The sequence below is a fragment of the Pollachius pollachius genome, assembly GCF_949987615.1.
Source record: "Pollachius pollachius genome assembly, chromosome: 9".
In the NCBI taxonomy this organism is placed as follows: domain Eukaryota; kingdom Metazoa; phylum Chordata; class Actinopteri; order Gadiformes; family Gadidae; genus Pollachius; species Pollachius pollachius.
The window spans coordinates 19,153,849-19,298,027 of NC_136942.1; the positions used below are offsets into that span (position 1 = coordinate 19,153,849).

Genomic DNA, 144,179 nt, shown 5'->3' on the forward strand with positions numbered 1-144,179 from the left:
CTGGCCATTGATGGGAAAGTAAAATACATATCTCAAACACATTGGATGCTTGGGTGATTTTGATGAGAGTGGCAGGTCCCTTCATACGGTTCACAGCGACTGCAATCATATCTCAAAACATTTGTATTCAGTCAGTCCTTTGGGGGGAGAAATTAATATTGTATGTGTTATCTGTCTTTTCTTTCATTCTGTTATTTGTCTTCTATTTTCCAGGATGAAAGATATGCTCAACAATGGTGTCTGGTTCATTAACTTAATGAAAACTGAGTCACTATCTAAATGTTAGGCCATTCATTCTGTAATACCAATATGGTAACATCAACACTGAAAGAGCAATTTCAGATAAGATTTTGCCATTAGTCATCAATATTGATGTAAAAACGAATATACAAACAAAGTTTTAAGCTTATTGTATTTCTTTCTTCAAACAACAATACTTAACATCCAAATTATTTCAGTAAAAAAATCCGGAATCAACCGGCACTCAAATGCTCTTGTTCACCTGAAGTCGCTTACAACGGCACCTTTGCTTGAAACCGTTATCACTTTAAATAATGATTATAATATTGCTAGGCAACCCGTGTTAAGATAAGCAGGCGTAACTCATTAGCATGGCTAAGCACTGCTACCTCCCCCTCAGCAGCACTGCTCCTGAGAATTCATTAGCTCCTGAGCTTAGCTGAAGTGACAAGCTCCCCTCGAAATGCAATGCAGTGTTTTTTTTGATCTGAAGACGCGATGGCCACAGATGTGACAGCCTCGACATTTACTCCAAATACAATCCCGCCGCCCTTGTGATTGGATATCTTTCTTTACACACTCGGTGTCCATAGCGTAAGGGCAATGCATGCGTAATATATCCAGTCGATGGCTAGTGGCGACGCACACTAAAACCGCTTTCTGTCACCTCCTCCTTAGACCCGGCTGAGTTTCTAAGGTCAACAGATCAATTGGTCAAAGGTTAGCGGTTACCATGGGAATCGGCATGCGTTTGAATATGTCACTTGCAGCGCCCTCGGGACTCTAGATTTGAATATGTGCGATGAGTCACACAATGGAGGAGTTGGTGTTCCAAAACCAAACTCAACAAAGTCTTTTATATAAGGTGCTACCTGTTTTAGATTTTCAAACAGGTAGCACTGGTAGGTGAAATGGGGCATTTCCATGAAGCCAAGCAAGCTGAAAGCCTCACACACATCACCCACATCTTTCTCTGTTGGACGCTTTACTTGTCTGACAGCGTATCATTCATTTTGCCATTTCTGGTCACCATCGATACAGTGAAACTTATACCAGTCCCAGTGTCATCAGGGCAATCCATTGTGTTTCAATGGCAACAGATAACATGATCTCATGGGGCTGTGTCAGGGTGCTAATCTGAGAGTCAGTGTAGGACTAATCAGTGTTGCAGGAGTACCGTAAAGTTAAAATGTGTGAAAGGTCTGGCATGCCCCTGACCGCGATCTGAGTGCTGAAACTACAAGCAAAGAGAAACAGCCTCATGTGTGATTACCTGAGTTTGACAAGTCACATGGCGACAAATGCTAGCCAGTCGAATCATATCCCAGTAATTACCTTTCAAGAGGATGTCGGCCATGAATTATGGATGTGTTTTCTTTCTGCCATTATATTTCTGAGGCTATGCTACTAGCAATCAGGCTCTCAGAGACTGAACACCAAATACCTGTGTGTGTGTGTGTGTGTGTGTGTGTGTGTGTGTGTGTGTGTGTGCGTGTGTGTGTGTGTGCGTGCGCGTGCGTGTGTGTGTGTGTGTGAGCATATGTATGTCTGTCTGCGACTGCGCGTGTGTGCATATGCGACACACACCTTCAGACAAAATTCCGATCTGCATCCCAGAATACGCTGGCAATCCAAACATAATAACACTGCGCTAATCAAATGAACACACTCAGCCGCAATCAACCGCCGCACACTCTACAGACCGCCACTAGACGAGGGGCTGACATCTGACCAAGGGGATGGGTCTTAAAGCAGCCCCTACAGTATGGTGGTGTTAATCACGGCCTATCTGCATCGGCAGAAGACGCCGCCGCCAAGGACTCTGCCCCGCGGTCAAGTGGCTCTGTCTGGTGACTTAATGAGGGTCAGCGCCGAGGCCAGTGTCTGCCTAGGGTCTGGTCCACATCACCGTGCCTCTCCTCATTTGTACGGGAGGAAAGTGGTTTACTGTCACCTCACTGCATCAAAGAATTGTGTTCCGTTTGTTTGAGAAAGGAAATTAGTCGTTTAACTCTGAATAATCCAGTGTCTCACAACAATCTGCTTGTTTCTGTATCAACCGGTGTTTTGTCCTTTAGTGCTGTTCAATACTGCAGTAATTACTGCATTACAAAAACACATACTGACAAATCCTCCGCGAGTTCAATTAAACCAGTCTAGACAGTTGAGTGTGAGCAGCAACAAGCACAGATTGTGTTCTCTCTCACTCTCTCTCGCGGGTTCTCTTTCTCTCCCTCTCTCCCCCCCCCTGTCTCTCTCTCCCTCTCTACCCCCTCTCTCTCTCTCCCCCCTCTCTCTCTCTCCTCTCTCTCTCCCTCTCTCTTCCCCGCTCTCTCTCCCCTCTCTCTCTCCCCCCGCTCTCTCTCTCTCTCTCTCTCTCTCTCTCTCTCTCTCTCTCTCTCTCTCTCTCTCTCTCTCTCTCTCTATCTCTCTCCCTCTCTCTTTCCCTCTCCCCCTCTCTCTATCTCTCTCTCTCTCTCTCTCTCTCTCTCTCTCTCTCAATCTCTCTCTCTCTCTCTCTCTCTCTCTCTCAATCTCTCTCTCTCTCTCTCTCTCTAGCCTGAGACCTACTGGAGCTCACGTATCCAGTTCTGAGGGAAAGGCGATAGCTGACAGCATGCAGTAATCTGTGCTATTGATCAGGCTGTCAGAGAGAGACTTCAAGAACTGTGGAAGACAAACACAATGCTCTGCCAGCCCTGAGAGGAAGGCAGTAGAACAAAGACGGCCAACACACCATTATTTTTGTTATTTTAACCTGAAATATGAATGCAACCACAACACAATGATCATTTCAAGTATAACCATTTTGTGAGATCACACATTTTCCCATTTTCCTCGTGTGAAATGAAATTGCTCCGCACTACATCAACACTCTTTCTTTGTACCTGTAAGAAGACCAGTGCGCGATGGGGGATCGCTTACCAGCGCTGGCGTCTCTGGTTTGGAGATCAGAGGGTGAATCCCGAGGGGGTATTGATGCAGACTTGCTCGCCCATTTTTGGTTTGGGGGATGTGTATTACGTTGCGCCTCCGCCGAGCCCCCCTCTGCCATCAGGTTGAGGGAAACAGAGCCTGTTATTACCCATAAGCCCACGTGTCATTGAATATTTATCATGTATCTGATTTGAGGGAGAGATTCCTGCGCTGTGGCTGGCCCCCTCAGGCATGGAATCCAACACCTTGTAATAGAATCCTTAAAATGTGGCTGTCATCTGCTGCCTTCTGGACATGGTTAATTAATTACCTGTTAGTCTCTGCCGTGTATGTTCTTTTTACTAACTCCTGCATTGCCATATATCTTCAAAGTCGCCAATCGATATTTGTTATGTATTTTTCATTAAAGTCTGTTGAATTGTTTGTGTCTATATCACACAGAGACACTAAAGCATTTCTTAGCATATGCAATTATAAATGACCCTCCGGCTAATCAATATGTGGCTCAAGCCTCCAGTGTGATGAATTTACACAATTGATTGAGAAACCGGAGAAGGGAGAGTAAATGGTTTAACATGTGATAAATGTTTTGGGGTGTCCGTGCCTCCCCGTGTGTTGCTCTAAGCTATGAGGAGAATGCGGGTTGCAGATACAGTCTGCGCACACGCCGTGTAGGTTTGCATTAAATCGAAAAATTCATACCAGCAATGTCATGCCTTCTGGGCAGATGTCATGAAAAACGCTTCCTTTCTCTGTGAAGGCAGAGATGCGGGGGCTCATAAAACAGGGACGTTTCTCCCCCTGCGAGGAGCTTGTCCTGAAACATAAGGGTGAAAGTCACTGACTCGTACATCTCAAGGTATAGATTTGTATCCAAGGTCCAACTATCTCTACCATGATGTGTGACCTGTCGCTGTAAGCACAATTTTAGAGAGAGAGAGCAAAAGAGAGACGCTGACATTACAGCAATGCTGTAATGTCCTCAGGGACTCTCTCTCTCTCTCTCTCTCTCCCTCTGCCCCCCCCCATCTCTCTCTCTCTCTCTCTCTCTCTCTCTCTCTCTCTGCCCCCCCATCTCTCTCTCTCTCTCTCTCTCCCTCTGCCCCCCCCCTCCCCATCTCTCTCTCTCTCTCGCTCTCTCTCCCTCTGCCCCCCCCCCATCTCTCTCTCTCTCTCTCTCTCTCTCTCCCCCTCTGCCCCCCCCTCCCCCATCTCTCTCTCTCTCTCTCTCTCTCTCCCTCTGCCCCCCCAATCTCTCTCTCTCTCTCTCTCTCTCTCTCTCTCTCTCTCTCGCCCTCTGCCCCCCCCCTCCCCCATCTCTCTCTCTCTCTCTCTCTCTCTCCCTCTGCCCCCCCCCCCCATCTCTCTCTCTCTCTCTCTCTCTCTCTCTCTCTCTCTCTCTCTCTCTCTCTCTCTCTCTCGCTCTACTGGGGGTGTTTGGGAACAATGAGGAATTCTAAATAACACATCAATAATTGAACAACCTTTTCTCTTTTTTTTGTTGCTGTCTGTCACCTCTAAGCCACTATGCTAAATGAAGACACTTCCCTGAATAAGCTGTCAGTCCCACTCTACTGCTCTGTAATGACCAGTGGACAGACCATAAAAATGTATGCTTAACAAGACATGTAGACAAAATGTTCAAATTGGACAGACCATGGCTACTCTATTCACACCGTAATGTGCTGTATTCTAATGCCCTTTACACTCTGCCATAGCTTCACATGTGCCCTAATAGCATGTGTGGCTACTATGTTCTTACCCTTCTTCAATAGCTTCTGCTTTAGCATCACAGCCCTGTTGGGTTTGCATGAAACTCTTTGGTTGTATTTCTGGAGCTTTCAACCCACTATTCATTGCCACAGCACAGATTAAAAGCTTTGTTATCGAGACACATATTTTGTATCAGGTGCACACAAGTTATTTGTTTTCAAATGGATTCGATTCTGTGTGTGCCTAGCTGTTGGGGCTCCAATATTTCACTCGGACCAGTGAAACCCAGGAGATAATCAATAAGACATGCCAAACAATAGAAAACAATGATTTGAGTTTAATACCCTCGGCACAAGAATCGGTAATGTTCCTGTTGAAGAAAATCAATCCCTTCCCGTGGCAGCAGCTCTAGCTAAATTACGAAGAGTAAGGAACTGAGGAACTCGATCAACATCCATGAGTCCAACATTTTTCACAAGAACTGCAAGAATTCCTGATAAAAAACAATTGTTGTCAGATGAGGTTTTATAAATACGTTTATTTTAAATAAAATATGAGAAGTATCTCAAACAATTTACTTTGAATGTGAGTGGGAAAGGTGAAGAATGAGTTTTTGATTTGAAGTATCATCAATCTTTGTGATTGCGCTGAAATTCACATTTTGTGTGGCAGCAAAACATAAAGTGTTGTGTGATGACATTGAAAGTTAATGTTTAAAAACAAAAGCCCTTTCAAACCTCGAAAATGGCAGGTCTCTGTTACAAACCTTTTGTTTGGAACACAGTCAATAAAGGGCTTCAATAAAGCTTCACACATATTCTGTTTGAAGCTGATAAAAACCAAGGTCATCCCTATCGTTCCACAATGAAGGACCCTAAATCCATCATCTCACACAAAGTCTGTAATGCCTTCACTCAGCATCGTGCGATAAAGGAAGCCAGTAAGCTTACGGAAAACAGCTATATTTTACAGTCAAATAAACCCCCACAACATTGTTGGACTATGTGCCAGTTTATATGTGACATTGTTAAGCACATTCTAATTTCCTAACCGCTGCTGTATGGGAGATTTAAGAGCTATAATTTGAGAGTACCCTAATTTGACAAATGTCATAGCCATCCGTGAACTATTAGTGAGTGAAATACCATGAGAAGATCTGTTCTGGGTGATTGCGTGCCTGCCTCTGTGTGGGAAATATCGATTTAGCACTAATTCTGACCAATCAGAGGATTTCCTCTCTGATCTGTTGAGGAAACATTTCCAGTTTCCTTTTCAAACACACAGTACCAATAACCCTAGCCTTGATTCAGTCCTTGAACTTTGCATTCAATTATTGTTGTATTGTAGACAACAGTGTATTTTGTGTGTGTGTGTGTGTGTGTGTGTGTGTGTGTGTGTGTGTGTGTGTGTTTGTGTGTGTGTACCTGTGTGTGTGTGTACCTGTGTCTGTGTGCGTGCGACGTGTGTGTGTGTGTGTGTGTGTGGGTATGTGTGTGTGTGTGTGTGTGTGTGTGTGTGTGTGTGTGTGTGTGTGTGTGTGTGTGTGTGTGTGTGTGTGTGTGTGTGTGCGTGTGCGCGTGTGCGTGTGTGTGTGCGTGCGTGCGTGGTGTGTGGGTGCATGTGGGTGTTATTTATTCGTACCGCCCCCATGCCACTCACAGAGCCGGGTAGATGAAGGGCCCCGCAGAGCATTTCACCACCCCCCTTCCCGGAGCCCTGTTGGGCCCTTCTCAGAGCTAATGGTCACACCGGGGCCCGGCTCTCCACAGCTCTGGCTTTGTGCTGTCCCCGCTGCGGTCAGGCCCCTGCCACCCCACACCTCTCTACAAATGTCAAAGAGTATTGATTAGTCTCAGAGTGCCAAAGCCCTGACTGAGAAAGCTGTCTTTGTACTATTGTGATAAAATGGCATGACCTTCACACACGCAGCAGCTGTCAATATTTCATATCGAAAGTGTCATCGTGCTTGTTTGAAAGGGAGCTTTGAACGGATTGTGAACTGCATATGTCAGTATGTCAATTTGGCAATGACATGTCAATTATTGGCCAAACATATAAAGGTTAGGGGGTTTACTTTTTTATGTGCTAGAGAAGTGTGCCTAGCTACTGAATGCAACATAAATGATGGCGATGATGATACGTGATTATTATCTTACTTGTCATTATGTCAGACAATATTTGTCTAAATAGCTAAGTCACGTGCGTGTGTTGGCTGATATGGTAATGCTTTGTGCAGAAAATTAATGAAGACTCAGCTGACTGGAAACACTTTTGCTGTCCTTTAACCTGAAGGCTAGGGTACGGCCATTTGGAGAAATCAGCCAGACTGAACTAGATTATGGAGGTTCCAACCGAAAACATATCACCCCTCCCTTTGGATCTCCCTCCAAAGCCACGCCCCCAAAAACCGTGACGAGCTAGCTAGCTTTAGCCATAGGTCTGCTAGCCTTGTGGAAGACTCCGGCAATGCCCAATGAATTCACGATAGGGGTGCATGCAGGTAGCCAGGGAGCTAGGTAGACAGACAGTAAGGCCGTCTATTCATATCATTAGGGCTGAAGGAAATTATTCAATAGACTTATTTCAGGCGATACTGTCTCGTTTGTTTAATTTTGTCAGATCATTTGATTTATTTGTTGCTGTTTTTTCCTACCCTGGCTGATATTTGTAACCAAATACTTTCTTCTTGAATTGGAATTTAACTTACTTTTCAGGGTGATACTAAGGTCTTGGTTGCATGAAAAGAAGAGTAGATCAGGCCATTTCCCCATTTTATTGCACAATATATACATTTGTGAGGGAGCCCTTGTACATCCCTGCTCTTTATCCAACTTTGATGGAAACAAGATATGGACTCACTTTACCTTGACCACCTCGGTTTAGCTTGCTATATTTTTTCTAAAAATAATGATAATTCAAGTACAGCCCCTTCAACTAACAAACTCAGCCGTTCTAAAAACACAATTGACGCTGGTTATTAGCCTCTGGAGGGTCATAGAAGTCTTGGAAGAATCCCATGTGTAAAGGCTTTAGAAATTGTAAAGAAAGTGACTGGATATTAATCTCCCAGCGCTGCTTGAATCAAGATACGTTGGAGCAAGTTTGAGCAGGAGGCAGGCTGTGGGGAAGCAATATGAACCGGCTAGCAGACATTTAATGAAGATTTACTTTCACTGTTGAAAAGGAAATCTGTGAGTGGAAAGTCACCAAAGAAGATCTGCCTTATTATATCTCCTTTAATGCATATATCCACCTGTTGTATCTGTTATTAGTATATCCACCTTTTCATTACCATAAGGGAACAATGTCTGTTCAAACAGCGCAGGAGTTATGTTTTAGGGACTAATTACGGAATTTTAAATGTTTATAGATCAAACGTGATGTCACAGGTTATATACCACTACATCAAGTTGAGGATGGATTAACTTTGGATGTTTAGTTATACTGCGTAGACAAATAGGGTGTATAAACAAAGCTTTGACCTGTCTGAAAGCAATGGCCTTGAGATCTGCAGCGTACCTGGGCCGTAAGTGTCTACGCAAAAGTTTTTGTTATTATTCACAGTATGCTTTAGTATGGATGTAAACATATGCATATATATGTATCTATACATGCATATATGTGCACATGTATGCATGTGCATATGCAAATGTGAGACAAACCATTGTCTCCTGCTGTAGTCGTCTGTTTGTGTGCATGCGTGTCTGTGTGTGTTTGTACGTATGTGTGTATGTGTATGTGTGTTTGTGTCTGTGTGTGTGGGTGTGTGTGTGTGTGCGTGTGTGTGTGCGTGTGTGTGTGTGTGTATGTGTGTTTGTGTGTGTGCATTTCTATGTGTGTGTGTGCGCGCTTGTGTGTGTGTGTGTGTGTGTGTGTGTGTGTGTGTGTGTGTGTGCATGTGTGTGTGTGTGTGTGTGTATGTGTGTGTGTGTGTGTGTGCGTGTGTGTGTGTATGTGTGTTTGTGTGTGTGCATTTCTATGTGTGTGTGTGCGCGCTTGTGTGTGTGTGTGTGTGTGTGTGTGTGTGTGCATGTGTGCGTGTGTGCGTGTGTGTGTGTGTGTGTATGTGTGTGTGTGCGTGCAGAAGCAATGTGAGCCTTCGATTGTTGTTAGCTCCTCAGCGGTCGCAGTGACTCACAGGCAGTTCATCCATAGGGACGTCTCAGAAGACAGAACCTACCGTCTCCCCTCTCTGTGTGATTGCCGGACCAGGCCTGGCGCTCTGGGAAGCTCCAAGGTAATGAAGTTGCCCGTTCTATTCAGCGTCGCTTTCTCAGCAACAACAAAAAATGCTGCGTTATACAAGTCAGTGCGATTTATAGCTGATCGCTATCCTGTCAGGACTGAAAACCACATCACTTCCTATAGATGCTGCTCTGCTGCAGTCACCGAGGGCTCTTCTGTGTGCCTGTTTGCGATAGACTGGGAAAATTCTTCTGCAGTAATAGATGATGTGTTTTCTTGTGGGGCTCTTATTGATGTCGTGCTGCTTGATGCACCGCAGCAATCACGCAGTTAGAAGGCTCCCTCACAGGGGTCTTTATGTCGTAGGAGCACATCCCAAAGGCTGGTGTGCTAATGAGCTGGATGTCCGGGGAGCAGAGAAGGCCATAGCTGAGGGAAACAGGTGGTGCTCCAACACTGACTGAGTGGGAGCGCTCTGGTTGTCCGAGCTGGACACAGAGCTAAAGTTGGCAGCGGCCGTTCGCTCCTGGGCTTAGTTCCGCCAGGGCCAGGGTCAAGGTGTCACAGTGCGGTAATTACATCTGGCTCCCAGTCCCACAACAGGATTAGGTGAATTGTGGCTAGGAGGCCTCGGTAATTGGGCCTGATTAGCAGTTGCCGGTGCAGTGGATGGAAAGGTCACTTTGTCTGTTATTCAGACACCATTTTGGTTCTTAATCCTCCAACACACCATGTCTGCATGGCCCCCCTTTCACTTGACTATTGACCAAACACATTGACCCGAAATATTATTCTAAGGCTCTCTTGCTTGCCCTCTCTCTCCCTCCCTCTCTCTCTCTCTCTCTCTCTCTCTCGCTCTCTCTCTCTCTCTCTCGCTCTCTCTCTCTCTCTCTCACTAATTGGAGAGAGTAGTATGGTTGAGAAAATTGACCAACAAAAGACTTTTCCATCTACGGTGGTCCATAGGTCCCCCCTAATGGTTAAAGGGAATGGTTCCTCCATTATGTGACGATGGATATACGAAAAAACGGGTGACCTTGTTTGGGTACCGTTTCGAAAATATACATAGCAATTGGGCATTGTCCGACAGTAATTGCTTCTTTCCTCTTTCTCATGCATCTCGTTAGGCTTTGAAAAAAAATTCCCCCAAGCCTCTTCAGTATTTTTCAACTAACATAGGGATGCCTTGCTTTTCCTAGGTCTTTGTTTGCGTGCTGAAAAGAAGCGTTGTGTGCAGGAATAATTAGCTGTATTATGTCTGCAGATGTAGACTTTGCCCTTCGGAGCTGAGCATCACTCCCCCCTCCCCGAAAAGCATAGAATGTGGGGGAATCTCCGAGCCCCAGTGTATTCCTCGTCATGTAAGCCGCTGCGTCTCAGTCGGGGTGCACTCAGTGGGCAGGCTCAGAATGAATGTGAGGCCTGCTGTGATAAGCTGCTATGATGTGAGCTGGTGGAAAAGCCGGTTTTTGTGTTAAAATGAGTTGCCTGCTGTGACAATTGGTTATTGTTTGCCTGAGGTTGCCTGAATACTGAATCATTTTTCCCATTTTCCTTGTAAAATATTCTTGCTTAAAAAATAAACATACTCTTCCCTTGTCTTTGTCTGGTAGTGTCTCAGCAGAGGTTCTCCTCCTGCGGCTCTGCGGCAGGGGCTCCTGGTTGGGCCGTTACATACATGATGAGATGATTATACGGATCAATGCGTGCAGTTGATTTAATCTTTAATAAATTATTCAGTTTAAGTATGTCAATTTTCCCTGGTATTTTGTACACAACGAAAACTTTAATTAGTCAGTCGCCTCTTTTCCTATCCAATAGACAAAAAAAAAACACAAGCACGTTGGCTTCTTCCGCCCACAGCGAGAGCAGTTAAAACCAGCTCATAAAGGATTAATGAATGAACTGTGTGTCAGCGCAGTACCATAACGTGTGTTATGGTACCCCCCCCCCCCCCCCCCCCCCCAACTTGTCTTTGTAGATGAAGGATAAGGCGAAGGACCCAGGGTGTTTGTTCTCCAATTTGTTCTGCACTTCCCAATTCCTTCTGGGTGCTCCAAGGTGCCCTTGGCCTGAGGCGAGTGAGCTCCCCACTCCGGCCGCGAGCTGCCTAACTGACTGAGAAATGAAGATTTATCTCGACACCCACAAAGTGGTGCTCCTCCACTCTGCACAAAGTATCTTAACTTTCTCCACGTGTCATCGAGGGCCACGGTGCCAGTGGGTAAACGAAAGGGAAAAGGCGAACGTTTGTGACAGTTTCTTTTTTTCTGTATCTGCAGTAGAAGATGAACATATTTCAAAAGTGAACCTCGTTTTTTGATTTGTCCTTTATACAATTCTACAACAACTCCGGCTGACCTAAAAATGTCATGTGTGCGTAGTCCCCCCCGTCCCCCGCCCCAGTCTATGCGATTCTATTTGTTCAGCTCTTTGCACCCCACCAAAAAAACCCAAAGGGCTGCGCCACCTTCACTTCCTGCCAGGCCTCAGCACGATTTCTCCCCCATCTGACCTCTCACACACTGAACCCTCTGAATGGACAATAGTGCCCTTCTCCAGGGCCCCATGAGCAGAGCCTGCAGCTGGAGCGCTCAGCCAGCCTGCCTTGGCCCAGGGGCACTCCAACAGCTGAGACTGATCTGGGAGCTGCCAAGGGGATTTTTCGGTTGGAAAATGCAGGGCGGAGAATCACAGATGTGAGGGCTAAAAATGGGGCTGTGCCGTGTCCAAGCCCTCCAACTGGAGCCTGTTGATCAGATGGCGAGGAGGGGCTGTTGCCAACAGGTGCTCTGGTGCTGTCGGGGCCCGCCATGGGCCCAGACTGGCAGCTACGCTCACTGAAAAGCACCCTGGCCATTTCTCATTTAACAAAGGAAGTGAGGGATTAGGGACCGCAGCATAAAATCCTTTGCGTTTTTTTTCACTGCGTTTCAAATTTAGTTTCGCAGAGACTTGCGTTTGTGTTTTTGTTTCTGTTTATACCTGCCGTAAAGCGTGTTGGATGTGATTGTTCTGGTGAGAATAATGTTATAATGTGGTAATGCTGTCGCTCCATGTCTCGATTCATCGAGGGGTGATCTCTGGATTGCCACTTGTCCAGCAGACTTGTGAGCACGGTGTCCAAGCAGCCGCCTCCCTCTGGCCAAGCAGCCAGGGCCGTAGCGGGGCCGTCCAAATCCTCCCCTTCTCCCTGCGCTCCAAATGAGCTACCATTAGCATAATGGTGTGTGCCCGCTGCTTGCTGATTTCTTTTAATCAACCCCAGAGTCGCCGGTAATTGGTAACAGACTACTAATGGATCCTGATGGACACTGTTGGCATTTCCTGTTCCTTCGCCTCGTTCTCATCGGTGAGAGAGGAGAGGGAGAATGGTTCAGCTAATAATCAGCTTTTAACGAGTGTATCCATTCCTTTTTTTTTTAGAAAGTCTGTCTTTTAAAACAGGCATGTAAGACATTTTGGCATTATACTTAAGTCTCCTGTATTGGTCTATTGTTTTTGATGCATTGTCAAAGGACTTTTAAAAGGTCCCTGAAAATGAACCAAAATGATTAAATAAACAGTATTCTTATTTACTATTCTAGCTGGTGTATTAATGGTTTCGTCAGGACCTTTTACACGGTGCCTCGTTAGAATCACTCTCCTCACACTATGCATACCACTGGAGGTGCGCTGGGAATAGCTTGTCCTCGTTAGCGAGAGGGCGTCTAAACGCGGTGTCGGAGCGGGAGTGTAATCTGGTTCAAGCAGGAGAAACCTGTGGAGCGCTGATGAGATAACCAGGGGCAGAGCACATTTGGAACGCTCCCCGCTTTGTCTCCACCACAGGTCGCCACACTGACGGGCCTGCTTTGCACGACGGTAATAAGAAGAGTTCTTATCCGGGGTGGGGGGGGGGGGGTACGACGACGACGACAGATTGGGAGAAACCGAAAGTGAGCGAGTGGGGACGAGAACGTGAGCGAGAGAGGATGACACCTTGAGAGAGAACAAAATAGAGAGAGGCAGAGTGAGGGAAAACGAAAGTGAGTGAGAGAATGAGAGTGAGAAAGAGAGAGAGTGAGCGAGAGAGCGAGAGGGAGCGAGAGGGCAGAGGGAGCGAGAGGGCAGAGGGACAGCGTGTTTGCAGGACCGGAGAAAGAAAAAAGTTGTTAAAATTCATAGGATGAAAAATGGAATCAACGGAGGAATATATTACAAAGCCTCCACTGTTCCGAGGACAGATAAGGTCAGGCCGCTTGTCAGCCACGCTGTCTAACTGTCCAGGGGAACGGGAAGAGGGGGTGCTCTGCCTCAGCACCAAGACAGAATCAAGAGATTAGGGACCGCAGAACCGCACCCACCGGCTCCCTACACACACAGCCGCCCACGATCAGGGGGGAGGGGCTTCTGTCCCCCTCTTACCGCACCACTGTCTACCCCAACCGCCCCTCCCCCCGCACGCCCGCCCGCCCGTGCAGAATGTGCGGCTCTTCTATTTGCAGTAACAATCTGTCCGCACCACCTGAATTCTTCCACACACACAAGTGGGTCAGCCACCACCACCACCACCACCACCACCGCCGCCGCCGCCGTGGTGGCGGTGGTGGTGGTGGTGGCTGATCCATTTGTGTGTGTGGAGGATTCTTTCCAGCAGCATGTCTCTCTGATCCCCTCCCCGGGTCGGCCTGACCTTACAGGAGACGTGGTGATCATGCTTCCCTGGCCGGGGACGTGGGGGTGGCTGCTCCTGAAGCTAAGCTCCCATGCCCAGCGGGACGTTATTGATGCTGCCTGTGGCTTAGAGGGAGCTCCATCAGCAGGGGTTGGCCGGCAAAGGCCAGGCCGGGCCGGGCTGGGCCGGGCCATGTGTTGCGGCACGATTGCAGAATTACCCAGCGAAAAAAAAAAGTTGTTTAATCAGGGATTGCTAACAATAGTTACCCAGGGAACCGGGATGAAGGAGAAGAAGAAGAACGAGAAGAAGAAAGGGGAAGGAAAGACAGAGTGTGTGTGTGTGTGGGTGGGTGAGTGGGTGGGTGAGTGGGTGAGGGGGGTTTCAGACATAAATCAGGCAGTAGTCATCGTCGTCTGTTCTTCTTGTTTGCTTACGGGGCCTGTTGTATCTGCCACACACATCGCACGGACGGACAACAGACACACACACACATTATTCTTCAACGGCTGAATGTCAAAGTGACTGATTTTTTTTGTGATCTTCTCCGGTTGGTCCAAGCCGCTGAACCGTGCGTTAAACAAAGTCTAGGCCGACAACATCTCCGTCTGCTGTGCCTGTGTGAATGAGTGTTTCATGTCTTTGTGGGTGACAGAGGGCCAGCTCCGACCAAGGTGACGAGGCCCTGTCCCAGGCTCCCGCAGTGGGGTATTGGGCTGCTATGGGCGGGAGGCTAGAGGCTGGGGGTCCAGGCTGGGCGTCCAGGCTGGGGGTCCAGGCTGCTGGGGCTCCAGGCTGCTGGCTCCAGAGGCTGCCGGGTCCAAGGGCCGCTGCTGAGAGCCGGCTGTTTGTCTCCGCTGCCGGGGGCCCGAGCCGTCCTAGGGGCAGCCCATCGGTGTCCCCTGCTCACCAGGGCAGCGGTCACTTCTGCCCCACAGCCCCTAGTTGGCTTTACCTCGCTCCTTGACACCGGGACACCGGTCATGGTGCTGTAGGCTGGTTTATCGTTAAGTAACAAGCAGCATCGGTGGTCCCTCTCTCCCTCTCTCGCTCTAGTGTGTGGGGTTATAGCTGGTTCATCCTGTGGTCTCTGACTGTTGAATGCACCGCAGGTGTGGAGCCTCACCCAGCCCCAGAGTCCAATCAACCTGGCTCAGGCCGGGTGAGGTGCCACATGCCTTATGTATGCGTCTATGCCTAGACATGTTTGTGTGTACATATGGTGTTTATAATAATATGAGTGTATGTGTGTATGTGTGCGTGCATGTGTATGTCTATGTGTGAGTGTATGTGTCTGTGTGTGCATGTGTGTGTGTGTCTGTGTGTGTGTTTTCGAGCGTGTGTGTGTGTTTGTGTGCGCGCACGTGTGTGAGTGTGTGTGTGTGTGTGTGTGTGTGCATCTGTGTGTGCGTGCGCATCTGTGCTTAGTCCTCCATGAGTTGTCTTGTGTGCGGCTGTGAGAACAGACCCCCCCCCCCCCCCCCCCCCCCCCCTCCAGGCCTCAGTATTTCAACACAGCCGCCTGGAGGCTGGGTGTGTTCATGTGGAGCTGCAGGGAGCCCCTCCCCGGGGCCGTGCACCTGGCCCCACTCCCATTCCGGGGCTCCAGTCAACCTGCGCACGTGTGTTCGCACCTGACAAGCGCCACACCTCCGCCCGTCAGCACCACCCCGCCCGCTCTTTTGTCTCCCCCGTCAGCTCCGGAGAAGGAGGGAAAAACAAAGCAGCATTCAAGGAAGGATGGCTGTGTGTGTGTGTGTGTGTGTGTGTGTGTGTGTGTGTGTGTGTGTGTGTGGTAATCTGAGGTCTACAACGTGGAGCAGACCATGATCTTGCTAAACCGAGTCATGAACAAGTCAACCCCTGGCCAACTCTCACACAATCAGTGAAATGAACTGTTGAATTACTTCAATTGATGTGTGTGTGTGCGTGTGTGTGTGTGTGTGTGTGTGTGTGTGTGTGTTTGTGTGTGTGTGTTGGTGTGTGGGTGTGTGAGGGGGGGTTTGTGTGTGTGTGTGTGTGTGTGCATGCGTGTGCTTGCGTGCGTGCATACGTGTGTGTGAGTGTTTTCAATAGGTGTACTCGTCACACCTTCCCTCACCAACTGTTATCTTACCAAGCCAGTTGAGCCAGCACCTAGCAAAACATACTATCCAAATAATACCTGGCATTATGATTAATGCCTTTTTTATTGTTGTTAGCCAAGGAACACGTCTGCATGTTTGAACTGTCAAATATGTTGTGACATTTCAATAGGCAATAATTGTGTCTCATTTATTTTCTGAAGTGGTGGATTTATTCATAGAAGCATGTATGGATGGGATAGCAATGTTTCTATACGAGTCAAAAGTCAAATACCTTTTAGACACAGCAATAGGTGTGTATCAGTTTACAACAAGAACATTATATATTATGATATTTGCATGAACTGCTTGGTGTGACACCCTTAACCTTATCGTTTCCAAGAATCTTATTCTCATACTTGGATACTTGGCTGTTAAAACAAATACCTTTCGAAAATACGACATAAGCCCAAAAATAAACTTCAATTACCAGCCATTTTAAATATCACCAAAACTTTCTTCCCAACATGTAGCGGCTGAAAATTATAAAATAAATTAATAATAACTAACATTTTGGTTCTTCAAAGTCAACAAGTTTTTTGCACAGCTGTCCTCGGGTCTCATGGGAGATTTTGGCACTTTGTAGAAGAGCAACACAAACGACCCGGGCTGCCTGGGCGGTCCGCCCCAATGGCTCCTCGCCTCCCCATAGCCGCCGCGGGTCTCCCCACATTCCCCCGCTCGCTGACAGCTTCAGCCCATGCCATCTGTTGCTCCCGTAGGCCTACCTCTGACTACCAGCACCCCCAGTGCTTCTAACAAGGCGCGTTTGTTGGTCTGTGAGGGTGACCACCACCACACCACGAGGCAACAACAACAACAACAACAACAGGCAGCTCGTTTATTCGGGCCGTTCTTTAAAACAGTTGTTCTGGTGCTTAGCTAGCTTACGCTAAGCCTGGTAGGCCACTGAGTTTGTTATCGGGTGGTAATGTATTTTTTCCTCTCCTGGCTATAAAAAGATGTATGCCAGCTGTGTCTCAACAATGAGGAATGTTGTCGGTTTGAATGTCAGCAATGCGTCTTCGCCAGAACAAGTGCATCCATCCAGCTTGAAATAAGCCCCATTGAGAAGGTCCAAAAGGGGGCCACTCCAAGTTCTACCCAGTTCCTCTGAATAATGACCTTCTCAATTCTCTTTCTGTGTGACTTTGTGTCCAGGGCTGAGCTTTGGCAACCCTTTCTCGCACGGAGAACCCAATTAAAGGGGAAATTCTGGCTGGGCTGGCGCTCAAAAGTCGGTTTCCTTCCCTTGGTTTCAGAGGAGCGATGCTGTACACATTTAAATATATCAGGACTGTTTCCTCTCGTCAACACTGAATTCTTAATGTTTCGTTGGCCCACCACTAAACACTTGAAACAGTGTTGTTCATTTGAACAATAATTAGATGCTCCATATGGTGGGACGATAACAGCAAGCAAAGGGTTGGTTTTTGGTTTAAGGCTTATGGGTTCCTCTTGGTTTGTCTTTTGGTTTTGGAGGTTAGTTTTCAGGGTTAGGTTTCGGAGTAGAGTTTGGTTTCTGGGTTTAGTTTTCAGGTAAGGTATTATAGTTAGGTTTTGGGGTTTAGTTTAGGTTTAGGTTTTGAGTTTGGTTTTGGGTTTGCTTCTAGGGTTAGGATTTGGTTTCTATCAGTCCTTTATTTATCCCTCTCAATTTTCTCTCCATAAATGTTTGCTTCCTTCTCAATTTTCTTTTTCTATAAATTTTTTCCTCTCCTTTCGGATTCCCTTGTTCTAAAATAAGTTTCTGGTCTTCTTGAATGCCTTGGTCTGCATGTTTTTTCTCCATCTCCGAAACAAAAGAGAAAAGAGCAAATCTATATTTGAGAAATAAGAACAAAGACAAGAGAACGAAAAAATCAAGAAAAGACATGGAGAAACAGGAAACACCTGTTACATTTTCTCATTCTCTTCCTTTTTTCTGGATTTTTCCATGTTCTTGTCCTATCCAACTTGCTTTCTCCCTATTTTCTCTTGATTTTCTCGTCGTCTACGTCTTTCTCCTGAAGATGGAGAGAAAATAAGAAGGTTTCCTGGGTGCCCAGCCCAACTAAGACAAGTGAACGAGAGGGCAGAGGTTAGAATTATTATTACAATTCACATGACATCAGTACGTATCAGTAACAACATGATCTCATTGGGTTTCCATGGAGAGCTGGGCCAAGGGAGGACTTTAACGCAGGACTCAAGCCAGAATACAACTCTCTCTGCTGCGCCACCAAAAGCTTTGAATTGTTCAGAGTTAGAGTTGACCTAATAATTAAAAGGCCGTTGTTCGATTTCCAAAAATCATCACTGCAACTTTGCTTGCTTTTGAAGAGTGGTAGAAATCTGCACAGCTGGCAAATGCCCTTCACACCTCAACATGTCACTCGCCGTTATGGTTTAGAAAGCAATGTCTGGGCACGACACAAATGTTATACATCATACTCAATGGTGACGCTGTTTTGTTAATTTGTCACGCCTCTGACTTCATAATGCCGGCGTACTCTTAAAGCACGCATGGGGAACAGCATCACGCCGGCTTGGTTTTCTTATATAAAAAGGCAATTCAACATAATGATGAATTGTCTTTATGGCAACATTGCAGAATTTCTCTATAGAAGTTTATTATTATAATTGAAATACAAATAAAAACATTATGGACATTGTTTTTGTGTTTTTGTTGTTTAATGTTTCCAACATGTCCTCATTACATTAGATCGGTTTTGTTTTTGTTTCCTTTGTAAGGCTTTAGAGTGAATAAGTAAATACGTTGCATAAAATGTAGGCAAAAGCAAAGGTCAGATTTCAGGCCCACTGCTTCCTTTTAAAGTACTTTGGGAGCAAAGAAAATAAATCATGCAAGATGTTGCTTTAAAATCTCCTACATTTAGTGAGTAGGATCTACGCTCTCTAGAGTGGTTAGGGGTCACCTACAGTTGAATTGGGGAGCTCTTGAGCTGCAGTTAAATGCTCTGCCACTGAGCTTGTATCCCTGCAGCGTTCCTGCGTAGTAAGGTTTTATCTCAAATCCTCATGCTGCGGTCATGAGGCAGAGAAAACCAAATGATCCAAATCATTGGTTTGTCCCTTAACCTCTCTATATTGTTTTAAAATGAAAACAAGTTAGTTACATTTCAACAGCTCTTAGGGGGCATTCCCAGTTCAACTGGGGAACTGCCGATCTGGAATGAATGCTCTGCCTCTGAACCATACGTCCATTTATAGTTGCCATGTGAGCTCATGCATTATTTTATAGTGAGTAACCTATTTTCATCCAACCCACTGAGTAAAAGAAATTGCATCTGCAAATCTGCCTTAATTTCATTTTGAAATGGCAGAGCAACCCTCAGATGACTCAACGTTCACCTGGTTCAAACACAGATAATAATTTGTGTGATCATAACAACTGAGCCGTAGACTACCCCAAACTCATTATGTTTAATACACAGAAGATATCAGGCCTCCGTGAAGATTTAGCAGTTGAGTTCAATCTGTGTTTATGACACATCAGTGTCATAAACAGTGATGTGTGCAAAGTGTGAAAGCGCCATATGGCTTTTGTAAAACAAGAAGCACCCTTTGACAGACAGACAGACAAACACACACACGCACACAGACACACACACACGCACACACACACACACACACACACACAAACACACACACACACACACACACACACACACACACACACACACACACACACACGCACATGAGTGTGAAACAGGGAGGGTCAGAAAACAGCTCTGACCTGATGGCGTAAACAAAGAGCTTATTGGGGCCTTTCTCTGCGCTGTGCACCCATTGAACCGGGTTCCTTCACAGCGTCTAAAAGGCCTTTCAATAAACAGCATCTCTGAAGAGACTACTGTGCAACCACTCCTGCCAACAGCGCAGCGCAGCCCACCAAACATGGAGGAGAAGCGCTGCTGCTAAGCCGCTTTGTTTTGGGTGTCAGGGCGAGTGCAAGACAGCGACTTCGTAACTGGGAACAACAACTCCAAAATGCAACCACACTGGTGTCTCTCGGAGCAACACTGAATATATTTGACCACAAAACTATTCAAATACAGAGAGAAACGGGTTGTTCTGTGTTAGAAGCACCCTACTTCCAGACGGCTCACACTGTATCTGCCTCCGTGGATACGTTTTCTTTTCTTCGCTTTGTGATGCTTATCAGGTGTGACAATCCTTTGTCGTTATCATCTTCATGCTTCATAATGCCTTCATCATAATCTACCACAGAGCAAAAAGTAAACAAACGTGAAAGCTAAACAAAAACGCTATATGGTGCTACAGCCTCACATGTCCCCTCTTAGGGATTAGGATCTGCCCATAGTGCAGTGACTGCAGCCCCAGCCAGAACGTTCTGTGTTGTTATTCCTCTGCTTCACTGCCAAGGCAGAGGGTGGCTGGTTGTAAACAGCCCTCCAAGAGGAGTCACTCTCACTCTCCCTCTCTCTCCCTTGCTCTCTGTATCTCGCTCTCTCTCTAGCTCTCACCCTCCCTCATGCAGGTGAGGGGGAGCAGGTTATGCTTCTCACCCTATAGGCACTCAGTCGGCGTGTGGGTTAGGGGGGTCACTATTTTCCCACCAGGGGAGAGGTTTCAGCTCGCACAGCCCGGCTGCAACCTCTCCAAGCTCTGTGCCCCCCCCCCCCCCACCTTCTCTCTCTCTCTCTCTCTCCCTCTCTCTCTCTCCCTCTCTCTCTCTCCCTCTCTCTCTCTCCCTCACTCTCTCTCCCCCTCTCTCCCTCACTCTCTCTCCCCCTCTCTTTCTCGCTCTCTCTCTCCCTCTCTCTCTCCCTCTCTCTTTCTCACTCTCTCTCTCCCTCTCTCTCTCTCCCTCTCTCTCTCTCTCTCCCTCTCTCTCTCTCCCTCTCTCTCTCTCTCGCTCTCTCTCTCTCCCTCTCTCTTTCTCGCTCTCTCTCTCTCCCTCTCTCCCTCTCTCTCTCTCGTTCTCAACGCTCCTGCGGGCTTTCCGTTGAGTTCATTCACTGAGACGCATTCACCGAGATGCAGCGAATAAAAATGGCATCTCTATCAAATGGTTTTCTTTCTTTTGGTCCAGAGCTACCCCCATCCCCCCCCTCCCCCTCCTCTAGTGCCCCTCCCCCCGCCCCATTGGAATTCTGAGCACTGAGGAATCCATAGGAGGTTTGTTTGAGATGCTGGAACAAGTGTGAGAACACTGGGCTTGGGAAAATCCTCTCCTGAATGGGGGGACATGTGAAAAAAAAGTTCTCAGGAACTCCTTCAAGACTCGGTTCTCTTGGTGAGAAGAACAAAACCCTGCTGAACAAGCCCTGTTATTGGCTGGTGGCCCCGAGTTCTGTTGTGGCCTTATAGCAGCGATCCGGGCCATCGCACACCCCAACAAACCCCTCCACCCCATCGTCCCTGGTTCATATCCTCGGTTGTTTCTCCACAAGAACATGATAACTGTTGGGTAGAGAACCCTGGAAGGTTGAGCGTGAAAGTGTGTTTTTGCGGGCCGCGATGGAACACTTGGGCCATGGCAGGGGCTGTGCCTAGTGACTGGCTCGCAGACATGAATAGCAGGCCCACAGAGCTCCCCAGCCGCTGCATTCAGCCCTCAGCTCCATCCCATAATACATTCAGCTGACTTCAAAGACGGCTTCCGGAAGGGAACGAACGGAAAAAAAATTCACAAAATTGGCTCCTTTTGTGTGCGTCGCGGTTCAGCTGTTGACGGTTGTGTCACAAAGCAGAGAGTGGTGTTGTCATGCTCGGCCCGTTTTGTACTGGTTATTATGGGCCAACCGATCATACGGATGAATGGAGGCATGTTTAAATTGCGGTGTTGAAAAACATTTTTGCACAGGTTCTGATAACCACTGTTGCCGTACCCTGGTTGTTCAACATATATTCTCTAAGAAATTTGAAGCAAACATTTTCATGTATTTATATTTGGAAGGTATTTCGTTTTTCTTGAAAAAAAGAATAAAGTACAGCTATTTATTATTTTGACAAATCACTGATTTTATCAGCCCAGATAACCAGGCTTCAATCGGTTAAATTGTTATTTGATTGAGTTCTAAGCATTTCTAGAGGTAATGCTGGAGGACTCAATCATCACACATCGCTGTTGGATGGATAAGAACAAACACTGCCTGAGTTCAGACACATTCATCGCTCCAGATTGTGTGCTGTTTTTTACCGCCAACTATAGCACACATCCTTAATATTTAACTATTATTAAATCAATTACAAATCCTTGAAACAGTTAGCCTTTGGTAGAGGAGGTATTGACTTTTTAATATATATAGTAAAGATAATAATTTACATAATTAGAAAATACGATTTCCCTACAAATATATTTATATATTTATTTATTTTATATTATGCACCTGTATGATTTAATAAGCTAACATAATGAGTTTGAATTGCTGTTTATTTAATTATCCTCATTTTATCCAGGAATGAAATGTGAGATTATCTGAGCTATATCAATAGCTTGCATTGAAGACGTCCTTAACTGCATTATCAGCCTCTGGTGGCTGGCTAAATTAGGTAATGTTCGCTAACTGTTGTTGTGTTGCTATGCTGAATAATGTAAACCTAAAGTTTCCATAGCTGTTGGCAGGTTGGCAACAGCATAAGTGCGGCTTTATGTTCTCTATTTAAAATGAATGTCTCAGAATCGACCTGATGCTGGCAGGCATGATTTAAACCTTGAATAATGCTGTTCAGGAAGTGTACACTGTGTACAGTAAACCGGGTCGCTTGTATTTGGCTACATAATAAGAATTACTCTGGGTACTGTAAACGCTATAGCGTGTATTTGGCTACATGGCATTAAGTGAAACACATTGGATCGTATACAATAATGCCCGGTGATTTGTCTAAGCTATGTCGATGAAGAGCAAAGAAAATCACCACAGGAAATTCACTGTGTGTTTTTGGCCCATCCACTTAATTAACTTCACGGTAAGTATGACAGCTGTGATGGCAGTAGCCAATCACAGGTGTCTGGGGGAGGGTCCAGGGAATGATTGGGATGTTGGATGGATCGAGAACCAGCAGCAATAGAGTGACAGGTGGCTGGCCTGTACCAACGTGAGGCTGCCAAGATGACGCTGCCTTGGGGAGTGCTGGGCAACATGACAGGATTCATTAAAACCCCACTTCTGCCTGCATTTGGGATGCCTGGGTGAATTATGGATAAAAGACCCTCAATTATTCACTCATGTATAAAAGTATGATTAGTACAATAATAAAAATACAAATGATAACGCCTCTCTTGCCTTACAATTTCATCATGTTTCGTGTCAGACACTTAAAAATCATAGCTATACTTACCTAAACTCTGTTCCCTCGACACAAGCCAACTTCTATAATTAACCATCAGACTCTCCCTAGTCTCTATTACAGGCACTGTGTATTTGTTGAAGACCTACATGATAGTAAAAATGCTGGAATGTGTAGTGTGTGTGAGTGTATGTGTGTGTCAGAGTGTGTGCATGTGTGTGTGTCTTTGTTTGTCTGGGTGTGTGTATGTGCACACGTGAGCGTGTGATTGTGTATGTTTGTATGTGTGTGTGTGAGGGTGCATGTTCATGTCTGTTTTTCTGTGCGTGCATGCGTGCATGTTTTTTCTTGAATGCTTGCGTGCGTGTGTCTTTATGTGTACGTGCGTGGGTGCGTGCCTGTGTATGCGCATGCGTGAGCCTGTGTGGCTGCACGTGTACAATCTGAATGTGTACCCTTGCAGTGTGACTCCATGTTGTGGCTCATATTCTCATGGTTACCCGGGTTTCGATAGCTGTCACACTGTTGCTGTTGCACACACGCAGAGAGAAGAGCGAGCGTGCTGGAGCCTGCGCCTCACACAAAGGTGCTGCTCATCCAGGCTTTGTGTCAGGGATTAAGGCAGCAGATATGCTGCATCCCCAGTAAGAGCCACTTTCCTCTGGATCGTTGCAGCCCTAGCTGTGCAGTCACCTCTCAGGGCTGTGACACGCTCCCCTCCCGGAGGTATGGAAATCTGATCGCTGAATGATCGGTTCTGAGTGTGGCGGTTGTCGCGGCCCCGGGCCCTTCGATCAATGCCGGATGTGCTGTGACACCGTCAGAACGAACCCCGTAGCCAATGCTGTGGGGTTGGAATTAAGACGTTGGTTCGGTTACATTTAGACGTATTTTCTTGTAGTGACATTTTATGGGGAATCGTCTGAGAAAGTCAGCCAGTTAGAAGGTTAGTGAGACAGCTAATCAATTAACACAAAGCCTATTTATTTTGTGTATTGACTTAACTAGCTTGCGTAATTGCGTGGGTGCGTGAGTGCATTTGTGCATGCGTGCTCGGTAGCTAGCTAGCTAGCTAAAATGTGATTCTTTATAAAAGCAAGAGGGGTATGTAGTAGACCTGTTCCCTTTTTTATTTCAGCCCTCATTCAGCCGCCGATGTGTACAGTAGCAGCCTAATGGCGTGGTTGACAGGAGTGAAAGAAAAGCGCTGAAAAGAGCCTAACAGAATGAACATTCTTCAGAGAAGAGTCTTGGCCTTTTGTTACCACCGCAGTGCCTGCATGGTTGTCAATTTAATGGATGGTTACTTGCGTATAAGACAAATAAACCCTTTCTCGCAGCACATTTGCTTTTTCTTTCAGTGCTGTCGATAAAAGAAGCGAGTGGATGTCAGAAGACGTTTCAGGTTGGACGGGGCTTGTCATTATTCCCCGAGCTAACCTTATTGTACACCTTCACTGCTGCCTATCTCACTGCTTGCTGTCTGCTTTTATTTGAGCTGTTTGCCTTTGCGGTTTCGATTGGATGCCTTTAAAGGGTTTTCCCCCTCTCTCTTTCCTCCGTTGTGTAAAAAGTACACTGGCAGACAGTTCCTCTCTGTGAATCCAGAGCTCCTTTTTTTATTCTCTCTCTCTCTCTCTCTCTCTCTCTCTCTCTCTCTCTCTCTCTCTCTCTCTTCTTTGTCTCCCTGCTACATTGTGAGGATAGATATGCAGGTAAAAAGTGGAGCTGGTAAATAAATAAATATGAGTAATGTTGGAAAGCTTTGGTGTTGTGTCTACGGCTCAGTTACTTGGAATGAACAAGATCTGTTGAGAGAGATAGACAGAGAAAGAGAGGGCGCAAGAAAACTAGGACTGGAAGTAATACATTATGTCTAAGGACTTATTATCTCTCCATCTTTGTATCAGAAAGCCATATATATTTGCCGTTGGGAAATAGTCTGCATAGAATTGCATCATGGTAGGAAGGATGGAGAATACTACACAGTTTCCTCACCATGTATTAAGTTAATCTCTATGGATAAAAGAGGAAGGGAAGAGAGATATAGGAGGATCTCTGGGAGGCAGTGCAATTCTTTTTAATCTATAGTAAGATTTAAAGACTAAAGGCAGTGTGCATGGCCTTACGCGCAGGACCATACACTCGCTCACTACGAACATGTTCTCAGCCAATTCACACTCACATTCACAAACACGCATGCTCGAACACACACACACACACACACACACACATAGGTAAACATGCTTGCACACACACAAATACACACCATCATGCATACACTACAAACCTGTTGGTAAAAATTGTACAAGAAGAGTACATACACATAGACATACACACATGCAAGCCTGCTTGATTAAACAACTCCATCCTCACAAGCATGCGAACAACCCTTACACATACTATAAACCAAGACGCAAGCTCACACACACACAAACACAAACACCACACACACATCTGCAAGCATGTGTGCTAACACAAACACACATACAGACAGACGTCCCGGTGGTATGTGCTCTCTGTGCCGTGTAAAATCGGACAGGTAGAATCTTTTGCCGAATGGGGTCAATTTGTTTCTTGGACAGGAGACATGGAAGGCTGGACTGCTGATACCATGGAATTTGCTGCAGAGCTACAGCTGGGATTGCTGGAGGAGATCACCTTACCGTGAAACAGCCAGTGATAGCGAAGGGAGAGCAAAGCAACATGTGTCAGCCATCTGGAGAACGCACCCCAAACATGATGCATCCTCCAAGCTCAGACAAAGTACTCATTTTACTGTAGGCCAGAGAGAAAACACAAGTGAACTCTCACCGACTCCACCTTTAAGTACAAAATGATATTAATTCTGTTGTTGCCCTATTGTCCCTTCATTTTGCACATTCTCTTTGTAGAGGCTTGGGAGCTCAGAAATTCTCCAAGAACTCTTTTTCGACACTTTGCGTACCTAATAATGTTGACAAAAGCTTTTACCACATTGAATTTCAATTAGTAACTGCTCCCGCTTTTCTATCCTACTACAAAATCTGTCAATTGTGGTTTGTCGTGCAAGTCCTAATGATAACTAAACCACATCATAATGTTTGTTCAGTGTATTAGGACTGAATGCTGCAATTATTGGGCCTATTGACAGTTTACCGCCCACAGAACCAACCACGCAATAAAGACTCAAATTAACCTTGTTGTGTGACTTGGCAAAGTTCTCACAAGGAATGTCTCGCATGGACAGACCTACTTCGTCTATCTTAGGTTGAATCTGCATACACGCATGGAGAGCTAATCACTGACACAACAAGTATGTTAAATTCACAATAAAAGCACTCACATTGGATTGTGTACAATTTATATGGAAGTGTGGACATGTAAATGTACATTAATTCAATGTTTTCCTTGTCCCAATCATGATGCAAGACACCGTAACATATTGTCTATACGTTCTCATCAAGTCATCCATATTCACAGAGCAGCAACCAGTTTAAACCAGTTCATTAACACTGACGTACATTTAAAGTGCATTCATCATTCACGGTGGGATCAATTAAAGGTGAATACAGGCATTAGTTTTAAAGAAGGGTTGCTGTCTGCGTGTCGAGACGAAGAGAATTATGCTAACGTGGCCTTGAGGTAGCATTGACTCACCGTGTGGTTTTGGCTCAGGGATCGGACCTGAGTCTCCTCCTGTTTCACAACCTTTTTGAAAGAGTCACTGTGTGCTTGTGAGTGTGTGTGTGTGTGTGTGCGTGTGTTGCCACCGTGTGTGTGCGTTTGTTGCCATTGTGTCTCAGAGCTGTCAGGGCAACGTCAATGGTATGACACCTGACCAAACATTAAAGTGCGTTGGGCTACTTTGGGTCTTGAGGACCGAGCTTAAACTCGTGGGGGTCTAGAAGGCCAGCACAACGCTTCCATTTAATTACATTTAACCTGATTTAGAAATAATAGAATACATTAAATAAATGACACATTGCAAAGGGTCATATGCTGCTTGTCAAGAGCTCTTTCTCTTTGGAATTTAATTTATTTAATCAGGTTACAGCAGCGCAACCAAGCAATGGAGAAATGGTCGTATCAGCTTACAGAGAATAATCAATAACGCTGTCATTTAGAATGGTGAAATGATCTATGGTCTCAGAGGATTGGAGATCTGTAAATCATTTGCGGGGCTTTTAATTAATCTGAAACCCGAACATTACATTTCCAGGGCTAATAAACCATGAAGGCAGACCATCTAGAGATGCACACCCAGCAGTATCCAGTAGACCGTACACACAGAATCCTGCACGTTACGTTTTCAGACACTTATGAAAGAACAGGTGGTTTCTGACCGTACAGCAATAGCAAGAATGCATCTTAATGTGGATTTATGTGATTGTGGCTGCACCAATTTTTCACTCTTCCAATGGTTTTACTGAAGATATCCAGACTGCTGAAATATTTCAGTGTGTATATAATACCCTAGGTATACAAGTCATTCCAAAAACGCTTGGCTATGATACTCATCAAAGGCAATGATCTCTAAGACGGTAGTCGACATGCAAAACAGAGTCTCAGATATTCAAATCAGGACTACAGTTGATTTAGGACTCTTTTTATGTTGCTTGAACGACAATTATTGTGCATCAACATGTCTATATCTAGCTATCCGTAAAAAAAATACAAACCTAGCCCAACCGTCTACCGTGTTTGAACTAAAGTCAGACATGAACACCTAAGTAACAGTCAAGAAAAGGCCTCACAGAGTTCCCAAAGTCCCAAAAGTCAGGCGAGGGCTACATTCCACAAACAGCCTCCCATGGTTGTTTTTGTCTTCCAGTGATATCAGCCTGCGGATCATTTGCTTGCAGCTGCAAAAACCTGGGCCGCTTTTTTTCTCTCCTCCTCGTCGGACCATTGTGACAGAGCGAAGGAGAAAGACGGCCTCTGCAGCTGTGCATACATCACAACCCTGCAGGACTCGAGTTAGGTTCAACAGCCAGGCAGGAAGCTAATGCATCAGCGGACACACAAGAATTCAGACTGGTTGCTTATTTTGCACAGGCAAGATCCCAGACTTTGGTAACAATTGCCTTTGTGTGAATTCTCTGCCGCTCATCATACACGCGAGGCTTGTAAAATGGTGATCTTGTCATGGACTGCATTGATGCTTGATTTCAAGAAAATACAATTTAAGACACTTAAATTAGTCGACAGGTTGTGCTACAATTATATTTTGTTTTTGTCACTGTCTATCTATCTATCTATCTATCTATCTATCTATCTATCTATCTATCTATCTATCTATCTATCTATCTATCTAACTATCTATCTATCTATCTATCTATCTATCTCTCTCTCTCTCTCTCTCTCTCTCTCTCTCTCTCTCTCTCTATCTATCTATCTATCGCTCTCCCTCCCTCTCTCTCTCTCCTCTCTCTCTCTCTCTCTCTCTCTCTCTCTCTCTCTCTCTCTCTCTCTCTCTCTCTCTCTCTCTCTCTCTCTCTCTCTCTCTCTATCACTTTATCCATAAATCTAGTTTTCCATGAAGTGTCATTCAGGTCAGGTCTGTTTGGCAGTGTGGATAATTATTCGTGCAGTCAAGATGTTCTCAGTCTTCGTCGTTCATGTCTAGAATTAAACAGCATACATTAGACTTGCCACATCACAGACTGGGCTTTTGAGAAGAAGAAAAAAGCAGACACTTTATTCTGACTTGAATAATAAAATGCGTTCTGTAATGAACGTTTCCAAATTCAAGTCCATTCCTGTGTGTGTGTGTGTGTGTGTGTGTGTGGTGTGTGTGTGTGTGTGTGTGTGTGTGTGTGTGTGTGTGTGTGTGTGTGTGTGTGTGTGTGTGTGTGTGTGTGTCAGGCTCAGACAAATTGCAAGCCTTACGCATTCCCATTGTTATTGGCTATGGAAATAATTCAGCCCGCTGAACGCCAAGGCTTACGATATCACCGGTTTCTTTGTGTGTCACGCTCACACCTCATTAACAACATGCTATTGGACAAGGTAGCAGCAGGCTCTCCTTTCTGCAATGTCAAGCCTGTATAGGGGGAGGACACATCGCCCTGGCACTTGCATTTCTTTGTGTGCAGAAATAAAAGATTTGTATTGGTCATGAACATTTCTCTGTCTGACCTCGAATGTCTGTGGCCAGATTCTGTTTAAATAACAAATTATGTATTTCATCTGAATGTCTATCAGGCTCTAAAGTCCTTGTCTCTGGTTTGTTTTAAATGACTTCAGTTAACATGTGTGTTCTACTGCAATACCCCTACGTTGACGATGCATTTGACAGCTGTAATACTGACATTATAACAATGGTACTTCATGTATGTCTTAGAGAATACTGTGCCATTTCATGTTACATGTGACAAACTTAAAGCAAAAGGCTGATTCAATATTAAAATAGACCATTAACATTATCAATCAGAACCTGTTCTGACCTGATGTGTGATCACCATTTTACATTTTGCTCTTACGATTTTAGAACGTAACGGGTGAAAGATGACATAAGGTCATCCACAGAATTAACATAGATTAACTTCTGCTTGAATATGAACATAAACGATGTTGAAGTCATGGTTGGGTGTTCTCGTCCTGCAGTCCAAATTGTTTATTGTACCGTTTAGTTATTAATTCAAAAATCATGGCTTCTTATTTGGAATATATAAATTAATCATGCATTCAGCCATTCCAAAACAATGAGCGAGTCATTTCACCATGTTGCGTTTGGGATTGCTCAGCTCACCTGTTTCCTTTATCCCGGTCCATTTCCCTTGCAAATTCTGCCCTAATGAGATTCATCAATTCAGAATTTAAGGATAAGGGGACTTTAAAAATCACCTTGTAAAATGAATTAACATTTGGAGTAAGAGCAATAATAATGACACAGCTGATTGGTTTGCAAGCAGATACACAACCTACAACAGCCCCCCCAAACTAGCCACACACGCATCTTAACTTAATGGAATGCTTGCTCGTTAACTTAACCATAGGCGACTATATGGTTGAAGCTAAGCCACACACACACACACACACACACATACACACACACAAACCACACACAAACACCACAAAAGCACCCCCCCCCCGCTCCCCCTGGCACCCACACACACACACACACACACACACACGAACACACACACACACACACACACACACACACACACACACACACCCATCCGGCACCTCTGAGGATTTTCCCACCAGGGTGCCAGGCCCCCAGGGGAATCTGTGACACCAACGCAAAGATATTCTGTAACTAATGACCGTTTGTGAATGGTGTAGCCAGCTGGGATTGTGTTGTTTTAGTTTTTTTATGTATAAAATATCGTTATTTTTCTCCTTCTTGTTGCGACTGACCATTAATCGAACAGTGCTGGAGATAAGCTATCAACATGTCAGCGTCTCTGAAGGTAGTTGATGAGCCCATGAGGCAGAATGTTCACTTGGTTTTTTGCCTGAAATTGTGGATAAACAGTTTGAATGGTCAATAAATTGGCTGTAGGTTTTCTGTTGTTCCCAGGGCTAGGCTACATGGGTAGATCTCGTGGTTGAGGGGGTATTTTCCTGCAGCTGATCCTAATACAGGTGCAGCACCTCGGAGGGCTGGTGGGTCGTGTGCACCTCCCTCTCATGAAATTGGTTATCCGATCATCCTTCTAATCAGAAATGTGTTGGATCGCTCTCTCTATAACAGCCCAATTCAGGGGACTAGGTGAATGGAACATAAACAACGCCTTTCAGCCAGGATGGAAATACCATCACATTAACCAACGCAAAAAAAACTTTAAACGTCTCCTAATTTGCCTATTATTTATTTTATTTTTTTCCAGGAGTGGTAGACCAAACATGAAAATTACTTGCAGTCTAATTCGACGCGGGTTTTTTTTCTGACATATTGTCTTCGTCCTGCAGGAAGATGTGTGATTTCGACGGCGTCATGCGGAGCCAATCATTGTCTCTTTCACACTCTCGCTAACCATTTCACAACAGCCATACGAGGAACAGGGCCAGTGCGATCCTCGGCTGTTTCGCTCCGTGCCCTGAGGGATATATTCCTCGTCCTCGATCATCCCCAGGATTCACAAAGGAATAGAAATGCGTGGATAACTCAGATGTAAGGAAATACCACTGTTTGGTTCTGTTTGCGTCTCGGATTGTCTGTAGAGTCCAACTTATTTTGGGTAGTTTAATGGCTGCAAGGACTCCCCCCGTGCAGAAGTGTAGCCTACATGTGAACGCACATCAGTGGAGTGCATTTTAGACGCCTGCAGTGGGGTACACCGTATACTCATTTTTTTTTTTTTGCGTTGCGGGAAAAGAATGACAGTGGTTTACTGTGGCTTGCTGTGATCCGCGAGTGTTTGGGAAGACAGTTCTGGTCCGAGGAGCCCATGCAGCCGCAAAGGTTCGTCTCTTCATTCCTTTTTATCCAATAGACAATGCTTTGGTGGTTTTTATAAACACACATATGGTTTCTTTGCGAAAATTTGATTTTCCAATTGCACCTTTTGAATTGGCCTACATCTCATGTCTGTCATCGGAATTTAATGATTGATATCAATAATAACCCAAATCTTCTTGGATCGATCCATGCCCCTGATGTGATCTGGTATATGTGGTTCTCCTTGAGAGGAGCCATGGCTGTGCTTCAAAGTGAAACATTAAAAGGCTGTTTGGTAACGTGTCATTTACGTAGGCCTGTAAGTTATTTAAGTTGGTATTTGGAATGCATATGGGTAAAAAGACGCGTGTGCGTAAACGTATGGCCTATTTTAGTTTGAAATGAGAGTTTGTGCAGTGAGAGACTGAACCTCCAGCGGCTCTGTCAGGCTGATCCACCACGGAGACTGCTCGCATACCAGCCTCCATTGGGTATACACACACTTGTCCCCATATAGTGCACACATGACAGCTTTAGTAGACTCATATCAAATCTAAATCCCGGGTGTTCGGGCTGCTTAATGCCATGTGCTGTGCGCTCACGGCTGAGATTGTAGGAGGTTTATATCAGGCGCCATCTGTTGGAAATGAGGATAATATGCGAGGGTCCCATAATAAATCCGAGTTTGTCATGTTTGGATAGGCTACATGATAGAAGCTATAGACCTGGAAAGTCATATGCCCTCTTGCATGTGTTTCAAGACGTGTAGGCTATAAAAGGCCGAGTTAAAATACATCTGCATGCAAAATATTTAGAAGATGTGTTGCATCTTTATTATCCTCGTTGCCAGCATCGATAACTATAGCTCTTGATGAATTATCGATTAGGAAATCAGACCGCACCACTTTCCCATATTGGGCCATCATTTAAAGCTGGGTGTTGTTTTCTAATTTTTTTAAACATATTTTCATTCGACTTTATAAAATAGGCTGCAATTATTTTGGAGGGCTGTTTTAACAGTGTGTGTGTGTGTGTGTGTGTGTGTGTGTGTGTGTGTGTGTGTGTGTGTGTGTGTGTGTGTGTGTGTGTGTGTGTGTGTGTGTGTGTGTGTGTGTGTGTGAGAGAGTTTATTACAATATAATGTCCCTTAACGCAGAATTGAAGCATGTCAATGTTCATTTGAATACATGTGGCCGAGCTGACACATGACGGGCGCAACAGGTGACACCAGGCTGGCCACTTGGCCTGTTTCCATAATCAGTCACTCCTATAGACCAGGCCTTAAGCTCTGCCACCCCTCATTCTACCACATGCTCGCTAAGGGCATCGATGATCCCATGCATTCGATGGGATCATCTTATGAGGAAATGTTTGATTTGTTTTCATTTATACATTATTTAGGCTATAGCTCTTAAATAACGCTGGCTTCCCCGCATCGTTCTGGACTCTCTTGAGAATAATCCCTTACTTCCAAGATGAATGGGCCTTAACTCTGCTACCTCATACCTTCAATGTTTTAATATTTGAATACAAATGAGTGCATTGCAAGCTTACTGTGGACCTAACCAACCAACCTACAAATAGCAAGTGTGGACTGACATGGTGTCGGGAATGTCTGCGTAGGTATTTATGTGGAAAACATATGAGTTAAATCTGAAACAACAATCAATAATTCTACATTATTATTACATTATTTAGGTCTTTATCTACAGTAAGTGATGAGCTGATTTAACTATGTGGATGGATGATTAGTATCTCGGACTACTTTGGCTATATCCAGATATCTGAACATAAGGGCGCTCAGTTGTGATTTATTATTATTATTATTATTATTATTATTATTATTATTATTATTATTATTATTATTATTTTATTTTTTATTATTATTATGATGATGAAGATGATTATGATGAAAGTTATACACAGCCCTATTTTGTAAAGCGTGTATGCTGCTGCGGTTTAATGACGCGTGAGGAGAAACTCTCTATATTATCAGGGATTTGCACCGCAAATTGCACGGTTATTACAGCGTGACATGGGATGTTGCTTACATCTGAGACTGAGGGTAAACACCTTGTTGTGTGGCTCCCGACTAGTTCTCGCTGGGTCGAAGAAAGCCTGCACTTCGAGATGTAATTTGAAACTGAGAAGGGGGTTTTAAGTCTAGAACGGCGCTCTGTGATTGGTTCCCGGCCGCGGAGGGGCACAGGGCTACACACACATCACCTTCTGAAGGACCATCGATTCCCGGTTGGTCGTCGTCGTTCAAAGGACTCGAATTCGATTGCAAGAAAACATAACGACTTTTAAAGTGGACAAACATCGCGATATTTAATTAAAGGTAGTGAGGACATGCAGTGCGTAAATCGGCGCCTACCAAACCAACCACTGGACTGGTGCGATTTTTCGCCAGAAGAAGCTAAGTTAACAACCTCGCTTTAACTTTGTGTGTTCTTCATTCGTCTCTGTCTGACCAGGGAGAGGAGTGAAGTCCGACCCCGAGCTGGATGGATGGTTATGGGGAAGAGAGCAAGGCTGTCGGCGCTTGAAGTGTGCAACATCCTCATCACGATCCTCTCCCTGTTCCCCGTGGGTGAGTCTCAGAGTGGAGGTCGAGATTCGAGTCCTCTCACTTGAAACGGAGTGTGTGTTGTGGTTGTGAGTTTGTGCCCATGTCTCACTATGAGGATATTTATCTGGATTTTAATGAGCAAATACCACTGTAATAAGTCTAGATTGCATAGAAGTCAGCATTTAGCCAGTTGTAAATCAGAAACAACTCTCTTGTTTAACCAGATAATTTAGACATTAATGGCTGTACCTATTCTACTAATAAGCCTCAGAAGGCCTGGCATATTTAGTTTAACGTTATTTTAAAATAATGATGTGCTATGGATTACAAAATCAACTGATGTTCTTGGACAGTACCCTAAATGTAAATGTGCCTATAACGTTAGTTTTGTGGCTGACGGATTAAATACAAGATGACCTCTCACACAATCGTTCTGTTAACAAGGGAATTATAGTGACCTTTTCCTAAATTCCACCTTCATAACATTATTATTCACGTGGAAGAAAAGCTTGCAGTTTGGCATACATTGGAAAACCGCAACGTCTGCAGGCTATGGAGTTTCAGGAAGGTATTCCAGGAGATAAGAACTACCTGTTAAAATGCCATTAGGTAGACCTAATCTTTTGATAATTGTTACGGTACACAATCCTGTCCAACTGAATTCCTTTCACCTATCAGTAGTGTGGGAACACCCTAGGGTTGTGTTGTGTTTGATAGTGTATTTATGACCATATCTGGGCCCTGGGCCCTAGGGCCTAAGGTGTTGGACCAATTGCTTTGCTTCTTGTTGAGTTGCTGTTTAAATGACCGGCTATCTGCTTTTAAGTGTTAAGTTATGCTCTGCACCTCATAAATGTACGTGCTCATTAGTCCTAATCACTGGGCAAATGGGTGTCTTCTGAACCATTCTCTCTGTGCTCTAAAAACTGTTTGCCTCTGTGTGTCAGTCTTCCTACCACTGGGATCCGGTTCATTCCGGTCCTATTGAATCCCACGTAGTCCAAAGGTATAGGGATTATTATATGTATTGACTTATTCAATTTACTCATACATCTCTGTCATACTTATTTCATATACATTTATACAATCCAGGAGAGACCTTATGTATTGATTTTATATACTTCAATATCCATCTAGCTTATCATGATGTGCCACTATGGCAAGTTGCTAAGCCATTATAAGCTTATCCGTTTATGGTCAACATGCTCATAAAGTTTTTTTTAGTATAACTGTGGTGTGGCAATGGTGGTGTAGACCAAAACTCAGATGATCACGCTATTAGACAACGTCATCCAGCTACCTCCTTTGTTATTGTTTTGGTTGAGGAACCCCTAGCATTACAGTGTGTAGCTTTAATCACTACAGCGGTAACACCATTGAACATAGCTTTCCATTTAGGTCTTTTTTTTATCTTGTGTTCACTACTATCACAAGTCACACACACACACAAATCTCTCTTGTTCTATACCTGTTCATACACATTTGGTGTATTGTGCATTTATTTTATGAAACCAAATAACACTCTGGGTTGAAGTTGGTTTGAAATGGATGGAAATGTGGAATTCAACGGCAATATCAATGTTTTCAGACAACTCTAATGAACGGTTCTGTAACTGAACGGTAAAAATGTTTCCGTTTCCGTTCTTGTTCCTTCATATAACAATGGGGCTCTGGTTCTAGTCTCTAACGGTTCCTGTCGTTCCCCCCCCCCCACAGCCAGCCTGCAGTGCAAGATCCTCAAGTGCAACTCAGACTTCTGGGCCTCCACCTCCAACTCGGCCCGGGAGGAGGAGTTCTGCACGGCGCTGCGGGCGTACAACGGCTGCGTGCGGCGGACCGCCCGCACCTGCCGCGGCGACCTGGCGTACCACTCGGCGCAGCACGGCATCGAGGACCTCATGAGCCAGCACAACTGCTCCAAGGAGGGCCCCACCACGCCTCCCAGAGCCCGCACCTCCGCCCTGCCGCCGCCGCCGCCGCCCCAGCCGCCGGCCCCTGACAGCGGGGGGAACGCTGGGGAGCGCTCCGACGGCCCCGAGGTGTGCCACTACGAGCGCAGCGTCCCACGCCACGCCCCCCAGCACAACTACACCCATTGCGGCTTCTTCGGGGATCCCCACCTGCGCACCTTCGGCGATGAGTTCCAGACCTGCCGGGTGGAGGGCGCCTGGCCCCTCATCCACAACAAGTTCCTGTCGGTGCAGGTTACCAACTCGCCCGTGGTTCCCGGGAGCCTGGCCACTGCCACCAGCAAGGTAGGAGGGGCCCCGCGTTCTGTTAGACCCTGGCTTCTGATCTCCACGCTGCATAGAGCCAGGGCTGTTTCAGTGTTGACTCAGAAGGAATACGTGCTTCAGAGCTGTGTCACCGCTAAATGTGCGGCCCCAACGTTGTACTTTTTCAGATGTTGTGTGGATCAGTTGTGTGGATGGTTAGACAGGGAGGAATTAGCCTGGCGAAGTTGAAAGGGTTCGTGTTTGGATTGGTTCCATACTAGAAACAGGCGCTGTACCAGAAAACAGCATTGATCTTAAGAAGGCTTTGTAAATGATATGGTTGTGCTGTTACAGCAGATATGCATTAGTTGTGTGAGAGCGCTTTTGTTTTGTCAAATCCCATATCATTCAGGGCATTCCTAACCACGCAGGAACGTATATCAATTGATATTTATTTATAAAGTATAAGAAGTTTATTTATGGTCCATTACAATTGACTTTGTGGGAAATAGCCTTTCAGTAAAACCTCTGACCATAAAGACGTAGAGGAATGTGGAGTAAACAATGGACTTGCAACCGGTCCACAGTTGTCCACAAATGGTGGTGGACAAATTGTAATAAGATGGTTTTGGAGGCTTTGCTAATGTTTAGTTGTTTTGACCATATTGTAACATTGCAAATTCAGTTTTATATGAAAGGACTTTGCTCGTAATCACATGTTGGAGAAAGTAAGCTATAATTAACTATAATCAAGGTCTTAATGAAGCCCTATTTGGCATTCAAAATATTGTGCCTGATCCAAGTAATGATATTTATGGTTTGTTATTCTTGGAACTAAATGAGACCACTTTGCACGGTCTTTGTTCAAGAAAAAGGCAGCATATAATGGCACCTGTGCAAACAAGGCTTTCTTCTGTAATGTGTGTACTATCAGAGTTGTTCCCACTCCTTACACAGTAAATCTAAAACTTTGACGTTTACCCCAACCATCACTTAGACTGTGGCTTTCCCAAACCACATTGGTTTCTATGAAATTGATCTAGATTAGTGTATATATATTATACCACATCCCACTGACAGCGTTGTCTGGCAGGTGAATAAAGACGCTTGTGCAGGGGGCACTGCTTAGCGGTTGAATAGAAAAGGCATTCTGCTGCTCTGTTGGCCCTCCTCAGCAGGCAGCCATCCTGTATCGCCACTCTGACAGTGGCACAAGTGGATGGGTGTGCAGGTAGAAAGCCAGGCACATAGAGGCAGTGACCAGTCCATTTTAATTAGCCAGAGAGTACTTTCCCCCTGTGCTGGCGCGGCGCCACTCCCCGGAGCCGAGTTCTGGGGTTCACAAGCAGGTTCTTCAGCGCTATGAATGGATCGTCTTTGTGTCTGCGAACTGAGGCCTGATTTAACATGGCTGAGATTCATGTTTTTTGCGGGCGTTTACCTTGGCCTCCCCCATGTTGAGCCAGGGCTGAAACGTGACACTTGAGTGGGGTGGTGGGGTAGTTAGCGCAAACATGTTCTCAATGCAACAGTACAAAGAGCTCCCTAACTCATGTGTAAGGGAAGCCACTATAGCCTCCAGGCGTCTTATCTAGATGACTCGATGAGAGAGGTTTACGTTCTTTCTTGAATATGTCTATTCTTTGCTAGTCATTGATTACCAATGGTATTCCAAATGTGTGTTCTTTGGCGTTTGGCTCAGAAACGATAACCGTTGACATTTCTAGGGATATTGAAAGGCCCTTATGAGGAGGAAGTTTTTCCTGGAAGACAGACTTTGCTGCCTTCTGTCCAAGGGTTTGACTCTGCTGGTGCTAGGGGATCTGTTGCTGCTATGTTTCATCGGTTTTTCCGCTCTAGATGACATAATTCATATCTTGTGCTGGAGACGAGTCAAAACCCAGCTGCAATTGTAAATAGCTAACTCAACTTGAGAGCTTTCCACAGGGCCCTTTATATTCTCCTGACTTCCACTCGTGCCTGTGCTTCCTCCTTCCCTGTAGCTGACCATCATCTTCAAGAACTTCCAGGAGTGCGTGGACCAGAAGATGTACAAGGCCGAGACGGACGAGCTGCCCGCCGCCTTCGCCGACGGCTCCAAGAACGGCGGCGACCGCCACGGCGCCAACACGCTGCGGGTGGTGGAGCGGGTCCCGGGGCACCACGTGGAGATCCAGGCGCGCTACATTGGCACCACCATCGTGGTGCGGCAGGTGGGCCGCTACTTGACTTTCGCCGTGCGCATGCCGGAGGAGGTGGTCCACTCTGTGGAGGAGGGCGACGACCAGGACCTGTACCTCTGTCTGCACGGCTGCCCCGCCAACCAGCTCATAGACTTCAGGACGTTCAGGGCCCGCGCCACGGAGACCCAGGCCAACGCCCGGGTCCGCAGCGGCACCGCGCCGCACGGCTTCACCTACCAGGCGGCCAGGGCCCGGTGCAAAGAGCGCCTCCCGGTGGAGGACCTCTACTTCCAGTCCTGCGTGTTCGACCTGCTCTCCTCGGGCGACATCAACTTCACCATGGCGGCCTACTACGCCTTCGAGGACGTCAAGATGCTCCACTCCAACAGCAAGAGATACCACCTGTTTGAGAAGGACCCCTTTGCGGGGAGCACGGCCCCGGCGCGGTTGCATTGGTTGCAGCTCGTCCTGGTCCACTGTCTGACTGTCTATCTGTGGATGGAGTGCTGCTCGGCCCAGCTCTAGTCCCCGCCCTCCCGTCGCCCGCGTTGGTCTCTGCCAGGGGGCTTAAAGGAGTACCGTCACTGTATTGTAGATGAGCTGCGGCGTGAGCTCCGGTTGTGTGACTGGTGACTAGCCAGCCTCAGCACTCATCCCCGAGTTACATGTCGTCCTCATAAGATGTTTTCTGTCTTGGATTATTGTGGTGCCGACCTCAGCTCTGTGCTCCTCCTCATCACTCGCTTTTTAAGCTGGTTTACGGCACTGCTATCTGTTGAAAGGTGGTGGAGGGTGAGGGAGGGCCGTGAGTCCTGGATATCCAGCCGGGATTAAACCTGGCCTCTTCGCTAGGGGGGTGCCTGCTCATGGGAAGCCGGACCAGATGATCTTCTGCAGAAAGAGGAGTTTGTTGATCCTTCTCCGCTTATCCCCTGATTGGTGCCCGGCCAGGGAAACTCTCAGGGCTCGTATTGCTCAGCTCAAAGACCTGAGAAGGCCTTTTGTTAACCTATGGCCAGGAGCAGCTCTCTGTTTGATGAGTTTCCAGCTCCCAAAAGCCAGAGCTTTTTGTAGTAAGCGCTAGGCCGACAGAATGCCAGAACAGTGTCTCCAGTGGTCTGCTTCAGTGATTAATGGTACATAAAGTGTGCGCTTGTGTGAGTGTTTGTGTGTGTGTGTGTGTTTGTGTGTTTGTCGGTGTGTGTGCGTGTGTGTGTGTGTGTGTGTGTGTGTGTGCGCGCGCATGTGTTCATGTGTGTGAGAGAAACCTAGAATTAATATTTGCTGATATCGGTTAACTACGTTTTGTTTAATGTGTGTATGCCGTGTTGGTTATGTATTGATTTCGGACATGAACAAACCTCCTTAAGGAGATATGTTTCATATATCTTTCAATTGCACGCAGAGAGAAAGATATCCGGGTCTGTGTTCAAAGAGAGAGGTCTCAATATGCCAAGTAGAAGGGGATGGACACTGCTTCCATTAGGGCCCGACCGATTCATCGGCCTGCCGATTTAATCGGCCGATTATAGCCTTTTTGAAAATAATCAACATCTGCCAAAAGACGCCGATTACAACCGATTTTTTTTTTTTTTTTGAAATGTTATTGCGCTTAGTATCCAGCAGCGTGCGCTCCTACTCCATTCTACTTAAGAAAGGCTCTCAGTCTCACCCACCGCACTTATTTTTGGACACAACACCCGAGCGCATGTAGATTGAATGTGCTGAGCTCATTGGATAAACCGAGCAGAGTTTCCCCCCACGGTAAGTTTATAACTAGTTTGTGTAATGAACAATTGGTCCTTTTAAACGTGTAGGTCATGCTTAAAAAAAGGAAAAGTACACCTAACCCCCCACTACCCTTCAAATACAGTAAAGCTAACCTAGCCTTGCTAACTAGCAACTTTAGCCGGAGTAAAAAAGAGGAGATTGAATTTTACCGTACAACATGAAAACACGCTCGCTCAGGCAGCTGCGCGCTCACCTCACCAATGTACACAAGACGCGTTGTTTGAGCATGTTGTGCCAGACCATACTGCTCAGTGCGCACGTGTTAGTCACTGCTCACGAGCGCAGCACATTGGGAGGTACAGATGTCAGATAAGACTCATAGCAAGGTTTGGGACTACTTCACCAAGGGGCCTGCTGGTGAAGCAGTTTGTAATGCTTTTTTTTTTTATAATCGGCCGATTAAATCGTTATCGTAATTTTTCTCTGAAAATAATCGGCATCGGCACTCAAAAATCAATATCGGTCGGGCCATAGCTTCCATGGCCACGTCCACTCCAGTCAACTCTTGAAGCCCTTTATGACGTTACGCATTTGAGGCTTTTTTCAATTCATAGGTAATAATGAATGTACTTGGGTAAATCTACAGAAAACACCGAAAATAAATGTGCAATGGACGCAAGAAGTTACTTTATTTCACCTCATAATCTATTGGATTATCATTTACATTGCATATCTCTTTCTAACTGCCATTTGTCTGCAGCAGAGGCCATCTAAGTTGTATTTATAAGCATTCACACATCATTTAGACATTAATCATTGGCTCTTGCTCGTTTTCAAACCAGCCATTTGATAGATGAAAATAATTCCACTCTTCAATGATTTAAAATGTATGTTTGGATACTGGCATTCATCTGGGGCTCAGATTGTTGCGTTACAATAAGCATTGGCAATAACCTCCAATCACATACTAATTTCAGACTGATTTAGTGTTGGTTGTCTTCTGATGAAATGGTGGTCGGAGATAGACCAACAAGCTGTCACTGAACGTGACTGTGTTGCACATCCGGCACAATAGCTTCGGCTGACTTGATGCTGGCAGATGGCGGTTGGCTTTAGGCAGTGTCTAACTGTATGGTTCTTGGTCCTCGTTTTCGCTAGTACAGTTGGATTGATGGTAATGCATTCTTACACTGAAGTACACAGCAGGTGTGACTACTGCTTTCTCTGTGGATTAGTGCGGTTTGACAAAAAAAGAACACCCACAAAAAAAACGGAAACACAAACCAGTTGATTGTAATGTTGAATCTTGCGTTCATAGATGTAGTTTGTATTGTGCGTTTATTGTAAATGGTTCTATGTGTGTAATGTGACAGTGTATATACGTTTTGCGAATTGTTATCAAGTTTGAGTTCGAGTGTTTTAATGCTTGTGTTGAATTTATCACTACAGTCGTGTCTTTTTAAATGAACATTTTGTATAATGTGAACGTTTTGTTTCAAAAGGGATTTTGCAAAAACATGAACACTACAAAACAAATATTAAGTGGTAAGATAAGAAACACGCAACTATTCACTTTAAATAGTATAACAAAATAGACGTTTAATCGCTCGTCTGCAATTACATGCAAAAAGTTGAACATAAGCTATCCTTAATGCAGGCCACTTATTTAAAAATTTAAAGGTGGAATGTCTTTTGAGGTGTTCATGTTTTTGAGTTAAAAGCACTTTAAGTTGACCATTTCATTTAGCTCTTGTTCTGTTTGAACTTCATTGTGAATAGTCTGTCAGACTGTATATGGCAAAAGTAACACATTCAAAAGAAAATAGTCAAAAGAGGCCATAAAGATCAAAATGTTTAGATGTAAAACTAAAGTAGTGGCTCATGGCTATTGTTCATAATGTAAATTATTTATTGAATTAAATAAAACGTGTTGTTAAAAGATTTGTCTCGTGTGGCTGCATGTTATTTTTCAGGATTTGCTGAAGTCAAGATCCACTGCACATAGACGATGTTGTACTGCCCCCTGCTGTTTTACTAAAGCAATCTAAAATAAATGTGGTTATTTTTTTCAGAAAGTAAGTAGTATTGCCAGGGCCTGCTCTAGCCATTCTGGTGCCCTGGACGAGGTAAGGATTTGGCGCCCCCCTCGCCCAGGGGTAGGTCGTTTTAATGTTATCAGGGACAGGGCCTCAGTGGACGTCCAACATAGTGCAACAAATTTGGGGTAGAGAGTGAGGGGTAGATAGTGGGTCTAAGAGATTAAGTGAGATGTGATACACTCCGCCATATATCAGTAGTTTCACAATGTGTGGCTCCTGCGGGCTCAAGAGGGACTTTAGGTTTTTGTGAAAACTAATATATAAGCAGTAAGTTTGTGTGTGTGTGTGTGTGTGTGTGTGATAAAAACCCTGTTTAAGACCAAGTGAACCCTACGGAGGATTAGGAATAAGCGCAATATGTGATTTTTTTGAGTGCTGAGTTTAAAGTCAGAAATCTGAGATTAAAGTCAGAATTCTGAGAATAAAGTCAGAATTCTGACTTTAATCTCACACCCACATACTGCACATTAGTAACACACACACACTGCATATTAGCAAACCCACACACATAGGTTGGTTAACACACACAAACATATACTTCATCATATACTTCAACATATACATATACTTGCATTAATCATTTATTGAGATTAAAGGTAATACATGGTTTAAACTGTATAAAGATAATGTATGAGATAAGATATATATTGTATGGCTGTTTGACCAAGTCCATACTACTGTTCTTTGAATTTATTCAACCACAATATTGCCCCTCCAACCTTTATCTTCATTTAGTTCTATTCAAAGAGCTTTATTGGCGTGGAAAAAACTAGCTTTAAATCTAATTGTACTGTTTTTACTATCTACTTCAGTCTAAATCGACCAATCTTGCTTCAACTGTGCCAAAACTGGGATGTACGTTTGGGAGGGAGCAACCCATAAATCACCCCTGACTGCAAACTGCAACAAACCAGCCAATTAAAAGAATAGGCTACAGATAGGCTGTATCATTTAGCTAAATAGGTATAGTGAGATATGTATGAAACAATTTTGTTTGAATGGAAATCAGATTTATGTAGTTAAATTGGGTACTTACTGTTGGACATTTATTTTAATATTGGCATAATTGTGTAATGTTCTTTACCTATTGAAAATTTCACATGAATTGAATGTCAAATAAAACTCCAGACCAGATCATTCATGCTGTCCTGGGGTTATGGTTGGGAGAGCTGTTATCAGCCATAGAGATTGATCAATTTGATAGCATAAAGATGTGTGAATTTAAATTTGCAACCTTGAAGATTGTCATGTAAGTGAATGTATTTATCTCTAAATTGCCAAATGAGGTCTGAAATTTGGGATTGAGCCAATGGCCCACAGATGAAACCCCGTGCCATTTGCAGAATTATGAATGCTATGGACTGGCTGTCATGGCAAAGCCGTCTGTAAAAAATGGGAAAGAAATACCACTTCATTTATTTCGGTAATAAATAACCACAACCAATTCAAAGTCTTCCAATATAAAAAAAAGATAATCGACATGGTAATCATGGTAAGACACTTGGTTAGTGTCTAAGTTGTTCAGCGGTAAGAGTGCTTGAAGGGCTGGAACTTGGCGACCCCTTCTATGCCTATAGCCGGCCCTGCGCGTCATGTATTATCTACAGTTTCTTTTACTGTTGAAAATAGATTAACAAAAATCACTAACAGGCTATTGCATTATGTAACAAAGTTTTATTACATGTCTATAAACATATTTACAGTACATTTACCATAGAGAGTGGTCTTGTCACAAATATAAATTATTTAGCCATGTTTAATGAACATGAAATACAGGTACTGTAGCTTGCTTTACGGTGGAGGAAGGTTGTGTTGGCGATTCGATCTAATACAGTTCACAATAAATCATTTTGCTCTTGGGATTCCCATTGCTAATCTGTACGTGTCTCCTTCACCAGATTCCATTCAATACTGTGGAGCGATGTCCCTGAAATATTACTTTAATACTTCCTCCTGTCCAGCTTATACCCAAGTAGTGTCCATTTCCCCACACATACAGCACGATGACACAGAAATAAGGCACAAAGAGAGAAGGCGACACAAACGACATGCCGAAGGAAAAACAACAGCAAGAAAAGCGAGGACTGGAGCAGAATCAGTCTCTTGATTTTGGCACTGCAACAAACGGACAGCCTGACTAAAGTTAGCTTCAAACGTAATCCTTCACCCCATCCCCTCGAACCCCTCTACTGCCTCGAATCACCAATAACAGGAGAGCAAAACGGTGACAGCAGTTGAACTTTTGAAATACTTGAAGAGGTGGCGCAAAATAGCAAGATATAATGAATGTCTAAATATAGCATGTACCATAATTCCTACAACTTACAATGGATGTTTTCTTTCTCCTGACTTGGCTCATAGTGTTTAAAACATTTGCACTAGTTATGAGAAATACTGTCTATTAAGTGTTGATGCCATTATGCCTACCAGCAAGAAAGTGGTTGAAGTGAGAGAAGAGGTTTGCAATGATTAAGATAGCGGTATAGAACGACAGAAACCATTATTATTGACACACGACAAATTGATTAATTTGCTAAAACTTTTTCAACTTCGTGTTGAACAATAATCAGAGAATTTGCCATTGACTTCATTTAAATATCGTTCCTAAATCAAAAGATAATTTCACCATCCCATAGAGCAAACATTCCCTGATAGGAAATGACTCCCAGTTCGTTGATTTGGCATCATGGTGGAGATAAACAATGAAAGGTGCACACAAAAAAACTCCCAAAACAAACATGATGCGTACTAAAACGTCCCAGATGAAATGTAGGCTAAACGCACTAACAGGATGAATGAGATGTGGTGATTGGTTAGGACCGGCCCCCTGCATGTTATGTTCACCAGGCCGAAACTCCGAGGCACTTTGAGGATTCAACATCAGTCTCTCTCTGTCGTCAGACGGGTCCCTTCGGCTAAAAGTCCACGGGACCATCCTTGAGCTTCACAGTCTGCACTTGGACTGAACAAGTCATCTCAATTTAAATAATCACATTCTACTGATCACTCTGCGTTTATACAGTTAAATGTTAATATTCACAATCGCTTTAGGGAGGAGGAGGAGGAGCATCATAGTTTTGTAGTGCTGGTAAAAAAGTGGGTGTAGGTGGATTGTCTTCCAACTAGGAGCTCGAGCGCAGGCTGGTCTGGGAAGGGGGTCCCCCAGAGTCTGGCCGGAAGGGTCTAGCGGTGCATGGCTAAGACCCCCTGGGTTCTGGGGGGGGGGGGGGGTCAACGGCTAATACCCCGGGGTTGTGGTGGTGGTCCGAGCTAGGGGCCCTTTTAGTTCTACTGGTAGCCTGCCCCCCTCACAACCCCTGGGCCTGAGTCTTACGACGGTTTCCTGTTGTTCCAGGTGGGGTCGGCCCCGGCCTTCTGCGGCTCCGCCGGCCGCTCCGGCGGGGAGCGGGAGTCCTGCGGGGACTTCTGGGCCCCCGGGGATCGGGGGTCCTGCTGGCCGGGGGGCTTGTCGGGGTGGAAGGTCCGGTAGTGCTCAGGGCCCGGGGGCCCGGGCGAGCGGCGCTCCGACGACCTCCTGAAGTCCTGGGCCAGCGGGGGCCCGGGGACGCTGTCCCGGCTCTGGTGGTAGTTGGGGGCCCGGAACTCGTCCGAGCGCCGCCTCTTGGTGTCCGGGTGCCTGCTGTGTGTGTGTGTGTGTGTGTGGGGGGGGGGGTTCACCGTGAGTACAGAGGCGTTCTATGGGTGCACGCGGTGACCTCACTGCTGCTGGCCATTAGCTTAGCGCTACGGTGCCCTGATGGCGTCGAGGCATTATGGTTGCGTTTGACAGTTATAAGTTATTTCTTTCTTTCTTGTTGTGGCATTTCCGTTGAGCACGGAAATAAAGCTTGCCTGATCGTTTAAATAGTGGCGCAGTACTGAATACTTTGATATTCCTTTATTCTATTGTTTAAATGCAAAACGGCTGTTGTATAGCAATCAAAAACAAAAGACGGACGCTACCGTTAACGCTGTGACTTGGGGGCACAAAAATGAATTGAATAACCAAGACTGGTGGAATTTGTGAAGAGGAATTCAAACCGGCCCCATCTTTCTATCTATGCCTGAACAACATATGAGTACAAATATGAGTTAAGCGGCTCTTAAGTTAAGTGATCCCTGGTTCCTCTGCAGCTTACCTTTCGTAATAGGGTCGATGAGGTCTCTGGTCCCGGTCGTTGCCGTACTGGTCGTAGGATCTTTTCCGAGGCGAGCTGTTGTTGCGGTAGCTTCCTGAGCTGCGGTACGAGTCTCCATGGGGACGGCGATCACCATAGTGATCTTTATAGCGGTCGTACGGTTGATGCCGGTCTCCCTGCCAGGGTTGGTTGCTGTTGCCTGGGTAACCGTACTTGCGGTCCCTATGCCATTCACCTCGATCTGGGTTGAAACAGGGTCCACTTAATATAAGAAGACTCATCAATGCATTTATATTGTCCTACTCTAGTGAATTATTTGGGACATTTTTTTAATTAATAAGGGGGGGAAAAGCTCTGCAGTTGGCTCCGTAAAGGAATATTTCATTTAAACTAAATTCACCCCATGATCGCTGCTTGTGCTTGTTTTGAGTTATGTAGCAGATTGCCACCTACATTTCCAACGACTACTGTGGCCTGTACTGGCCTATATTGGGTAAGGTGCCGGTATTTTCCATTTGGGAAAAATCTACATTGATTTTAATCCAATGTTTACTTGCACTGCTGTACGTGGACCTAGGTTGCCTTTGATAACATGAAGGTGTACAGTTGTATCGCCTGAGTTTTGTTTTGGATACCAACTTTCTCCGAAACAGTGATAGCTTACTTTGAGTATTGAAACTCCAAAACATGGAAGTATTAAGAAGGCACACCCACTTAACCCATCATAATCCCCCTCATCTGCAAACTGCCAGTCGCTGGACCCATTCCTTGGATTAAAACGTCTTCATAGGCTATTTCAGGCGTGACCGAGGGCGGATTAAGCTTATCAGACACTAATAGCATAACGCCACGGCTGAGTGGAAGTGTGGAGCTAAGTGTTAGCAGCGGTTCATGTCGATGTCCGTGTCCGAGAGAGGGTTAAGCTCCTATGACACTTCTAATATAACGCCATGGCGTGTTAGAAAGTGTGTGTGAAGCGCAGTCTGGCCAACGCTTGATTTTGATGATCGGCGCGGACACAAAGTTTAACGCCAGAGTGAGGGGAACATTTCAGATACAACATCCCTTAAATCATCCCAACGCCCTGACACAGTGATGGTACGAAAAGATCATCATCACATGGGTCGTAGCCATGGTGATAACAAGCGCCCCCACCTACCTACAACACATGGCGGTGCAACAGGGTGGCCTCCATGAATAGAAACATCTCTCAATGTTAACATAAAAGGCTCACTCTCAGGTAGTAAAAAAACAACAATTCCCTTTTTTCATGGGATTATACACAAATAAAAGCATAATTGAATATATTAATATTATATTCAATTTCCGCCAAGTCCGCTCAGCTAAATGGCACTAAATCATACACACTGTACTTTTGAAAGAAATTTAGCCTACCATAAAACATCGGACACAACTGGTCTAGCATTTCACTGGTGACCCCTGTACCCACCGTCGTTCCCAAAGTGGCGCTTGGGGGCCGCGTTGTAGGGCTCCCGGTGGTGCGCCTGAGGGCCCGACTGGGCGGGGTGGTGCTTGGACGACTGCTGTGTCCCCGCCGAGTCCCGACTGGCGCTGGACGTCTCGGCTCGGAGGGGCTTGCTCCGCCCTGAGTCCTCCCTCTTCTTGTGGTCCTTCTGAAAGGGAGCGCAAGGGCGCGGTCAGCGGGGAACCCCAGGAGCACGCACAATGCCCCACGACTCCGCCCGCTCACATTCAATGTCTAGGGGGTTAGGGGCTAGGGGAGTCATGAGTATATATATATTTTTTTTTATTGGAGTGTACGTCCTCACCTCCTCTTCGTGCGACCGCTTCTTCAGTGCCATTTTGTAAAGCTTGTGAAGCTTCCTAGCGCCGAACTCTGTGAACTTGGATACGAATATCCAAAGATTTCTGCCCCCGGAAAAACATAAAGCACAAAAGAAAACACGAAAGATCATTTACAAGATCCGGGGACCACACAGGCCCACCCTGGACTGTGTGGGGGGGGGGGGGGGGTGCGCGGGTCGGGGCTCACCGGCGCCACGTCTTGGCGTGCTCCGGGTCGGTGTAGGCTTTAAGGCACTCGGTGATGCGGTCCCCGATCTTCAGCAGGCAGGTGCGCGTGTGCTGCAGCTGGTCCTGGTCCGACAGACCCTCGTCCGGCTTGTCCAGCTGTTTGAGGGCCTTCTTCACAGGCCTCATGCGCTCCTTACACTACACACACACACACACAAACACCAGGAACCGTGATGCTGGGGTATAACAAAGAGGTGAAATGTCTGCACTTTTGTTCATGCATCGGGCTAATGCGGCTTCATTATGACAGAGATGGGCATTTCTTCTGGATGCACAAGGCAGGGGTCATGTGTGGTGGGCATTCAGGGGCTATGCTGTCCACTCACGACGCTGAAGGTGTCCTGGTCCAGCTCGTCGTCCTCATCCCCGATGGGGACGGGGTCGGAGCCCGCCGTGATGTGCACTGGCCCTTGACTCTTCCGTCCCTTGGCGGCTTTCCCCTGAAATTAACGGGCAGGATTAGCATTAAACCGTGTCTGGACACACAGGTGTGGAACAAGCGGTCCTCCACGCGTGATGAGTCCCAGTGCGCCTAGTGAAATACCTTCTCTTTCTTGGGCTTGGCCCCCTTCTTCTCCTTGTCGCCGTCCTTTTCCTTCTTAGGGGTGCCCTGCTTCTCCTTGTTCTCCTTGTTGTCCTTCTTCTTCTGGCGCTTTTTGGCGGGGGAGTTCTCCGTTCCGTCGTCCTGTTCAGAGATAGAGGTCTACACTTTAGCCACGCACAGATAATGCACGATACTCGCATCACGAGCGGGGGGACACGAGTCGACGCGGCACTGAACGTCACCACGCACCTTGACCTCGCCTTCCTCCGAGGGATTGTCCGAGAGGCGTGGCGATGAGCCGTCGTTCTGGTCCTCCTTCACCTTTTCCTTCTTCACCCGCGGTTTCCGTTTCTTCGCTTTGGCCTGCGGAGGAAGACACAGATTCACTGAGGGGGAATAGAATTCGACCAACCGGCAGATCGTGGTATATTTGGGTCATTAGACACTCAAGCCATAACGAATCAAATGCAGAGATTGGATGGAAAAAAGGGTTTGAGGAGCACACACCTCCTCGCCTGTTTTGGACGCGTCACTGCTGTCTAGTTCCTTCTTGAGCAGCTTCATGAGATAGTCGGCTCTGGTCTGCAGCTGCTTGCCCTGGGGCTTCTTGCTCGGGTCATCAGGGAGAATCTGGACCATGACAACAGGGAATTTATGTAAATCAGTTTGTAATGCCATAAGCCCCATTTCACCTCCCTTACAAGCAGCACTGTTGACTTGTACCTTATCAGCCAGTTTGAGGTCCGGGTCGGTCTTGATCAGATCCCAGTTCCCGAAGCCATGTTCGTAGATTCCCAGTAGGAGCTGAACATCCTCCGCGATCTCCCAGTCCACGTCAAAGTGGGCTATCTTTACCCTGCAGGTCAGCTGGAACCTGGAGATAAAACAAGATGGGGTTTGTTTGGCGAACCGCAATTTCACAAACGGGTTCTACATGCTGATCTTTATCGGTTTAATCTGCAGGCTCTCGTAGACGTGAACCGGCAACAGCGCAGCAGGCTTACTTATTTCTTTCTGCCGGGTTCGAGGGGACGGCCTTGTGAAGCGGCTCAAACTCTTCCTCGTGCTGGATGATGGACTTGGCGTTGACCTGAACTCCGGAGATCTTGATGTTAATCCCTCGCCGCTTTCCCGGACCTTTTGCTAGAGACACGGGAGACGGGAAGAAGGGTTTTTATGTTTAAATGGACTTTTAAGCCTCTAAGACACGGAGAGTGAGGATTGAGCCGCAGAGCTGCACCGGAAATAAAAGGACCAGAAATACATCAATGACGAGCCAGGCCGTAATCAGCAGACATGGTGCTGCATTACTGTAACGGGTGTTCGTGCCAGTCGGGTTGGACGGCCCAACCAAGGACACCGAGCCTGAACTTGGCTTCTTATTGTAGCGCGACCCAGTCAAGGCCTCGACGTGGGGCGGGCTCACCTTCTGACGGGTTCTCCTTCAGGTGCTCCTCGTGCTCCTGGACCGCGGCCACGCAGCTGGAGTGGATGAGCTCCGCCAGCCTCTTCAGGTCGGCGATCGACTTGTCCACTAGCTCAGAGTCTCTGGCGATTGCCTCCAGCCTGGGGAGGGGACCGAGGAGGAGGGAAACTCGTCAAACACAGACACAATGTGAACCAAACCAGATCTCGACTGAGGATATGATCTTTTCAAACCACTATAGATTGACGTACCTTTCAAGTGGACATCCAAATTTCTTATAGGCCTTAATGAACCTATGAAAACACCAACAGACAAAATCACAAATGTCATCTTCTGGTCATTGAGAAGATTATTACTATTTATTTTTTTATTACGCATTTAAAGTTCTGACATATGTAGTGTAAAGTAAGTAATGGGGAGATACCAGCTGCTTTGTGTGCACCTACCGGCGGATCTCTGCGTCGGTGAAGCCCTCTACGTTGTTCTTGCGGGCCCGTGGGCGGCCTCGTCTCTTGGGCTTCCTGTCGTCGTCGCTGTCGTCCGTCTCGCTGTCCGAGCCCGACGAGCGGTGCTTGAGCTTGGAGCCGGCGTCACTGTCGCTGTCATTGGCCTTCGCCTACAACCCACCAGCACCACTTCAGTCAGCAGCAGTTTGTCCCGGGATCCCTCGCAAAATATTTAAGGTACTGTGAAATATTCCCTCGTCGCCTGTCTCACCCCCCTCCCTTCTTACTCTCTCGGTCAAACCAAAAGGTAGTAGGTTACATTAAGGAGCCCTTATTTGTCATTTGGAAGAAATGGCATAGCCATTAGCGGGTCAGCTCTTATGGAGTAAATGCGCAGTGAGGACACAGTATGTGTTGAGTTGACTGCGCCTGTCTAGGTATGGCAATTTTGATTCTAGACCGCTCCCGGTTTAATTCTGACTAATCAGTGAATTTCTGCCATGTTTGGATCAGGGAATCCATCTTGGCTCTCAATGGAAACGTTGGAGGGAGGGAGGAAGAGGGACAAACGTCCCCTCTCCTCTTGCTCCCTCCCTCCCTAAGTTTCTCTGCCATTGCGGAGCACTGAAGTCCAGGCCACACGTCCTCAGGCGACGGCCCCCCCCGCGGCGGACCCCTCCTCACCCTCTTAGTGGAGCTCCTGCTCCGAGGCAGCAGAAAGATGTCGTCCATCTCCCGCCGGCGCTCCTCCTCTTCCAGCTTGCGCCGCTGGTCCTCCGGGATGATGTCGTCCCAGTCTCGGATGTTCTTGTCCTGCAGCTCCGGACCGTTCTCCTCCATGTTGGAGAAGTTGGCCACCTGCCAACGTTCAGCGCATGGTGGAATAGGTCAGCGGTGGTGGTGGTGAAGGTGGGGGGGACAAGAGATGAAGGGCAGTGTAAGCAACACAAATGTGGAGAAGACGGAAAAGGCAACATGACTTCAATTTCTTATTTCTGGAGGAAGGGGGTTGAACAGTAAGTATGAGCACTTGAAGGTGGTAGCTTGTACCTTGAACTGAGACAGGAGCTCATCAGTGGCACTCGACCCCTGGTCACTCTCTCTGGTCTCGGCCAGCCTCAGGATCTCTTCGATATCCATCTCCTGTAAAGAGCCAACAGGTTGTGGATCCGCATGTGGACTTTACACGCCACTTGAAGGGAACCTTTTTGGAAGCTCATTGATGGAGTACCTGAGGCTCAGACTCTTCCCCCTCTGCCTCCTTGAAGAGCTCCTCTGCCCCAAACTTGAGGATGGCGGTCAGCTCTTCTTTATTGAATGGATTTGAGCTGGGTACAGAGAAGGCAGTAAGCAATGGGTGATCGAGATCTGAGTATCCTGTAGTGTTCAAAAACCGTCCATGACTTTGACCATGACAAGCCGTCCTGTTCTCACTTTGAGTTCCCTTGTCCAGAGTTGTTGTCCAGAACCGTGCGACCCGTGGTGTCCATCCTCTGAATCACCAGATGGTCCAACACCATCTTCTTCTTGGCTCTCTCGATGATGTCCTCCTCCACGGTTCCCTTGGTAACCAGGCGGTAGATGTTCACCTGCAAAGTGGACGCGAGGATACAAGCTTAGAATTTGTCTCTTTTCCCGACATGCAACAAGAAACAACCAACAACCGATCTAAGGCCCAGGTCACCTGCTTCTTTTGGCCAATCCGGTGAGCCCTGGCTTGTGCCTGCAGATCATTCTGGGGATTCCAGTCAGAGTCGAAGATGACCACGGTGTCTGCCGAGGCTAGGTTGATGCCCAGACCTCCAGCTCTGGTGGACAGCAGGAAGCAGAAGTCCTACACACAGCAGTGGATTGTTAGACCTCCGACCGAAACCAACAGCACCGTACATAAACAGTAGCCCTCAGCTATTCAGTCTAAATGATGCGGTTTTCCTTTTAAATGCTTGCAATGTTTTTATTGCCAGCTCTTCTCTTTTCTTCTGACAAATGTACTGTATTGTAAGTCCCTTTGTTTTTCTCTTCAGTGAACTTACCTCTGAACCTTCAGCATTGAAGTGGTCGAGCGCCTGCTTCCGAATCTCTCCCTTAATGGAGCCGTCCAGCCGCTGAAAAGGGGAAGAATAGAAAAAGTTATGAGTCCACCTCACACCTTGGCATCGCAGAGCCACACTTTCCATCCACCTTACTTTTAAGAGCGAAGCAGAGTGTTCACAGCAAGCGATAAACACTGCCATTCAATGGTCACTCGAGCATCACATACATAGCTTGTGGATATAAATATCCCCCTCAGCCCGTCCACCTGACACTGCTAGCGTCAGACCCCCAGCTCTCTGCCAGACCCCCAGCTCTCTGCCAGACCCCCCCCCACCCCAATCTCCCCCTGAGCACTCTCTCGCAATGCCGCCTCCGTGCGAAACAACAACAAAAGAAACCAGGAGACGTTAAGTGTCAAACATAGGACAAAAGGTTACCTGGAAGGTGTAGCGCTTCATGGCGAGGTACTCGGCCAGAATGTCCAGCATCCGGACCATCTGGGAGAAGATCAGCACTCGGTTGCCCCTCTCCTTCAGTCGGGTCAGCAGCTTGTCCAGCAGCACCAGCTTCCCACTGCCCCTCACCACGCTCTGTGGGGGAGAGACCAGACCAGTTCACAACCACTTAGGAATCAGAGCTCTCCTCTTTCATGGCAACATCTCTCTCACACACACACACACACACACACACACACACACACACACACACACACACACAGTGTGTTTACCAGCAGATGCTCTTGTTGCGTGTCGCTGTCTCCCTCCTCGGGCTGCTTGATGAGGAAACCATGGTTACAGCACTTCTTCAGCTCCATGACGATGTTGAGGAAGCCTGAGGAGCTTCCGCGCGTGCTCTTGGAGAGGGCTTTGTAGTTCCTCGTCAGAATCCACCTGGAGACACGTTCAGGAAGTCACTCGTGTTAGTGTGCGAAGACGTGGCCGGCAGTGATATGTTTGCCCGGGAGGACTGAGGAACTACCATAAAAACGGCATGGTTTTGTTCAAATGAAGTACAAACATTGAGAGTTCAACTCAAAGAGTTCAAACGTTGTACAGAAAACAGTAAACGATGTCGCACTGGGGATCTGGTTGTCCCTGGGATATACTGAATGCTCGATCTAAGCAAAGTGATAGATTGCAAGTCGAGAAGGTAATGTACACGTTAAGTGTGTGTTTATTCCTCTGACTTGTTTTAAATTGCTTTCTGGACAACACTGGAAGATCCGGGCACCAATGCCAAGGAGCTATTGGTCAACCACTAGACAGATAACGGTGGTGAGCAGGCTGACACATAGATTGTTCATATTGTTGTTTTATTGGGTTGGTTTTCAGAAATTAGACGGGGATATATATGGAAGCAAATATGGTCAAAGAACCAGAATCCAAACGACTATCCCAATGAAGGTGAAGAAGCGAAAACGTACTTGTAGAATTGTTTCTGCGATGCGGACATGTCCACGCGCAGAATCTGCTCCACCTTGGCCGGAAGGGACTTTTCCACATCCTTCTTGACTCGCCTCAGCAGGAAGGGCTCCAGGACTTTGTGGAGGGTCTGGTAGCCGTTAGCCGTTCCCTGCCCGTGTTCCTCCTCAAAGGTCTCCCACAAATCGAATCTGAGGTGAGCAGAAGTACACCAGATTAGGCTCCTCTGCAACTTTCATGCAAATATTCACCATACTGTCAGTTGAGTGTGGCGGGGGGGTGTTTTAAAGGTGTTAGCGTTCATACTTGTCTGGCATAAGGAAGTGCAGCAGCGACCAAAGCTCCTTGAGGGAGTTCTGCAGGGGCGTCCCGGTGATGAGGAGCCGGTGGTTGGACCTGAAGTCGATCAGGGTTTTGTACAGCAGGGAGTCGTCGTTCTTCAGCCGGTGAGCCTCATCCACCCCCAGACATGCCCAGTTGATGTTCCCCAGCACGCCCTGAAGACAGAGCATCATACCACTGATCACAGAATATACATACATACACACACACACACACGCACACTCAATTCCACATGCAAAGCGTCTATATCCTTTTTAAACACATACACTTATACAGGATGTAGTGCATACCTTGTCTTTTAGAAGAATTTCATATGTGGTTAAAAGTGCATTGAAGCGAATCCTCTTTGTCTGATGATTCACCCACTCATAGTCCCGGATCTATTCAAAACATAGGGTTAGACCACTGATCAACAGAGCATTCCCCAGAGAGGGACTCAATGACAACGGGTCAACAGCAGCGCGGGGCCATGCGACTTAAGCCCACCGTCTTCCTGCTCATCACGTCTCCGATGTACACCACCACGTTCATGTCGGGCGCCCAGGTCTCGAACTCCCTCTGCCAGGAGGTGAGCGTGGACAGGGGCACCACCAGCAGGAAGGGCCCGTAGAGCTGGTGGTGGTGGTGGAGGTAGGAAAGGAAGGAGATGGTCTGGATTGTCTTTCCCAGACCCATCTCGTCAGCCAGGATAACACTGTTGCACCTGGGAAGGGAGAGACCGTTGGGGTTAGGCATTGTTCCAGACGGGGAGCTGTATGGGGCGACGGTGGGGGGGTGAGGCACTGTTTGAGACCGGTAGATGAAGACATTTGGGTCTTGAGAAAGGTTTGGCTGTCAAATACCCTGACCACTAGCCAAAACTGACTTTATCTTTCAGAGTTTATATAGGAGATGTGTACCGCCCGCCTGCTTTCTAATCTGATTGTGTCGTCTAGAAACAAAAACATAAAAATATGCATAATTTTATACAGAAGACCCTTTATGTACCTGCACCACGAGTGGGCCAGCCAATTGAGTCCATCCAGCTGGTAGTCTCTCAGCTCCAGGGTTTCACTTCCGATATAAGTGGGTTGAGTCTTCAGGGCAACAAACCTTGGCCGTTGTTTCAACACCTGCAATTACAGTAACAAATGGATTCATAACGTTTTACCACACCTTTTTCAAACTTTAATCCCTTTAGCTCGCGGGACTCACGCTTACTTTGCAGTCTTTGGAGGGAACGGTTTTGCTGCAGTTCCGGCTGTCGAAGCCTTCCACACATTTGGGGAACTTGTTTTTGACGAGGGCCCCGTCCTCCCAGCTGCTCTCCACGTAGGGCAGGCCCATCCACTTGCACAGGTACTCTGGCTCGTTGGAGGAGGGGGCTGACTTGGGGCTTGGTGCTGTTGAGGACCCATAAGAGTTTTAGTTCCGACATCAACTACTGACGACCCAGTGCCTTGTTGGACTGTGATCATAGAATGGAGACACACAGTGAACGTCCGCCACGGACAGTGAATGGCAGCGGGGGGACTTACAGGGAACGTCTGCGGCCCCCTGGTTCTTCCCGGTCCTTGTGGCTGTCAATGAGATTAAGGAATTAGATAAAGATCCGATCAGTCCCAAGAAAGGTAAATTAATAATAAAAATTGGATAACTCAAAAATACCATAATGTTAGCATATCTTACCAATGACCCGCTCTACTATTTGGAACTGCTTGCTCAGGTCACAAGACAGCTCCTGCTGGCAATTATGGTACTCAATATCCTCTGGAGATGCCCTATTCAACCTACAGAGGACAATCCGTTTGTAACATTTGACCAAAATATCAATTATATCGCTTTGACCAAAAAAAACAGGGATCATTTTCTTCTTCTTTTTTCTTCTCACCAAGAGCTGAGCTCATCGTTCTTCCTTATGAAGTTATCGAGCTTCTTGAGTCCCTTGACCTTCTGCTGGGTCAGAGAGTCCACGCTCTCCCAGGTGTTGTGGATGTAGGACCAGCCCTTCCACTTGATCAGATAGTGCGTCTCCCCTTCGTCCTTCTCCTGATCAAAGCCCGCACTTGGGTCCCCGTTTTCCTCCACAGAGTACATCGTAGTTGACGCTCCCGTAGCTGCATACATACAATAAAATAATTTGCGTTAGATGCACTATGAGAAGTTAACACCTTAAAAAATTGCCTCTATTGAATTTTGACAAATCTTGTTGAGATGTTCCCTCGCTGGGATAGAACGACATGGTTGATGATAAGAAACCTAGATTTCTATCTGCACTTACTTTGTACTTCAGACAAATAACTTAATGTAATTATGAATATGAACAAAACCTAAAATCGTCATATACAGTGGGGCAAAAAAGTATTTAGTCAGCCACCAATTGTGCAAGTTCTCCCACTTAAAAAGATGAGAGAGGCCTGTAATTTTCATCATAGGTATACCTCAGCTATGAGAGACAAAATGAAAAAAATAAATCTAGAAAATCACATTGTCTGATTTTTAAAGAATTTATTTGCAAATTATGGTGGGAAATAAGTATTTGGTCAATAACAAAAGGTCATCTCAATACTTTGTTACATGCCCTTTGTTGGCAATGACAGAGGTCAAACGTTTTCTGTAAGTCTTTACAAGGTTTTCACACACTGCTGCTGGTATTTTGGCCCATTCCTCCATGCAGATCTCCTCTAGAGCAGTGATGTTTTTGGGCCACAGGGACTTTCAACTCCCTCCAAAGATATTCTATGAGGTTGAGATCTGGAGACTGGCTAGGCCACTCCAGGACCTTGAAATGCTTCTTACGAAGTCAATCTTTCGTTGCCCGGGCGGTGTGTTTGGGGTCATTGTCATGCTGAAAGACCCAGCCACGTTTCATCTTCAGTGCCCTTGCTGATGGAAGGAGGTTTTCACTCAAAATCTCACGATACATGGCCCCATTCATTCTTTCCGTCATACGGATCAGACGTCCTGGTCCCTTGGCAGAAAAACAGCCCCAAAGCATGATGTTTCCACCCCCATGCTTCACTGTAGGTATGGTGTTCTTTGGATGCAACTCAGCATTCTTTCTCCTCCAAACACGACGAGTTGAGTTTTTACCAAAAAGTTCTATTTTGGTTTCATCTGACCATATGACATTCTCCCAATCCTGTTCTGGATCATCCAAATGCTCTCTAGCAAACTTCAAACGGGCCCGGACATGCACTGGCTTTAGCAGGGGGACACGTCTGGCACTGCAGGATTTGAGTCCCTGGCGGCGTAGTGTGTTAGTGATGGTAGCCTTTGTTACCTTGGTCCCAGCTCTCTGGAGGTCATTCACTAGGTCCCCCCGTGTGGTTCTGGGATTTTTGTTCTCCGTTCTTGTGATCATTTTGACCCCACAGGGTGAGATCTTGCGTGGAGCCCCAGATCGAGGGAGATTATCAGTGGTCTTGTATGTATTCCATTTCCTAATAATTGCTCCCACAGTTGATTTCTTCACACCAAGCTGCTTACCTATTGCAGATTCAGACTACCCAGCCTGGTGCAGGTCTACAATTGTGTTTCTGGTGTCCTTTGACAGCTCTTTGGTCTTGGCCATAGTGGAGTTTGGAGTGTGACTGTTTGAGGTTGTGGACAGGTGTCTTTTATACTGATAAGGAGTTCAAACAGGTGCCATTAATACAGGTAACAAGTGGAGGACAGAGGAGCCTCTTAAAGAAGAAGTTACAGGTCTGTGACAGCCAGAAATCTTGCTGGTTTGTAGGTGACCAAATACTTATTTTCCACCATAATTTGCAAATAAATTCTTAAAAAAAAATCAGACAATGTGATTTTCTGGATTTTTTTTTTTTTCATTTTGTCTCTCATAGCTGAGGTTTACCTATGATGAAAATTACAGGCCTCTCTCGTCTTTTTAAGTGGGAGAACTTGCACAATTGGTGGCTGACTAAATACTTTTTTGCCCCACTGTATATATATATATATTTGAATGATGATGAATTTCCACAACAGCCAACAAAAAAGATGTCAATCGTTTTAAAGCGGCAGAGCAGTCAACAGAAGGACCCTGACCTCCTTTTTTGGACGTGCGCGTGTCCATCACCCTCTCGATGGTCTCGCTGTCGTCGTCCTGCTGCTCTTCCGCTACGTCGCCTGCCATCTCAATCAGGTCGTCTGAGTCCGTTTCCAGGTCATGCTGGTCCTCCTTGTAACTGCCCACACAAACGAGACTTTGGCTTACCGGAGAAGGAACCAAGCGTACCATTGAGCCCTGCCCACTATCAGAATTCCTAAAACAAAATAATAGTGTTCTGTCCGCTCTGACTGGCTACGCTACCGTGTGATGAGATCTAGCGTAGCCCGGCTGGATGGACGGTGTGATTGGGAGGGGTATTGGGTTCGTCGTTCAATTCTTTAAACCAAGAGAGGTAAGGGCTGGCCAGCATTTTTTATGTATAGAATAAATCAGTGTGATCTTATTGATAATATCAATAAGAAATCAAATTGAAATCACTATCGATTTCAATTAACAACAGATATGCAAGATACGAGCTAGTTGAATAGTTACACATTGTGACTTTAATGATTCCTAATGAGGCGAGCGGTTGCATTGAAATGATAATGTTCATCCAAAACATGCAACACAAGAATCTACACGTGAAAACACATGGTTGAGGTGTTCAGAGTGGGGAGGATGAGGGGGAATGCTTTAAATCTTCAAAGAGCATTCAGAGAAAATTGCTGAAATCAATGTGTATCTGGATAGGGTAAACCAACAGGTTTTATGTTGTTTGGAAGCAAATAAGGCTCTGATTGTCTAGAATACTAGGGAAAATACCTTTTGACTTTTGTTGCGGCTCTTCCCCGGGTTTGCCTCTTTGGGGTATCGTCCTCATCGTCCTCATCATCGTCCTCATCATCGTCCTCATCGTCATCGTCTTCCCCTGATGACTCGGCCTTCCTGGACTTCCTTCCCTTTTGGGATTGCTTTTTGGCTGTAGATTTAGTCTGCGGTCTGTAAACAGATCAGAGACGATAGAGGCCATTGGAAATGATCAAAGAAAGCTCAACCGTCCCACCCTATCATCTCATCATAACAGAAAACACAGCAATGTCATTCAAATATGCAAGGGAATCTAGCACAGTAAGTCCTACAAAGTTGAGCTGCGCAGTTTCTTGAAACGACATTTAGCCTGTGTTAGCACCATTCAATACATTACTATTGGCTGTATAACAGATCATAATAATAGGATAAAAAGGAGAGAATATACATCACAAATGAAATGAATCAGTAAAACAATAAGGAAATGAACAGGAATGAGATTGGGTGTACCAGTGGGTAGCTGTCTGGGGGTCAGGCTATGCTCCACTCTTACCTTCTAGCAGGAAGTCTTCTGGATCTAACTGTCTCTTCCTGATCACTGTCTGCACTGCTGGAATCCTCCTCGTCCTCATTTGAGTCATCATCCCAGGTATTTCTTTCAAAAAGAAATACAAGATCACCCTCGAAATTCACCCTTTGCCAATTTAGAATTCTCGTAAAATTGATTTGATTTTCTCTTGCAATTCAGACCAATTGTATTGTGAATTGAACCCCGCTACATTTGTGCGTGAATAAAGCTATTGCTAGCTAGGGCTTCAAATACAAAACCCAACCCAAGCAAACAGATACCCATTAACAAATGAAGATGGTCAAAAAGGCCATTACATTTACACTTGACAAAAAACATGACAAACTAAAAACAAATGCATAATAGAAACACTTTTTATTTAGGAGACTAAAAAAAGTGAAAGAGCTGTCTGTACTTACTCTCTTTTCTTAGACCGGGTTTCTCTTCTCTTAGGGCTTTCATTTTCAGAATCACTGCTCCCCTGAAATAAGATCACAATGCACAAACAGCACCATTTGTCAATTTGAGGAGATAGCAGCACTTTCACACAATATCCACCAGGTGGCATAAAATAACACTTGGAGAAGAGGCGTGGACCAGACATTTTAAAAGGAAATTAGAAGAGACAAAAACGTTCCTTCCAAATGGAAATAGAAGCTATAGAAGGACAATGAGAAGAGGCTTGTCCTTCTCTGTTTAATGGCTGGCCAACTGCCCCCATGTTGACAGACATATCATGGCACCTGTTTTAACAGCAGTACGTCAAGGCACAGTTGTTCTCCATTTGAATGAGCCCCTTCTTACCCCAGCTCCAATGTTTAAACGGGCGGGTTCCTGCCTGCTACGACTGGACCTCCTGACCCCGTACACGTCTGGATGTTCCTCCCACATCTGTAGCCACCATGTCAAAACACCACCGAGTTAGTCATTTCCTTTAGAATATTTCAGTGTGTAATCATGCAAATCCACATTTCAGCCCATAGCAGCCTTCATTAAAACTGCTAAATCCAAACGATTGAAGGCCTTAATCATTGTTGGCTCGAGGGTGCACTGAGCACCAGAATTCATGATAGCGGACCCGGACCAACCCACCTTTTTCACATCTGCCAGGCTCTCCTTCTTTCTAATGGGCTTGTCTTTGACTTCGGCTGCAGCCTGCTGTGACTTGGACCCTGTGGATTCGCCCTCTGACTCTGAGTGGCTCTCTGACTCAGAGGAGCTGTTGGACTCAGAGTGGTGGGCCCGCTGCTTCCTCTCGCTGCCATGATCACTCTCAGACTGGCTCCCCGACTCCGACACGGAGCGGTTGGACTCCTCTGACGCTGAATTGCTGCACAGAACACAATGGTTGTGAATGGTTTGCACACAGCATTTGGTGGATCAAATTAACAAAGGCGTTTGTTGTTGCCGAGGAGGTATATTCATATTGTAGTAATAGAGACAATCAAAATATAAAATAAATATGGCGAATATGGAGAGGTCTAGAATTAACTTCGAACATATTATTGTACAATCATTTTGGTGTTCATTAAATAGATACAAAAAAAACATGATGCTATTCGATCTCAAAGCATTTCCCAAATTAATTGAATTGATTTTATGTATAGGAGAGGAGAATTGAAAAATCACTTGTCAAGTCAATAACAATGAAGGCTGGTCCTCTAAATGGGATCTATATAATATCCTATTTACAGTAGCATTATTGCAAGTATCTATATAAACTGTTTAAGATACCGCTCTCATTTATTCTTAGCGCAATTTGCAACACTTTATATCAAGCAGCCATTCATGTTTAAGATGAATATGTAATCATAAGTCTATATAAGACTGTTTTGTGTTGACACCCCATTATTAAAATAGGATGCGTATCGCTAAGGCACACCAATCCTCTTAAATACTGATGTGATAATAATAACCAATAATAGACAGCCTTTAAAACAGGCTATAGACTATGTTATCCTATTTTGTCTCTTATTGCTTGGTTGGAGATAATATGAAAATCATTTGTTCAAACAACTATGAATTAATTCAGGTCAGCACTATAATATCGAATTGCCTTTATGTATACAAATACAAAATGGGTGCAAAAAGAACCTAGCTACCTTAAACTATTACAAATAAGTAACATAATGCGATACCATGAGTGAACTACTGGTGGCACTAAAAGCTTATAATAGAATCTCCAAGCGCTGCCATAAATAGCTCGTCAGATAAATGAAAAAGCTGTATTCAAACTATAGCCTTTGTTTTTTACTGGGTTATACAAGGGGGTCTGTTTAAAATCCCATGTTAATATGTGTGTTCCTGTTTTATATGACAGAAATTATAATAAAAGTATAGAATCCACATGCAACCATTAAACTCGGAAGTAAAAGGCTCAAATTATAGTAAAGGTCATTCGTGGGCGGGTTCTAACAGTCATCTCAAATTACGATAGGCTGCCGAGTTACTAGGTAGGGGATTAGCCTATCACTGCTCATCTATGTCCGCTAGGCGTGCCTCTTAACCTCAACATACTTCCCGTTCCTCCTCCATGTAGTTCTAAAGTACATTGGACTGTCAGCAATCTATACATAAAAGCTAGTGCCATTTTATGAGCTTTAATAGCTTTTGAAATATGTTCGTTTCATTGTTTTGCGGTAATTAAAAATATACCTCTAATATGATGTACTGTGTGCGACGACACACTTCTTGTGTCAAACAAACAAAACAAATAACAGCATATTTTTTCCCCATGGACTAAAATGGCTGCCATGGTGTGGAAGAATAATCCAATTTTACCCATAGTACGTTCTACAGTACATTCTACATTATCATCACCTATGTAACTATTCAAAATCAATCACCTACATTCTACAAAGTTATAGCATCACATAAGCAACACACAGCACACATGATTACACTTATCCTAAATACATACACAAAGCCAGCAGGTTTCATCTCAACTTTATGCAGCCTAAAAACTGCATAGATCTCTCTCATCTAAACACTCCAACATCTTTGTTCCATTCATACAGACATAGCATCATGCTAAGGCCCTGATCTTCACCCTTTCTTTGCATATATATATATATATATAACTACTCTCTGAGAACGACAGAATGTCTTAATGAATATAGGCCTGCTCCTTTCAATGTGCATGCATTAAACCTGACCATTCCTGAACATGGTTCTGGGGATCTTTACTCACATTTTCATCTTCACATTTCCTCGACATATGAGAATATCACACAAAATGAACTCTGGAGGTGAGATGGACCAAAGCTAGTAAGCATAAGGTTTCTTAAAGTTCACTAAAGAATAAAGCACTCTCGTCGAAAAATGACACTATTCCAGACCATAAAACTTAGTGTGGCAACATAAATGGCCTCACTCTTTTTCTTTTGTATAATTTATAATTTTCCATGTGTCTTTCATAGCCGGTCAAGACGTGTGTTAGTTCATTATACCATACAAATGATAGGGATTTAAAAATGTCTTTATTTATGAAGATGAAATAGCAATACCTTATTTGGCTTTTAAGTTGTGAACAAGTATCACAAAGTTCAGGTTAAGGGCTGGTAACTGACAACATAACCAAACCACAGACATGGATATATAACCCCCATGGAGGGTAAACATAATAAAGTTTAAGAGATTTTAATTCAGTTAACTTGTCCAGCCATCCCATATAACTATACTACTCAAAGTGAATATAAAAATGTGCCTATCACCGAAGGAAAATGCAATGAAGTGGATGTAGGCAATACATAATTTTAAATGTCAACTTTGTTTTGTAAACAGAAACTATAAAATGAGGGATTACAGCCTGTTTCAAAAGTTATTGCAGGCTGAACATAACTTTCATCAAGAGCACTACTTTCTATACCAATATGTTAGAACACGGAGCGAGAATCTTTGATCAAAATGTAAACAAATCCTTGATATAACTATTGGGCTATCAGCAGCAGGTGTGGCCTATGTAGCATTTTGGAACAACTATAGTTACGGAAACCATACATGCAAAAACAGTGGAAGTATGAGTTGAAATACTCCATACCGATCGGTACCTATAACCAAGTCATGTTTTGTAACGTTATTCATATTTTTAAAAAGTATTGTCAGTATAACTAATCACCATTAGCCAAACAGAGACCAAAATAGATAGATGTATTGCCTTTGAAAACGACTCAACGTTGATAGAAATGGTGCAATGCAGTGCCAATCGGTAAGACAAGGTCATAATAAATAATTGCTTTCGGATATCAAAAATCTGTGCCAGGGAGTTTAATAGCGCAAATTAGCTTTGCTGTGGACTTTCACATAGATCACAAGGGCATGGGACCCCCACACAGGCCTAAAACCACAGTATTGAGTATAAGAAATGGTAGGATAATCAGGGTGTGGCTGTTTAACAATAGCAAGGTCATTTATATATACACTTATACTCAGGATCCAAGTCTTAAAAATATGAACAGGTGACCAACCATGCTTGACAAGGTAAACAATCAAACGAGATGTCATAATCGTAAAAAGTATAGGGATCATACCTTGATGCATTGCTTTGTGTTGAACATTCATCCTCATGCTTTTTATTTTTATTCTTCATCATCGTTGTGGCTTGGTATTATTTGTTATTGATTGGTGTCCCGATATATACTGTCAAAAAGTTAGACGAAACATCAACGACCAGAGGATTCCTTAGATTGTCCTTTGCTCAAGTGGCAGATGTAACATAGACGTCTTAAAATGGAGTGGAATAAATCTTTAAACGATTTAGGAATCGTAAATTCCGTATTATAACCAAAAAACATGGGGTGGTGGGAATAGTCCTTAAACTGTATTTATTGTAATGAGCTACAATACTGTCCTCGAATCAAGACGCCTGCATTAATGCCAACTGCGTCATAAGATCAAAGATGAAACAAATAAGGGGACACATATTGTAAGTCATGTATATAGTATAAAGTACGAACATACCAATTCCTTGTACAGGAAGATATGAAGCATTAGAGTCACGTCCGCGACAGTACATTAATATTTATACTAAAATATAAATACTCGGAAGAGACTAAAAAAAAACCATAAAAGTAAACAATTCCAATTGTTTAAAAAAAATTAGCGCTAATCAAAAAGAAAACAAGGGGCTGCTCATTCTTCATTCACAGAGGGTCTTCTTGGGCGATAGTCGCCAGCTCCTCTAGGAGCTTAGCACACTAAAAATGGAGGACCGCCATGGCCGCCGCCACAGCTCACTGTGGAAAACAACGACGAGCAGGCTCTCCGTACGGACGACAAGGACGGCTCAAAAATAACCAAGAAATCGCGCAGAAAAGCCAGAATCAAAGCAAAAAGGATAAAGAATAGATCACTGGGAAAATGCGGGTCAGAAAGGACCACTCACGGGCAGAAATAGTTCCAGGAGGACTAGACTAACGAGAGCCTATAGTACCCTTCCCAAGGCTGATCCGCCATCTAGAGCTCCTTCCTAGCTCTGAAAGCTATGCCTTTGATTGACGTTATTTCCATTTACCACACACTCAGGTGATGTGACAGTCCCACCCCTTTTTATTTTGTTTAGGAATGAGATTTATGACATCTGACTATGAAGTACATTAGTGTGACTAATAGTCCCCTATAAAATAATACGATCGTTGAGGGTTCAAAGAACATTATAAAGGTAAATTGTGTAGGTTTTTCATCACTTCCTGTTGAAACAGGAAGCAGTACACCAGGAGCCATTTTATAGAGCCCGTGGAAACCATTTCAGGTCATTTGAACAAACGAGTGTAACCATTACAAACTACACAACTGAGTTTTGATTCTATTCATGTTGGTTAACATTAAGCATTGATTAAATATTGCCATAGCACTGTCAATGACATAACACTCCTTGTTAGCAACTTCAGTATTACGTTGTAATTCCAGGTCCCCACTTTTACTGACAAGGTGAAAAACAATTGCAGTAAGTGAAATATCATTTAATTGTTTTCAGTGAAAAATAAGATTGAAGTTTGGTACTTTTAAGTCAAAACCTAAACCGCTAATAAACCAGTCAAGGAAAAAATACAATTAGAATAGTTTATTCAAATGAAAACATTTAAACGATAAAATACAGTATCTTTCGGGGAAAATTTCGGCAAATTCAGAGTCCACTTTTCAATCGGTATTTCCCAAAAATTGCAATTGTGCAAAATGTCCGCAAAATAAAAAAATCCACTGGTTCAAAATAGTCCAGAAAAAGGGTTCATCTCGTCATTATTTGGCTTTACACCAAACAACTGGTCGTCTTCGTATCAAACAACGCTGCCCACTTCCGCAAATCCCGACGAATAAGGTCTTGATAGGATAAAGAGGGAAAAAAGTGTAAGCTCACAATGCAAAATGATAAATAAATACCGTTGCAATGCACTGAAGCAAAAAACGAATTCAAAGCCGACGTCAAATGTTGAGCAAGGCTCAAATGTTGGCTAGCATTTAGCTGGTTTGTTATTCTATGCGCAAACTAACAGAAAATGCTTGTATATGGGTTACGATTTGCAACTGTAGCCATTGATAAACCATTAACCAAGGAGGTAAAACATAACACTGTCCTTGAAAAAGTTCAGTAGTTAAGAGAACTATGCAATATTGTTAACGTAAAAGACTTACAAAAACAAGCATTTGTATCAGCCATTTAAATGGGTCCGGCAAAAATTAAATAATCTAAAGCGAATGACGTGCTTTTGGTTAAAACCAATTCAATTCAGAAGACTGTGATTCAAGCAAAAGTATAGCACAAAATGTACACACAATTATAATCTAAACATTAATATACATCTGTCCACAAGGGGTTCAATATAGGTCAGGGAACTTCAACTTCTACCCCATGCCTTGCAACTGTCAAAGGGACCCATTCGAAAATGTTCCAAGCAAATTTGATTCAAATTTGTATTCATACTAAAACAATAATAATGTGCATGTGAAAATCTGAAAATTTAAACTGGGAAATAACCCCATTTGTCAAAATGTTCAGAAGATACCTTACCAAAAAAAGCCTTTATTACAAATCTCCGGCATGGAAATAACCATTATAGATTGCATGGGGGAGGGGCAAATATTTGGCAATAAGGAACTACCCCCCGCCCCTCTCTTTAGGTATAATACATCTCAATAAATGATCTTCGACACACATCAGAATCAAAAGCCTATAATCAAACACATCAATCTAAATAAAACCATCTGTAACGTAACGTGCATAAGTAACAGCTATATCAAACAAAAAAAGAACATTATATAAACATTGTTTTTGATGGCCCGAACAAAAACATGCATTCGGGTTATAAAGGATTTTCGAACTCAAAATTATACTTACATAGTCGTCTTCTTTTCTTCCATGGAAGATCCTGCTACCGCTTAACAGCTCATCTCTAAAAAGAGACAAAAGAACATATTCATAGTTTAGTTAATATAAAGTGTTTATGGATTGATGCAACAGTAAGGAAAGGAAATTTCATTTAAGGAAATTGAATGCCGCAGCTGGATGCAGTAAGAGGATTTCTTTGTACAAATCCACATTAATGCTTGTTTTGATGTCCCTATTTTAGATCATAGCATTGATGGAAATTCAAGGTATTTAAGCAATATCAAATGTCTTTCTCCTCTATTACTGGGTCGTCCTTTGGTTCATGAGATATCGAATGCCCACAATCGTAGACTATCAGCACATCGTCTGAATTGAGGATAATACATGACTTTTTAATGTCAAAGCAACGTTTTACTAATAAGTACTTTCCGCTCAATTTGAATTCCCCTTCAGTACTTGGTCTGGGTCTGCGGTATTTTAGTGGGTTTTCTCCGTCTAAATTTTCTGCGTCCAATCAGCGTACAGAGGGAGTGGCTGAGATCAATGACGTTAAAGTCAGCTCTTGTTGATGGACATCTTCACGCACAGTGATTGGTTTGTTTACAGCCTGCGCGCAACGTGATTCCCAGCCAAACGTTAGCGATTGGTTATGGCAGATCCAGAGTGGCACTGGGCAGATCCAATAGTTTTAAACTTCAACAGACACCAGCCTTCAAGGGAGTTAACGTTTGTCAATTAAGTAGGTCCAGACTCTGTACAAATGAAATTAAGTACGAGAGTCTGGTAGGACCAGGCTAACGTTTTATTCTTTATGGAAATAATAAATTTTTCCCGACATGAACATTTCTCGAATGCCGATGTGAAAACCAATGCAAGATGTAGCATTTCATTGCTACCATTAAAGATTTTTATTGGACTTTATAAAATGGATGCGTATTCTTTACCTTGTTAGGTAGTTGAACTAGACTATTAAACCACTTGGATTCCCTATTTTCTATTATTCACGCACCTTATTTTTTAAAAATTTCACTTCCCAAATTGAGAAAGGCAAAATAAAAAGCCACGCTACATTTTTGCAGTGTGCTTTCACAGTTGTTGTTTTTTTTCACAGTTGTCTAGATATTTGTGTTGTGCAACAAAGGCAGGAAATTCGCAAAACAAGAAATATAAAGAATTATGATTACGAATTAAACTTGAACATGAATGGCTGCTACATAGAATATGGTGCAAATTGCCCAAATAATAATGAAGGGGAGAGGTATCTTAAGCTGTATATATAGCTACTAGCAAAAATGCTACTAAGAATAGGATGTTATATAATATCCATTTAGGGCACTGTTCTTCATTGTTTTATACATTGCTTCCTAAAAAATAAAAAGATTGGTGTATGGTGATACCAAGTTAGCATTATTAAATAAGATGCAAGATATGCCCTTCAAATGTTTTAAACACCCAAGAAATCATTTTTTTTATGCTCCAATGCCATGTCTTTGGTATCTCTTTAAAAAGTTTATTCAAAAGTTAAAATCATCATGGAAATCGGTTTCATAATATCTCGAAAGAATTGTAGTCCCACATAAATGGTCTCTTTTCAAAAAGGGGCCCTTTCTTTTTAAAAAAATCGCATGCATATACATTTGTGCTGCAAAATGTGAAAAGCCCAACTTGAAAGCACAAGCTGTTAGGTTTTGTGTTTCTCTTGGTAATACAATTGAAGACAATAAAAGTATGCTCCTAGAGGCAGGAGGGCATCTATGCATTCATTGTTTTGCCAATAAATTGTTGTGGACACGCAGTCTGCGCATTATGCTTGCATAGCTTCAAAATTGCAAGGTACGGAATTTTTTTGTTATCATGAATGAACTTTGCACCAAGTTCATTTTGGTTCACTGCGGCTCACACCATGACTTTATATAAAGGTGTAGTTCCATTAGGGTAAGATTTAAAATATTTTCAATGTGGTATGAATACGAACAAAAATGTAGTTTGGAAAGTGAAGAAAGGAAATATTGTCGGAATTCTGTATACATTTCCCTTCATCATAAGCTAATGCCTAATAGATTTTTAATTGGTTTCCATGTTGAAGCATTTCATGGTTTAAGAAAGACTACATTGTGAGACAATAACATTGCAAATGCTAAAACTTGCACATTGCAACAACTAAGATTGTCAAATGTTTAAATTCAACACAATGCAATTTTTCATTTTCTTTCTTATCTGCAATTTCTCAAACTGAGGGTAATAACAGAAAAATTGTTGTTTCAAACTAGTTATACATTTTAAATAAGGTCATGTGGGCGTTGTTTAGGGAAATTATTTTGTGACTGAGTATATTATCCAATTAGTTTGGCAAGGTGTTGGGTGCACAAGCGTTTGTCAGGCCGAAAATCTGACTTTGGTACGTCTGTGTCTCAAACATCTTTGGGTTCTCAATATTTATAAAACATTAATGCGCTTTCCTCGATTAAGGAAAAAGCTAATATAAGCAGTAATTTATAGATAACGTAATCAAACGATTGCTTGATAGTATGCGTTAACGTGAAAAGGCAATACGGAAAATTTGAGTACAAAACCACATTTTATAAAACCAAAATTCATAATTCTGCCAGTTAATATCAACTTACCAAGTGCCATTTCACTCAGTCACCTCCACGTCATGGTCCATACGTCATGGCCAATGTGTTACACCTTTAATATGGTGAAAGAAAAGGTTTAGTAAAAAAAATATTTAAACAGCACTCCCTACTGGTTGTCAATGTGTGCTAGTCAAACATTTTCACGTTTCAAAAGGCCGAAACCTTTAAAAGTAACATGCATACCATATTTCTTGGATGATCGGCATTGTTCATCGTTTTCTTCTCAATCCTCTTAATGGAGAATACCTACAAATATAAGAGATATAAACAATTATTAGTCTAATGTGTAATTTGTAACAACAAAATTGTAATCTACATTTACATTAAACAATGCTGAAGGAAAGGGCACTCTAGTATACTGTTAACTCCAGATTTTTCTTAAGTAGGCAGATAACCCCTTTTCCCATAAGCAAAAGCTTTTAATTGTTTATGTGGAAAATAAATGCAAATATGCTTTTTGTTAAAAAATTCTCCATGTATCATTGGTGTGGTCTGGTAATCTCCCCCCCATCATATATGTAGGTTTAGGCAACCTGACAAAATTAAATAAATATTTTTGGTATTTTTTCTATTCACTGCCTTGAAGGGTTAAAAGCCAACACCCTATTTTAGATTTCGACAAAACTTCAGCTATCTGATATATGTTACCTGCCATAAACACAACATTTCATTTGCATATATATATCTTGACATTACAGAAGACACTAATTGATGCTTTATTTTTTATCATTTTTATGCAATTTATCTATGTATTTTATACCATTCTAATATAAATCTCTCATCTCTTCCAGTGTCCATTGACATTTTTTGATTTCCACATTTGTAATACCTCAAACTGAACGTCAAATTAAAGTTTTTTTTTCCCTTTATCTCCTTTTATTTTAGATATGACGTAATACACAAAATGTTAAATATATCCAAAAGAGTCCAAAAATCCCCAAAGTCCATTGTATTCAGGGTAACTCTTCAACTTGTAAGCATTGAATACGATAATGATCCTTTCTGGTCCTTTTAGAACCAACGAAAAGACGACAAGGCCATTTGCCCTTTCAAGGACAAAGACCATTTTAAATGCGTAGTTGAGAAAAAAACACCAAACACTTTTACAGCATCTCTTCCAAATATTAAGAACTGGAGTGTTATCAAACCCATAGGATAAACACGCTATAGGAGCGTGGGGGTACTAAACACCGACAGGGTATGGTTATATTCCTCGACTAAAACACACCATAGCCATTTTTGCCCTCCTGTCTTTTAGTGTCGTCCTTTCCACCATATTGCTCTTCGCCTCGACTCTCGACCACAAGTATTGAACACTGAACATGAGGACTGGAGAATCCTTACCCGTGAAGCAGGGCACCACTATCCCATTTCATCTGTTTGGAAGGTGGTGGATGTATCAGCTTTTGGACGTTTTAGACGATTCTTCGGCCCCATCGTGTCGTCTTGCGTCTTGCCGGTGTCGATGCTCGGTTCCTCTGCTGTGTCTGTCTTCTTCCCCGGGTCTGCCTACGCTGTTATCCTCCGCTGGCTCTGCCCACTTTCCTTCAACGTAAGCACGCAAAACTCCCCGACCAGCTCCCAGGACAAAGTCTGTCACACTGCAATATTGAATAGACAACAACGCAATGAAACATGCATTTTGGTTCGTTTGTTTTATCCTGTTCATTTAGATAAACGTCTTGATTAACATATCTGAATAATAATAATAATAATAAGGACTAATAATAACAACTATCCATTGAACCTATCTTTAACTTGTTGGGACCAAATCTAAGTATTTTTTTTATATAGAATCATAGGCTATATTTAATATATAGAATAGTGTTTTCAGAATGCAATGCAATGAATCGAGCTATATGCCGTGCAGGGCAACGTGAGCCTATAGACGATTAAACCACAATAAGCATATAGCCTTATCTAGAAGGTTGTGGACCAACGACAATGATCAAATGATGAAATAAACAACCATTTATATTAAATACTTAGAATAAAGTCGGCCTTCATTGATACGGTGGTACCATAACACCAAATAAAAAAAATAGTTCAATGGTATTAGTCCCTGCAAACAGGTAATGGTCATATACAGTATATGCTCCAGTTTTGGAAAACTTTGCAAAGCAGGGCTACGATTGCGGTTTACATATTTTGCCTACATTGTTCGGAAATGGGCTTTGCTCAATACTCCACCCACACCACTGGCCAATGAGCTACGAGATCGGGCAGCTTGAGTTTATGGCAGTGGAAGATTTCTTTAAAAAGATCATGGGCTTAGCAACGGGAGAGTTCCGACGTCCCGCCCCCATCCGGGCTTTAAGTCTGACACAAACACATTTCGGGACATTTGATAGCCTATATATAATAAACATAGCAACGGCCACCAACAATTAACCAGCCACATGTTTCCCCTTAAAGATGATGATTCCAGACAATATCGTAGTCTTAATTGCTGAAGCCCATACACCACAATATGAAACACATTGAATAAGATGTTTGTACCTCTGTTCCTTTCCTAACATAATACAACTGAAACAGACATGTATTCCTGATTTCCATTTCCAGACCTATAATTAATAATAATATATATGCAGCACACTCACTAGCTGTCCAACAACTTTATGTTTTATGTAAAGTAATGTAAAGGATATTGTGGGCTGCTCTGGTATAATGCCACACTTCAAAAATTGATCTTATAGACAAAATGAATTATGAAGATCCCTTAACATTACTAGGATAACCACACTGAAAACAAGTTCCAGACACACCTCAAGGTGTGCAAGGAGGAGTGAGTGAGAGTTGGAGCAACACACTCCAACTAGACCAGCTGGTAAGGTTTTTAACAAACTGTTATTATCTTTTTTTTTTACTTACTTACTTACTTACTTTCTTTGTTTACTGCAGTCACGCAGGTTGATAGCTGATACACTTTTCTAGTTTAAGGGCGGTTGAGGAAACAAGTTAGATTTAGGTCAAAGCAATGGATTACATTTGCATCATGGTCAAACTTTGTGGAACAAATAAAACATAGTATATTTGTTTGCTTGGAATTTGTTCTAGTTGGGTCTGGTCGATTGTGACATACCAAGCAATAAGAAGGTGGGAAAGTTTATAATAATAATTTATTAATTTGAACTTTCATTCAAATGAATGTTCTGTCCGGTCCAGACCTAACCCTTTCTTACATTTAAACCTACCATCCCCAACATAGGACCTAACTATTACTATTACTGTTATCTTACCATGAACCATAACATTTCTATATCTTTATTTATAGAAACCGAACCTGAAATCGAAATGATTCTTACTATTGTTATATTGAGATGGTTCTGGACTTCAGGATGAAAAGGAGTGAGCTGCCCCCACACTGCAGCACCGCAGTCTAGACAGTTAGAACCTCTCCAGAACGGACCAGGAGCTGGTACCTCAATGTGGACCTCTCCAGAACGGACCAGGAGCTGGTACCTCAATGTGGACCTCTCCAAAAGAGACCAGGATCTGGTACCTCAGTGTGGACCTCCCCACTAGGACCGGACCAGGAGCTGGTACCTCAGTGTGGACCTCCCCACTAGGACCGGACCAGGAGCTGGTACCTCAGTGTGGACCTCCCCACTAGGACCGGACCAGGAGCTGGAACCTCAGTGTGGACCTCCCCACTAGGACCGGACCAGGAGCTGGAACCTTACCTCGTCCACAAAGAACATGCATACAACACAGAGAGCAAGGGTTTCATATGCGGTGGTTGTTTTGAGTTTTTGAGGAAAACATCTCAAACTTTGGTCACATGACATTTTGAAAGCATTGTTACAAGGCTGTGCTGTGTATGCTTGTGTAACATTGTCTGTAAATAATGCTATTAATAGGCTTACATCTATAGTAACAAAGTCAAATATAATCTGTTCTTCTGACACAGAAGTCTGATGTCATTCAGTTTTGACTTATCCTCTTATCCTTTCTGTTTTTTTGAAGAACATCCATATCATGGCTGTTAATCTGGTGGCTCTAGGAGCCTAATTTAATTTAATCTAGAGTAACGCCCAGGCCTAACCCAATCACAGCCAAAGAGTGATTAACAGTCCCCTCACATGAGGCCATATTATTAAACTGCTGCTTGGAATTGTAGGCTATATAACAGCGGTAACACTTTATGTTATGGGTACATTGATTAAACATTAATTAACTAACAGTTAATTAACAGTTAAAGGTGCAGTGTTTAGAATAACATGGCATCTAGCGGAACACAATATTGATTAAGATTTTTAAGTAGGTTTTCATTAGTGTATAGTCCCATGTAAATAAGAATGTGTGTTTTCACTGCCTTAGAATGAGCCCTTGGGTCCTCCTCACGGGGGCCGCCATGTTGCACCCAGTGTTTCTACAGTAGCCCAGAATGGACAAATGGATCTAGAGAGAATATGGTTTTAATTCAATCGGCCTAAGAGTTCTAGAAAGGAGGAGGGCATGTTATCCCCACGTCTACGACCCATTTGTGATGCTTAATTACCATCGTTGTGTAGGAGCGATATAATGAGTGATGGCGTATATGAATGAACACATCGTAGTGTACTATTAGTGTCCAAGAAGCTTATCCGCTCTCTTATGCGGACATGATGAGAATCATCCTCTAGCTAGGCGAAGCAACATACATCTTCACACACACCATGGCATTATACCATAATTGTCCAAGAAGCTTTACCCTCTCCCGGACACGCCTCTTACAGCCTAGGGAAGATGAGCATGCTAAAGGATAGAGGATTCAATTAGAAGGAGTTTCACACCCTTTTTAATCCATGTGTGAAATAGTGTAGCAAATGGCAGTTTGCGGATGAGGGGGATTATAATAAATGAGTGTGGATTCTTTACTACCTCCTTGTTCTTGAGACGTTGGTTTTTGAGGTTGTTTTCCTGTTGAAAAACTGAAAGTAGGCCATTACTCTTTCACAGGAAGTTTGTATCCAAAACAAAGGGCGGTTATCAAAATATAACATAGTGATAATTAAAGGTCTATGAATGTAGTTAACCACTATGGATTGAGTAATAGGATGGTTTGTTAAGAAACTTAAATTGGCTGCTACCTCCAAAATCTCCCCACTAGTTGCTACTAAATTGTACTAACTGGACCTTTAACTAATGATCCAGACTAGTAATTGTTACTAGTGGTGTTAATGTTAACTATGGTATTCATTTATAGGATAACCCTAGAGTTAGTCTGACCCTACCTTAAATGATCAAAAGTCAAAGAGAGAATTATCTGCTATAATAAATAAATCATCATAATTACCATTAATGAAATTATTTTTTGATAACCGCACACTTGTTAGTAGGTTCTTATTTTATATTCCGAATGCTAAGGTGTGGTTTATCAATGTGGTGACATATGGTTTAGTAACAAAACGAAGGTAACTAGAAAATGCATTTCCTGCGGAAAATGCGGTGAGTGCTGTAGTACAAAGTGAGGTAGAAAATATTTTTTAATAAAGCCACATAGATTAAGACATAAAGAAACGTTAAATAGCTTAAATCAAGTGAAGGGATTTGAACAAAAGTTCAAAAGTCTAAATGGAGTTAACAATGTAAACATGCTCACCATTTAAGAAAAAGTAAATGGTTGGAAACAAATAAAGTGACAGCTGAATGAAAAGCGCAAAGCATTGCTAAAAAATATAAACGTAAAAGTTCAAATGTATTGCTGATGTGTGTGTGTGTGTGTGTGTGTGTGTGTGTGTGTGTGTGTGTGTGTGTGTGTGTGTGTGTGTGTGTGTGTGTGTGTGTGTGTGTCTAAGAGAATAGCTAGCCGTTGCGTGATTAAAAGTAGCCCAATCCGGCGAGAAAAACCACCCAATCTGGCAACGCTGCTGAACGTCACGCTCCAGCGTCAACGTAAATCAATGATACCAACTGAAAACGAAGCCGGTATGAAACTAAAACTGTGATTCTGAATAAAGTTTAAATTATATCGAAATTCCGTTTGGATATTATTGAAGATACAAGTGTGTAGATTATTTGAACGGTTTGAATGATGGTAAACGGTTGAAATTTGACCGAGTTACGATGTCTTAGTAATTTTAGTGTCAGAATGGGCAGATGGCTTCAATGGGACCAACTGTAGAATATGACGGTTTGAAACTAAAGCTGTGATTCTGAATAAAGTTTAAATGATATAATAATATCTTCAATAATATCCGTTTGGATATTATTGAAGATACAATTGTGTAGATTTGTTTAATGGTTTGAACGAAGATAAACGGTTGAAAATTAAGTTACGTCTTAAGGGGGGACGGATCTGCCGCCCCCACTTGCAGCACTCATCTAATAACTTAACAATAACTAACCTAACGTAACCTCTAAATAGATAGCCATCCGTACAGAGTGGCGAAGTCATGCCCCTTCCGGTAGAGACCATGGGACCTAAGAGTTCTAGAGCTCTTCGCTGCTCTCGACGCGAATGATATACGTCACCACCCTCACTTGGAACTCCGGTACAGACATGGTGATCTCTCTGCTCCACTTCACCGCTTTTTTTCTAAGGGGAGGATAAAAGCATCGCAAGAGGTGGAAACCATTATAAATCGGCGCATGTGGAGAGTTTCAGTTATGCGATGGGGAGATTGTCGGTGTCCACGCCAGTCGCAGGGCGGGGACGTGTAGTCTCTTATTGTGTTTTCTCTACAGCCTTTGACTGAACAATTGCACAATAAACTGTCAAACTCTTGACATGAAAAATTATCATTTAAATCCACAAACAACATATGTGTTATCCGGGGCATATAAAGACTGGGACCAGAAGATAATTACTTTCTCTCCATTGAAACCCATTCATATTTTTCATAGGTCCCATGGGCTCTACCGGAAGAGGCGTGACTTCGCCACTCTATGGATCTGTTATTATGTGCTGCCCCCTGGTGTGCACTATGAAGAGGTCGATCACACACACACACACACACACACACACACACACACACACAATGGTGAGGGATAGAGGGAAAGAGACAGGAGAGGGAGCTGTCTGCGCGTGTGTGTTTGTGGGTTGGGGTTCGTGTTGGGGCTTCATTTAGATGAAAATTTTAACAACGTGTTAACTATCTCAATAAACTTAAAATGTTTAACCTCGGTCTTTACACTATCGTCACGAGCTGTCGCCAAACTCGTGTACCGAGCTCTTCCGGTGCCAGATAATCCCATGTCCTGTTCCCATCGTTTCAAGCGCGCTCAGAAAGGTACGGGAGGACGCACGTCACGGATAACACACACTCCAATTCTGGCCCAATCTGGCAACGTTGTCAAGGAGCAGAGACAAGGAGCATTGGAGACGGCGTCCCGATCACACTGGAAACAGACGGATACATGGACTATTGGATTCCTTCGTTGTTTGCTGAATTACCCAAACGCAATCAAACAAGCCTCAATCATGTGACTTCGGGATTATGCCAAACTTCAACCAGCAACCTCCAAAAGGCTTCGCACTTTTGACAGCTGTCATTTATTTTGCCCATCGTTATGACGAAATATAAACTAATCCTAACATTTATGTTGATGGCGGTGGCATGGTATGGCACTACCGGTGAACCACAGACTCTCTCCTCACCTGCGACGCGTTTGAACTCAACCACATCCATGACTGAGGATCAGTCGAAGATGAACTCTTCCACGGCGACCACCGAGTCTCGTATCTCATCCATACTGACCCACCTGCCCACTTTGAAGATCCTTGTTATCCTCACCGTCGTGGTGACAGCTGTGCTCATCACTTGCCTGGTCATTAAAGTAATCAGGTAGGCCCGACTGCAAAAACAGCTGCATCGCTCGAGGGGTCCTTTGGCTAGCCACATAACCAATAATCATCTCCAAAAATCGTATTTCGTGCATCTCAATGTGTTGTTGTTTTTTGCGGAGGGTCATAGTCGTGAACGGCAGCTAGTTTACATGGGGGGGGGGGGGGGGGGGGGGGGGGGGGATTTTCCTCCTCACTTAATGCATAGGCTATTAACAACGATGGTTAACTCTAACATTGTCGCTTGCTGAATCGTGTCATATACATCAACACATTTGCCACGAGCCATAAACCCATTAAACCCGCTTATCGTGGACACAAGCAGATGCTAACATATGGTCAATAGACCTAGGGTACATCATGTGAGACAACATAGGCCTATTTCCTATGCAGAAGTTTGGCTTGATATTGTTTTGTTTTCAATTCGGTGTTCCCCTTTTAGATCTGGAAGGCGAATTCGGAAAACACGAAAGTATGACATTATAACGACGCCGGCCGAGCGAGTGGAGATGGCGCCACTCAATGACGATAATGAGGATGAAGACGACTCAACCCTCTTTGATGTCAAGTACAGGTTTGGGATTAAGAAATGTACACGTCATCCAAGATCAAATGTTTTTAACATGTTCAAAAAAAGGTTATAGGCCTTCCTACGTATTTACAAAGACGTTCTAGCTCTGGTATGTATCAACAACGTCAACATCTTCAATAATCATTAATACCTATAATATTGCATTTCAGACTTGGTTGTTGTGGCATGTATTTCCCTGCTGCGTCCCTCTTGGTTTTAATCAGGCCCTGACCTATTGACATTGTTCCTGAAACTAAAATGGAAGGATGAGGCGTTGCCTGTAGGAAGCCAGGGAGCTGTTATTTTAATAGCTAGGCGTTTGCAATGCAAGACATCTTAGCCCTTTGCTTCAATACTATTGTTTACTCAAGGTTTGCCCCTTCCACCGTCGCAATTGTTCCGAGAACCATTTCCTCTCAAAGTTTGTAAACCTGATATTCTTGACTTCCAAGTCTTACCAGAGTCTGTAGGCTTACTTCCTTCATAGTTTGCATGATTCAATACTAGTTCTGTTTCATCGTCTATTACTAGTGCTGTGTCATTCTCACTCCTTTTTCGTTTATTTACAGGTGAATGGAAGCATGGGCGTCCACACCATTTTTTGTGAGAAGAAAATCCGAAGTACTTTACATTACACACTTTGTATTGTATGTTGAAAGCTTGACAATTTCCCCAAACTTCAGCAATGTGATTTTTATTGAAGGTTGCTGTTCTGACATTTTTTTATAAAGTCTTAATATTTGGGCTGCCATCATCCCATAATAACAAATTTCCCGTCAGATATGAATTGAAACCTATATTTGAATGTTTCAGACAATGCACCACATAACTGTATTACCTGTTACAAAAACACCTCTAAATGTTTGGCAGGAGTTCATAGTAAGATTCTGTGTCATATACTATCACAAATTCATACAGAGAGACTCAAACAGAACATGTTTTAATTTCAGCCAGTTGTTAGCCTGGCCAATTGATTTAAGTGTACTTGACTACAGCCAAAACCAATATTTGCTGATTCAAATGTTAGAAAACATTGTTAATTTACAGATGCCATTTGTTTTTTTTTACAGTATGCTGTTTACTGCCATACTGAAGGTGGTTCCTTTTTGAAGTGTCTTATGGCACATATAAGAACTGATTTCACATATGATATGAGAAGTCAGTTCTTTGCTTGTACTTAGTTGCAGATCTACTGATTCATGGAAAGGAAATTACCATTCCATTAGCTAGAAGTAGGCAGACTTTCACGTCAATGATTGCACTGAATTAATTCTATAAAGTCAACCCTCTGATATAATCGCTGATATCAGCTGCTGAGTGGAATGGCAGAAATGGAACTGCTTACGCATGACTCTTTGACAATGTCTGGCCTTTGGCTTATTTTTTTTTCTTGGTGTTTTTTAGATCCAGTTTCCTTTGTCTATAAAGGAATGTAGGCTTTCACTGACCTTCCTCAAGGACAATTGGACAGGATGTGTGTGTGTGTGTGTGTGTGTGTGTGTGTGTGTGTGTGTGTGTGTGTGTGTGTGTGTGTGTGTGTGTGTGTGTGTGTGTGTGTGTGTGTGTGTGTGTGTGTGTGTGTGTGTGGCTTTGACCTTCCGCCCAGAAAATGAATACTGCTTTTAATGTCTTCGGACAATATCTGAAGTCCTGTGTTACCTTCCTTGTAGGTGTTCCTCTGTACAAAAATCCATATTACAAAGCTTTATCTGTACATGTCTGTAAATTCATTGGACATATATTAAAGATTATATCAATTATCGTTTTTAGGTGAAACATTTGTTGCCATTGAGTCCTATTTAGATTAAACATGCATAGATTATTACATACTAAGTTATCATCAGTTAAATATTACACACTTGGGGTTGGTTGACACTATATAGTCATACATGATAGTTGAAGTTCTGAAGACCCATCTACAATCCAAATAAACCAGTTGCATATCCCCGGGTAACAGCTGCGTTTGTCGTCTCACGGTCCCTCTTAAGTGCAAACAACCTTTGCTATTCATCCGCCTTACTCGCTTGACTGATCCTCATAAAGGTCCTAAACTTTTTAATTTGTTTAAAGGCTTAAAGGTATCGTTGCAGAAGAAAGGTCTCATGGTGTACGACATTTGCATTTTTCCTTGAATCAATTAAGGACTAATTTGAGAACCATCAAACTGTACTATCAACGTTGAATGTATTCACTACATGAAGCACAATGACCGAGACACAATTACCCATAGGTTGTGCTGTCTCTGAAACAGACTACATCCAGAGTCAATAAGGAGATGGTCTGCAGGTCTATTGGATTTCAAGCTGGACTGTGAGGCTGATCATAGGGGATACGAGGTGTTGACACTTGGAATTCATAACCTCACCCTCATTTCAAGGTGAATCGTCTTGTTCACCATGAAAAGCCAGGCCAAATAAATGCTTTCCCTTTTTATTTCTAAAGCAAAGATTATTTGCCTGTGTGGATTTTACATCCCAAACACCGATACAGGGATGTTTGTACCATACATTGTTAAGTCCTTTAAAGGAATCATCCGCTTAAGTATTCTTGTAAAAATAACCTTTTATTTTTTCTGTCACTAAATGTTCTCATCGCACAAAAGTAATCGAGTCACACAATCACATCTTAATCAGACGTGCGTTTCTTGAAAGGCAGTATTATCGTTAATTTTTATTATACATAGGCATAATACATACATAAGTAGTTTAACGCTATAGAAACCATGAATTTTACAGTCAGCAAATTGCACCTCAGTGGAATAGTACCGTAAGTGCTGCTGCTGGGAGATTGGCTTATCAACCTAGCAGTATCGGCAGAGGAGGTTTCCCATTTTTGCCAAACTCTACCTATACAAACAAACATTTGTGACTTCAGCCGGCTGATGTCTAACGTCACTTGTATATCTATTATCAATTAACTTCATTAGCAGCATAATCAGGGAAATGTAAAGTCTACGGAGGAATCCGGTCAAAAGGAAACCAAATGTCTGTTTAATTGATGGTTGATAACACACAGGATACTCCTTGTTTCAGTGAAGTCAAACAGTGGTAACCTCCAACAACAGGTGTGTCCTCTAATGAACATATGCTTGCTTAAAAATGCTGGAATCAAGAACTGTTGCCTGTGTACATAGATGGAGAGCACAACATTCTAATAAATAGACAGGACTTTCCTAATGTATTATCCCATCACCTTTTTGTCTGTTATACGTTATAAAGAGGCAGCTTTACAGGCACTCTGAGATTTAAAGTGTTTTACTAATGAAGATGTAGATAGTTTAAATGTTTGCCAATGTAAAATGGCCAGAATATACATTCTATATTTGCCAAGATAAAGTGAACACACAGAAAAAAGGAAATGCCAAAAAGATATTTCAGGCCTATCATGGATTTTCTCAGATTAAGGTCAAATGGAGAGTAAACCAACTGGGTTTGATTTCCAATAAGCTTGAAAGAAAGGTCATATTAGTTGAGCTCTCTTTTTGTAAACAGGCAAAAAAAAGTCACACCACTAGAGCAGGATTCAAGGTTAATACAAATTCTCGATACAAATATTCTGGATATTTTAAGGCATGATGATTTTGTACATCCATATAATTACTAATGTATAAAGGAAGACCAAAATTGCATGGAATGTGAGCTGTAGGTTTTCATCAATAGAAGAATGCCATTCCTCAAAAACGAAAAAAGCTGCAACATTGCACATTGGTGCTTGTGTTCAAAAGTGTTACAATTTATATTGAAACATATTGCTCAAATAAAATCAGTTTTACCCCCCAAAACATTTTTCAAAGGGTGAACATTTTTGACCACATGGAGAAAATAGCCAATACATTCTGTAAAAATACTGTTAAGTCCCAGAAAGGTTACAATACAAACGCAGTATCATTACTCAAATTGTTTATATAAATGTATCCATAATAAACCAAAAAGTTGAATGAAATAAATTAATGAAATAAAACAGGCATCAAATATTTGTAAACAATTAGCACCAGCCAAAAGCTGATCTTAGCACTTACTACAACATTTACGGTAATTATAAAGATTACAATAGAAATCTTAACATGTATAAATTACATTCTATTCTGGCCATCGGCCCCATCGGGTAGGCCTTTGTATGCTTGCTCAAACATAAGGTATTCCCAGAGCAGTTCAACCAAATGTTTCCATGACGACCTTACTTGGAGCCCTGTTGGTCTTGGCCGCTCTCCACTGGCAATCAGCCAGTAGGACACGTCCCAGTGTGGAGCCTTAGCGCCCCCTTCCTGTGAAGCGTGTTCAGGGTCCTGAACTCCAGCGGCATGGTGTGGGGGCTGGAGTGCGACGTGTAGTCGTACTTCAGGGCGTCGTAGTAGTGGTACTTCACGGGCTTACCGCGCGGGTCCAGCGGGAAGGGCCAGAAGCCGTATAAATGGATCTCCTCACAGAAACGAGTGGCCATAGTGTACATGAGCAGCCCCGTGGTGGGCCGCTTGATCTGCACATTGTTGGTCAGCCAATATCTACAGGACACAGACACAGTAAACAAGGGGAGGTTGCTATCGTGCACATACTTGTATGCAGTAGCCAATGGAAATCTAGACGCAGGAGCACACAAGCACAATCTATTCTTCTAAAAAATTAACTGGAAGTTAAACCTCAACACAATTACTCCCCAAAGAGATTTATTTCGTACATGCTAATTTGAAAGACTAGGCATCAGGGGACATATAACTGATATGAAGACCAATTCCAAATTCCCATATTTGACACTAGTGCTTTGTGCCTTCACAGACCCTTTAACAAATTACATTCTCACTTGTATTTACCAATCAAATGTTTGCCGAGCACACATGAACTGTTTGGTCTTCTTCTAGCAACCCCCTGGTTACCGGGATTCACGTGGGATTCACAGAGAGCTTCAACAGTAAAACCTGCTGCTGCTCTCCTCATTAGAAGCTCTGCCATCACGGTTGGAGACAGGTTCATTTGAGAGAGACATTTGTATCAGGTGTGCTGAGATTTGGGAGGGGACTGCTCTGCATTCCAGATTAGATGACAAGATTGAAACCCTCTCAACAGTGACTGGCACTGTTGTGTAATTTGTCTACGCCTCCGACTAGCAGTGCACTTTACCGCTAAAGTCTCATTTAAAAGCAGAGGGAGAACTTTTTACAGAGCCCAAAGCAAGCAATAGATAACAATAGGACAGACCAGCAATTCTTAGTCTTTCAAAGTGGACAAAAGCCCTGTGCTGCATCAAACACAGCATTTCAACACCAATAGTTTCCCCATCTTTTGCCCCATGCAGTATTTTACAGACTTCAGCTTGCAATCTTTTGCAATTCAATGCTGCAATGGAGTAAAATGAGCATTCACTCTAACCGTTTTCTGTCAATCAAATATATAATTTTGTGCAGTCTCTATGTATCAACTTCAGTATCTATATTTCCCAAGGGGCCCAGAAGAGTGGGCGTGTAAATCGAAGAACGCCTTTCTTGAGAAAAAGGGCTAAGTGTCAAGAACTACACCGCTTATGTTTCTCTGCCTGTCAACAGAAGCTCACTCAAGCTTTAAACCTCATTCCTGGATGAGCACTTCGCTGTCTTCTCAATTGGGCTGTTTGCCAATGGACTGCTGTGCCACTGGGTAATATAATATGTCCCTGAGCAGGAAGTGGGTCTGAGGTAAGAAAAAAACTACAAAATAAACACCTTGCAGGAAGTATATCCTTAACATTCTGTCCTGCAAAAAAACTAAAAAAAACAATTATGCAATACATTTGTGGGAGAAATTGTAATTGTTGTCTAATTTAGTTTGAGTAATGTAGTTGGGAGATATCCAAAACTCCAGATCGCTAAATTGTATTGCTGCATCGATTCGAACACACTGATTCAGTTTAGCCAAACCACACACACACTTCCATCCCATAATGCTGAGAGAGTATAGTAGTGTAGTGAAGCAGTGGTGACTAGAGGACAGAGCAGCTTTGCCTGCCGTGATCAGCCTCTAAAGATCCGGTTATAAATAGCCAACAGGCCAACCGCCGGGTGGGTAGTAGCTCTAAGCCCCTTGAGACTTGAGAACGCAGGTGAAGAAGACTAGGCGGGCACAGCGGAAGACAGTCGGCTCCACGCCCCATCCATCATCACAGTCCTTTTATTATATGTCTATTCTTATTTTTTGGTTACATAATTTATCAGTTTCTTTTTATTTGTTACACTTGGTCTTTCAAAACAAGTTAAAAATGATTCCCTCAAAATGAGAAAAATACTAAATAATAAATGAAATAGAGAATGTGTGTGTGTGCGTGTGTGCGCACGCACACGTGTCCATGTGTGTCTGTGTTGATGAAAAAAACAAATCAAAGTAACGAGCGGCGGTGGCTCTGCTGCTCACCCCCGCACGGCGTGGAGGAGGCGCAGCGAGGGGAAGGCGGTGCGGATGCCCACGGTGTGCAGGAGGATGAGCCGCGCGGCCCACTCCACGCGCTCCTCCCCGCCTTTGGCCATGAAGGCCGGGATCCACAGCACGCTGCCCCGGAGGCTCTGCAGCCGGGCCACGAAGCGGGCCCGCCACTCGGGGCTGGCCAGGTCCTGGAAGGCCCGCTGCACCACCGAGGGGTTCATGGTCACCAGGTTGGTGCGCCGGCCCACGTCCACCGAGTACTCCTTCACCGGGGCCAGGTTGCACCTAGACAGGAATCAATCAGGGTCTCGACTCCTCCTTTGAACATCTGCCGCTTTTCTTCCATTTTATTCAGGTATTTTTAACACTCATTTTTCCTTGCAGAGAAACAGACCTAGTCAGTCTTTAGATTCATATTTAAAGAGCCAGTGACTCAACTGTTTCAGATGGAATTTGAACAACATGCGATTTTAAAGAGGGGGGCGTGTTATTCCCATGGTTACGACCCACGTCAACTTTAGGATACCTTTTCAGTTGGTCGTTGTGTAACTTATGAGTGTTATAATAAGCAATGATGTATAAGAAATCCACCATGCACCGTAGCGTTATACTATAGGTGTCTGAAGCCTTACCCTCATTCGGACGTGGCCTTTAAATACATCACTACAGAGACAGAGCTTCACCTTCCACACACACCGTATCGACTATCGGTATACTATAAGTGCCCGAAAAGCCCAACTTTCTCAGGGACATCGCAGTCAACCACTGCCCAGACAGAGCTCCACAGGTCCACAGAAACCGCGTCGCTAGTGGCCCTTGGTTGTGATGTCAGATCTGTGATCTCGGAGAAAAAGCTAGTCTGACGTCAGGAAAAGAGCGCCACCTTTGTTTGCAGCAAAGTGGAACAATCACATGATAGTGGTTTGGGAAGAAGGCCCAAAAACATCACATTTTACATATTTTTTTCTCTAAATAGGACTCATTTCAGTAATGGTGAAAAATGGCCACGATAACTATGTTGACGATCAAATAAGACAATTGACCAGGTTTAAAACAAAAGTGATTTTGGGTTCACTTGCTCTTTAAAGTCTGTTGGCAGACAGGCTGAAATCTGGGGGAACAATGTGTTTTATTTTCTTTCATTTTTGTTTCGACCAATCATGTTGCTTGAGGCAGGGATCTGTAGCTGGTATTGTGCCAACAAAAATTCAGCCAGCCAGAGTAAATTGTAAAAAAGCGTCTATAAAGGGTTTCAAATCAACATGCCTTGTAGACTGGCCAGTGGCCATGTAGAAATACACATAATAAAATGGCCTTCTGAAAGCTGCATGCACTCGCGCAAATTAGTATTCTTTGGTAGAATATCTCCGTAACGAAACAAGCCCAAGTGGTAACTCCACCCCTTGCTGTTTTTGGTTTCTTGCCCAGACTCTGTACCGCCTCCCCAAGAAGTTCTGCTATAACATAGTAGGACTGCTGGATCAAAGATTACCGAAGACCCATCATATTCTTCCAAAACATGGGGACAAATGTTGCAGAGTAGGTGCAATGAAAAAGATAATTAGATAGTTAGATAACCCTAACCCAAAAATGTAATAAGTATCTTTTCATTTGCAACTTATTTATACCTGATGACAAAGTCATAAGAGTCGATTTCTTGTCCACAGCTGCTATTGAGGAGAATCCCAGAGTTCCCAACAATGGCACACTTTCTGTGGTGCTGGTTCCTCATAGGAGAGACGGTGGGTAGAAGACGATACAGGTTCTCTGAGATATTCGTAGTGCTGTGCCGGTCGAGAACATAGTGGATGACATCTCCTGGTTTCAACGTGCCTTTTAAAATAGATATGTCCCTCTCGGGATCCAGGAATCTCAGAATGTTTTTCCTAAATAAGAGGGAAGGAGAAAACCAGCGTGTTACTAATGCATCATTACCCTGTCTGTGTATACGTATACTATGTTGTGAAGGGATGTGTTCTTTTACCTGATGAGGTTGGAAAGGGTTTTATTAAAGCTCCAGTGATCTGAAGAGACGTTGGCAGTGTTGTTTGGGCTCCGGGCCGACTGACTCATGTATTTGTCTACACTTGACAGAGGACTTGGATCCACCTTTCCTGCAGGCTTCCTAAATGACAATATTTGTCTTGAGAGACAATGAACTTTGTTTTACATCATTTCCATGTTAAATCTGCCCAACAACTTTGACAAGGATCTTGGGCTATTATTTTCACACATTTTATGTGTTATATAACTATGCCACATAACCCATTTGCGTCAGTGTGAAATACAAACACTGAGTCAAATACTTGAGGGATGAGGCTGTACATGAATATGAAGGACATTGTGAACTGTAATTAACAAGAATAATGTCTATAAATTGTTATATGTTGCAAATCGATCAACAACATATGGGCATCCCATACACAATAATGTCAAGGGATATGTGAGGTTTGGATATGTGAGGATGCATCACTGTGTCTGCCTACTCATATTTGGCAAAGTTTTCGGTGTCACACATAGGACACGTTAAGCCAACTTTAGAAGGGTTGATTTAATTCAATTAAACGTTAAATTAACTATACTCCAACATTAACAATATAGATATGTAATTGCTATACGTATAGAAAACCATTCAATCATCGTTCACAGATGTATGAGATTAATGCATGCAATTACATCAAGTCTAGACGCAATATTGACTGTGTTATGCTGAACTGGATTCTCAATTGCGTAATATATTCTTCAAGTGTATGCAAGGATCAATATGACCTCATTGCAGAAGGAGACACAGGAGCCTAATTGGGATTCATAAATAGAATCTAAGCTGCATTTCTTAACGACTACAAGTCCGGGGCCCAGACCTCCTATTGTCTCCATCCTGTAGGGTCTTTGTTTCTCTCACAGGACAAGGGAAATGTATCTCTCCTTCCCACTCTCCCTCTCTCACAGGACAAGTGAATTATAGCCCAGATCTCTCACTCTCATCCACTAGTAACCATACCAGTGTGACGGGTCTGAACACACCAACACACACATATCTGCTAAACCATGTGTCATACGTAAATTGTATGAATACATTTTTTAAAGAACTTGCGACATTACTTATAGTTGATATAAGGCGGGATGGGTGAGTTTTAAAGCCATGTGTTGCAAGGTACAAGATGAGGACAATTACTGTAAACCTGAATCATGCACTGCGTAGATAAAACGACATTATACTTACGCAGTACCTTCTTCTACCTCCGTAATATCGGACATTTTTAACAATATAACCAAGAGTGTGATAATCCCAAACATCAGTGTGAGGAATCCCAAACGCATGATGAGGTGGGTGTCGGTGACTGCAGCTAGCGGTCAACTGCAGCCAAAGCCCGCTGAACAAATGCTACATTAGCCCAATATTTCATTTATATTAACGTAAATCGTCCCGGTCGTTCCTGTGAACAAAAAATATACATTGAGCTCATTTCAGTTAGAAACGGATATCTTTACACCCTGGCCGATGGGACCGTTACATGGACTAAACCCTCTATTCCGAAATCAAACTTTAAAGCGTGTACCTAACCAGTGTTGCCAGTTTGGGCCAGATTTCCCGCCCAATCTGGCAACGCTGGCGCTGCAGCCAGTAATCTGGCCCAATCTGCCCCCCAGTGGGAAATCTGGCCCAATCTGGCAACACTATACCTAACCGGTACCTTCACACGGCCATGCAGCGGACCACCGCCTTAAAGGGACAGCGCCGCTTTATGGCCCCGACCCCCGTCCCTTTGTTGGCATAGCCATCTGTGATGTTCCTCACATCTGCTACCCTTCCTTGCATAACAAATTGCTTATTTAAATGAATAGGATGTAACAGGCCCGTCGAAAAGAAAAACAAAAACACATGCACATCTGCATACATTAAATTCGATAGAAATATAAAATTAACATTGACAAGGTCATTTTTATTTACATGACTTTCATCATTAGATAAAGACTTTAAACCGATAACATTTTAGCCTAAACAAACAAGCAATGTTCTCAAACCAGTCTGTTGCTCGTTTCCAGATCTTGTTTTTTAGCGTTTGCTTAACTAAAATAAAGCACTTTTGTTAATTTTCTGAAAAATGTTTTATTTCAGAATAAAATAAATGATATGTTGCCATACAAAAATGTGTAAGAAAAGGGATAATGCTAAAACTGTAAATGTAGAGAAACCCTCAACCAAAGTCATATGCGCATTTAAGTGCAATTAAATGATTTAAATACATGGCTAGGAATACAGTTATTGTTTTTTTCTTTGAGATTTGCATAACTTCAAAAAAAAGAAACACTAATCACCTTTCATTGTAAGTGACAAGCTGTATTCTTTTGTTTAATGATGCAACAAATACATCAAAGCTGTAAATTGTCCGCAACCACATGTAACGTACAAACGTTTGGTAGAACCAAGATCATATATTTTCAATTTGAACTTTTCAAATACCTATTAAACAAATATATTTTAAACCTTTGTGTAAAGTAAAAAAAAAAAAAAAGTGTTATAGCCAATAAGAATAAAATCCTTAATTTAAAATCTATCATTAACATATTAAGTCGATTAAACTCTGGGAACGTTACAATCTGCTATAGTGAAAAACAAACTTCAATCTCGCAAAAAAAACATTGACGGTATAACATAGAAATTGCAGACATTTTGCAACCCTAACAGCCAGACTTAGCAGTCTAGTCCAAACAGTATCAAAAACAGTGTCTATTATCCAGCAGGAGAACCACAAGAGAACGCTGCATAAACACACCGTCTCGCTTAGTAACAGTTTGTCAAGGACACTAAAACAACCCAATATTAACTCCTTCTTTCTTTTTCAGAAACTGCACGGCGCTGTTTATATAAAATGTGTATTAAATTACATTTGTTTTGTAAACACTTGGCAACTTTAAATATGGATAGATGAGGAACCGTCCATGACTTATTTTTGTTTAAATCACAATTTACTTTGTGAGACTGTTTAGACCGACGCAGAACACGGGCTGAACGGACTCAGTCATTTCAGACAGATGACAGACCTAAGCAGATATAGCTAGTAGTGATGCAACTAAAAGCATACAATTATGTTAACCAGCATCAGATCAACAAGGACTTTAAAACGCAGCCATGTTGTCTACCACCCATTCAAAGTAGGAATTGACTGGCACTAAACAACACCTTGTTGACAGTTTAACTACAAAAATGGACCCTTCAAAAGTTGCCAAGGATGTGCAACAAAAATAAGTGAAAATATTCCTATGACCTAAACGGGCATTTATATAGATTGGCTTTTATCAAAACATCTTAATCTTTTCAAAAACAGAATAAAAACAAAATTAAATAATAGTATCTTTCGAGCAATTTCAAATATTCTATGACATCGTTGCCCTCCTTCCGCTGTGTAAGTCTACGTTATAAAACCGACTCCATATTCTCACAGATCTCGTGGTCTTCCAGGCTGTAAATGAACTTTGTCCGGTCCACCAGCTTGGGGCCGTCCGTGTCTGTGAGGGACGGATAGAACTCCGTCTGCGTCATGTGGTTCTCGTTAGCCTTTATGTACTTCCGGTAGTTCCTGCGCAAGCAGTACCATGTGGTGCTGTAGAGGAGGAAGGCGATGCCCTTGAGCGCGATGGCCAGGCCCACGTACAGGTGCCTGTAGGCCACGTTGTTGTACAACAGGCAGGCGCCCCTCTCGCCGCACTCCCAGCTCCAGAAAAGGCATGTCGAGTCGATCCCAGCACCGAAGATCAGAGGGGGAGGGATGAATCCTACGGGAAGGACACAGGATAGGGGCGTTAAAGCCAGCTCGTCTCTCGTTGTTCTTATTTATCCTACAGAGTGTTTAACTCAAAGTTTGGGTTATCAATTTAAACCGGAGAGATTTTGGTATTGTTTAGTTTCCAAATGTTTATTTATCTAATGTCCAAACATTTTTCAGACCCGTTTTAATGTAAAGATCCTTGTCAAGGGAAGGGGGGAGGCCTGGCAACCCACTAGCATGAAAATGTTATTAGATTTAAGGTGATCTTGGCAAGGACGTTGTCATTTGACTCATCCACCAAGGGAAACCCACCTTTGTCAATGCGCAGAGACAGTTAAAATCAATCAATTGGGTTCCAAACAAATTTTCATTACAAATACAAGTATTGGTCTTCGTCATTCTAGTTCATATATTCCATATTCGATCGCAGTATTTGAGAACCTTTCAGTTGGCAGAGCAATTCATCTCAATACTTGACATTTTTCTAAGAAGATCGTAGAAGGGTTTTCATAATTATCGTTTAACCTTTTAAGGGAAGATAATTATACTTTGTCATAATCCCTTTTCCAACATTATGTTCTCTGACTGTAGATCAAGATATTATGGTTGAAAGGTAGGTGAAGTTGAATTTGACCATAGATCTAGCTTTTTGACTTTGTCTCATGAAAATATTTCTTTGTATCCTAGAAAGACATTTAATCAATATCAGTGGCGGCTGGCGATCAAAAATGTTGGTGGGGTACAGTAAAAGACAGGGGGTCTGGGGTCCCCCCCCCCCCATAAAAAAAATGGAATTTAATAGATTTGATTTCCTGTATTCTGGTGCATTTTGGGGATGGCCACTACCTATTTACCTACTATTCATTCAGATTCATAGCCTACATCCTGACTTGCAGGGCCTGGACAAGCTTACACTGCATATACAGACCTACTTCATGGCCATTCCACCAGCCATTAGTATTTGACCCATTGTTGTTATTCTGATATTGAGACAAATCATGATCATTGTCCTATAGCGTCCATTTTTTGAGAGTCTCAATGTCTACTTCAAATGCAGTTAGAGATATGGGACCGTTGCTTTATTTTGTTTATATGCTACAGGCCGAAAGACTAAATTAATATGTAACTTACTTGCTCCTTTCAAGTATAACATTGCTTTGGGAGTCAAATTCCTTCACTGAAAATGGTGGAAAGTGCTTACAACTCTCTGCTAGTTAGCGATCTATCTCTTCTCTACATGTAGTTGTGTTGCGCGAATGCTGCCGAGGGAGGTAGCCTATTTGATTGATTCGCTGAATTGTCCAATCGTGGTGATAACAAAAAAGAAAAACGATACCATTGGCCTGGGGCACACACTGGTGCGACCCAAGGGTGAATTTTCTTGCGCCAATGAAAAGCTGTCTCTGCTTGATAGCCAGCAAAAAGTTAGCGAGCTTACATTGACTTCAACGTGGCCGGCACCCCTGACTTGGAGAAGGGCTTTATTTCGAATGACGATAACTAGCCTAGCCCAAATCATTGACGTTCAGACGCATTTAAATGGTTGCTGGCAGTGACAAGTATATCACACAATTAAACGAGGATAAACGCTATGTATTTTTGTTGATTTATTTCGCATTGATAATAGTTGATTAATAGTTGGCAGATATATTCGAGTGAATATTTCACAGAGGGGCGGCGCCCTAGCGCCCTCTATTGACCCACCGCCACTGATCAATATCTTGTGTCAAATGTATTCACATTTGGATATAGATTCAAGGTCATACTTAAAATGGTCTATTAAGAAACAATCTTAAAGAACAGAAATTGTGTCTCATAATAATTTTGTAAGTGATGAATATCGTATAAACACACAAAGTGCTGCTTACCTATCAGTCGAAGCAGAAGAAACAAGACTCCAAGGGCATACGACTTCAACTCTGGGCTCACAGTCCTTCAAGAGCAACAAAATGAGGGACCTTTAATACATTTATGATTCAGTTTTCCTGCATCGCATTGCAGGCATATGAAGCGCCCCGGGCAGAGAGTCATGTGGACAGAGCGGTCCACATTCTGCCCCTGGGGGCCGGGCGGTACCTGATCAGGATGATGACGGAGGGCGTCTGGGCCATGGCGCCGATCATGCTGCAGGCGCAGATCACACAGAGGAAGGTGAGGAAGGCCTGCTGACAGCCTGCCGTGGGACACTTCCCCGGGACCGCCCAGGCCAGTGCCGGGTCGCTGGACACACACGTGCACCCGGTGAGGTTCTGGAACACAGACGCACGCACACACATGGGATCATGAGAAACGGAGAGACCTCGGCTGATAATGTTCTTGTTCACTGATGCACTGAATTAAACAGGGAATGCTTAAAGCAGTTGGCACATTAGGAGAACAGTAATTCTCTCTGAAATTTAATCCTCTAATTTAGTGTCAAGGATATCCATTTGATAGCCCTTGCGTGTGAAAACTGAATAGAGTGAATAATTGGTTTTTGGGTTAAACTTTGAGGTTGCCAGGACTCATTGAACATTTATTCAAATCAAACCCAGAGTCATCCTTTCAATACTCGAACACCACCTTCTAGGTGGAGCCGGACCACCAATCAGCCAAGGAGCAAGTGCTCACGCCGAGGAAAAACATAACACATTAATTCACATTAACAGGAGGATCTGGGAAGGGAAATGATCGCGGTGTCAGGGATCAGGGAAGCACTCACTGTGGAGAGGCCGGTGGGGGTGTCTGGGGATTGGCCGGCGGGGGTGTCTCGGTCGGCCACCCTGCTGCAGCCGGCGAAGCAGGCGGAGAGGTAGGTGACCTCGTTGGAGCCGCAGACCGGGCTGATGGTGGAGGTGTAGCAGCTGCAGTGGCGCATGCACTGGGCGTCTGGTCGATGCCCTGACCGCAGGGTCCTGGGAGCAGAAGGAACACTCCCAGGTGTCAGTCGTGCATCAGTCATCAGTGTCAGTCACGCTAGCCCGCTCTTATTCTGCAGGTGGTCGCTGAACAAGCACAGGTGTCTCTCTCTTTGCACCAGTAATAGATCCATATAGTTGATAAGTAATGTTAAATAACACGTCGTGTTAGTGCTCTGAACATAGTTCAGGCTTGAATTTCAGCAGCATACTGAACTGATTAGTTATTACCATGAATCCCTAATTTCCCTGGGGAGTGGATAAAGTGCTGTGAATCTGAATGCCTTCTCCTATGAGTGCCCGTCTACCGCCCCCCTGGTGGCTGCAGCGTGTGTGTGTGTGCTCCTCACTCGTTGCCGTATTGCACGGTCACGCCCGCGACAGGGCCCGTGTCACAGCCCAGGAAGAGGAAGGAGACGTAGCACGCGGTGGAGATCAGGTTGACCAGCATGGCCATCCGGATGGCTCCCAGGGCCGACAGGTTGAGCTTCTTCACCAGCAGGCCGCCCATGAAGATCCCCAGACACGCGCACGGGATGGCAGTCATGCCTGCAGCAGGGAAGGCCAGGGACATGTATAAGAGTGTATCTATGACCCGTGTAAGAGTGATATACCAGGACGTGTGGTATACTGGGACACATGTATAAAATGACATGTATACAGGTCTGATTGTAGTGCTTTTTAGCTGGAGTTTAGCAAGCTGTAATCTCTGCCAAGTGGAACTGACACACATGTGACCTTATATGGACATACTGCATTGTGCCTCCTCGTCTCATTTGACCCTGGTTCGCACCTTGCCCTCTTCACCCAAAGTCACATGACCCAATATGGGCAAATTGCCCTGTGCTATGCACTCCACCCTCCGTCCTAACTCCATAAAACCGGTCTTCTTAGGTCAAAGAAAGGCAGAGTCTTGTAACTTTCAGACTGAAATGTATTGAACACATATGATCAGGACAGCGATAAGCTACTCCCACCCAGAGTGTTTTTCCATCGCTCGTTAGGAGCGCGGACCGGGCTAGGCGTCTGCTCACCCAGAGCTCCTCATTCACAAAGGGGCGATGAGGCGCCGAGAGGACCCCGATTACATCTCTGTTCTCGCCGCGGACCGTACGTGAGGTCTGAGAGGGTGTGTGATGCTGATGCACGAGTGCCCGTCTCCATACGCACCGAGCAGCTGGTTGGCGGAGGTGGTGGTGAGGTTGAACTGCTGCTCCAGGTACTTCCCCAGGAAGGCAGCGAAGCCGGCCACCACGCCGATCTCCATGCAGGCCGCCAGCGTGATGCAGGTGAACACCGGGTTGGACAGCAGATGCTTGGTCACCTTGGGGATCACTACGGGAAAGGACGGCCAGGTGAGATCGGTGTGCTCCAGAAGGCACGGGTATCTTTAAGGAAGACCTCCTGCTCTACTTTTATACCAGGCTGGAAATTGGTACATGTAAAGTTACACATTTTCTGTATTTTTAATTTGTCTCCTCTTTTTGTAACTGTGCAGAATTGAATCGTTAGTTAGTTCTCTGAAATTAAAACAAGTATTACTATATTATTTGTGATATAGTTAATCAATTAAAGAAAGAGTTACATGACTTAATGTCATTAACCACAAATAGCAGAATCATTCAAATTCAAATCGACCATAGACTATCCACTCTTCTTATTGTATTAATTTCCATGTCCATTTGTTGAACCACTCATTGATAAAAAAATGGTTTGGTTGAACCACTCATTGATAAACACATGGTTTGGTTGAACCACTCATTGATAAACACATGGTTTGGTTGAACCACTCATTGATAAACACATGGTTTGCCTGAGCCCAGTGCCCCAGTGTCACCTCTCAGCTGCTGACAGCAGGTGGGGCTATTGGCCGGCTCATGGTGGCCGGCCGCCCCGTTGCTGCTGGGCTTGGGCATCTGGTACTCTGTGTTCAGTCCCGCGGGGGAGAGCATGGCCTGCTCGCTCTCCTGCCCGCCGTCCTCGCCGTCCCGCAGGGGCAGCGACTGGGGGAAGCCGAACATCAGCAGGGCGGAGAAGAAGAGTAAGGCACCGCACAGCAGGAAGCCCGCCCACCAGGCCCCGATCCAGCGCGGGTCGTCCGGGTAGAGCCCCAGTTTACCTGGGGAGGGAGGGGGGGGGGGGAACCACACTGATTAGATCAACCGCCTCATGCACAGTTTGAGACCACGACCCACAGCGGCGGGGTGAGCGGCGGGAGGGGCAGGAAGTCATCACTTACTGCTGTCGATGAAGATTGCGTCGACGTAGAACTTGGTGCAGATGGAGCCCAGGATGAAACCACACGCCGGGCCGAACACCAGCGTGGAGAACAGGATCCCTGCACGCACACGCACACGCACACGCACACGCACACACACACGCACACACACACACACACACACACACACACACACACACACACACACACACAAACACACACCTTTAGGTCACATCCTTTTAGGTCATATCATGTTAACCATACTTAGGATTAAAATTGCAGCATTCTGTCCTGGTTAGCCTGCATACACTTTCCTTTTAATTGAATGATCAACTATTTGATTCTGCACCACAGAGTCTTACATTTTCACAAAGATACAACTATGCTATCAAGCATTCAACAACAAATCCAAAGACAATTGAACACACATTGCATGTATCTATCATGCATGTCATACACCATAATCAATCAGACACCATAATCAATAAGTGACAGACAATCAGAGGGCACTTTCCAAGGACATGTGAAGGCCAAGGCATGTTGCAGGATTGGTTGCGCTGGTTGAGGAAGACCAGAGCATTGTGTAGCTACAATTGCTACATTGTGTAGTCAAACATTTCAATTACAAGACCACAAGGAATGTGGCCGCCAAGATTCTTGTGTGTTTCTCAAACATATGGCGTCCACGCATAGTAAGTATTGCATATTCAAAAAGATAAAGAAAAACATTGAGTAACAGAAGAATAGTATTCTTTTTTTAATTAGCCTGGCTACAACTCACAAAAAAACATGCGTCTGAAAAACTTGTTTGCTGAATTAGGGCAAATCCCCATTAAAGTGGGGTAAAGGGCGAGCTGTCTGCCCGGGTTCTGGTTGACATCCCAACTAATAAAGTTACAAATCACAATTTTAAAAACAGGTGCCACGGCTTAACAGCAAATTATGGCGAACCCAGTTCCTCTCCCGGGCGCTTTGCATGGCCATCCGAGCTCAACCTTGAACCATCATTCAAATGAGGAGACCCATCAGGGTGTCGGTGTTGTCTGAACAGGGCTAGGTGCGGTCACCCTTGCATTGAGCACAAACTAGCCACGGTTTGAAGGTTGAAAGCTTAAAGCCAGTTGGCGTTGGCTACCGTTGATTTGACCCCCACTGCCCTCGGGCAAAGCGCATGGCGTGGCTTACCGAATTAGCACTGTTTTAAACGTCAACAGATGTCCCAGAATCTTGGGGGATCCAATGAATGATAACCGCACAAAATGTAACTGTATGAGAGAATACATAGAGCCCAACTCACAAGAGTTGTATCTAGTTTTCTGTACAGTATAGTATTGACCCCCGACTGAACCTCGCACATGAAACGAGAACAAAACAAACCCATATCATTTATGTTTTGTTGAAAGCAGGGATAGTAGGGTATGTACCCTACTCCTTGTTTGCAGCATAGCCATTAGCATGACATACTGCCACTATTGACTAATGTCACACTATAGGCTGAAAATCACGACCTGGGCATCTTTGTCGTACTCTGAGGCCCTACTGTCTTAATACAGTAAATTCCACAGCCAAACAACTTCAAAAATTGCAGCACCATGTCCTTTCACAGACAAAACCACGGTATAGACATCGGACAAATGGAGCAAGGCTACTAGCCATTTAGCAGATGCTTTTATCCAAAGCAACTTAAAAGTTAGGCTAAGAACAATCCTAGCATGCCATAAAGACAACACCATTAAAGAGGGAGACTACCCGATAAACAGTAGGCCTAAGGGCAGTTTAACAGTAAACGACTGCAGTCTCCATCTGACTTGCTAATGTGCCTGTGGTGTTTCGAATTAGGACTTTCTGCGCAATACTCTGCATCCTTGGAAACTGTGAATGTTGTCTTCTCATAGCAACAACACAATTGCTTTCTGTTTCCTTTGGTTGGAAACCAACCAAAGGAAACAGTGAAATCACCTTCCAAGAAATGATATTTAGCTTTTGTGCAGAGCCAATGAGGGCAAAATGTGGTTCCAGAGGCCACCTCCCTCTCTCCCCCTCCCTCTCTCTCTCTACCTCTGTGTTCTCCATTTCCTGTCTATTCTCTCCATCTCCCCTCTCTTACTCTCTCCATCTCCCCTCTTATTCTCTCCATCTTCCGTCTCTATTCACTCCATTTCGGCTCTCCCTCCTATTCTCTCCATCTCCCCTCTCTATGTATTCTCCCCATTTCCTCCCTCCGCTCTCAATCTATCTCTCCCTCTCTCCCTCCCTCTGCCCACGGCTGTCATCAAAATCTCTGTGCCCTTGCTGATAACAAAGTACATTATTGTAGGTCTTTGCATGTGGAGACGATCTATAAAATGCTGTGGCTTTGTTGCAGAAAAGGAAGGAATTTGATATCATCAATGGTATTAAATGTTCTCACAGGGAGCAGGTATTACTCCCACTATTTTGGGATTGTTGATGTTGTATACAGTAACCAATACTGTAAGACAATGTGAGTGAATTATTCGTCTATAGTTTGCATTGGCTTCTAGATGCCCCGAGACTGAAAGTCAAAGAACAATCAGGAGGGCAAAAGTGTAATGTTTGGAGCCGATTTGTTAACCTCTCCTCGCATCTACAGCTCCTTCTACCCATGACTTGCATTTCAGCTGTGTAAGTAAGCATAATTCACAGGCCAAGAGAAACATTCCAACCAGACCCACACATTTTTAGATATCAGCTATTTTGTGTTAGGTTAAAGTCTCTTTTTCTGAAGAACCCCTTCATATATGAACTGTGAACTATATCAAACTGGATTGAAACTGTCTGCGTGTGCATGAGAGCGTGAGAAGCCTTCTCATCCTTGACCTGGATTGCACTTTGATGACTCGAAGATGAGTATCACTATGTGTCGGCCTCAGTACAACTGTTAAACTGTTTTTTTCTGTGGTGTCAATATGATTAGTCAATAGTTGACAGACAATCAACTATCAATTTAAATTTTGGTTTAAATTCGGATTGATTTCAAAGATGCTAACAATGTTTGACCTTTTTAAAATAAATATAAAATCAATAGTCCTCTCTACTAATACTTTTGTTGGCAGGTGGCAGGTGCCATTATTGCGGTCATGTTGTATGCTAAACGGTTAATCAATTGATGCAAAAAAAGCAGTGACAACAATATGTAAATGTTTGTGGTGGATTTTGACCAACCCCATTTAGTCTCATGCAAATTATATTTTAGCGCATGTCTGATGTAATTCAATAATGGAGCTGGGCACTGGTGCTTTTGTTAGCCACTAATATGTTTAGAGACCAACATAATAATCCCTGCAAGCTACTGTCAATAAGGGCTGGCCTTTCCAGATATTAATTAACCCACTGAGGCAGTGGATGCCCCTTGCAACGCTCTGTGATGTCATTGTTTTATATTATATTATTATTTATGTTTTATTATTTAGGATAGTAAACAGATGAATGGCCTCCACCCACATACTAAATCTCTTTAAATATATACACATCCTCTTAAATGTTGTGCTATGGTAAGATTTGTTTCTTCATGGTTTATTAAGGCTGTATGGGTATTGGAAGTGAACGAATTTACATTCATCTCAAATCACATTCATTTCAAAACAGCAGCTGTCCCAGAGCCCAGCGGTGGCCGAGACAGGTTCCCCCGGGGGCTGCACTGTCCTACGAATGCTCCTCACCCACGAAAACAGAACTGAAACGCTGCAACAAGGATGTAGCTAACCGCAAGTCTCCATGAGGATCAGTCACAAACTAAAAAGCCCCTTTGCGATTAGTTAGAAGGCGATAACATTTAGTTCTGCTCTTCAATATGATGGGGGAAACATGTAGGCACCTCTTCTTCTAGGGTTCACATGCTGATCCGAAATTAAATGTAACGATTAGCATAACATACAATTATCAAAGACAAGGAACGGCTACACTCATAGTATCATTTCACTGTTGTTACATTAGTAATGCAGATAACTTGATCTTACAGAAACTATTTTGAAAGGGATTGCATTCAGCGCTGATAAAATGTATTACAACAACTATTGGCCATGTTCTCGATAAAGGCCCCATAACCGCAGTTCACAGTTGGATGTTGTGTGTACAGCTCATCTGTTTGTGTGTTGATCAACACAAACATGATGTGTGTGGGTACACCTGTGTGTGTACTCCTGTGTGTGGGTACACCTGTGTTTGTACTCCTGTGTGTGTGTGTACTCCTGTGTGTGTGTGTGTGTACTCCTGTGTGTGGGTACACCCGTGTTTGTACTCCTGTGTGTGTGTGTACTCCTGTGTGTGTGTGTGTGTACTCCTGTGGGTGTGTGTACTCCTGTGTGTGTGTGTACTCCTGTGTGTGTGTGTGTGTGTGTGTGTGTACTCCTGTGTGTGGGTACACCCGCGCGTGTACCCTGTGTGTGTACTCTTTGAAGTGTACTCCTGTGTGTGTACTTCTCTGTGTGTCTACTCCTCTAAGTGTACTCCTGGGTATTCCTGTCTGAACTCCTGTGTACTCCTGTGTGTGTACTCCTGTCTGAACTCCTGTGTATTCCTGTGTGTGTACTCCTGTGTGCGTACTCCTGTCTGAACTCCTGTGTATTCCTGTGTGTGTACTCCTGTGTGCGTACTCCTGTCTGAACTCCTGTGTATTCCTGTGTGTGTACTCCTGGGTATGTAGTCGTCTGTGTGTACTCCTGTGCGTGTATCTTCTAGTGCGTGCTTGTGTGTCTGCGCGTGTGCGTACTCCTGTGTTTACCCTGCTCCGAGTAGTGCCCTGTGTAATCCTCTGAGCCAAACAAGAGCATCGGGACACAAAGCATCATGGGAGGACCAACAACCGCCTCATACCGCTTCACCAACGGGCGCGGATGGTGGCAGACGAAGCAAGTGTTAGACACATAAACCATGGCCAGTGTTGCAACCCTACTTTTGAGGTCTGGGTGACAGTTTAAAACCACAAGGCCAGAGCGGGCGTGAGTGGAAAAAACACAAATCATTGAATTATAAACCATGCCTCTGCAGAGCTGTGAGACCCCGATTGTAAACCGTGAGTGATGGTGGCCAATGCCTTGGTGAACAAACATGTGGCCGGAATGAGACATATAGCATACTTTTACCAGAAACATTCTAGTTACACGAAACTGCAGCAGACAAATAATTTGGCCTTCCGAACTAAACCCTCCCTCCGTCAGTTATGTCTGAATTGAAAACCTGCCACTGTGTATCTTCATCTGTACGGCGCAATATAAACTGATGTTGAAGACCTCAGCAAAAGCCATTACCTACATTAATTCAGACTAACAGCAAAAGAGACACAATATGTAATTAAAGGGAAGGGGAACTAACCATCACAATACTTGATGTCTAATAGCAATAGAGATGAGAAACACTTAATACAACGCTTTAATTACACTCCTTAAATCCGCACAAATTTAGTCATTTTGAGAACCACACCCACCGGCTCTCTGTAATTAGCAATTAACTGTATTCCTCGCCATCTTTCGGACCATGGCTGTAAAATACATAAAAGAAGAAACACGATTAGGTTCCATTTATTGCAGTAGGGATGGCCAAAAACAACATCAAATAGATTAGATAAAAATGAAAACAGAGGTTTTCAGAGGCTTTGAAGGGAAGTAGTTGGAGAGTGCAGTAAAGTGAAGTCTATTTTGATGAGGTACAGCATGTAAGAGGATTAGGGCCTGTGAAATCTTGGGTGATTGCTAACAGTCTAAGACTGGTGCCTTTAGCCCGGGAGGTAAAACCCTAAGCTAAGCAGTCCGTCTAAGTGTCAACATTAACACCAACGTATTTCCTATTAGATGCATATTACTTTTAAAAAGTCCAGTTTTTACATACTTTAACTTGGTAAATATTGACATCAAGAATATTGTGTATTTAACACGATTTCAAATAGACCTCACAATATACTACATAGACTTGTCTCACTGATTGATCGTGCTATTAAAGAGGCCTATTCCCAAAGTACCAACAATGCTCACAATGTATGCACTCAATGTGATTCACTGTTTTGCAATACCCTTTGGAAAAAAGTCCAAAGAATGGATTATAAATAAATAAATCTGGCACATTTCTTAATGGTTTCATTACAGCTGAGCTGACCAATGTGTGAAACAATATAGAAGATGTTGTTCTCCAAGGCAAGGGAATGTTGTTGTATCCTATACTATCCCTGCTGGCTCCACAAAACCATGACCTAAATAACGGGCCAAAGCTTAAAGTAGGCTCTCAACTCCCGTTCAAATGCCATTACATCAGGATCATCCGACTTTAACTTTTGCTTACGTCAAAGTCTAAAATATTGAACAAGACCAGCCCAGACCAGTGCACCTCTCCACTCTGCCGGTGTCCAATGGGAATGTACATTTTTATAAATGTATGCTTGAGTTAACGTTTCAATAGCTTGTCATTGACGGCAATTTTTTAAGTTCAAAACCATTTTAAAGTGGCGGCACTGCAGCTATATTGCATGCAGTCAGCCCATCTGCTGTTGCTCACCTTGTCGTGTTGCACTGCGTGCTTGTGGTTGATGGTAAGCCTCCAAAGTATCAACAAATAGGAAGTGACGGCCACACACGCACACAAGCAAAATACGTGCATATTTGGTTTCACTCTCTGCACTAATACCGGCCTTTTGAACACAAAAGAAGTCAAGTCTGGTCTATTTAAGTAGGCATTTTTTGTTCTTATAAACCTTAAACCTTGTTAGGCTCTCATTTTCAACCATAAAAAAAGAATCATGCGGGAATAACTAAAGAGATAAGCCCCAAAAATGTAAATAAAATGCTAATGTCAGGGATGTACCTCATTTTGTTATTAAAGTAAGCAACCAACCAGGCAAGAAACAAACCCCTTACATCCTTCCCAGACAAACCCAGAGGAACAGCATAAGGTGAACACTGCAGAGAAGCAGAGGAGTAGCTGGAGACAGCATGAGGTCACGAGGAGGTCAGCGTTCGTCTGTGGCCCTCAGCCCAGTGATGCCGTGTTCAAGGGCATCTACTGGCGCCAGAGGAGCCTCAATAGCCCCGCTTTCCAATAGCTCAGACAGTGCTACATTATTTATTGGGGAGGAGAATGGTATAAGGGGTGAAAATTGCTTAATATAATTATAAATATAATTTTTTAAAAAGAAGGTACTAAACATAACCACAGCGCGTTTGAAGTTTGCTAGAGAGCATTTGGATGATCCAGAACAGGATTGGGAGAATGTCATATGGTCAGATGAAACCAAATTAGAACTTTTTGGTAAAAACTCAACTCGTCGTGTTTGGAGGAGAAAGAATGCTGAGTTGCATCCAAAGAACACCATACCTACAGTGAAGCATGGAGGTGGAAACATCATGCTTTGGGGCTGTTTTTCTGCCAAGGGACCAGGACGTCTGATCCGTGTGACGGAAAGAATGAATGGGGCCATGTATCGTGAGATTTTGAGTGAAAACCTCCTTCCATCAGCAAGGGCACTGAAGATGAAACGTGGCTGGGTCTTTCAGCATGACAATGACCCCAAACACACCGCCCGGGCAACGAAGGAGTGGCTTCGTAAGAAGCATTTCAAGGTCCTGGAGTGGCCTAGACAGTCTCCAGATCACAACCCCATAGAAAATCTTTGGAGGGAGTTGAAACTCTGTGTTGCCCAGCGAAGGCCCAAAAACATCACTGCTCTAGAGGAGATCTGCATGGAGGAATGGGCCAAAATACCAGCAGCAGTGTGTGAAAACCTTGTAAAGACTTACAGAAAACGTTTGACCTCTGTCATTGCCAACAAAGGGCATGTAACAAAGTATTGAGATGACCTTTTGTTATTGACCAAATACTTTTTTTGCAAATAAATTCTTTAAAAATCAGACAAAGTGATTTTCTAGATTTTTTTTTTTTCATTTTGTCTCTCATAGATGAGGTATACTATGATGAAAATTACAGGCCTCTCATCTTTTTAAGTGGGAAAACTTGCACAATTGGTGGCTGACTAAATACTTTTTTGCCCCACTGTACGTGCCAAGACGCTCGCAGGCAGGCGTGCGAACATGAAATGCACATACCTCGAGCACACATAATAGTACATTTGGCTTACTATTCTGTGTGCTTTACGGGCTGCAGAGTACTGGCGCCATTCCTCTAACAACAAGCTGGCCCCCACCTGCGGCTCCCCCCCGCGAATGGCTAAGTTAAAAATAACTTTCTGCAAACGATAAGATCCATTTACTTACCACGTATTACGACACTATGACCGAAGTGTAACACCAAAGTAACAAAAAAATACTTGTCTTCAGGTGTATTCTTTTGAATTCATGCGGGGTAGGCGGACAATGCTGAATTAATTTAGACAACAAATGGATTTGTCAGTTGTGTGTCGAGGGAGGAGAACCCCCCGTCTTCATGTCTCCCCTCTGCACCCCCATTTCAACATCGCTCCCTCAGGGCGGACACAGGGCCCTCCCATTCACAGCTTAACGCCACATCAAGCTGTCCTACAACAAGATGTCCTACCTTCGGCTGACTACTCCACTCCTCGTAGTTATTTGAGCAATGAAAACAGGATTATGAAACTGCTGAAAAACAGTGGGTTGTGAAACTTCTTTTAAACAAGTTTGATGAATTTGATCGAATGCATTTCCATCCTTTGTTCGACTTGGATCCTGGTTATTGTTTATTACTTTGTATATTTCCTGCTTGTAGTTCTTCCACTGCCTTTAGCATCCATGTTGGACGTGTGTATGGAGTCGAGGTTTCACTGCTCGTTAAGGTTTTACTCATTAATGGCATGGTGGGCGGGAGTTAAGATCACGCCTTTACTTTGCAGGACAGAAAGGTTTGAATGAACAGGTGAACTATTGAAACATGAAACAGAAAAAAGGAAATGTACCTCTAAAAAGGGAAACTAGAGGCCACAACGTCATACACCAGTATGACAGTTGGGAGACAAACAGAATGCCCAGCCCAACGACTGTCTGTCTCCCGCAAACATTTGTGTATATTTTGCATACTGAAACTTGAATGACTTTGCATGAGTATTTGTATGAAATTGCATATGTTTGTGTAAACATTTGTATATGTTTTGTTTTCAAAAACCTTTCCATGTAGCCCAAATATTGACCCAGGGTTGTAAATCATTTAAATTTGTGTCAGTTTCATACTGAACATCTAAGAATTTCATAAAAGCAATGATGAATGTGACGGGGCAAAGATAAACTGACCCTGGACAAAACATCCCTGAAATAACAATAACCTAATATACAAATAAATGTATACAGTCACTAAATGATTCAGGATAGAAAAAAAAGTAGATTGACCCTAACCCTAACCCTATTAGATTGAGGTGTCAAGTAGAAAGCATCATGTTATGACTGCCAAGAATAGCCGGCTGCGTAGCCACACAGCATATTTAGACGATGTTGAGTTTAGACACTTTTGTGAGTGTTGTGCTTTGCCAGATTTTGCATCTTCTATTTGGGTCCAGCTAACTGGTATTAGGCTACTTAACCAAGACATACTGTATAGTAACAGGCCTAATCTTTGAGACTGATTAACCTTGGGGGCCACACACGTACTTTAACAGGAAGGAAAGAAAGTCCTCATTAACCTAAATGGCAGCAACATTAGTATAATCTGACCATGGTCCCTGCTCCTTGGGCTGGACCAGCAACTTTCACTTCCAAACAATGCTGTGCAACAATACAAACATCTACATTGCCATAAAACCATTACTTGCAATACACATGTTGCTATGGTGCACTTTAATGTAGTTATTGTATTCAGGAATCAATAAAAGTAAAAATAGTATGCCAAACGGCAATGTACCTAATTCATCTTCCATTAGGAAGACATATTGCGTGATTAATTGCAATGCATATTTCAAGATAGAAAATCTAGTTCACGGTCATAGTTTAAGACTAAATAGAACTGCTCCCAATGGAAATCAGAAGCTGCTTTTGAGCCCAGACAGTATTTTTATTTTTTTTACATATTATTGGCATTGTCACCTCGGTTACAATGACAATAACATGATGATAGTATTATCGAACAATAACAAAATGATCATACAAATGCAGAGCATTACAATAACATGATTATGATAATGAAGAGCATTAGCATCACACAATGATATTACAAATGAAGAGAATTACCATAACACAATGATAATACAAAAACAGGAAGGCCATGTTTTGAAACAGGCGAGAGATGTTCCCCGCCATCCGGCCAGGTTCTTCCCAGCTGACAGCTCTGTCCGCACCGGGTCAGCAAGTGAGTCGCAGACAAAGGCAAAGTCAGAGGCGAAGAAAGAGTGCTTAATATTGGGTGGGAGTGATCACAGCCCAGCAGAGCCTCCCATTGTGCCCCGGTACACTGATCTGTCTGTGTTCCCAGAAGCCAGACCGAGATGCACTCATTGTTCTAGGATGGTAGGTAGAGCTTTCCCTTTCCTTTCATCATTGTTGCCATATGAGACTACATATGGACTGTGACGTTACTAGGGTTGTATTGGGATATAGCCGAGTCAAACTAACTAAAAGTTGAAAAGAAACATAATAATGTCAGGTGTACAACAAAGCTACTTTTTCTTGACATTTAAATACACATTACAAACCGAAGTCTCTCCAAAATGCATTTTTATAGGGAGGCGAGTGACCTGTTACCAACAGAAAGTGTGATGGTTTTCTGACGAGACTGCAAGCCTTATTTGATGGTAGGATGGGAGACCGAGACCAGGACTTAAGTAGGGCCCGACACACAGCGTAGAGCAGGCCGTTTAGCGCTGCTCACTGCTGGAGGGCCCACAGATGTCCCATTGACCACATGGAGGAGGAGGATGGAGGGATGCAGCTGCAGACTTCTTCTCCAGCAGGTGCCTGGGCTTGGGGTTCAGCCATGTCCCTCCATGACGTCCTCCACAAAATGGAAAAGAAGGAAGCGAGGCAGTTGCCCATAACAATCATACAAAATGAAAGAAATTACATTCTTCTGTTCCAGGAAACTTGGGCAGCCTCCCACAGCCGTGACTTTCTGTTTGATGACGTCCAGAACAAGGGCTACAGAATAAGGCATCCAAAACACATGTCGATTAAAGTAAACAGTTTATCTCACTGATTGTGAGCGCTGGCCAGGGGTTGACTTGTTGATGACTAAATTTATCAGAAGTAGTTCATAAAATTCAAGCAATAAAAGAACAGTACTTGGTGTATTCCCACTAATAATCCTCGGAAGAGGACAGCTGTAACGAGCCATTGGGAAAAGGGAGCATCTCAATCCAATAGTAAAACAGGTAGTCATTTCTATGGCAACCTAGCTGATGTTATGTTTATGATCAGCCTAAGCCTCCTTTTTATCCCTTCGCCCATCCCCCTTGACTACAAAAAAAGCCAATTTTTTTTAATCAGCAGCAACAGGGCCTGACCCAGATTGCCCGCAGACGGCCGTGTTGACAGTGTTTTACTGGGGCACTGGCACGTGGGGACAGGCAAATAAACAGGCTACGACCACAAAGCTGGTTTCCCCGCGTGTAACTCACCCACTCTCCATTAGGAGCAGTGAGGAGATATGATGCTTCCCAAATTGCCACTACAAAATCACTTCCCACAAAGCGGGAGGGGCCGTCACGGACCGCCTGGTGAGCCCCTCCTGCCTGTCGATCTGGCCTCCAGCCTGTTGAAAGGACCAATCAGCGCCCGGGGAGGGAGTTTCTGCTCATGGAGGAGCGCAGCACCCTCCTGAATAGAGAAACCGATGACGCCACCCAAGGAAAGTGAAGCAATGGAAACTGTCTGATCCGAAATAGACTGAATAAGGTTGTTAAAAGATGAACGGAAATCTACAGGCAAGGCTCCCCTCAGAGGACAACATGTTTCAGCTTCGCTTCCAAGCGGATTCACAAGAGTATCCCTCTGAATGGCTGGAGGTTTTTTTACAACGCAAGGCTGTAGACGTATTTGGAAATCGATAGCCGCTGGGCCATGGCCAGATGGATGCTCACTGCGAAAGGCAAACGTGAGCATCAGTGCGCTCCCACGGGGCCAGGCCTCACAGCTCAGTGGAGGCAGCGGGCCAATAGATGTGTCGTTCACTGGGTGCTGGTCAGACATCGTCTTGACATGGTCTGGAGAGAGGACGCGAGGCTCACAGTGACTGCTTGTTATCCTACAGCGAGGACCTTCTCAGCCATCGCTGGGTTTCACAGTTTGCAGAAGATACATAAGGGAAGCTTGTTGTCAAGGTTCCTGTTTTTCCATTAATTTATTTAATTGACTATACTAGGCCGTTTTGCTGTGTTTACTGGATCTTGGCAGGTGATGTGATAATGTATGGTCACATAACCTGATCTTAAAATCCACCATGCTATTACTGTGCCAAATTTGGCTTATGCTGCATTCAAAACAAAACAACCAAACATGATGTCATGTCTGGGTTGAAGTGACATCAATCGTCTATCGGTCAGGGTTATGAAGTCATAGTGGAATTTCCCACCTAACACCTCTTCACATAACTGTCACAATAACTGTTTGAATCAACTATCGTACTTTAAACACAGGGCTACATGTTTTTTGTATTCCTTAAATACATCTTAGTTTATTACATATATTAATCATTTAGCAAAGATTTTCTTTTAATATGCATGCAGCCCCCAAAGATGAACCAGAAATCTAAAGTGCGTACACACACAGACACCTACGTTTTTTATTATTATTATTTTTTATTATTTGTGCTCCAGTATTCCATTGCAGTTGGATGACTTTTCTGAGACAATGTTTAATGCTTTGGAATGAAAAATAATTAACCACTCAAAAACATATCAAGTGAAAGTTATAAAGTATGTAAGCAACAAACCACCACACTATGGCCTTATAAGGCCACCATGTGTCCCACCGGTCAGACAGAAAACAGATCGTATTTAGATTGTGGGACAGAGCATCCATATACAGAACGTGACTCATGCTTCCTGCCTGGGTTTGATAAAACCCTTCACAGGGCTTCCACTAATAAATGAATCATCATTAAACCATGTGAACCATGTCCCTCTGCATTGTATTAGCTGGAACCCCATCCCTTCACAGGATTTTCCATGGAAAGTATTTAGGTTGGACCAACACCAACAGCTAAGGAGACGAGTGCACTCGGCTTTTGACCAATTAGAACAATGGTTTGCAGCCTTTGAAATTAGTTGTACCATTAAGTTGTCATCAAGACCCTTCGCAGACCACCGAATATGTAGCGAGTAAAAAACAAAGCAATTATTACTGCAAGAAGGGCATGGCCAGTGAGAAACAGTGGAAACTCAGCAACGCTGCTAAATGCTCCAAAGAAATTACAATAGAAAATGTATGAAGGAACACACAAGGGACACTAAAAAGCCATAATACTATTTACTGAATCAGCGGGGCTGCGTGTGCCACCTGGCAATCACATGTAGAGAGGATGTGGAAAAGCCCATAAAAGAGGTTTTTGGTTTCACAACATACTGAAGAAATCAGAAAGAGTAGTTTAAAACAGGAAAGACATGCTAAAGCTGTAAAGCCTGCCTCTTGCTTGATTTGATTGGCTGCCCGGGCCAAGTGTGACATTGACGGGCCGTGCGACTCAGCGCGTTGTGCTGAAAAGTTGATAATGTCATTTTACTTTTATGATTTTTATGTAAAACCACTAGAAAGCACAGAGCATAGCGCAAGAGAGAAGTGCACAGCAGGCACACCCCACCATAGGGAAAGAATGGTTCTGCTGTTTGATTGCCCCCTTATAAGATAAACCTTATGTCCCCCATCTTCCAGGACCAATCAGAGCCTGAACACGGCCTGGGACCCTGGCCAAGTGCAACCGCTATGGCGGCAGCAGGCGGATGGATGCCTGCTATATCAGCAGGCGGATGGATGCCTGCTATATCAGCAGGCATCCATCCTGTCATGGAAGGAGGGGTGGGGGGGGATACTCCGATAGGCTGCAATTTACTTTAATGATTAGGAGAAGCTGCTGGAGTTGATTGCCTTTATTGCAACGTGGTTTAACTTCTTGTTGAGGGTGTGCCGGTGTTGCTAGGCAAACTGGCCGCGCAGCTTAAAGCAGGGATGGATAGACCTATTTAGAATCTAATCCTTCAAGATGACATTAACATGCACTGAGTTTAAGTAGCTTATATAAACGTGCCCTAGTACTGAGACAGGAGTCGGAGCGTTTCGGGAGGAGCGCTGCCAAGTGTCTTGAGGATCACAAAGACCTTTGCCACCGCAACCATCAGGTTTTACTCACAAGGCCCAGCATTGTGGCAGCTCCTCACCACAGCTGAATTAAGCCAAGCACTCCAGGATTGGATTCAGAATACCTGTAAAATATTAATATGTACTGGTGTATCTCGTCAGTGAGGCACCTGATAAAGAGTCATATTTTCGCCTGCAAAGAGAAACAAGTTGTTGCTATACACTGAGGTGTCTATAAATAATTTACTTCAATAATATTCCACAGTCTGGCCGGCCAATATTTTGCAAAAGCCAGGAATAGTTAACTCCTATGGGACACTTCTTCTCGCAGGTGCACTCATCTTACTTCTGAAGATAAAGTATTTTTCCCTTCAGTCTGATCCGTTAAAGCGTGTCAGTGTTTTCACATCACACACGACTAGACAGCTTTGCGTGGGCTGGCAATGTTGTTCTTTTCCGAGCCGGAAACCACAACTAGCAAAGGCGATCATTTGTCCATCTTTCACTTAGTGCTCATTAATGTCTTCATTTAGCACTTTTCTCCAGAAATGGGAATGGAGTGCATTTTTCTTCTTGCATTCCTGGCTATTAGTGGCAAGTAATTAATCAATAAACCAACTACATATTTTTGGCTGATGTGTTCCTTTACCTACGGCTCTCCTGCTTGATCATCCAATTAAAATCATCAAGTTTGCTTATAGGTCCATTCTTTATGAAAGGCATGTTCAAACTTTGAGCCCCAAGGTCCAAATGTTGAACGAATTAATGTGATCCTTGCAGTCGCCCCCCCCTAATTAACTGCCAGCCTGTTGGTGTAGTTTAAATATGACCTAGCTTCCCAAGCTATGACAGGCAGCTGGGTGGGGGCCCTGCCGTACCATGCAACATCCATGCCGGGTGCATGTCCTGCAGTGTATCTGTGCAGCCCAGGGCCCTGTGGGACGGGACAGATATAGCAGTGGACAGAGAAAGGTCACAGAGCAGCGGCCGGCTGAGATTGGGTTGGCGCTCAGTCTGTAGCCATATTTGTTTACATGGTCCAAACATGGCGCTCGAGCCTAGACGAGCCGAAACGACGGCTGATCTAGCAAGGCGAGGTCTGTGTTTACGCCCTGGCACAGCTCTTTTTATTAGGCATTTCCAGAAAAACACTTCCCGACTACATAGGAGTGGTTTGGGCGCGGACACGAGTCTCCACGGAGACCAAAAGTCAAAACTATCACAGATCGTGAATCACCGACAGAAGCATTCCGGACAAGTTTACTTAAAAGCCTACAAACAATACGACGACCCTTTAAAAAAGGCGCAGACTCGGTTTCAATGGGTTTGTTTCTCATTGTTTAAGGCAGAGCAGGAAGGCCTGTCTGGCGTAGTGTACACAAGTGGGGCGGGCTGAAGCGGGCAGCACCCAGCTGTACATTCCCTCTCTTGTGTGCTACTGGGGCGGAGGCGTTGTTTTTCCACCCGCCGTGTGGTGTGTGGTATGCGCGTACACTCCCGGGCCGCGCAGCCTTCCCTGTGGCTGGCCGGCCGGTTGGCATTCCTGCTTTGCTCTGTAATTATGGCTCCACTCCAGGATGCTCTGGAGCTCCGGAGCTCGGTTACCCGCGGCCCGTCCCACCCCGTCTCTCGGCGTAGCACAGGTATTACCTGGCCGTTTAGCTCGGCCTCGGATTTCAACAACAATAACAGAAAAATATTCGTTGACGTCAGTGCCGTCAAACCATAATTGGAGCAGATGGTTGTAATTAGAAGCATTGAATCATTAATATTCCTGGAGGGTGAGAATGTTTTGTATCTCACTTTGAACTTGTTTTGTAACCGATGATGTCATTATCCACCACCTCATCAAATATTGAATAAGAGTAGAGTAAACATACTCTCCCAACCTACGCCCTTAGGTACTACGTTTAAATGTGTAATCTCATGTGATGGGTGAGTGACAGCCTGAATCTAAGTTACTGCAGGGGGCGTGTGTGCGTGTGTGTGCGCCTGTGTGCGTCCGTGTCCAAATGCAAGAGCTCCCATCACGCCCATCACATCGTCTGTAAGGGTCAAATTTCTGTCTTTGTCATCATCGTTTGACAGCTTTTACGTCCTTCAGTGTTAACTCACCGGATACCTCTTCATAATATATTTTATAAACTGCTGAGGCCTTTGTACACAAAATAACATTATGTAAATCTTTAAATCAAGCCGAACAGATTAATGCTAGCACGTGGAAACACATTTTCTGTGCATGTGAAAAACGCCCACTCGCTGGGGTTATAATATTATGATCTGTCCAATGCAGACCGAGGAAACAACACAAATGTTTCATCAGAGTGCGAAGTGAGAACAGAAATCTCTCCGAGACGGGGACAATCTCCCCCATTCATAGGGTGGCGAGCACATGACGCGCCGGCCACAGCAGGAGGATTAGAACCATCAGCTGAGCGCGACTCAAAACCGCATTGTTGCTGGCTGCTCTCCCTGCTCCCCCCACTGCTGATCAGGAAGGACAGAGCCAGTCTTCCCCCTGTGTGTGCCTGCCACGCTTCAATCATGAGCTGTACACTTCCCTTCTGCACAACGTCGCCCCTCACTACCTGCAGGGCTAGCATCTAATCACAAATGGATTTTCTTTTGCCGATTGGTTATTTCTCCAATACGTCCATTTTTTTTTCTTCTCCTTGCCCAACTGAGATGCTTTGTGTGTGTTTAGAGAATTAAAAATAAAACAAAAAATTGGTTTATTAATTAAATGGACAGAAAGACCACAAATTGAGTAAATCAGCATTGGACCCGAGATAAGGAGCGCACACTGCTGCCTTTGTTCACAGGGACACAACGGCACTGCACCGACAAAACGCCCAGGCCCGTCAACGACCGCTGTGTAAACACATAAAACAGGGCGTGCATCTGCCCCGTGTCCCTGCGAATGTGCTCACAGGGTACCTGAGCTTGGCTGATTACGAATACGGCTTATGCATACACACCTATTCATTACAATGACTGTGGCCGTTCAAACAACACCTGGACTTGTTCCTCATCCACGCAAGGAAACACAGCTATTAGGAATAATGTCCACATCCAAAGCACAGCCCTATTATTGCAAGCCTTGCATTAAAAAAAAAAACAGATTATGTACAACAAATAACAAAGATCTCTAAAGGGCGACCGAGTCGTTTTGTATATGCAAATGGAAGCACTCTGAATGGCACCTTCTAAACCATAGAAAGCCTCCTCAGCATCCACACACAGAGAAGATATTTAACTTATCGCTACCTTGTTTGCCCTCACCAGCAGGGGTCATTACCGCTGTAATGAGGATTAACTGAGGGTACCAATCTGCCCACTTTGCAGTTACACATTGTTCGGGACATAAGCGGCATGGGCACATTTTCAATGTTGTGAACCCATTGGTGTCAAGCGACACAGCATAACAACACCGTTTCACAATGCCCAACAGAGCCGTAATGTCTGCTTGTGCTGTGATTGAATTGCACCAGATGAGCCTAGATTTTGCCTCACTCACCGATATAGAGCGAGGAATCCTTCTTCTTGACGTGGTCGTCGATGTAGGACACGCCAAGAGGCTGCACAGGCGTCGCTCCTATTCCCAGCAGGACCTGGGCGCCAATCAGCAGCAGATACATCATGTTGGTGTTGGCTTTGTTGTCACACAGTTTATCCTCCACCAGCTGGGCCTCCACACTGGTGGTGTTCAGGCACACATCGCGCCCAGTGTCCGTCCGCAACTCTTCCACATACTCGTACTGTTTCGTCAGGAACTCTGGCAGCGCCGAGAGAAGCGCGCCGAGCGCCATCACGATGCCCCCACAGCCGATCAGACGAGGGCGGTGGGCCTTGGCCCCGAAGTAGCTGACGAACAGGATAAGGGCCAGGTTGCCGATCTCGAAGCTGCTGGCGATCACCCCGACGTCGGCGCTCTGGAGGTTGAAGCGGCGCTCCAGGGTGGTCAGAACGCTCACCTGAGAGAGGAGGTGAAACATGAGCGATGGGACATCATAGTGTTATATCATCCAACAACTTGAACGAAGAGGGAAGGCTTGGCTTTTGGTCGTTGGGGGTTATAACAAGTTAAAATGATATTTGGCCCTACATTATTTATTCCTATGGCCTCAATGAGAATGCTTTACAACGGGGCTATTATTTATCAGACTGCTATCCTATAGAATTCAAGTAAAAATATAAACTTTAATAATTCTGAATAAGGATAGAAAGTTGAAAATGATGAGGGTAGAGACAGTTATAATACACCGATTCTTTCGGGATTCAAACCCGTTAGACGAGAACAACCTGCCTTTGCAAGACAAAAATAGTACAGCTTTTAACTAAAAGCAGGCTTTTACAAGTAAAGCTTCATTAGGTCTCGAATAAGGCTGGTGGTCGCAGTACCAACAAGCCTATAGGCCTACAGGCCAAGAGACCTGTTGAATCTGGAGCTCGGGCCCTAAGCAGATTCACGCTGGCTGAGGCAGTTTACAAACAGCAGAAGGACAGGGGATCTCTTTTGATCCAATCCAGTTACCACAGGTCTCAGCGAGAGGTGTGGCCAGCAGCGTCGGCTGCTGAGCTGAGCAGCCAGGGGGTAAGCCATTCTTCTGAGGTTCAATGTGTCACCAAAATTACAACAGCGCTCACATTTATTTTCCTTTCCCAAACTCTTTAGTGTTATCATTCGTGACATTTCCTATATTGGTAATGAATAAATAAATAATAAATGAAAGAGGACACGCAGACAGGTGCCAAGATGCTTTCTAAGGAGCTCACAGGAGAGGGCATGTCATGGATTCTATAGCCCTAGCTTATAGAGCCCCTGCCAACCAAGAAACACACTTAAAGTCCAACCATCCAATCATGGATGCTGTACAATAGATCAGCCTGGGTCACAGCTCGGTCATCATCCTGCGACGGCACCAGGGCCTGATACCAAGTCAATGCAAATCAAGCTCCATTTAAATTAGGACTGGCGTGATAAATAAGGCCCTGTTCTGTGACCATGTGTAACTCCATGTATCTGTGATGCATTATGAACGACAGACTACTATCCATCTTCTGGGGGGCGGAATATCAAGATTCTTGCATCATGGGATGCTTGAAGCTGAATAGATAAAAACTTTCCGCTCCATATATGGTTGTTTCAATCTATTGCTAAGGTCTGGGATCCAAGTTTTTAGAGCAAACAGTAAACTGATAGATACTGATTGATATTTTTTCAATGTCAGTAATACATTGTTTTTTAGCCTACAGTGTTTGGTTTGGGCACTTAAATACTTTACTTCAGTACTCAAGGCAATTACAAATAAATATGCATGCAAACAAATGTATAATAAGTGTTTATCAACTTCCCTATTGGAGACTTCTGCCTCCATCAAATGTTACATTGATGGATTAAGTTAACACCATACTGGTCTAAAAGTATCTAGGCATTTAGTTGGTAACATATAGCCGATTACAAGCTACCTATAAATCAATAAAAATATTTTTTCTACATAAAAAAAATGTCCAGTGGCCTAACTGAATATTGAACATATAAAGAAGATGTAGCTTCACGACAATGCAGATCATATCATCCATACGATATTACATTATCATTTAGTAGAGCCATGAGGAAACAGAACCGGCTTGTGTCGCCGCCGGTTGTGTTTCCTCGCGTCATCATGGCTCGGTGGCGGCAAACCGACGGCGTAGTAAACAAGCTAGCTATCTGTCAAGTCAACTTCTACACAGAGACTCAAAGTTACACACGATTCAGCACGGTAAGTCAATGTCCGAGTGAAAGCATACCATCCTATACATAATATTGAGCCTTTAGGAAGTGTCCAGCGGGCACCGAGAGGGGTGTTTAACTCACCAGGTATGCTCCGACGGTGCCCTGGGCCAACATCAGGGCGCATTCCGCAATCAGGAATATCTTGATATTGGAGAAGCATGAGGACTTCTTGCGGGGGGCATCTGGTTGGAGAACGTCCCCGCCAGTCCTCTCCGAGTCCCTTGGTCTTTTCACCTGCATCCTTCCCGGGCAGCTACTTTACAGCATGGCAGAAAGATAGACAGAAGACGACCGCCGGCTGGCCCGCAGACGAACATAAGACAACGGGTCGTGTCTGCTCCCCGAAAACACCGCTACGCTCCGTGTCCTTGTCGCACTGTGGCGATCCCCTCGTTTCCACTCATGTCTGTACTACACAACCTGAATACCGTGCTGTGAAACACACTCAACTCAAACGGGCGGTCCTTCCGTATCAGCCGAGCATTGCCTGCTGAACGCCGTGTGAACTCCCTAAAGGCACAAGTGAATGAAGAACGCCGAGTTTGGGTTCAATATAATGTTTTCACCCGACCACGTCCTCAGCCGGTCTGGGTTCGCTGCATGTCAGTTAATAAATCCGGTGCGCCACGTTGCCATCGCTCCCTCGCGTCATGGTTCTGGTGGTAAACGCACAGTGCGTGTTGTCTGAACGACGTGAGTGCGCTCTGTGGCTCTGATTCAAATGGGCTTTATGGTCGCAGCCCTGGTGGCGGTGCACGGCATGTGACCGTCTGCAGCTCAACTTGTAGGCGTGATTTGAAGGAAGACCAATAACGTCGATCATAGTTCTACTGTACATTTGGGAATGTGCAATACACGAATGAAATTACATTTTTAAAAAGACTACAAACAACAACGTTGTGTAACTATTGGGCTTTCTGACATAGGCCTACTATCAGTATAATAGCAGTATGCCTTCAAATCTTATCTTATTCTCAAATCCAAATGGTCTTTTGATAGAGCCCTATAATCACACACACACACACGCACGCACGCGCGCGCGCGCACACACACACACACACACACAAACGTTTGCGCTGTGATTGTTTGTGTCGGATCAGATGCTTAAAGTCACATAGAAAGCTTATACACTACTCCTGTAACCTTTTGCCATAAAACAAAAAGGAGATAAAATATAATAAACACATACGAAATATTAGCTGTTGATGTGTTGTGGCCTGAGTTTGGTTATTTCTGGTGATGAAAGTGTGTGTCTGTGTGAACTTATCTTACTGTTCTACTTTCTGTTCTTCAGAACTTGAGTCAGGTTGTTAAAACATGCAACGTTTGTACCCTTTGAATTGGCTGCTATTTATAGCATTTGAGGAAAGGGTGGTTTATAGAACGGAGGCCCTGCCCTTCAGTGGGGAAACATTTGGAAACTTACAGTAGGCCCTTACAAATGTGAAATCTATCACTTCACAAGGCTGACATAAATACAGTTTCCAACCACTGGATTTAAATCAACCCGCTAACGAGCTTCAATGATAAGGCCCCAATAAGATCAAATACAATGTAATAAAGTAGTGCAAAGTTATCAATTTGGTTAACATGTGAGTGGATACAATCAACCTTTGTCTGATGTGAAAGTGGAACAAAGCGAAAGTAGCACATTAATGGCTGTCACATGATGTCTTTCTATTAAGTTATCCGTTCATCGTAGTCAATGAGCATTAACTTTTTGAGCCATACATCTATTCCAAAATATCCTTAGCACCGGTTAGTGAAAGGGTTGAGCTAGATAGAGTGAATGACAAAAGTTATTTACACCGAACACACTAAGGAGACTTTTTTGAGTGTCACCCTAACATCGGGACTCCCTTACATTCTCAGAACACCTATAAGAGACAGCCAAAGAAGCATTTTTGAGTGTCATCCTTACGTGACCTTACCTTCACATTAAGGGTTAATGAGGCAGATGCTTCCCTAGTTGTTAATCCTTTCCTAAAAAATACCTTATAACTACAATTCAAAACTTTTTTGCTTTGAGCGATGAGATGCATATGTCTTGCCACCATTTAAATGTGTCTGTAGGCCTGTGTCTGTGAAATAACACATAACCAATAACTTTTGTATCCCCAGTACAGAGAAGTTCAAATGTACCACTGTTTTAGTGAAAACAATACTTATGACTGAGTTAAGGATCATTCCCAATACAAACATTTGGAAAGGGCACTTCCTCTTTCTCTCAGTAGTCCCTGCACGTTTAGTCAATGAATCAACTCGAATCTGGGGGTCATCTTTTCGTGTCTTTTTCTTTTTAATGGTGGCTGCCTTCAGCGTATCTGGCGCGCAGCACAAGTGTTGCTCCTCTGGGCTGGAATGCCCCGCTGTGTGGGGGGCTTCTTCATAATGTCAAATCAACTCCGCATAGGCATTCCAAAGGCGATAACACCAGCACAGCAGTGCCTCAGATTTATTTACCAATTTGGATACACACATCACTTTAATCTTGGAATTCCCACTAGAGTATAAACTGCATTTCTGACTGGCTTGTATCCCATGGTCGCTAACTGCCCCTGCAGCACCACACACAAACAATTGACAGTGTGAAGGTTTAACATGCGCCCAGCCACTGAAAGAGTCTGTCGTACATATTTGCCTAGAAGACAAATAGCTATTACATGTAATTTGCATTCCCTGCTGTGTTGTGACCTATAGGGATGTGGTGCCTGGAATACATCTCACTACCAGGACAGAGGTTTGCTTCTTCAGGGAACTTTAATATTGAATTAAGCTGAAGGCAATCAAATGGCATTTCCACTCCAAGCGAGAGTTACTTAAAATGTCAAGAAGCACTTCTTGAGAACGTGTTCTGTCTAAAAATATTGTGCCATGGCCTCTGTTCAATGTCTAAAGCTATCACACATCTTTGCACCTGCGGCTGAACAATAGCTTGGCAACATATTGTATTCAATGCGAAAGTGTTTCCAAAGAATACGGAAGTAAAGGCTTTACTTCTAGATGCCCAACAGTGCAAACCTGATTCACACCACAGTCAAAACCCAGCTGGAGCTAGTCCGCCCCGCTCTATTCAGTGGCCCAGTTAGGCAGCATGTTGATATTGGCTGATACCTTCGAGACCCTTCAAAAGGCTAATCCAACCAGATGATGAGGCACTGAGTAAATGAAGGATAAACAATACCTACCTTTACCAGAAAGACACGTCGGATTGCTTTCAAAAGAGAAACGAAAGGAATGATTGAAGCCAGCTGTGAAAATCCAACTGGTATTTCTCTGTATCTTAAGAGAGGGGGACAATGGGTCCGGGCCCCACCTTATATCTGCATACATTTGCCTTAAAACACACTGTCAACTTCAACCTATTTATGCTTAATGTATAATGCAACCAGTTTATATTATCATAATAATATCATATTCATTCAGAGTTAATGCTATGATTTACATTTCTCGCATTAAATATGTGAACTTCAATCTGTTTAGATACAATTTATTAAAGTAGGTCATTTTTGGACTAATTAGAAGCTCTATCTAAAGGACGAGCTAGGAAAGTGTGCTGAGAAATGTTCCATATTCCAACCATAATCCATGTTTGAAATATGGATTTTTGTTCAGCAGATTAGTAGATGTCTGCTCTGTATATTCAGTGTCAGTTAATGGAGAATATTAATCTAACATGATGGAACTTCTCTTTGAACGCAGAAAATATAAAACCAACGCTTGGACTCCTGATGTTTTCGTTGGAAAATCCCTTTATGATAACAGTCCAAAGTGAAGAACTGAAACCTCATTCACGGTTCTTTTGTAAATGATAGACAAAATCACCTAATCTTGGTTAAGGTTCAGTTACTGTCGAAATAACTCAGCAACTCAAATCAAACATTTTCTTGTTTCAAAGCAACACTTTTAAGAATATACTCTGATTAACCCACTGTCCTTTCGAACAAAAAGTTGAGGGAATATATGGAACATATATCTCATGGCACATGTCCTACATATTCCTCAGGGCATCATTCGTGCATCATGTCGTTAAAAAATGTAGTCAAACCACAAATGTAAATGCACATTCTTAGGCTTGTGTTAAGGGACAGGTGCTAAACTGGCTCTGTAAAGCTTCCATACCGAGCATTCTTTGTTGTCTAGGAAATTTCTTCCCCTCCTTAGCCCCTCCTATCTACTGTATTCACTGTTGCTCAACACATACTTGCATGTTCCCCATGTGCGTGCTGGTTTCAACAATTATATCTAGGAAGTATGCCTACTATGTTTTCTTTGCATTTCATTTGTGTTGTTTGTTTATTTGCATTCATCCATATATTTTCTATATCCACAAGCCATTTTCTACATGCTGATCTCCACAACGCTTGTCCAAGCAATAATACGGTAGAGCAGAGGCCAATGGAAATTATACTGTGTGACATTCTCAGGACTCTTTGGGGAAGCATTACAAACCACTTACCATATTTAATCTATCAATTATGACTGGAGTGCTTCACCGGATATACACCCTGCATTTCCTCAAGTCAAATGCTGACCATACTCAAAGCAACACGTTCCTTTGCAATTGTAGTAATGAAATGGGGTGTGATGTGATCTTCTGTGACCTCATCCTTGGCCTTTGCATATACCATACTTTTGTATGGTATATGCATATTAGTATATATATTATCCTTATGTTGGTATGAATACAACATCAACAACAATTCAAGTTCAATACCCTCATGTATGCGGCAATGACTGCGGCGATTAAACCTTCTGAAAGCGAAACACGAGATGGTGATTCTTTTGTATGCCCTCAGTATCTGCCATATGTCCTGCAGTGTGCTGCAGGATTTTCTCCTCATCTTTTAATTTTACTAGCAGTGGGAGGGCTTCCTTCCTGTCAGGGTAATGACATGTTAACGTCTCCTCTGACCTCTATAGTGGTCCTTCACCACAGCTGTCTAATGACTGCATCAGTGTATGACTGGCTGACGGATGCCTTCAGTGTTCTCACCAGCTTGCATTGAATACTAAAGTTGCCGGTTACCAGCATCCTTGTTGGAAGCCCTGATTGGCATGCAGGCAAAGGCCTAACAGCATAAATTATAACTATGGTAGTCAAAGGCCTAATCTACTCTGCCTCGAGAGAACTACCCACACAATGGGTAGGAAACCTAAAACAAATCTCTGTCTGTGGTGTTACAGAAGAAACTGAATCGACGAAGGGTTGTTCAATTGATAGTTGCTTAATAATATGTTTTGCTTTCAAGCTGGGTAAATCCCAATTAAACAAATAAGAAAAATGTAGACAAATGCAAATGACATTCTTGTAAGTATGAGGACGAAATAAGTTAGCCTATTTCTTATAGTGCTTGCCTTAGGTCTATAAAAAAAATGATCTGCATAAGTAGGATACCTGCAATAAAAAGTAACTTCAGCTATAAAACAGCTTTCAGGAAAGTGCATTTCAGTTGAATTTGTGTAATTTTTGTTTTGCCCAACAGGACACTTCAAAAATGCCGATTGTATACCTGATGCGTGTTTGCTTTCTCGATAGGTAAACTCATTAGAACTACATAAGGGTGAATCTCAAAAACTACAGAAAGTCAGATCTCTAGAATCTAGATAGAAGTTGATACAGCAATTGGCATTGAAATAAAATCTTATTTTTGCGACCGAGCATAAAAATAAGATTTATTTGTATAAAATATTATATTATATTTGTATATATATTATATTAGTATATATTTGTATTCAACCTTCATTTATCCAGGAGGTCTCATCGTGGTGCAGCACCTCTTGCACATGTATTAAGCTGTAGCCTCCTCTTGTGGTCACAGTCAATAATTCAGCAATAGAGCCTTTTAGGGCTTACGGACCCGAGATTGTTTCTATGGAGGGCTTGGCTTTCAATGCCTTGGTATGTCCCCGTCATCTAGTCTACAGCACATCCACATAATGTGGTTTGATCGACAGAAATTAAATCATGGATCAGGTAAAAAAAACAAAAACATTCATTAATCAGATCAGTGGCCGATTTAGCAAATTGGGGGACCAAGGCAAATATATGTATGGGGCCCACCTCATCCGATCTTTAAAAGAGAACGGAGAAAAAACAATTACCGACTGAATGGTGGATAGGCAGGTAAAGCTTATCTACGCTGAAGTAAAGGTTGGAGATGAGAAAAATTTTTACCCTTTAAACCTGCATACACTTCTTTACTAAATAATGAAGATGGAAAGCAGAGAACACACGAAGTGTAGCACTACACAAACTAATAGTCACAATTGGACCCAAAAGAGAATAAGGTTTCAGATAACACCTGTCTTTACCAAAATGCCAGGAAAATCAGCACTGTTTATTCTTTTTTTTTTACGATCAAATCAATATCAATACAACTAGCAAAACAAGTAGTTAGGGTAAACCCCCACAAACAGTCATATACTTAGCAAAACATCACAAACAGCCATATACTTGGCAAATACAAATGGCCAAGATGAATAATTTACTTTGTATGTGTGAGTGAGGTTGCAATTTGCATTGCACTTGAGATTGTCATTTCAAACATTCTATAAATAAACTAATGTACAAGATACAGGATATTGTAAGTGAATTGACATTACAGTTGAGATTGAACATTTTAAACATTCTACAAACAATCCTATGTATGAGAGAGAAAGAGAGAGAGAGAGAGAGAGAGAGAGAGAGAGAGAGAGAGAGAGAGAGAGAGAGAGAGAGAGAGAGAGAGAGAGAGAGAGAGAGAGAGAGAGAGAGAGAGAGAGACTTTGTTGTTCCTGTCTGTATCCCCAACAGTAGCCGTAAAAAAAAGTGTGTCATCTTTGTCAAATACTTACCGGCGTCTTTTAGCTTTTTCCTAACCCTTTTTTTTTGAGGTTGGTTGGGCCCCCCTATTATTGGGGTTATTATCCATGAGTCATATTTGTAACAGCGTCATTGTTACTATGGGAGACAGAAGGGATCAATGAGTTCTATACCCGCGTGGTAAGAGCATAGCGCCAGTGGTAGTGGTGACTGGTGAGTCACACTGCTAGGCCTGCGAGACGACAGATGCCTACAACTAGAGAGTCTCATGCTAGGAATGCAACCCCTCGGATAGTAAGTAAAACTCTGTTGTTATAAACATTGAATTGAACAGGGAGAGTGACTCGTGCCTAACAGCTCTAAGCCAGGCCTTCCATTAAAGGCCTACGTGCAGGTTAACCGGAAGTTTTGATTAATGGGTACATAAAGCACTCAAAATATGTGTATCATTTATAAAATGTCTCCAAAATAGTGTTAAAGTCCAGTTTTTGTCGTTTTTGGCAGTAACTGGTGTTTTCTAACGCCATTCGGCGATGACGTCACGTTGGGGAGACATGATGGAAGGTAGCCTCAGCCTAGTACTGGAACTATGGCGTCTAAGAGGTGGCAAGAACCACAAATAACATGTATGATGGCCCACAGCAGTATAATTTCAAACCTGTCGGACGTGAGAGGGCGAATGAGGAATTGCCGAGAACTGATGGCGGACAAAGCCAATTAAATGCATGGTCAGAGGAGAATGAGTGGAGAGTTGCTATCATTTAGCAACGCAGCAACGAGTGCTGGAGCTAGTCAATGAACAGCAGTGCATACAATAACGACACTTTTATTTATTTTTACTGTCAGTGAATAGCACCGAGTGAAAGTCAACGTTTTCTTTATATCTAGTGACAGCGATTATGTCGTAAGTACCGGTAAACTTAGTCAGAAGATCTAGAAATAGAGGGCATAATGCTAGCTATGGACTAACTTAGCCTATCTACACGCAATCAGTGCAGTCGCAAATTAGTGCCTGCGAGTATAATCGATCGTGGTGTGACATTATTTAACCATCAATCTACCGCAAATATGACCAGACAGATGTACATTGAACACATACACAAAGCACATCGTCCAACCCTGCGGATGCTGACAGACAGCCCACAACAAGCCAAACATCACCACGGCGGGTGTGCTCACTCTCGCACTTCCGTACACAATCACTCCAACTTATCCATCTCCAGCGCTAGGCTGTTTCACTAAGACCACAACTAACCACAAGGCCTTCATAACCATGCAGTATGCCGAAGCCGGAAAGGACACAGTCGCACACACTCATCTAATGCAAAACAATCCGTTTTATCATCAACATTCAGTCACTGCAAAGATTTAAAGACTAGCCTCTTACCATAAGTTAGAATGGACCCAAAGTATGTGATTGATACAGTCTGGTTGAGCTTTCGCCTGCTATCCGTTTTTAGTATGACATCTCAACATTACGTCTTGTGAAGAGGAGTCTATGTGCTCCAGATCACCCACAGGCAAATGGTCTTGTGGAAAACTTGAATGGGAAAATTCAGAGGTGAAGCTGTAATTAGAAAATTATTAAAAATGGATTGTAGAAGGGGAGGCGGTCGTCCACCTCGCTCTGGCGCTGGAGGGGATGGCGGTGCAGGTGCTCCTGGACCTGGCCCCAGAGGACCAACGGGACCTTCGGGCCCTGATCCGGGCGTTGGAGAGGCGTTTCGGGCAGCGGGCGGCCGTGAATCACAGCCGGGAGCTGCTAACCAGCCGCCGCCGCCGCCGGGAGGGGGAACACTTGGGGGGCCTACGCAGCAGACATTCAATTGTACGCCCGGCGTGGCTACCCCGACTTCCCTGCTGCGGCTGGGGCAGCACGTCCGCCTCATCACGCCCCCGACCCTCGACGTGGCGGAACGGGTGGAGCGGGAGTTTTCCGACCAACCCAGCCTGCAGCCGTCCACGGAGGATGATTGCCAGGACCAGTCTGGTCCGGCCAAGCACTGCTGCCGTCGCTGTGGTGCCCGGGTGGACGCGGCTAGGCCGGCCCTCTCCCGTGGCACAATGACCGTGGCCTTCCAGTCCAGGCAGCGGAAGGGCCGGGTCCGGACGGCCACCCTTCCCGCCACCGAGACGGCTGAGGCTTCCCATGCCCTGTGGCTGCACGACAGGGCTGACCGTTAGCCGCAGCAGTGTCGGCAGCTGGGGCTGGTCGAGGACTGCGCGTGGACGGGGCAGCGTGCCACCCATTCTCATCCCAGCCGCCGGCGTGGCCGTCGGAGGGCCAGACGTCGGAGGGCGGTCGAGGATGGGGTGAACGGACGGCGCTCCAGCGCCGCCCTACGGCAGGAACTGGTGGGGGCCCCGATGGCGGTGGTCCATGACCACACCCTGAGGGCTCCTGCTGACCTGTGGGTTCGGCAGAGGAGGGCCTATTCCGCCCGCTGCGGGAGACGGGCGTCACAGACTCCGCCGCAATTGGACAGCCAATGGCAGGGGCCGAGGCAGCGGCGCCGGCCACCGGAAAATCGGACTATGTGATGGGTGTTGGGGGTCGTCGGGACGTCTGACCCCTAAGGTGGGGGCTGTGTGGCGACCACAGGTGTAGGCGCTCGTTCAGTTGCGCAAGGGATTCTGGGGGGGTTCATTTATCCTGGGGGTTTGGACCCTTTCGGGGACAGTGTGGCTGTTGGGTTGAGTGGGGTTAATGGGTTGGGGTAGTTAATTAGTTGTGTGTTGTTGAGTGTTGACATGTTGTGTGCATTGTTGCCGCCACCGTCACCGAGAGTGACGTGTTTGTTTATTAGGTGTGCTGGTTTCCATGCATCCGGTGGGTCGTTCAATAAAGGCAACTCTCGGAGTCGTGCGGTGTATGGGGCACGAGAGTTGCGTAGCCGCTTAACCTGGGCTCCCGTCTCTTCCTACCCGTGCTGCTCGCCACACTATGTTAGTATGTCTATGTCTATATCAGTCTTTGTCCATACATCCATACATCTCCATCATTTGTTTAGCTGTGTCTGGGTTATAGACTGTGCAACAGGCTTTGTAAAATCAAGCTTTCGTTGTTTGGCTGGAGTGGCTTCTCCTTTAGCGTCGGCGGAGCTGACGTTAGCAGCAGCATCACCTGTGAAACCTTCAGGGTCTTTTTCAACTAGCTTGGTAGATGCCTGTTGTTTCTGAAGATGTTTCATCAGATTAGAATTGCTAGTTTTTGATGTGGCTAGAGTTTTCGAACCTCCACATAGATGACAGGTCAACAAAATATTCCTTATGTCTTTTACCTTTAGAAAGGAAAAATAATGTGCATATTTCCATGAGCAATGCAACGCCTTGACTGTCGTTGACTGCCGCCATTGTTTTAATTCATTTACTTGCGCGTCGCTGCGTCACATGACTCACGTCTGCTTCACGTCCACCACGGAAACTGTAGTCCTGGGTTATGCACGTGAAGTAACGAGTAACGAGCCTGTTTAAATCGCAGTAATGATAAACGCGTTACTGATTTTTACAAAGTAATTAGTTACAGTGCTCGTTACCGCAAAAGTAACGTAGTTACTGTAACGCGTTACTTAATAACGCGTTACTCCCAACACTGCTCTTAACCTGTTATGTTAAGGTAAATTAAGCCAAAAAAGTTGCATAGTTCCCCTTTAAGTCTTTATCTATCGCTGAATGAGGTAACATTCAGCGATCGATATGGCCCGCTGATGAACGCCCTTGCATTTTTCTGTAATATGATGATTCAAACTGATTGTTGCCATCGGCATTTGTCTCTCTGGGGGAATTTACTGACAGGAAATATGTTTTCAAAGAGAATAAAACGGCAATCTTCAACATCACTTAAAAGGTAGGGTTAGGGATTTTTTTTTCAGAGCTTTTTTTCTCATATTTGCTGACATTTCCCTTTATATCCCGACAGCAATCAATAAATCGAATGAAAAAAATGACAATATATCTATACATCATTATGTGAGATTGAAATGGCCCAATAATGACACAGAGGGGTGCGAGTGTCTTGACACCACGTTTTGCCTTGATACTGGCGTACTCCGTAGAAAATTAATTAACCTTTATCTGTCCTTACTCTCAATCATTTTATTTATAGTACTCACACAGCCTATCTATGGGGATAGCCTCTCACTTCATAAGCTTCCTCTTGTAATGGAGGTGTAGCATACAAGTTAAATACCCAAGCAAGCCTACATGTTCACAGAGGGCTCAAAAAGCAAAAGACATAACCTGTGCCATTTAAATCTCTAAAACACAAACAACCTGTGATTAATTGAGGTATCTTTTATTCGACTATCACCTAGTTTAGACAAATGTACAGGAACAAACTGTATATCTAGAGTTAGAACCTCAGAAGTCACATTAGATATCGTACAGAAAGTAATGAGGATCAGGACCCATGATTACCTATTTTTTTATCCAAAGTGAATGAATTACAAAACAGGTGTGTAAGGAACTTGTAGTGGTAGGGGCTTATCTCACCCAATGATGCCAGCAGGCTAGGCTAGGATCAGGCCCAGTTGGGTTAGGAGTTTAACACCCTGACCCCTGAACAATCCTCTCCTGAATCCCATGGGCAGCAATGTGACATAAAGCTGTCAGCATAAGGTGACCAGATTTCTGAGACAAAATCCGGGGACATTTTCGGTTCAGAGGCTTAAAAACCTCCAAAACATTTAGGGCCCCATTTTAACGGTCGGAAACGCAACTGAGAAGCGCCAAGCGCAAGTAGCCTTGTGGGCGGTTCTATGGTGATGTCGCTAGTTTACCGGCGCAAAAATGACTCTTGCGCCCGGCGCAAATCTTAAAAGGGTTGGTCTGAAGCAGCCTAATTACCCGTAGGTGTGGTTTGGGTGTAACGTGCAATAAACCAATGAGAATGCCAGCTCCCATCCCCTTTAAGAGCCATGAGCGTATTTGAATCTGACGAGTTGATATTTTGACAGCGCGTCCGATGAGACTGATGCACAAGAATTTCAAACTTCAAATGAATCAGTTTATGGCCTAATATGGCCTAATTCACACATGGAATAAGGTTTTCTTCCACAACTTCAGAAGTAAACTAAATTCGGAGTCCTCAAATAAATGTCGGCAAAGAAAACTTAACACACATATGATATGCGGTAACTGTGGTTCTATTTAATGATATACGCAATACATTATAAACATCGTTTCTTATCAGTATTGCATGCATTATCGTTATCGACTTGTGTTCCTAATATGCATGTGTCCCCCCGTTAATATACATTTCCATGGACTGTATTATGCGTTACGTGTTTAGTTTGCGTGTGTTCTAACAGATGGACGCACACACGCGCTCCCGCATTCATTAATTATTTTACACATACACACACGAGCGCCCGCATTCATTCATTCTTTTTAACACTCACTCGCGGTAAAACAATGTTTTCTCACGATCAAATACTCCAATCCTCCACTCCAATCCTAAAGTTATGGGCATGTACACGATGTCTGTGTCGAGAAAATATGTGTTTGCTGTACGGTGTTTGCAGATGCATTGATTTAAAAGTACAACTTATTACCGCTGTATCAGCTGTTCTTTCCCAAATAATTTACCAAGAATGTGTGAATGAATGCTAGGTAGATGAGAGAAGCAAAGTGTATGCGCGAGGTGCACAAGCAACATTATGCATGCACCCTTAAAATAGCATCTGAACCAGGGATGGAAATTAACACCCGCCACACGCCATTTGCGGGTGGATTTGTATGGTGGCGGGTAATACTTTCCAGTCAGGTCCGTTCAAATTTGCATATTTAATACATTCGTCATACGGCGCTGCACAGTTCCACAAACATTACTGTCAACATCCGGCCCCCTTCTTCTTCTACGACTCTTTTGCTGAACTGCGACTGTCAACATCCGGGATAATATACCGGTAACCATAGAGATAATATGCCGGTATCAACATTCGGTATATTTTTAATAAGAGATGGCGAACATCGGACAGTGGGCAACACCGTGACCGGCTGGTGTTTGACGGGAACATGCTTCGGATGGCCACAGCTCCAATAGTTTTGTGAGTGGGACACAAAACCTAAAATTGGAAGCCGTGAAGGACCAAGAGTCCTCAAAAAGTCACCTTCACGTTTTGAAAATTGCCAAGGGGAAATCAGCGCCCGAAACCACGACAGCGATGGGGACGATATTCCGAGCGAGTATTTTAATACTCAACTCAATTATTAATGTTGTTCAAAAACAACATTAATAATTGAACAGTAAAAAAGTCGGGGTTCCTTACTTTGCTGTTGTTCCGTTCCAAATCAGCTGTCAACTGTGCCATCGTAGCCCTTACAGGAGCTTATCAATTCATCCCGTAACGTGCATATAAATCCATACAAAGATCCAATGTTAAGTCGTTTATGGCCATATTAAATCCATTATTGCCCGGGTATTCCTTTGACAAAAGCCAGTCTGCGAATGCGCAATAGCAGGGCTGCATAGCGAACGTACACAAACAGATACGCTAACGAGTTCCTAAATATATATATATATCCAGGGTGCGATTTGCCGGTGGGGATGGTGGGGATTATCCCCCCTCTGGTTTACACGTCCTACCCTCTGCTGAATTATTTTTATCCTCGGTGGGGATAAAAATTATCCCCCCCACCCAAAGTATTTTCACCATTACATCGTAATAATTAGCAACCAAAATACACAGGGTCCGTCTTCATTTTGAAACATTTTAAAATGTTTCTCAAAATTATCCCCCCCTCTGGTTTTTTCACAAATCGCACCCTGTATATATATACATATATATATATATATATATATATATATATATATATATATATATATATATATATATATATATATATATATATATATATATATATATATATATATATATATAGTTAATGTATTCTGACGTTTTTCAATGTGTCTTGCACTTATTAAGTCATTGTTTCTTGTTCTTGTTTCTTCATGGCCTGTTTTCAAATGTTTAATTTCGAATGCATAGGCAGAGTATGAGTCTTCCTATACCGAGAGGATACATCTGTTGCATTATAGGGGCAGATTTCATTATACATCTGGTTGAATTGAAGAAATTAAAAGGCCAGTGCACTGAAAAAACAAATGTTCTTATTGACTTATGATGGTGTAGCCATGTTGTTTTATTGTTAATATGTCAATTTGTTTTTTATTGAAAATACTTTGTATAGATGAATTATCCCCAAACTTGTCATCGTAACACCTTTGAAATAAACATGACTTAACATGGCAGATACCTGTGTATTGTTTATCATATGCGGTAAGAGTGTAACATTTTCAACTCAGTTCCTTGGTAGCACCTACTTACAGTAAAAATCACTTCTGATGGAAAAAATGATGTATATGAAAAACACTTTTCTTATCTATTGTTACTATTATATTGTTTAAAATGTCCGCATATATTAAAATATTATTAAATTAAAATATTTTTATTAATTAAAATATATTGCGTATAAAAAGTGGCTGGTAAAAAAGATGGGTGGCTGGTAGATTTTTTAATCTACCTGCCACAGTGGCTTGTGGGCAAAAAAGTTAATTTCCATCTCTGATCTGAACAACGCGCCACTGACTTTAAACCAGATATTTCCTGGTTTGTGGCGCAAGTGGTTTCTGAAACTGCAAAATAGCACCAGGGAAAGTTTGCGCCAGAACACGCCTCCTCCTTTCGCCAAACCGCCCCTTGGGGCGCAAGATCAATCCCTAATTTACCGACACGTGGCGCAGGAGGGAAAAGAATGCTCTGTGCCAGTTGCAAACTAGCAATGACACATGCGCCAGTGATTAAATTGCTCCGGATGCAAGATAGGGCCCACAGTGTTTTAGTCTTCGAAATGCTAAAACGGGGACACCGCCCTTACCATTCATAAAGCAGTTTCTCTCACCCTGTTTCTCCTAAATTGGAATGGATTAACAGTTCGATTTTTCATCTATCAAAGTAGCTGAGATCAAGAACATCCATCAAATCAGCTGTAATAAACAGGGATCAGCCACTTCACCCAAACTAAGGCCTCCTCCTTACACCATATGATTTTGGGAAAGATTTGGGAAAATCGACTTTTAAATGGAAAATGCCATTGAGGGTATATGGTTTGAAAAAAGATGGTTTTAAGTTGTTTAATCAGTTTTCTCTTAATGTGGGTGGAAAATAGCCAACAGCTGCAACCTGGCATGATATATCTCCTCTTGTTGTACAATATTAATGTACAACAAGTGCAATTCACATTAATTGTGAATGTTCCATAACTGGTCACTAAACTTATTTACCTAACCCAATGTATTATGCGTGGTCAGCACGGTAATGAGGAGGGTGGGACATTTCTCACACCTTACACCGATTTATCTTTAGAAAATGTCATTAACATGTAAAAGTGGGTGTGACCCACCAACTGGCTGAATGGATGCATGGATGCCATGAAAGAATCCTGTAAATGCCTCTCGCGAAGGGAAAATATTCTACCGCGCAGCAATTCCACCAATCAAAACACCAGAAATATGGGCATTCTAGATGGGCATTCTGCTTTGAGCTCTGGGCAGAGCACATGGGCAGAGCACTTGTTCTGGCTGGCTTTAGCCTGTGCGAGTAGTAGGGTGCACAACTGCCTGTGGTCTGGTCAACATTTTCGTTTTTTCATTTTTTCCTTTATTCCAATTTCGGATCTTTCAGTCACAGTGAAAACTAGGGACATTTCCGGGGACAGCAGTAGCCGGGGACAGGTCACTGAAAACGGGGACTGTCCCCGGAAACCAGGGACGTCTGGTCAGTGGTCACCCTATGTCAGCAGGATGCAATGCAACTAGGGCTGTTTTCACTAGCATCTGTTGACTAGCTATGACTAGATAATCCTCTATGTTGTGATGAAAGTGTAGAAATGGAGATGAATTGGAGTTGTAGTAACGATAGCCACATGGAGCACTTTCCTGGTTAATGGACTGCAGTCATGCTTTTATAACGCTTCGTTAATAACCACCCACACGAAAAAACTGTCTTACTCTAGGACAGTATTACTCATTGCGCGGCTCGCAAGCCACATGCGGCTCGCCAAGCCTCTATTTGCGGCTCGCATGGCGGTAAAAATATACAGTGATATGATCATGCAGTGAATACAGATATTTAAAAAAACAATACAAACAATTATTTAAAAAATAAATCAACAGCTGCATTAAAAGGTGGAAATATAGCCTTGTCTAGAAAATATTTTTAAACTTGCTCGGCTCTACGCTGACAGCGGGGTTGCCAGATTGGCGGTTTTCCTGCATAACAAGAGAGAATGTGCTTTTTGGATGGACTTATTCTTATAAACTTATTCTTCAATAGCTTCCATGTTATGTGACCCAGTGTCTCCACATTATTCCAGAAAATAGCACACAGACACACAAGTCTTAATTTTCCTCTCAAAGTGCACCAGATTGATGCATTCCAGGTTAAAAGGTACCAAATTTTCTTCCGGGGGAGCATGCCCCCGGACCCCGCTAAGGACCGGGTTCCCTCCACAGTTTCACAAAATTCTGTGGGAAACACTGCATCAGGGAGGACATATTATTAAGCAGGCATACTTATTTATGACTGGATTTATAGCTTTTGATACTTTGCGGTAAAAATGGCTCTCCTGTTGACGTCGTCCTGTCAGTGCGGCTCTCCTGAAAAAAATAGTGAATACCACTGCTCTAGGAGATGGTTTTGACTGTAGCAACAGGATCGGATTTAAAATGGCCGTCAGCTGACATGGATATCAAAAGAGTGGTTCAGTTCCTTGAGGAAAAGGATGACCTCACTGTGCAGCTGGCTCATTACCGCCCGCATCAACACTATTTTCTGCCTCTGAGCAAACACATGTTGGTGGAATGTGAGAGGGTTCAGTGGGGACAACATGACAACCTGATCACTAAATAACTCAGATAAATCCAACCATTTTGGATAAGTGATCATGGGTGAAAAAAAATCCAACTTTAAATGGATGGCCTTTCATTTCAGCCAACCTTTTGAGTTATGCACATTAACATTTGGAAGACAAATGAAGGCTGATTGGGATCTTCTCTACAGGTAAATTGCAGAAATCTAATTGTAAAACTCTTACACAAAGAGCCAAGGCTGCAATTCATTCGTCTTTTATACTGTGGTCCACTCAGTAGCGGTGCGTTGAGAATGCTAACAGTTACTTGTAATGGGACCTATTGACACTTGGCTGGGATTATTGCAGGTTGGTTTGAATAAACGCTTCGTATGTCAGCTTGATCAACACACAACCTAATTGGCATGTGGTCACTAAAGCTATATGTATATAGACAGTATATCTCTAGTCCCATGCATGGAACAGATGCTCCAGAGCCACAACCATATGTCTCGGAAACATCTGTGCCTCGAAGGCTGAATCATATATTTTTCGTGATCATCTCCACAGGAGAGTACAAACACCAAACCCTTTGGTCCAAGTAACACAGGCAGGCAAAACAATTTAAACTAAATGCTGGGTAATAAGTCTTCTTGAGCAGACAGAAACAGTGTGTCTTCTCTAAAACCTCCCCTGCATGTATTCTAGACCCTGCTAAGATCAAATAAACATTGAGAATTGCATACTGTTGAAATGCATGTTTCACGTAGAAATATGCGTTGGTCCTTAAGTCCTCTCCCTGTGTCACCCATCCACCCCCTCCCTCGGTGGTTAACATACTGAGCAATTTGCATATTCATGCATATGGAACAATAGGTTTGATCCACTTGTGATTTTGCTAGTAGCATGTTCTACAGATAAAACCAATAGCATGGCATATAGCATGGCCCCCACGCCATGCTTTCATAGCATGGCTCTCAATGTAAGTATGAGATGGAGAGAGAGACAGAGAGAGAGAGAAGGAACCAGTAAGCGGGGACGATGTTCTTAATTTCAAGGTAACAAATTAGGTGCTTCTAAGAATAACTCAAAGGGGAGGATCAGAGAGCGAACACTGTTTAACACGTGTGGATAAGCAAGATGTGACATGAAATAAACATAAGAATGAAGTCGCAAACACAAATCCGTGATCGTCTTATTTGTTGAGTGCACACTATCCAGGAGAATAGATTCGGGAGATTGTTTGATTGTAAGGCAATTAAACAATACATTCTTTGTAATTATGAAAATATATTCAAATTAATTCAAATGTCACAATCCTTTCTGGGGGGACAGGGTGTTCTATTATAACTCCTCTATTACATTTATTTTAGACAATGATTCCCCTTTTATTTAAAGAGCCTAGAGTCCTATTTCTACTTAATACAGTGTGAAATTGCATTCCATCTCTTACTATAAGAGAACCACTTCTGTGACTGTGTGTATGTTGGTGTGTGTGTGACAAAGTCAGGGCCCGTAGTCTTGCTGCATTTCAAGAGGCTGTCAGACTGATAGCAATGTCCTGCTACCCTGTGCAGTGCCAAAGCTCAACAAGTGGTTCAACCCTGTGCTGGAGGTGTTCTTGATTTATCCCCATGATGACATTGGTTAAATATTGATGATGAATGGGGAAAGAGAAATTATCTGCTTGCATGCAGTCCTAAATCTAATTTACATTTTCAGGTCATACTGTCTTTCTATACGCACAGACAGAGCGTATACTTTTAAATCAATGTGTGAACAAGTCAGATCCTCTATATTGCAGTCATCTTTTAATACAAAATGTATTGAGAGCATTCAAAATAAGTGCAGTGAAGACCTTCTTCCAGGAGCTGTCGAAAACCCCTTTATCACTGTTATATATAGTCTTCAATCAGAAGCAAGCTCTCTGTAGGTTGATGGGACCACTTTAAAAGTTGTGCATTTTGCTTCAAACCATGAATCACATTTCAGAGTGGAAGTTTATTGTGTGTATGAGTGTATGTGTGTGTGCGTGTGTCTGCGTGCGTGCGTGCATTTGTGCGTGCATTTGTGCGTGCCTCCGTGCGTGTGGGGCACACAACTTGTATTTTGAAGTTCTGTTCTGTGCAAATGAATGGGGGTGCATCTTTTCTGAGAAAGCCTTTGTCAGGCTATGTGTGGTGAGTTCACCAGGGTGACAGCCGCGGGGAAGAAGCTGCTCCTGAGCCTGCTGGTCTGGGAACAGAGTCCAGTAATCCAAGAGGGTAGGAGGGCAAACAATCTGTGGCTGGGGTGAGCTGTCACCGCCGCTGCTGCTCGCCCTCCTCCTCCGACCTCCTCCCTGTAGGACCTCCTCCCTGACCTCCCCCCTGTAGGACCTCCTCCCTGACCTCCCCCCTGTAGGACCTCCTCCCTGACCTCCCCCCTGTAGGCCACTAAAAACCACAAAGAAATTGGCGGAGCCGGCGAATCCGGTGCCCAAAACCGCACATTTCTGAAACCACCATCGGAGGTGGTTTCAGATCTATCCGGACCTATGCGGTTTCGTGTTAGGATTCGTGTGGACGCCTGAAACCCAAACGATGACGTTATTAGGCTCCCACCAGCTGGGGGACGTCAGAGTTGCGTTGAATTTTTTATTTATTATTTTATTTGTATTCTTTTTGCAGCTTTAAATAAAGCCCCTTGATAAATTTAATTACTAAATGTACATGTAAAAGTATTTCTGCTCAATTTAAAAGGTTGAATCTCCTCTTGACTGAATGTTTGTATACAGCGCGCAGGCTTGATGCGCTCCACTTCTTTCTGTGGAGAACCAGCGCCTTCAATATTTACTACAGCGTTTCTACAGCTCGATGGGGTTTCGCAATGACTCCGTCTTTACGGAGATATTCTTGAACCGCATAAAACGAAACCGGATCGTTTTCGCCCGTTTCGGCTCCGTGTGGACGGGGCCTCAGCTCCCCGCTCCCTGGTGCCGGACTTCCTCCCAGTAGGAGAGGAGGTTAGGCTTTTTAAACACATTGCCAGTATTGAGAAAGCATGTTATGTAAAATGTAAAACAGCATTTTCATTTGTCACAGAAAATAAAAAATCATATTTGAATAAACAAATGCAATCCATTGTTAGGCTTTTTTTTTAAATTTTTTTTAACATTGCCAGTATTGAGAAAGCAAGTTATGTAAAATGTAGAACAGCATATTCATCATGCAAGAAAATTAACATATCAATATGTAGCCTACAGCAAGAAAATCTTGCAAAACACGTACCCTAGGCCTGCTCACACATCAAAGAATCCAACCTTCGCAACAACTGCCGGGGAGGTCTGAAAGTAGCGGACGCCAATTCATTTCTGCGCAGGTCAGAGCGCACCTCTATAAGAAGGACAGCAGCGGCAGTTCCATATGGTTCCTCATGTCATCTTTCAAGAGTGCCACTTGGGAAAATGCTCTCTCTAAGTGGTCCTTGAATATTGGCAGAGACAGCAATCTGATGGTATCCAGTGTTAGTTCATCAAAACACTTATTCCCCCCAGCGTCTTTGAAGGCTTCAATCTCCATCCCAAACGTGTCAATGGCCTCACTTGTGAAGCCAGTAGATGTGATATTTCTCCACTGACACAACAAAGTATCAACAGAGCATGAAAACAATTACATAGGCAACTCTCTGACCCGTGGTCTGTTTATGGTGGACATCACTGACTTCGGGGAGAGCAGCTCCAGTTTCCGAAGCATAGCCAGCCATTCGGGTAATCACATTTGATATTGCACCAACAATCCTTCGATGATTTTCAATGAGCTTGCACTGAGCCCCTCTTGAAATGTGGAGCCGAAGTCTGCGTCTTGGGCGGTATATTCTGTTTGATTTTAGATCAGGTTCTCTGAGATGACAGTCACTGTTTATTCTTAAGCCACTGGACTTTGCGACTCTCTTCTGAGTGGACAAGTAAAGCCTCTCAAGATCCCGAGAGAAACCCAGTGAGTCCCCTGTCTCCGATTGAACGACCTTGTTCACTGTTTTTATTTCCACCAAGATTGGCAGGAAGTTCATGTAATGTGTGTTTGCTTGATCACTGTACATTTTGCTCAACAGCCTTGCCGAGTAGCAGTGTTCTGCACTGGCTGCGAGACTGAAGTGCAGCTTCAGTGCATCTTGCTTTTGCAAAATTCTGTCGATGCAGTCAGCTACACCTAACGAGTAGTGCACGGTGGTGACAGTAATTTCAGTGGGCACATTGCATCATTTAGAGTTTTGCAGAGAATTTTGTTGTCAGTTTGGTGTTTGGCTGAGTGAGAAATAAAATGATATACTCTAGATCGCTAGGGAGTTGGTCGATGGCCTTGTTTGCCACTATATCCAATGAATGACAGACGGACCTTATAAGTTTTAGATTGGGCTGTTTTTCTTGGAGTTAAGCGGAGTGTTTTCTACCATAACGCTTGATCCCTCTGTGGCGATCCTCATCATGTTCCTTAAGTTTAGGCCATACTTTTGTATGAAGGTGAGGATCGTGTCTGTGATGCACCTGGCATTTGGGCATATCACTCCAACTAACCCCAGGTAAGAGCTGATGAATTTGCCATGTTTTAGTGACCAGTATTTAATTAATATGCATATGCAGCAGTTTATTGAAAGATATATCGCTGGTCTCATCCAAGTAAAGGGAGAATGCAGACTCACCGATTTCATCCTTTAACTCACATCTGAAGTGAGGGGCCAGCACTGATTTTATGATGGTTGGGAGTAGCTCCAGTAGCTACTGCAGTAGTAGCATCAGTAACTCAGGAGGAAGAGTGGGTTGGCTTGTAAACGCAAGGTTGCTAGTTGGTTCCCCGGCTCCTCCTAGCTGAGTGTCAAGGTGTCCCTGAGCGAGACGCCTCACACTGACTGCTCCGAGGGTCTGGCTGATGCCTTGCATGGTTGACTCCGCCGTAGGTGTGTGAATGTGTGCATGAATGGGTGAATGTCAGGCAATATTATAAAGCGCTTTGGATAAAAGTGCTTTATTAATGCAGTCTATCCATATGATGGCCTTGAACTTGGTGCGGTGCATTTTGAATTCTCTCAATTCCTCTTCTAGGATATTGGACATGTCGTCCATGGCATTGATTGACGTGTGGCCAGCCACGCATGTTGCGATTCAAAGTTCCCTTCTCTTCTGATTATTACTGATGTCTCCCTCTCCAGAGCATGTTGGCCTTGGCCTAGGAAACAACCTAATGCTGACAGTCCCATTCGGGAGCCAGTTAGCCTTGTGTCTCACCATTTCAGCTTGGTCTTTTAGATCTCTTAGTTGAACTTGTATCTTGCTCCTACACAGGCCTGCCTTAACCTGCTATTGGGCCCTGGGGCTGAGAGGTTTCGTAGGCCCCCTGAGAGGGGGTCTTACAATGCAAATGTGTAACTGCCATGTGTCTAGAGTGCAAAACGTATTAGTGACCCTCTCTGAACCACATAACATATTTATATTAGTAGATTATAGATGACCAAATAATTTAAGGATAGACAAGGTGATTATAAAACCATGTTCCATGAAAATTTGATTTAACTCCATGTTACCAAAAGAAAACGTGATCCGGTCTGCAGTAACACAAACACGCCTAATAACAGCATATTAACAAGTAAGAGCTTCCTCTTTGGCCTCGGCGGGCCTTAGGAATCCATCACACACAACACACACACACACACACACACACACACACACACACACACACACACACACACACACACACACACACACACACACACACACACACACACACACACACCAGAGATGGAAATTAACTTTTTTTGCCCACCAGCCACTGTGGCAGGTAGATTTAAAAATCTACCAGCCACTCATCTTTTTTACCAGCCACTTTTTATACGCTATATATTTTTTTAAATATATGCAGACATTTTAAACAATATAATAGTAACAATAGATAAGAAAAGTGTTTTTCATACACATCATTTTTTCCATCAGAAGTGATTTTTACTGTAAGTAGGTGCTACCAAGGAACTGAGTTGAAAATGTTACACTCTTACCACATATGATAAACAATACACAGGTATCTGCCATGTTAAGTCATGTTTATTTCAACGGTGTTACGATGACAAGTTTGGGGATAATTCATCTATACAAAGTATTTTCGATAAAAAACAAATTGACATATTAACAATAAAACAACATGGCTATACCATCATAAGTCAATAGGAACATTTGTTTTTTCAGTGCACTGGCCTTTTAATTTCTTTAATTCAACCAGATGTATAATGAAATCTGCCCCTATAATGCAACAGATGTATCCTCTCGGTATAGGAAGACTCATACTCTGCCTATGCATTCAAAATTAAACATTTGAAAACAGGCCATGAAGAAACAAGAACAAGAAACAATGACTTAATAAGTGCAAGACACATTGAAAAACGTCAGAATACATTAAACTATATATATATATATAGGAACTCGTTAGCGTATCTGTTTGTGTACGTCCGCTATGCAGCCCTGCTATTGCGCATTCACAGACTGGCTTTTGTCAAAAGAGGCGTAGAAGAAGAAGGGGGCCGGATGTTGACAGTAATGGTTATGACGAATGTATTAAATATGCAAATTTGAACGAACCTGACTGGAAAGTATTACCCGACACAGTGGCGGGTGAAGTGACACAATTCACCCGCCACCATACAAATCCACCCGCAAATGGCGTGTGGCGGGTGTTTATTTCCATCCCTGACACACACACACACACACACACACACACACACACACACACACACACACACACACACACACACACACCGTTGCCTTTCGTTGATGTTGACTTGCCTTCTTCATTTGAAGGTTTAAAAAATCCAGTCAGCTTGGGGATCTTTTTCAGTAATTCTTTATCCCGAATCTCCTTCTCCCTTTGCAGTCTGCGTTTTTGCACTTTTTATTTTCCAATATTTTGCCAACTAGCCACGACAACCTTCACGCCTCTCATTTCAATCAATTTGAATCACAAGCCAAAACATTCCTCTACATTTTGTGATAGGCTGTTATGTCATGGGGCCCACGTGGGTCACTGGTAAATTGGGCCATTCAGAAGCCACAAAAAATCATATCAAGTGATGGATAGAGAATTTGACAAATTACAAAGCAATGCAATTTTTATTTTTATTTTCTTGGCTCATGATAGGCCTCTGATCTTTGTAGGCCCCAAACAACAAAATCACATTGTTTTGGGCCTACGCAGATCGGGGGGCCTATCATGAGCCAGTATTAAAAAACAAACAAACAAATAAATAATAATAAAAATAAATAAAATACTGCAGCTCTGATCGTCGTAGGCCCTGGGGCTTCAGCCCAGGTAAGCTTGTGCATTTGGGCGGCCTTGCTCCTATAGTACCGTGGACGGATCTTGCGCGACAGGTGCGATCCATACTTTTAAAGCTTCATCAGCCTCTCACTCATTTCTGTAGTGCTTTTTATATTTGCCCCACTTCGATGACTTTGCTCAAAACCTGTCTGTCTAGCTTTTAAAAACGGGAAGCATGGCGGTTGGCGGTAGCCTTTCAAACATTCTGAAATGTATAATTTTTATCTTCCGTAGGCATATTTCGCTGCCCGCCTTTAATGTCTTGCTGGCGATGTCTGCGGCAGGGTGTGATTGCTACATTATATATAGGCTATTGAAAAGCTTTAAGTTAGAACAACATTTGAATTGTATTTGATGAAATGTATAATTGGTGTGAAAACCAAAACCGCCCAATCTCGTTAAAAGTAGCCCACATTTTATCTCCCCTCCTAAGGCTTTTTTCCCCCGCCCGAGGTAGTCAAAAGAAGCCCAATTGGGCAGGCACCCGTACAATCACTGCACTCAGTGTTGCCAGATTGAGGCCCACCAGGTGCCTGGTGCCGGACCTCCTCCCTGTAGGCCAATCGGCGCTGCCTGCTGCTTGTCCTCCTCCCTGTAGGTCCTCCTCCCTATAGGTCCTCCTCCCTGTAGGACCTCCTCCCTGTAGGACCTCCTCCCTGTAGGTCCTCCTCCCTGTAGGACCTCCTCCCTGTAGGACCTCCTCCCTGACCTCCTCCCTGTAGGACCTCCTCCCTGTAGGTCCTCCTCCCTGTAGGACCTCCTCCCTGACCTCCTCCCTGTAGGACCTCCTCCCTGACCTCCTCTCTGTAGGACCTCCTCCCTGTAGGTCCTCCTCCCTGACCTCCTCCCTGACCTCCTCCCTGTAGGACCTCCTCCCTGACCTCCTCCCTGTAGGTCCTACTCCCTGTAGGTCCTCCTCCCTGACCTCCTCCCTGTAGGACCTCCTCCCTGTAGGACCTCCTCTCTATAGCTCCTCCTCCCTGTAGTTCCTCCTCCCTGTAGGCCACTCAGCGCCGGTGAGGTCTGCACACTTGATTCTGGCGCTTGAACCATGTGCAGGAGTGCAGTCGCAGGTGAAGAGAGAGGAGAGGACAGGACTCAGCGCACAGCCCTGGGGGACGCCGTGGGCAGGATTGAGGTTCGGTTGTCTAACCTAAAAAACTGTTCTGTTGGTTAGGAAATCCAGCATCCAATGAGGGAGGTGTTGCTGCCCAGGTCACTGAGGGATCACTGAGTGGAAGGGACAGGTGCACCACCGGGGGGTGTCAGCTCACCAGTTCTATTCACACTGTACACAAACGAATGCACAAACATCCACCCGGGAAACTTTGTTTTTAAAATTGCAGATCCTACATCTATCCTTAGCCTACTGCTCAAAGCCTCATCTATATCAGTATAACACTCTTTTGTTCAGTGGTGCGATATCAACCATCTCATCTTAAATGTCTCTAAGACCAAGGAGATGATCCTTTACGTTTTTACGTAGACTGAGAGTGTTTGTTGTGGACAAGAGTATCATGTTTTGTTCTGTCAGGCTGTACTGGAGAGCGTGGTTAGGTTTGGGGTGTCAGTGTGGTTTGGCAACCTCACTGGGCAATTAAGAACAAAGTTCAACCGTCTGATCCACACAGCCATGAAGGTGATGGGAAAGAAGGAGTACTAGAGCCTTCAATTATTATATGACCAGTCTGTGCTCAGGCATGCTCAGAGGATTTTAACCGACCCGTCACATGTCCTATATAATGTAAACACATTTCTGCCCTCTGGTAGGCGATACAGAGTTTCACTCTGTAAACTGAACCGTTTTAAAAAGTCATTTGTGCCTTATTCTATCAAACTTTTAAATGAGACTGCCTGAGGCAGTAGGAACTGTGCAATACTATACCATGGCGATGATAGTTATAGGATGTGTGCAATATGGGGGGAGGCAAGGTTGTCTATTCAATTAAACTATCTAAGTCTGTTGTGTGTTTATTTATGCTGTATGGCTGTACTGTGCTGTTTTTTTTGCTGTGCTTTGTATGCAGCCAGTGAGTCCATTAAAAATTGCCCTTTGGGAAATTAAAGTATATATCAATATCAATATATCAATAAGATGCTACTAAGTACTATATACGACATACAATAAGTGTGTACATTAAGTGCCAGGACGTACAAAATACAACAAGTAGGAGGGGAGGGACTTAAGACTTCTCTGCAAAGCCACCCCGGGAATTGTGATTAGGAAGAACATTCATTGACATAAATGTATTCAATGACAGAAGACAGACTAGATAATGCACTCTCTTAAACCGCTAATAAATTTAGAAGGAAATGGGATTCATAGTTAAGTAGCTGATAAGGATCAACTTATGTGGAAGGGATATCAATGAGCACACACTGAATCCATTTGGCCAGAGAAGCTGTTCAACCAAGAGAGCTTGACCTTACCATATCTTCACTCTGCAGGATTCATAAAGTAAAGCCCAAAAGAGGATGGTGTCGAGGAGCATGTGGTCTTGACTCCCTCGTGGAACATGTTCATACATTATAAACTGAATGGATCTTTAAGGAGAATTTCAGGATTTTCAACCTGGACACATATCATTTTGGGTCAAACGTACTAAGGTGAGCAATCGTTTTTGAAATTGGTCCATTATTTAGCGAGCTCACTCTGGCCGTAATCCGGGAAAAAATGGCCTGCAATGTAATCATTTTGGTAATTGACTCCCTGTCCACTACTCAGGAAGAGTTTCTACCCCCAAGCTGTCCGGTATCTTAATGGCACTGATTAAGCCCTTTTGAGCAACTGCACTTATATATTTATTTAAGTAACACCCTTTATTCCTATGTGCAATAACCCCCTGACATCTTGAATGTATTTACTGTTTTGTTATGTTTGTTATGTGTCTATTTAGCATGGAGCCGACTGTGAACATTTCAGTGCTATATATTGTGACAAATAAAATCGGAATCTGAAAATCCTTCAAAAGTGCTCTTTTTGAAGGTCCTTAAAAGGGATCTTTTGCCACTGAAAAGCAAAACTTATATAATGTTGTCTTTTAAATACTTTTCATTCTAATATGAATGTTGTTATATTTTACTTGGAAACTGTACCTTTAATATTACCTTTATTACCGATTATTTTCTAACAAAGAATACCTAAAGAGAACTGCAACTCGCTCAATGAGAAGTTTTGCTCTGACATTGGGTGGTTGCTTTGCTGCAGGAAATGTCACTATTGGCATTACAATCTCAACCCTCCCAGTCTCAACGCAATCTCAAATCTCACACGACCCAATCTTTTAGATAACGCTCAGATACGCTTTCTGTAGTCCAACACAACACACGCTCCTCGCCGCGCTCATGTTTCCAACTTTCTCTTCCTGCAGCCACTTAACTCTCGCAAGACTTCTCCTTAAGTGGGATTTAGTGGGTTAACAAATAACGAAAAAATTATATGAATAAAGTGCTTTAAGTGTTGCCTATCGTTCTACCGAATCTGTTGCATTTTCAAATTCTGCAATAAATAAAATGTCTGGGAGGGTGAAATTGTTGATTGCATGAATTGCATCAGTTCGTTTTTTGATTTTTAACCAAACATTTTCCATATCTCATCTAATCTGTACAAGCTTGTGATGTATGGCGGGATATCGGTATGATGAATGAGGACGTAACTAATATAAAGTCTTGTAGCCCTGATGAATAAATAGAACATGACACATATTCACCCACAGCATCTGTATTATAGGCCAGTTTATTTACATGCTTTGCCTGAGAACTTATTCAAAAGATTGTGATTACACTTTTTACTGTTGTCAAGCAACAGAAAAATGTATAAGTGGTAATATGCCAAGACAGTTTAATAACATGTGACCAGATGAATAATGCATTTTATTAATATATTCTACAGTGTGTGTTTATTTGATGTGCAGACCTTGGGACAAAATATTGACTTTCATAGAGAATATGCTTGGGGAGATTTGTCTGCACACAGAAATCCCATGTGGGAGGGCTTCACTTCAGTGCTGCAGCAACAGTAAGCCCACAAACGCCAGTAGCTTCTTAACTGGATGCCACAACGTGCTCAACATGTCAAAAGTGTTGACATTTTGGAGCTCAGTTGTTGATAAATGTCTTTCGACAGTAGAAATTGTGGATTGCTCTCTGACTCTCAGCCCCTCTTTTTCCTTTCAAACTTTCAGTTTTGGTGTACCGTGTGCCATGGGAACGAATTAAGTCTGAAATGTACAATCAGGTAGGCAGCGATGTATTCAATGGTTAATTGTAAGGTGAGGCAAGGTATGTTTATTTATATTGCACCAGTCAAACACAAGGCCATTCATAGTGCGATACAAAGGTAGAAGAGAAAATAACAGGACAATTAATAAAGGGGATACAAGAAAAGGAGGAATGTAGGCCTACAAGACATTTTAAAAATATTAAAAAGAGAACTAGAAATGTAAGATGCTGATATACGTTTTTGTTAAATGCTGTGGAAAACAGAAATATTCTGTGCCATAATTTGAAGAATAGATAGTTGTGGCAGACCTCACATTCAGACCTTCACTGGTTTTAGAGAAGAAACAATTGTATTAAGCCTTCTGAAAATGAAATCATGGATCCGT

At 43.7% G+C, this 144,179-nt stretch overlaps 5 protein-coding genes and 1 long non-coding RNA gene across 7 annotated transcripts; 2 read left to right on the forward strand and 4 right to left on the reverse strand.

Annotated features, from left to right (window-relative positions):
- The first annotated feature begins 31,401 nt into the window (after positions 1-31,401).
- Positions 31,402-39,157, forward strand: rgma (repulsive guidance molecule BMP co-receptor a). Its single transcript, XM_079743372.1, has 4 exons — positions 31,402-31,510; positions 33,964-34,079; positions 35,775-36,313; positions 38,278-39,157. Exons 1-4 carry the CDS (start codon positions 31,497-31,499, stop codon positions 38,980-38,982), a joined length of 1,374 nt encoding a protein of 457 aa, XP_079599498.1. The 5' UTR covers positions 31,402-31,496; the 3' UTR covers positions 38,983-39,157.
- Positions 39,158-43,964: 4,807 nt separating this feature from the next.
- On the reverse strand, positions 43,965-65,494 carry chd2 (chromodomain helicase DNA binding protein 2). Of its 2 annotated transcripts, XM_079744058.1 has the most exons (39): positions 64,999-65,494; positions 64,569-64,677; positions 61,132-61,369; positions 60,844-60,930; positions 60,459-60,520; positions 60,025-60,126; positions 59,487-59,663; positions 58,721-58,860; positions 56,565-56,790; positions 56,363-56,463; positions 56,212-56,253; positions 55,889-56,076; positions 55,682-55,806; positions 55,181-55,397; positions 54,985-55,074; positions 54,659-54,849; positions 54,355-54,543; positions 53,659-53,821; positions 53,369-53,521; positions 52,931-53,002; positions 52,582-52,731; positions 52,332-52,486; positions 52,129-52,225; positions 51,948-52,040; positions 51,582-51,755; positions 50,898-51,067; positions 50,703-50,744; positions 50,452-50,591; positions 50,030-50,168; positions 49,749-49,899; positions 49,533-49,655; positions 49,275-49,388; positions 49,026-49,166; positions 48,808-48,921; positions 48,441-48,619; positions 48,217-48,316; positions 47,877-48,060; positions 46,427-46,667; positions 43,965-45,927 (listed from the first exon to the last, which is right to left on the reverse strand). In XM_079744058.1, exons 2-39 carry the CDS (start codon positions 64,628-64,630, stop codon positions 45,618-45,620), a joined length of 5,442 nt encoding a protein of 1,813 aa, XP_079600184.1. In that variant the 5' UTR covers positions 64,631-64,677; positions 64,999-65,494; the 3' UTR covers positions 43,965-45,617. The 2 variants fall into 2 exon arrangements, with proteins under 2 accessions (XP_079600184.1, XP_079600185.1); XM_079744059.1 differs by having other exon boundaries at positions 55,895-56,076; positions 64,569-65,494.
- Positions 65,495-66,085: 591 nt separating this feature from the next.
- Positions 66,086-71,605, reverse strand: LOC307081076. The gene is made up of 5 exons (XR_013812120.1): positions 71,344-71,605; positions 70,183-70,245; positions 69,988-70,051; positions 67,373-67,427; positions 66,086-66,357 (listed from the first exon to the last, which is right to left on the reverse strand). It is a non-coding gene; the product is annotated as an uncharacterized lncRNA (long non-coding RNA).
- A 5,351-nt stretch (positions 71,606-76,956) lies between these two features.
- Positions 76,957-80,098, forward strand: fam174b (family with sequence similarity 174 member B). The gene is made up of 3 exons (XM_079743959.1): positions 76,957-77,768; positions 78,210-78,341; positions 78,908-80,098. The coding sequence occupies exons 1-3, from the start codon at positions 77,494-77,496 to the stop codon at positions 78,909-78,911; spliced, it is 411 nt and encodes a 136-aa protein (XP_079600085.1). The 5' UTR covers positions 76,957-77,493; the 3' UTR covers positions 78,912-80,098.
- Positions 80,099-82,428: 2,330 nt separating this feature from the next.
- Positions 82,429-88,024, reverse strand: st8sia2 (ST8 alpha-N-acetyl-neuraminide alpha-2,8-sialyltransferase 2). The gene is made up of 5 exons (XM_079743098.1): positions 87,948-88,024; positions 86,709-86,849; positions 86,353-86,610; positions 84,716-85,009; positions 82,429-82,839 (listed from the first exon to the last, which is right to left on the reverse strand). Exons 1-5 carry the CDS (start codon positions 88,019-88,021, stop codon positions 82,557-82,559), a joined length of 1,050 nt encoding a protein of 349 aa, XP_079599224.1. The 5' UTR covers positions 88,022-88,024; the 3' UTR covers positions 82,429-82,556.
- A 1,198-nt stretch (positions 88,025-89,222) lies between these two features.
- On the reverse strand, positions 89,223-116,275 carry slco3a1a (solute carrier organic anion transporter family member 3A1a). The gene is made up of 10 exons (XM_079743943.1): positions 115,660-116,275; positions 113,317-113,773; positions 95,632-95,730; positions 95,230-95,511; positions 94,563-94,727; positions 93,743-93,941; positions 93,197-93,389; positions 92,572-92,744; positions 92,364-92,428; positions 89,223-90,502 (listed from the first exon to the last, which is right to left on the reverse strand). Exons 1-10 carry the CDS (start codon positions 115,816-115,818, stop codon positions 90,144-90,146), a joined length of 2,151 nt encoding a protein of 716 aa, XP_079600069.1. The 5' UTR covers positions 115,819-116,275; the 3' UTR covers positions 89,223-90,143.
- Between the last annotated feature and the right edge of the window lie 27,904 nt (positions 116,276-144,179).

Coding starts and splice junctions, on each gene's coding strand:
- rgma (XM_079743372.1), top strand. Junction 34,080..35,774: donor CCTCTCCCTGTTCCCCGTGG/GTGAGTCTCAGA, acceptor CCCCCCCCACAG/CCAGCCTGCAGTGCAAGATC. Junction 36,314..38,277: donor TGGCCACTGCCACCAGCAAG/GTAGGAGGGGCC, acceptor CCTTCCCTGTAG/CTGACCATCATCTTCAAGAA.
- st8sia2 (XM_079743098.1), bottom strand. CDS start 88,021: ATGTTTGGGATTATCACACTCTTGGTTATATTGTTAAAAATGTCCGAT. Junction 85,010..86,352: donor TCTTATGACTTTGTCATCAG/GTATAAATAAGT, acceptor ATTCCTGTCTAG/GTGCAACCTGGCCCCGGTGA. Junction 82,840..84,715: donor CTCCTCCACGCCGTGCGGGG/GTGAGCAGCAGA, acceptor TGTGTCCTGTAG/ATATTGGCTGACCAACAATG.
- slco3a1a (XM_079743943.1), bottom strand. CDS start 115,818: ATGCAGGTGAAAAGACCAAGGGACTCGGAGAGGACTGGCGGGGACGTT. Junction 95,512..95,631: donor CGCAATCTTCATCGACAGCA/GTAAGTGATGAC, acceptor CTCCCTCCCCAG/GTAAACTGGGGCTCTACCCG. Junction 93,942..94,562: donor CTCCGCCAACCAGCTGCTCG/GTGCGTATGGAG, acceptor TCCCTGCTGCAG/GCATGACTGCCATCCCGTGC.
- chd2 (XM_079744058.1), bottom strand. CDS start 64,630: ATGATGAAGAATAAAAATAAAAAGCATGAGGATGAATGTTCAACACAA. Junction 50,169..50,451: donor GAAGGAGAACCCGTCAGAAG/GTGAGCCCGCCC, acceptor CCGTGTCTCTAG/CAAAAGGTCCGGGAAAGCGG. Junction 49,656..49,748: donor ACCTCAAACTGGCTGATAAG/GTACAAGTCAAC, acceptor GTCATGGTCCAG/ATTCTCCCTGATGACCCGAG.
- fam174b (XM_079743959.1), top strand. CDS start 77,494: ATGACGAAATATAAACTAATCCTAACATTTATGTTGATGGCGGTGGCA. Junction 77,769..78,209: donor CTGGTCATTAAAGTAATCAG/GTAGGCCCGACT, acceptor TTCCCCTTTTAG/ATCTGGAAGGCGAATTCGGA.